Raw genomic sequence first — 144,179 nt, forward strand, 5'->3', positions numbered from 1 at the left:
AGGATTAACTTTTGTTTGCGAACAAGTTTAGAATTAACTAAACTATGTTCTAGTGATTACGAGTTTAAACCTTCGAATAAGATAGTTTTATATATATGAATCGAATGATGTTATGAACATCATTACTACCTCAAGTTTAGTAGGTAAACCTACTGGAAGTGACAAGAAATGATCTAGCTTCAAAGGATCTTGGATGGCTTGAAAGTTCTTGAAGTAGGATCATGACACAAAAACAAGTTCAAGTAAGATTTTTGCTCGAATTAAGATAGTTTATAGTTATAGAAATTGAATCAAAGTTTGAATATGAATATTACCTTGAATAAGAAAGATAACCTACTGTATATAACAAAGGTTTCTTGATCTTAGATGATTACTTGGAATGGATTAGAAAGCTTGGAAGTAAATTAGTAAACTTGAAGGGATTTTTGAAGTATTCTTGAAGTGTTCTTCCTATGATGATTATAGCTTGATTCTTGAAGTGATTTTTGATGAAGATGATGATTAACTACTGGAAAAATACGTTCATAATAGTGTGGGTGTGTTGAGAGAGAATTAGAAAGAGATTTGGAAGTGAAATGGAGTGAATGATGAGTGTTAATTGGTGAGTGGTGAGTGGGGTTAAAAGGAGTTCTAGTTAGTTGACTAGCTCATGGTAGAAGTTAAAATTGATTAGTCATACATGACATAATCAAGAGTGGAATCCCATGCTAGTTCCTATTGGTATATACCCATAGTAAGTACGTTTTGAAGCTGTGTATAATACGGGTAAGAATACGACTAGAATTCTTGATGAAAGAAAAGAATGGGAAAGTAACTGTAACCATTTTCGTTAAGTATGAGTGTTTCGATATATGTCTTGAAGTCTTCCAAAAGTATTTTAATACATCTAAATACACTACATGTATATACATTTTAACGGAGTCGTTAAGTCATCGTTAGTCGTTACATGTAAGTGTTGTTTTGAAACCTTTAAGTTAACGATCTCAATTAATGTTGTTAACCCATTGTTTATTATATCTAAAGAGATTTTAAATTATTATATTATCATGATATTATGATGTACGAATATCTCTTAATATGATATATATACATTAAATGTCGTTACAACGATAATCGTTACATATATGTCTCGTTTCAAAATCATTAAGTTAGTAGTCTTGTTTTTACATATGTAGTTCATTGTTAATATAATTAATGATATGTTTACTTATCATAATATCATGTTAACTATATATATAACCATATATATGTCATCATATAGTTTTTACAAGTTTTAACGTTCGTGAATCACCGGTCAACTTGGGTGGTCAATTGTCTATATGAAACCTATTTCAATTAATCAAGTCTTAACAAGTTTGATTGCTTAACATGTTGGAAACATTTAATCATGTAAATATCAATCTCAATTAATATATATAAACATGGAAAAGTTCGGGTCACTACAGTACCTACCCGTTAAATAAATTTCGTCCCGAAATTTTAAGCTGTTGAAGGTGTTGACGAATCTTCTGGAAATAGATGGGGGTATTTCTTCTTCATCTGATCTTCACGCTCCCAGGTGAACTCGGGTCCTCTACGAGCATTCCATCGAACCTTAACAATTGGTATCTTGTTTTGCTTAAGTCTTTTAACCTCACGATCCATTATTTCGATGGGTTCTTCGATGAATTGAAGTTTTTCGTTGATTTGGATTTCATCTAACGGAATAGTGAGATCTTCTTTAGCAAAACATTTCTTCAAATTCGAGACGTGGAAAGTGTTATGTACAGCCGCGAGTTGTTGAGGTAACTCAAGTCTGTAAGCTACTGGTCCGACACGATCAATAATCTTGAATGGTCCAATATACCTTGGATTTAATTTCCCTCGTTTACCAAATCGAACAACGCCTTTCCAAGGTGCAACTTTAAGCATGACCATCTCTCCAATTTCAAATTCTATATCTTTTCTTTTAATGTCAGCGTAGCTCTTTTGTCGACTTTGGGCGGTTTTCAACCGTTGTTGAATTTGGATGATCTTCTCGGTAGTTTCTTGTATAATCTCCGGACCCGTAATCTGTCTATCCCCCACTTCACTCCAACAAATCGGAGACCTGCACTTTCTACCATAAAGTGCTTCAAACGGCGCCATCTCAATGCTTGAATGGTAGCTGTTGTTGTAGGAAAATTCTACTAACGGTAGATGTCGATCCCAACTGTTTCCGAAATCAATAACACATGCTCGTAGCATGTCTTCAAGTGTTTGTATCGTCCTTTCGCTCTGCCCATCAGTTTGTGGATGATAGGCAGTACTCATGTCTAGACGAGTTCCTAATGCTTGCTGTAATGTCTGCCAGAATCTTGAAATAAATCTACCATCCCTATCAGAGATAATAGAGATTGGTATTCCATGTCTGGAGACGACTTCCTTCAAATACAGTCGTGCTAACTTCTCCATCTTGTCATCTTCTCTTATTGGCAGGAAGTGTGCTGATTTGGTGAGACGATCAACTATTACCCAAATAGTATCAAAACCACTTGCAGTCCTTGGCAATTTAGTGATGAAATCCATGGTAATGTTTTCCCATTTCCATTCCGGGATTTCGGGTTGTTGAAGTAGACCTGATGGTTTCTGATGCTCAGCTTTGACCTTAGAACACGTCAAACATTCTCCTACGTATTTAGCAACATCGGCTTTCATACCCGGCCACCAAAAATGTTTCTTGAGATCCTTGTACATCTTCCCCGTTCCAGGATGTATTGAGTATCTGGTTTTATGAGCTTCTCTAAGTACCATTTCTCTCATATCTCCAACTTTTGGTACCCAAATCCTTTCAGCCCTATACCGGGTTCCGTCTTCCCGAATATTAAGATGCTTCTCTGATCCTTTGGGTATTTCATCCTTTAAATTTCCCTCTTTTAAAACTCCTTGTTGCGCCTCCTTTATTTGAGTAGTAAGGTTATTATGAATCATTATATTCATAGATTTTACTCGAATGGGTTCTCTGTCCTTCCTGCTCAAGGCATCGGCTACCACATTTGCCTTCCCCGGGTGGTAACGAATCTCAAAGTCGTAATCATTCAATAATTCAATCCACCTACGCTGCCTCATATTCAGTTGTTTCTGATTAAATATGTGTTGAAGACTTTTGTGGTCGGTATATATAATACTTTTGACCCCATATAAGTAGTGCCTCCAAGTCTTTAATGCAAAAACAACCGCGCCCAATTCCAAATCATGCGTCGTATAATTTTGTTCGTGAATCTTCAATTGTCTAGACGCATAAGCAATCACCTTCGTTCGTTGCATTAATACACAACCGAGACCTTGCTTTGATGCATCACAATAAATCACAAAATCATCATTCCCTTCAGGCAATGACAATATAGGTGCCGTAGTTAGCTTTTTCTTCAATAACTGAAATGCTTTCTCTTGTTCATCATTCCATTCAAATTTCTTCCCTTTATGCGTTAATGCAGTCAAGGGTTTTGCTATTCTGGAAAAGTCTTGGATGAACCTTCTGTAGTAACCAGCTAGTCCTAAAAACTGGCGTATGTGTTTCGGAGTTTTCAGGGTTTCCCACTTTTCAACAGTTTCTATCTTTGCCGGATCCACCTTAATACCTTCTTTGTTCACTATGTGACCGAGGAATTGAACTTCTTCCAACCAAAATGCACACTTTGAAAACTTAGCGTACAATTCTTCCTTCCTCAATACTTCTAACACCTTTCTCAAATGTTCACCGTGTTCTTGGTCATTCTTTGAGTAAATAAGTATGTCGTCAATGAAAACAATGACAAACTTGTCAAGGTATGGTCCACACACTCGGTTCATAAGGTCCATGAACACAGCTGGTGCATTAGTTAAACCAAACGGCATGACCATAAACTCGTAATGACCGTAACGTGTTCTGAAAGCAGTCTTTGGAATATCATCTTCTTTCACCCGCATTTGATGATACCCGGAACGTAAGTCAATCTTTGAATAAACAGACGAGCCTTGTAGTTGATCAAATAAGTCGTCGATTCTCGGTAGTGGGTAGCGGTTCTTGATGGTAAGTTTGTTCAACTCTCGGTAGTCGATACACAACCTGAATGTACCATCTTTCTTCTTGACAAACAAAACAGGAGCTCCCCACGGTGATGTGCTTGGTCGAATGAAACCACGCTCTAAAAGTTCTTGTAATTGGCTTTGCAGTTCTTTCATCTCGCTGGGTGCGAGTCTGTAAGGAGCACGAGCTATTGGTGCAGCTCCTGGTACAAGATCTATTTGAAATTCAACGGATCGATGTGGGGGTAATCCCGGTAATTCTTTCGGAAATACATCAGGAAATTCTTTTGCGACGGGAACATCATTGATGCTCTTTTCTTCAGTTTGTACTTTCTCGACGTGTGCTAGAACAGCATAGCAACCTTTTCTTATTAGTTTTTGTGCTTTCAAATTACTAATAAGATGTAGCTTCGTGTTGCCCTTTTCTCCGTACACCATTAAGGGTTTTCCTTTTTCTCGTATAATGCGAATTGCATTTTTGTAACAAACGATCTCCGCTTTCACTTCTTTCAACCAGTCCATACCGATTATCACATCAAAACTCCCTAACTCTACTGGTATCAAATCAATCTTAAATGTTTCGCTAACCAGTTTAATTTCTCGATTCCGACATATATTATCTGCTGAAATTAATTTACCATTTGCTAATTCGAGTAAAAATTTACTATCCAAAGGCGTCAATGGACAACTTAATTTAGCACAAAAATCTCTACTCATATAGCTTCTATCCGCACCCGAATCAAATAAAACGTAAGCAGATTTATTGTCAATAAGAAACGTACCCGTAACAAGCTCCGGGTCTTCCTGTGCCTCTGCCGCATTAATATTGAAAACTCTTCCACGGCCTTGTCCATTCGTGTTCTCCTGGTTCGGGCAATTTCTAATAATGTGGCCCGGTTTTCCACATTTATAACAAACTACATTGGCATAACTTGCTCCGACACTACTTGCTCCACCATTACTCGTTCCGACACCATTTGTTCCTTTCGTTCTATTAACCCCTGGTCCGTAGACCTCACACTTCGCCGCGCTATGACCATTTCTTTTACACTTGTTGCAAAATTTGGTGCAGAACCCCGAGTGATTCTTTTCACACCTTTGGCATAGCTGCTTCTGATTGTTGTTGTTGTTGCGGTTATTATTGTTGTTGGGATGATTGTTGTAGTTGCTGTTGTTATTATTGTTGTTGTTGTTAGGCCGTTTGTTGTAGTTGCGATTGATGTTGCGATTGTTGGGATAATTGTTGCGATTATTGTTGTAATTACTGTTGTTGTTGTAATGGTGATTCTTATCACCGTTTTCCTCCCACTTTCTTTTGACTTGCTTCACATTGGCCTCTTCAGCAGTCTGTTCTTTAATTCTTTCTTCAATCTGGTTCACTAGTTTGTGAGCCATTCTACATGCCTGTTGTATGGAGGCGGGCTCGTGTGAACTTATATCTTCTTGAATTCTTTCCGGTAATCCTTTCACAAATGTGTCGATCTTCTCTTCCTCATCTTCGAACGCTCCCGGACACAATAGGCACAATTCTGTGAATCGTCTTTCGTACGTGGTAATATCAAAGCCTTGGGTTCGTAACCCTCTAAGTTCTGTCTTGAGCTTATTGACCTCGGTTCTGGGACGGTACTTCTCGTTCATCAAGTGCTTGAATGCTGACCACGGTAGTGCGTACGCATCATCTTGTCCCACTTGCTCTAGATAGGTATTCCACCATGTTAACGCAGAACCTGTGAAGGTATGCGTAGCGTACTTCACTTTGTCCTCTTCAGTACACTTACTTATGGCAAACACCGATTCAACCTTCTCGGTCCACCGTTTCAATCCGATCGGTCCTTCGGTTCCATCAAATTCCAAAGGTTTGCAGGCAGTGAATTCTTTGTAGGTGCATCCTACACGATTTCCTGTACTGCCAGATCCAAGGTTATTGTTGGTATATAGCGCAGCCTGTACTGCAGCTATGTTTGAAGCTAGAAAAGTACGGAATTCCTCTTCATTCATATTCACGGTGTGTCGAGTAGTCGGTGCCATTTCCTTCAAAATAGTCAAATGGAACAAGTTAATCATACAGAATATTAAGAGTAGTTAATAGTATTTCGTAGCATAATATGAACTCATTTATAAAAGCTTTTTCTTCATATTAGCGTTTTATAAGTTTAAATTCGGGTAGTACCTACCCGTTAAGTTCATACTTAGTAGCTAATATACAATTCAACTACTACAATTCTATATGAAAAACTGATTATAATAATATTTCGCGTTCAAACTTTTATACAATATTTTACAAACTTACAATACCGCTTATTTTACATAAAGCATGAAATATAGCACACAATAACTTTGATACAAGATAGTTGTGAAGATAATTCTAGCTAGTACACAAGTCGTTCAGCAAAGGCAATAAAGACACGTAATTCATACGTCCAGAAACAAGTCATGCATTCTGGTTTTACTAGGACTACTTCCCATCCTTGGTCTTGTGCAACATAACCGTTATGGCCGTTGATAAGACAGCGTGTTGTAGCGTCGTCAAAGGGACGAGGGTTACGTAATGACCAACAGTCTCGTAATAACCTAAAAACCTCATTTCTTACCCCAATTACCGACTCCGTCACTTGAGGGAACGTTTTGTTTAATAGTTGTAGCCCGATGTTTTTGTTCTCACTTTGGTGAGAAGCGAACATTACTAACCCGTAAGCATAACATGCTTCTTTATGTTGCATGTTAGCCGCTTTTTCTAAATCACGAAGTCCAATATTCGGATATATTGAGTCAAAATAATTTCTTAACCCGTTGCGTAAAATAGCATTTGGGTTCCCCGCAATATATGCGTCAAAGTAAACACATCGTAACTTATGGGTTTCCCAATGTGATATCCCCCATCTTTCAAACGAAAGTCTCTTATAAACCAAGACATTCTTGGAACGTTCTTCGAATGTCTTACAAACTGATCTCGCCTTAAATAGTTGTGCCGAGGAATTCTGGCCGACTCTAGACAAGATTTCATCAATCATGTCTCCGGGTAGGTCTCTTAAAATATTGGGTTGTCTATCCATTTTGTGTTTTTAAACTGTAAAATAGACAAGAGTTAGATTCATAAAAAAATACTTATTAATACAAGCAATTTTTACATATATCATAAAGCATACGAACACTATATTACATATATTACACCACACGAATACAACTATCTTATTCCGACTCGCTCGTTTCTTCTTCTTCGGTTTTGGTTCGTTTTGCCAAGTTTCTAGGGATATATGATGTTCCCCTAATACGAGCCGTCGTGATCCACATTGGTTTAGAAAAACCTGGTGGTTTAGAGGTTCCCGGGTCATTGTTACAACTTAAGGACTTCGGGGGTTGACGATACATATAAAGTTCATCGGGGTTGGAATTAGATTTCTCTATTTTTATGCCCTTTCCCTTATTATTTTCTTTTGCCTTTTTAAATTCAGTTGGGGTAATTTCTATAACATCATCGGAATTCTCGTCGGAATCCGATTCATCGGAGAATTGGTAATCCTCCCAATATTTTGCTTCCTCGGCGGAAACACCATTGACCATAATTAACCTTGGTCGGTTGGTTGAGGATTTTCTTTTACTTAACCGTTTTATTATTTCCCCCACCGGTTCTATTTCTTCATCCGGTTCCGATTCTTCTTCCGGTTCCGATTCTTCTTCCGGTTCCGACTCTTCTTCCGGTTCCTCTTCGGGAACTTGTGAATCAGTCCACGAATCATTCCAATTTACATTTGACTCTTCATTATTATTAGGTGAGTCAATGGAACTTGTTCTAGAGGTAGACATCTATCACATAATATCAAACGCGTTAAGAGATTAATATATCACATAATATTCACATGTTAAAAATATATAGTTTCCAACAAAATTTGTTAAGCAATCATTTTTCAAGTAAACACGGTCGAAGTCCAGACTCACTAATGCATCCTAACAAACTCGATAAGACACACTAATGCAAAATTCTGGTTCTCTAAGACCAACGCTCGGATACCAACTGAAATGTCCCGTTCTTATTGATTAAAAACGTTCCATATTAATTGATTTCGTTGCGAGGTTTTGACCTCTATATGAGACGTTTTTCAAAGACTGCATTCATTTTAAAACAAACCATAACCTTTATTTCATCAATAAAGGTTTAAAAAGCTTTACGTAGATTATCAAATAATGATAATCTAAAATATCCTGTTTACACACGACCATTACATAATGGTTTACAATACAAATATGTTACAACAAAATAAGTTTCTTGAATGCAGTTTTTACACAATATCATACAAGCATGGACTCCAAATCTCGTCCTTATTTAAGTATGCGACAGCGGAAGCTCTTAATAATCACCTGAGAATAAACATGCTTAAAACGTCAACAAAAATGTTGGTGAGTTATAGGTTTAACCTATATATACCAAATCATAATAATAGACCACAAGATTTCATATTTCAATACACATCCCATACATAGAGATAAAAATCATTCATATGGTGAACACCTGGTAACCGACAATAACAAGATGCATATATAAGAATATCCCCATCATTCCGGGACACCCTTCGGATATGATATAATTTCGAAGTACTAAAGCATCCGGTACTTTGGATGGGGTTTGTTAGGCCCAATAGATCTATCTTTAGGATTCGCGTCAATTAGGGTGTCTGTTCCCTAATTCTTAGATTACCAGACTTAATAAAAAGGGGCATATTCGATTTCGATAATTCAACCATAGAATGTAGTTTCACGTACTTGTGTCTATTTTGTAAATCATTTATAAAACCTGCATGTATTCTCATCCCAAAAATATTAGATTTTAAAAGTGGGACTATAACTCACTTTCACAGATTTTTACTTCGTCGAGAAGTAAGACTTGGCCACTGTTGATTCACGAACCTATAACAATATATACATATATATTAAAGTATGTTCAAAATATATTTACAACACTTTTAATATATTTTGATGTTTTAAGTTTATTAAGTCAGCTGTCCTCGTTAGTAACCTACAACTAGTTGTCCACAGTTAGATGTACAGAAATAAATCAATAAATATTATCTTGAATCAATCCACGACCCAGTGTATACGTATCTCAGTATTGATCACAACTCAAACTATATATATTTTGGAATCAACCTCAACCCTGTATAGCTAACTCCAACATTCACATATAGAGTGTCTATGGTTGTTCCGAAATATATATAGATGTGTCGACATGATAGGTCGAAACATTGTATACGTGTCTATGGTATCTCAAGATTACATAATATACAATATAAGTTGATTAAGTTATGGTTGGAATAGATTTGTTACCAATTTTCACGTAGCTAAAATGATAAAAATTATCCAATCTTGTTTTACCCATAACTTCTTCATTTTAAATCCGTTTTGAATGAATCAAATTGCTATGGTTTCATATTGAACTTTATTTTATGAATCTACACAGAAAAAGTATAGGTTTATAGTCGGAAAAATAAGTTACAAGTCGTTTTTGTAAAGGTAGTCATTTCAGTCGAAAGAACGACGTCTAGATGACCATTTTAGAAAACATACTTCCACTTTGAGTTTAACCATAATTTTTGGATATAGTTTCATGTTCATAATAAAAATCATTTTCTCAGAATAACAACTTTTAAATCAAAGTTTATCATAGTTTTTAATTAACTAACCCAAAACAGCCCGCGGTGTTACTACGACGGCGTAAATCCGGTTTTACGGTGTTTTTCGTGTTTCCAGGTTTTAAATCATTAAGTTAGCATATCATATAGATATAGAACATGTGTTTAGTTAATTTTAAAAGTCAAGTTAGAAGGATTAACTTTTGTTTGCGAACAAGTTTAGAATTAACTAAACTATGTTCTAGTGATTACGAGTTTAAACCTTCGAATAAGATAGTTTTATATATATGAATCGAATGATGTTATGAACATCATTACTACCTCAAGTTTAGTAGGTAAACCTACTGGAAGTGACAAGAAATGATCTAGCTTCAAAGGATCTTGGATGGCTTGAAAGTTCTTGAAGTAGGATCATGACACAAAAACAAGTTCAAGTAAGATTTTTGCTCGAATTAAGATAGTTTATAGTTATAGAAATTGAATCAAAGTTTGAATATGAATATTACCTTGAATAAGAAAGATAACCTACTGTATATAACAAAGGTTTCTTGATCTTAGATGATTACTTGGAATGGATTAGAAAGCTTGGAAGTAAATTAGTAAACTTGAAGGGATTTTTGAAGTATTCTTGAAGTGTTCTTCCTATGATGATTATAGCTTGATTCTTGAAGTGATTTTTGATGAAGATGATGATTAACTACTGGAAAAATACGTTCATAATAGTGTGGGTGTGTTGAGAGAGAATTAGAAAGAGATTTGGAAGTGAAATGGAGTGAATGATGAGTGTTAATTGGTGAGTGGTGAGTGGGGTTAAAAGGAGTTCTAGTTAGTTGACTAGCTCATGGTAGAAGTTAAAATTGATTAGTCATACATGACATAATCAAGAGTGGAATCCCATGCTAGTTCCTATTGGTATATACCCATAGTAAGTACGTTTTGAAGCTGTGTATAATACGGGTAAGAATACGACTAGAATTCTTGATGAAAGAAAAGAATGGGAAAGTAACTGTAACCATTTTCGTTAAGTATGAGTGTTTCGATATATGTCTTGAAGTCTTCCAAAAGTATTTTAATACATCTAAATACACTACATGTATATACATTTTAACGGAGTCGTTAAGTCATCGTTAGTCGTTACATGTAAGTGTTGTTTTGAAACCTTTAAGTTAACGATCTCAATTAATGTTGTTAACCCATTGTTTATTATATCTAAAGAGATTTTAAATTATTATATTATCATGATATTATGATGTACGAATATCTCTTAATATGATATATATACATTAAATGTCGTTACAACGATAATCGTTACATATATGTCTCGTTTCAAAATCATTAAGTTAGTAGTCTTGTTTTTACATATGTAGTTCATTGTTAATATAATTAATGATATGTTTACTTATCATAATATCATGTTAACTATATATATAACCATATATATGTCATCATATAGTTTTTACAAGTTTTAACGTTCGTGAATCACCGGTCAACTTGGGTGGTCAATTGTCTATATGAAACCTATTTCAATTAATCAAGTCTTAACAAGTTTGATTGCTTAACATGTTGGAAACATTTAATCATGTAAATATCAATCTCAATTAATATATATAAACATGGAAAAGTTCGGGTCACTACACACCGTATCAAAGGTATTTATGAGTACCTTAATCACGACATTATGCGATTTTACTTTGAATGGGAGTATACGCTCTCATATTGATTGCTTGCTTGCATTCGTTATAGGATCTTGGAAGTATTTTATAAAAATGTTTCATTTTCGGTATTAAATGCTTAATCTTTAAATTATAAAGTTGCTTTTGCTTCATTTTCGGTATGCTTTTGCTTCATTTTCCGTTTCAGTTAGGAATCTTTTTTTTTAAACAATAGCATTATTTCTTTCGTGTTTGACAGTAGGTATGTTTCATGCACAGTAGGTGTTTGATGTATTGCCTCAGTGAGTTGTTTTTTGGTCTTTGACATTATTTGCAAGTAAAATCTATCCAAGTATCGTTTTTAATTTGGTTTATTTGGTCTTAATATGGTATGGAGTCTTGAAGCACATTAATCTAGACCAACTTTTAGATATAGTTATGCCTATGAAAATGGGCTCCTATTGCCTTGTATATGAGGTTTTCTTTAACAAAATTATCTATGTAGTTGTTTTGATAATTGCAATTATAGCAAATTTTGATTCAGTGTCTTTGAAAATCTATGAATCCTTAATCAAAGACTCAAAGGGCCTTTGGAAAACACAATGGAATAATATGAAAGATATATAAAAATCCTCCTAGTTTTCGGTGTATTATGTAAAAGAGATGGTTGTGAATTATTGTCTAATTTTACAGGTTTTGAATTCCTGAGTATCCATTTAAAAAGAAGTAAATTGCTGAACCAATGTCGAGTGGTGTGAAAGAGGATGAAATTTTGGCCCTTGAGTACAACACTACCAATGTCAAGAAGTTAATGGTGTATCCTAGGAGATACACGCATAAAAACATCATTTTTATACAGAAAACTCGATCAAAGAGCACAAGAGATAACTAAATTTGGTGGTTTTCAGCATTTGCCGCCCAGTGTTTAGCATGCCGCCCAACGTCAAGCGTAAGCCCTGCAGGCAGCTTCTATGCATAAGCCCGTTAACTCAGCGCGTGAACGGCACGCAGCCACGTCAGCACACGCCACCGACATTCCGGATACTTCACGTAACAGAACCATTCAGTGATTGACACGTGTATCCCGTGAATTTCGGACATTCTGTGCCTATAAATAGACCCCCTGGGTCACCACATTTCACATCATTCTGATCTGAATTTCAGTCAGAGTGAAGTACACTTTCTCTCTCACACAGTTCTTTCTCACTCTAAACATACATTAGCCGCTTAGCAGCAATACGCTATACGGATCAATTCCAGATTGATTCCCAGATTGATTGATGCCACCCCACGGATCATCCATCCGTGTTCCGGGTCTGCAGAGATAATTTCTCAAAGGCAAACAACAATCAACAGTATACGCCACACGCTGAGCAGCTACTTTTCTGTACTAGTACCTTACAGCCGCTACGGAAAATCGTACTAACAGAAGGCAAAGCTAAATTCGACACTATCTGCACTTCTCGATGATCCTGTACTTGCAGATGTACCAAAAAAGCCGACTTTATCAGATGTTGACACACTAATCAGCTTGGAACTGGGAAGTGCTATGCGTGTTTCTGTACTTAAGTTGGATGGTACATCTTTTGGTATGTAAGTTTTGCTTGTGTAGCTTATATATATCAGCTTAGTATTGTCAAATGATGGTTGGTATTGGACACAGATGTTGCCGTGATGAATTCTGTAACAGTCAAGGATTTGAAACTTGCTGTGAAGAAAAAAGTCAACGAAATGGAGCAGTCAAAGATGGGTCATCGCCACATTTCTTGGTTTGTTCTTTAGCTTTATCATTTATTCTTTTTTTTTCTTCTTGAGTTACAACTTACATTTATGATTAAGCTATGGACAATAGAGGTAGCTAACATCTCCGTTAGTTAATTGGTTAAAATGGGTCAGGCTTTTTCCGTAGACCCACCAACATGTCCTGGTTTACTTTCTATTTATTATTGAATGATTAATGTAATAAATAGATTTTAAACATGTCGTATATAATATTAATCAAAATATTATTTTGATTGAAACGATTTACTATGTTGAAACCATATGAATACATGTTCAGTGACTTGTGACCCTGTTTATCATAAAATGTCCCGTTCATATTGATTATAAACGTTTCATATTAATTGATTTCGTCGCGAGATTTTGACCTCTATATGAGACGTTTTTCAAAGAGTGCATTCATTTTTAAAACAACCATAACCTTTATTTTATCGATAAAGGTTTAAAAAGCATTACGTAGATTATCAAATAATGATAATCTAAAATATACCGTTTACACACGACCATTACATAATGGTTTACAATAACAATATATTACATCAAAAATAAGTTTCTTGAATGCAGTTTTTACATAATATCATACAAGCATGGACTCCAAATCTTGTCCTTATTTTAGTATGCAACAGCGGTAGCTCTTAATAATCACCTGAGAATAAACATGCTTAAAACGTCAACAAAAATGTTGGTGAGTTATAGGTTTAACCTATATATTATCAAATCATAATAATAGACCACAAGATTTCATATTTCAATATACATCCCATACATAGAGATAAAATTCATTCATATGGTGAACATCTGGTAACCGACATTAACAAGATGCATATAAGAATATCCCCTATCATTCCGGAAAATCCTTCGGACATGATAAAAATGAATACGAAGTACTAAAGCATCCGGTACTTTGGATGGAGTTCGTTAGGCCCAATAGATCTATCTTTAGGATCCGCGTCAATTAGTAGATCGGTTTACTAATTCTTAGGCTACCAAGCAAAAGGGGCATATTCGGCTTCGATCATTCACCCATATAATGTAGTTTCAATTACTTGTGTCTATTTCGTAAAACATTTATAAAACTGCATGTATTCTCATCCCAAAATATTAGATTTTAAAAGTGGGACTATAACTCACTTTCACAGATTTTTGCTTCGTCGGGAAGTAAGACTTGGCCACTGGTCGATTCACGAACCTATAACAAATATGTACATATATATCAAAGTATGTTCAAAATATATTTACAACACTTTTAATACATTTTGATGTTTTAAGTTTATTAAGTCAGCTGTCCTCGTTAGTAACCTACAACTAGTTGTCCACAGTTAGATGTACAGAAATAAATCGATATATATTATCTTGAATCAATCCACGACCCAGTGTATACACGTCTCAGGCTAGATCACAACTCAAAGTATATATATTTTTGGAATCAACCTCAACCCTGTATAGCTAACTTCAACATTACTGCGTATAGAGTGTCTATGGTTGTTCCAAATAATATATATACATGGGTCGATATGATATGTCAAAACATTTGCATACGTGTCTATGGTATCCCAAGATTACATAATATATTAGAATACATGTATAATACAATATAAGTTAGCTAGGATTTGATTTGTATAGAATTGTTAATATTTCCCGTAGCTACAAAAATCAAAAAATATCCAATCTTGTTTTACCCATAACTTCTCCATTTTAAATCTGTTTTGAGTGAATCAAATTGCTATGGTTTTATATTGAACTCTATTTTATGAATCTAAACAGAAAAAGTATAGGTTTATAGTCGGAAATATAAGTTACAAGTCGTTTTTGTAAGAGGTAGTCATTTCAGTCGAAAGAACGACATCTTGATGACCATTTTGAAAAACATACTTCCACTTTGAGTTTAACCATGATTTTTGGATATAGTTTCATGTTCATAAGAAAAATCATTTTCCCAGAAGAACAACTTTTAAATCAAAGTTTATCATAGTTTTTAATTATCAAACCCAAAACAGCCCGCGGTGTTACTACGACGGCGTATGTCCAGTTTTACGGTGTTTTTCTTGTTTCCAGGTTTTAAATCATTAAGTTAGCATATCATATAGATATAGAACATGTGTTTAGTTGATTTTAAAAGTCAAGTTAGAAGGATTAACTTTTGTTTGCGAATAAGTTTAGAATTAACTAAACTATGTTCTAGTGATTACAAGTTTAAACCTTCGAATAAGATAGCTTTATATGTATGAATCGAATGATGTTATGAACATCATTACTACCTCAAGTTTTGTGGATAAACCTACTGGAAAAGAGACAAATGGATCTAGCTTCAAAGGATCTTGGATGGCTTGAAAGTTCTTGAAGTAGAATCATGACATGAAAACAAGTTCAAGTAAGATTTCCACTCGAAATAAGATTGTTATAGTTATAGAAATTGAATCAAAGTTTGAATATGAGTATTACCTTGTATTAGAAAGATATCTTACTGTAAATACGAAAGATTTCTTGAGGTTGGATGATCACTCTACAAGATTGGAAGTAAGCTAGCAAACTTGGAAGTATTCTTGATTTTATGAAACTAGAACTTATAAAATTTATGAAGAACACTTATAACTTGAAGATAGAACTTGAGAGAGATCAATTAGATGAAGAAAATTGAAAAATGAAAGTGTTTGTATGTGTTTTTGGTCGTTGGTGTATGGATTAGATATAAAGGATATGTAATTTTATTTTCATGTAAATAAGTCATGAATGATTACTCATATTTTTGTAATTTTATGAGATATTTCATGCTAGTTGCCAAATGATGGTTCCCACATGTGTTAGGTGACTCACATGGGCTGCTAAGAGCTGATCATTGGAGTGTATATACCAATAGTACATACATCTAAAAGCTGTGTATTGTACGAGTACGAATACGGGTGCATACGAGTAGAATTGTTGATGAAACTGAACGAGGATGTAATTGTAAGCATTTTTGTTAAGTAGAAGTATTTTGATAAGTGTCTTGAAGTCTTTCAAAAGTGTATGAATACATATTAAAACACTACATGTATATACATTTTAACTGAGTCGTTAAGTCATCGTTAGTCGTTACATGTAAGTGTTGTTTTGAAACCTTTAGGTTAACGATCTTGTTAAATGTTGTTAACCCAATGTTTATAATATCAAATGAGATTTTAAATTATTATATTTTCATGATATTATGATGTATGAATATCTCTTAATATGATATATATACATTAAATGTCGTTACAACAATAATCGTTACATATATGTCTCGTTTCAAAATCATTAAGTTAGTAGTCTTGTTTTTACATATGTAGTTCATTGTTAATATACTTAATGATATGTTTACTTATCATAATATCATGTTAACTATATATATATCCATATATATGTTATCATATAGTTTTTTTACAAGTTTTAACGTTCAAAAATCACCGGTCAACTTGGGTGGTTAATTGTCTATATGAAACCTATTTCAATTAATCAAGTCTTAACAAGTTTGATTGCTTAACATGTTGGAAACACTTAATCATGTAAATAACAATTTCATTTAATATATATATATATATATATATATATATATATATATATATATATATATATATATATATATATATATATATATATATATATATATATATATAAACATGGAAAAGTTCGGGTCACTACAGTACCTACCCGTTAAATAAATTTCGTCCCGAAATTTTAAGCAGTTGGAGGTGTTGACGTATCTTCTGGAAATAAATGCAGGTATTTCTTCTTCATATGATCTTCTCGTTCCCAGGTGAACTCGGGTCCTCTACGAGCATTCCATCGAACCTTAACAATTGGTATCTTGTTTTGCTTAAGTCTTTTAACCTCACGATCCATTATTTCGACGGGTTCTTCGATGAATTGAAGTTTTTCGTTGATTTGGATTTCATCTAACGGAATAGTGAGATCTTCTTTAGCAAACCATTTCTTCAAATTCGAGACGTGGAAAGTGTTATGTACAGCCGCGAGTTGTTGAGGTAACTCAATTCGGTAAGCTACTGGTCCGACACGATCAATAATCTCGAATGGTCCAATATACCTTGGATTTAATTTCCCTCGTTTACCAAATCGAACAACGCCTTTCCAAGGCGAAACTTTAAGCATGACCATCTCTCCAATTTCAAATTCTATATCTTTTCTTTTAATGTCAGCGTAGCTCTTTTGTCGACTTTGGGCGGTTTTCTTTGGATGATCTTCTCGGTAGTTTCTTGTATTATCTCCGGACCCGTAATCTGTCTATCCCCCACTTCACTCCAACAAATCGGAGACCTACACTTTCTACCATAAAGTGCTTCAAACGGCGCCATTTCAATGCTTGAATGGTAGCTGTTGTTGTAGGAAAATTCTGCTAACGGTAGATGTCGATCCCAACTGTTTTCGAAATCAATAACACATGCTCGTAGCATGTCTTCAAGCGTTTGTATCGTCCTTTCGCTCTGCCCATCAGTTTGTGGATGATAGGCAGTACTCATGTCTAGACGAGTTCCTAATGCTTGCTGTAATGTCTGCCAGAATCTTGAAATAAATCTGCCATCCCTATCAGAGATAATAGAGATTGGTATTCCATGTCTGGAGACGACTTCCTTCAAATACAGTCTTGCTAACTTCTCCATCTTGTCATCTTCTCTTATTGGCAGGAAGTGTGCTGATTTGGTGAGACGATCAACTATTACCCAAATAGTATCAAAACCACTTGCAGTCCTTGGCAATTTAGTGATGAAATCTATGGTAATGTTATCCCATTTCCATTCCGGGATTTCGGGTTGTTGAAGTAGACCTGATGGTTTCTGATGCTCAGCTTTGACCTTAGAACACGTCAAACATTCTCCTACGTATTTAGCAACATCGGCTTTCATACCCGGCCACCAAAAATGTTTCTTGAGATCCTTGTACATCTTCCCCGTTCCAGGATGTATTGAGTATCTGGTTTTATGAGCTTCTCTAAGTACCATTTCTTTCATATCTCCAAATTTTGGTACCCAAATCCTTTCAGCCCTATACCGGGTTCTGTCTTTCCGAATATTAAGATGCTTCTCCGATCCTTTGGGTATTTCATCCATTAAATTTCCCTCTTTTAAAACTCCTTGTTGCGCCTCCTTTATTTGAGTAGTAAGATTATTGTGAATCATTATATTCATAGATTTTACTCAAATGGGTTCTCTGTCCTTCTTGCTCAAGGCGTCGGCTACCACATTTGCCTTTCCCGGGTGGTAACGAATCTCAAAGTCGTAATCATTCAACAATTCAATCCACCTACGCTGCCTCATATTCAGTTGTTTCTGATTAAATATGTGTTGAAGACTTTTGTGGTCGGTATATATAATACTTTTGACTCCATATAAGTAGTGCCTCCAAGTCTTTAATGCAAAAACAACCGCGCCTAATTTCAAATCATGCGTCGTATAATTTTGTTCGTGAATCTTCAATTGTCTAGACGCATAAGCAATTACTTTCATTCGTTGCATTAATACACAACCGAGACCTTGCTTTGAGGCGTCACAATATATCACAAAATCATCATTCACTTCAGGTAATGACAATATAGGTGCCGTAGTTAACTTTTTCTTCAATAACTGAAACGCTTTCTCTTGTTCATCCTTCCATTCAAATTTCTTTCCTTTATGCGTTAATACAGTCAAGGGTTTTGCTATTCTGGAAAAGTCTTGGATGAACCTTCTGTAGTAACCAGCTAGTCCTAAAAACTGGCGTATGTGTTTCGGAGTTTTCGGGGTTTCCCACTTTTCAACGGTTTCAATCTTTGCTGGATCCACCTGAATACCTTCTTTGTTCACTATGTGACCGAGGAATTGAACTTCTTCCAACCAAAATGCACACTTTGAAAACTTAGCGTACAGTTTTTCTTTTCTTAACAACTCTAGCAACTTTTCTCAAGTGTTCTTCGTGCTCTTGATCATTCTTCGAGTAAATAAGTATGTCATCGATGAAAACAATGACAAACTTGTCAAGATATGGCCCACACACTCGGTTCATGATGTCCATGAACATAGCTGGTGCGTTAGTCAATCCAAATGGCATAACCATAAACTCGTAATGATCGTAACGCGTCCTAAAAGCAGTCTTTGGAATATCATCCTCCTTCACCCGCATTTGATGATATCCAGAACATAAATCGATCTTCGAATAAACATACGAGCCTTGTAGTTGATCAAATAAGTCGTCGATTCTCGGTAGTGGGTAGCGGTTCTTGATGGTAAGTTTGTTCAACTCTCGGTAGTCGATACACAACCTGAATGTACCATCTTTCTTCTTGACAAACAAAACAGGAGCTCCCCACTGTGATGTGCTTGGTCGAATGAAACCACGCTCTAAAAGTTCTTGTAATTGGCTCTGAAGTTCCTTCATTTCGCAAGGTGCGAGTCTGTATGGAGCACGAGCTATTGGTGCAGCTCCCGGTATAAGGTCTATTTGAAATTCAACGGATCGGTGTGGAGGTAGTCCCGGTAATTCTTTCGAAAATACATTGGGAAATTCTTTTGCGACGGGAATATCATTGATGTTCTTTTCTTCGGAATTGACTTTCTCGACGTGTGTTAGCACAGCATAGCAACCTTTTCTTATTAGTTTTTGTGCCTTCAGGTTACTAATAAGATTTAACTTTGCGTTGCCCTTTTCTCCGTACACCATTAAGGGTTTTCCTTTTTCTCGTATAATGCGAATTGCATTTTTGTAACAAACGATCTATGCTTTCACTTCTTTCAACCAGTCCATACCGATTATCACATCAAAACTCCCTAACTCTACTGGTATCAAGTCAATCTTAAATGTTTCGCTAATCAGTTTAATTTCTCGATTCCGACATATATTATCTGCTGAAATTAATTTACCATTTGCTAATTCGAGTAAAAATTTACTATCCAAAGGCGTCAATGGGCAACTTAATTTAGCACAAAATTCTCTACTCATATAGCCTCTATCCGTACCCGAATCAAATAAAACATAAGCAGATTTATCGTCAATAAGAAACGTACCCGTAACAAGCTCCGGGTCTTCCTGTGCTTCTTCCGCATTAATATTGAAAACTCTTCCACGGCCCTGCCCATTAGCATTCCCCTGATTCGGGCAATTTCTAATAATGTGGCCCGGTTTTCCACATTTATAACAAACAGCGTTGGTATTACTTGCTCCGACACTATTCGTTTCGGCATTACTTGTTCCGGCATTATTTGCTCCCTTAGTTCTGTTAAACTTTGGTCCGTAGACCTCACACTTTGTCGCGCTATGACCATTTCTTTTACACCTGTTGCAAAAATGTCGTGCAAAACCCCTGGTGATTTTCTTCACACCTATGACATGGCTGTTTTTGGTTTTTGTTGCCGTTGTTGTTATTGAGGTTGTTGCTGGGATTGTTATTGTTGTTGAAACGGTTGTTGTAGTAGTTGTTGTTGTTGGGATGTTTGTTGTAGTTATTGTTAGGATTGCGGTTATTGTTGCGATTGTTGTTGCGGTTGTTGGGATAGTTGTTGCGATTGTGGTTGTAATTGTTATTGTTGTTGTACTAGTGACTCTTGTCACCGTTTTCCTCCCACTTCCTCTTGAGTTGTTTCGTGTTGGCTTCTTCGGCCGCATGCTCTTTAATTCTTCCCTCAATCTGATTTATGAGTTTATGAGCCATTCGACTTGCCTTCTGTATAGAAGCGGGCTCGTGTGAACTTACATCTTCTTGAATCCTTACTGGTAACCCTTTTACAAACGCATCGATCTTCTCTTCTTCATCTTCGAATGCTCCCGGGCATAATAGGCACAACTCTGTGAATCGTCGTTCATATGTGGTAACGTCGAACCCTTGTGTTCGTAACTCTCTAAGTTCTGCCTTGAGTTTATTGACTTCGTTTCTAGGACGGTACTGCTCGTTCATCAATTGCTTGAATGCCGACCACGGTAGTGTGTAAGCAGCATTTTGTCTTACTTGTTCAAGATAGGTGTTCCACCACGTTAACGCAGTACCTATGAAGGTATGCGTAGCGTACTTAACTTTGTCCTCTTCAGTACACTTACTTATGGCAAACACCGATTCGACTTTCTCGGTCCACCGTTTCAATCCAATTGGTCCTTCGGTTCCATCAAATTCCAAAGGTTTGCAGGCAGTGAATTCTTTGTAGGTGCATCCTACACGATTTCTTGCACCGTTAGCTGCATTGCTAGATTCAGCATTATTGTTGGTATGTAGCGCAGCCTGTACTGCGGCTATGTTTGCAGCAAGAAAGGTACGAAATTCCTCTTCGTTCATATTCATGGTGTGTCGAGTAGTCGGTGCCATTTCCTTCAAAATAGACAACTGAATCGAGTTAATCATACAGAATATTAAGAGTAGTCAATAGTATTTCGTAGCATAATATGAACTCATTTATAAAAGCTTTTTCTTCATATTAGCGTTTTATAAGTTTAAATTCGGGTACTACCTACCCGTTAATTCATACTTATTAGCTAATATACAATTAAACTACTATAATTCCATATGAAAAACTGATTATAATAATATATCACATACAAATATTCTTCAAACTTACAACTTCGCTATATTACATATAACATGAAATATAGTACACTATGATACATGACAGTTTTGAAGATAAATCTAGTTAATACGCAAGTTGTTCAGCAAAGGAAATAAAGACACGTAATTCATAAGTCCAGAAACAAGTCATGCATTCTGGTTTTACTAAGACGACTTCCCATCCTTGGCCTTGTGGAAAATAACCGTTATGACCATTGGCTAGGAAGCATGTTGTAACGTCGTCAAAAGGACGAGGGTTTCGTAATGTCCAACAGCCCTGTAATTATCTAAAAACCTTGTTTCTCACCCCAACTACTGAATCCGTCACTTGTGGGAAGGTTTTATTTAAAAGTTGCAATCCGATATTCTTTTTCTCACTTTGGTAAGAAGCGAACATCACTAACCCGTAATCATAACATGCTTCTTTATGTTGCATGTTAGAAGCTCTTTCTAATTCACGAAATCCTATGTTGGGATATGTTGAGTCAAAATAGGTTCTTAACCCGTAGCGTAAAATTGCATTTGGGTTCCCCGCATTTAATGCTTTAAAGAAAACACGGCGTAACTTACGGTCTCCCCAATGTGATATACCCCACCTATCAAAGGAAAGCCTTTTATAAACTAAGGCATTTCCGGAAAGTCTTTCAAATGTTTGACAAGTTAATTTCGCCGTAACTAAATGTGCTGATGAATTCTGACCGACTCTAGACAAGATTTCCTCAATCATATCCTCTGGTAGGTCTTCTAAAATATTCGGCTGTCTACCCTTAACGTCCATTTTGCTTTTATACTGTAAAATAGACAAGGATTAGATTCGTAATAACAAACAATAAAAGCAATTTTTACATAGAATATAAAAGTACAAGCACACTACAATACATTTATTACACAACATGCTCACACCCCTTTAATCTGAATCACTGGTTTCTTCTTCTTCGGACTTGGTTCTTTTTCCTAATCTAGGGATATATGATGTTCCTCTAATACGAGTCGTTATTTTCCACATTGGTTTAGAAAAACCTGGTGGTTTAGAGGTTCCCGGGTTATTGTCACGATATTGAAAATACGGGTGTTGACGGTACATATAAAGTTCATCGGGGTCGGAATCAGATTTCTCTATTTTGATGCCTTTTCCCTTATTATTTTCTTTTGCCTCATTAAATTGGGTCGGGGTAATTTCTATAACATCATCAGAATCCTCATCAGGATCCGATTCATCGGAAAATTGGTAATTTTTCCAATATTTTGCTTCCTTAGCGGAAACACCATTGACCATTATTAACTTTGGTCCATTGGTTGAGGATTTTCTTTTATTTGACCGGTTTTCTGTGGTTCATACTATTCCCCCCACCGGAACCTCTTCTTCCGGTTCCGTTTCCTCTTCTTCCGATTCTTCGGGAACTTGTGAATCTTGCCAATATATATTCGACTCTTCTTTATTATTAGGTGAGTCAATGGGATTTGTGCTAGAGGTAGACATCTATCACACAATATCAAATATGTTAAGAGATTAATATATCACATAATATTTACATGTTAATAATATATAGTTTCCAACAAAAATGTTAAGCAATCATTTTTAAAGAAAATACGGTCGAAGTTCAGACTCATTAATGCATCCTAACAAACTCGATAAGACACACTAATGAAAATTTTCTGGTTCTCTAAGACCAACGCTCGGATACCAACTGAAATGTCCCGTTCATATTGATTATAAACGTTCCATATTAATTGATTTCGTCGCGAGGTTTTGACCTCTATATGAGACGTTTTTCAAAGACTGCATTCATTTTTAAAACAACCATAACCTTTATTTTATCGATAAAGGTTTAAAAAGCATTACGTAGATTATCAAATAATGATAATCTAAAATATACCGTTTACACACGACCATTACATAATGGTTTACAATAAGAATATATTACATCAAAAATAAGTTTCTTGAATGCAGTTTTTACATAATATCATACAAGTATGGACTCCAAATCTTGTCCTTATTTTAGTATGCAACAGCGGAAGCTCTTAATAATCACCTGAGAATAAACATGCTTAAAACGTCAACAAAAATGTTGTTGAGTTATAGGTTTAACCTATATATTATCAAATCATAATAATAGACCACAAGATTTCATATTTCAATATACATCCCATACATAGAGATAAAATTCATTCATATGGTGAACACCTGGTAACCGACATTAACAAGATGCATATAAGAATATCCCCTATCATTCCGGGAAATCCTTCGAACATGATAAAAATGAATTCGAAGTACTAAAGCATCCGGTACTTCGGATGGGGTTCGTTAGGCCCAATAGATCTATCTTTAGGATTCGCGTCAATTAGTAGATCGGTTTACTAATTCTTAGGCTACCAAGCAAAAGGGGCATATTCGGCTTCGATCATTCACCCATATAATGTAGTTTCAATTACTTGTGTCTATTTCGTAAAACATTTATAAAACTGCATGTATTCTCATCCCAAAATATTAGATTTTAAAAGTGGGACTATAACTCACTTTCACAGATTTTTACTTCGTCGGGAAGTAAGACTTGGCCACTGGTTGATTCACGAACCTATATCAAATATGTACATATATATCAAAGTATGTTCAAAATATATTTACAACACTTTTAATACATTTTGATGTTTTAAGTTTATTAAGTCAGCTGTCCTCGTTAGTAACTTACAACTAGTTGTCCACAGTTAGATGTACAGAAATAAATCGATATATATTGTCTTGAATCAATTCACGATCCAGTGTATACACGTCTCAGGTTAGATCACAACTCAAAGTATATATATTTTTGGAATCAACCTCAACCCTGTATAGCTAACTCCAACATTACTGCATATAGAGTGTCTATGGTTGTTCCAAATAATATATATACATGGGTCGATATGATATGTCAAAACATTTGCATACGTGTCTATGGTATCCCAAGATTACATAATATATTATAATACATGTATAATACAATATAAGTTAGCTAGGATATGATTTGTATAGAATTGTTAATATTTCCCGTAGCTACAAAAATCAAAAAATATCCAATCTTGTTTTACCCATAACTTCTTCATTTTAAATCCGTTTTGAGTGAATCAAATTGCTATGGTTTCATATTGAACTCTATTTTATGAATCTAAACAGAAAAAGTATAGGTTTATAGTCGGAAATATAAGTTACAAGTCGTTTTTGTAAGAGGTAGTCATTTCAGTCGAAAGAACGACGTCTTGATAACCATTTTGAAAAACATACTTCCACTTTGAGTTTAACCATGATTTTTGGATATAGTTTCATGTTCATAAGAAAAATCATTTTCCCAGAAGAACAACTTTTAAATCAAAGTTTATCATAGTTTTTAATTATCAAACCCAAAACAGCCCGCAGTGTTACTACGACGACGTATGTCCAGTTTTACGGTGTTTTTCGTGTTTCCAGGTTTTAAATCATTAAGTTAGCATATCATATAGATATAGAACATGTGTTTAGTTGAATTTAAAAGTCAACTTAGAAGGATTAACTTTTGTTTGCGAACAAGTTTAGAATTAACTAAACTATGTTCTAGTGATTTCAAGTTTAAACCTTCGAATAAGATAGCTTTATATGTATGAATCGAATGATGTTATGAACATCATTACTACCTCAAGTTTTGTGGATAAACCTACTGGAAAAGAGACAAATGGATCTAGCTTCAAAGGATCTTGGATGGCTTGAAAGTTCTTGAAGTAGAATCATGACATGAAAACAAGTTCAAGTAAGATTTCCACTCGAAATAAGATTGTTATAGTTATTGAAATTGAATCAAAGTTTGAATATGAGTATTACCTTGTATTAGAAAGATATCTTACTGTAAATAAGGAAGATTTCTTGAGGTTGGATGATCACTCAACAAGATTGGAAGTAAGCTAGCAAACTTGGAAGTATTCTTGATTTTATGAAACTAGAACTTGTAGAATTTATGAAGAACACTTAGAACTTGAAGATAGCACTTGAGAGAGATCAATTAGATGAAGAAAATTGAAGAATGAAAGTGTTTGTAGGTGTTTTTGGTCGTTGGTGTATGGATTAGATATAAAGGATATGTAATTTTGTTTTCATGTAAATAAGTCATGAATGATTACTCATATTTTTATAATTTTATGAGATATTTCTTGCTAGTTACCAAATGATGGTTCCCACATGTGTTAGGTGACTCACATGGGCTGCTAAGAGCTGATCATTGGAGTGTATATACCAACAGTACATACATCTAAAAGTTGTGTATTGTACGAGTACGAATACGGGTGCATACGAGTAGAATTGTTGATGAAACTGAACGAGGATGTAATTGTAAGCATTTTTGTTAAGTAGAAGTATTTTGATAAGTGTCTTGAAGTCTTTCAAAAGTGTATGAATACATATTAAAACACTACATGTATATACATTTTAACTGAGTCGTTACGTCATCGTTAGTCGTTACATGTAAGTGTTGTTTTGAAACCTTTAGATTAACGATCTTGTTAAATGTTGTTAACCCAATGTTTATAATATCAAATGAGATTTTAAATTATTATATTGTCATGATATTATGATGTATGAATATCTCTTAATATGATATATATAAATTAAATGTCGTTACAACGATAATCGTTACATATATGTCTCGTTTCAAAATCATTAAGTTAGTAGTCTTGTTTTTACATATGTAGTTCATTGTTAATATACTTAATTATATGTTTACTTATCATAATATCATGTTAACTATATATATATCCATATATATTGTGAAGACCCGTCCTAATCCATCCGGACGAAGTCCATATCGATTATAAACGATTCACAACAGTTGATTACATCGCGAGGTACTTGACCTCTATGTGATACATTTTACAAACATTGCATTCATTTTTGGAAAGACAATCTTTCATTACATCGAAAGTTGACGACAGACATATCATTTCATAATATATCCAACTATAATTGACTTAATAAAAATCTTGATGAACTCAATGACTCGAATGCAACGTCTTTTGAAATATGTCATGAATGACTCCAAGTAATATCTTTAAGATGAGCAATTGCGCAGCGGAAGATTTCTTTCGTACCTGAGAAATAACATGCTTTCAAGTGTCAACCAAAAGGTTGGTGAGTTCATTAGTTTATCATAAATAATCATTTCATAATTTTTAATAGACCACAAGATTTCATATTTCCATTTCTCATAAACATACGTCCCATGCATAGAGACAAAAATACCATTCATATGGATTGAACACCTGGTAACCGACATTAACAATATACATATAAGAATATCCCCATCATTCCGGGATCCTCCTTCGGACATGATATAAATTTCGAAGTACTAAAGCATCCGGTACTTTGGATGGGGCTTGTTGGGCCTGATAGATCTATCTTTAGGATTCGCGTCAATTAGGGTGTCTGTTCCCTAATTCTTAGATTACCAGACTAAAAAGGGGAATATTCGGTTTAATAATTCAACCATAGAATGTAGTTTCGATTACTTGTGTCTATTTCGTAAAACAGTTATAAAAGCAGCGCATGTATTCTCAGTCCCAAAAATATATATTGCAAAAGCATTTAAAAAGGGAGCAAATGAAACTCACGCATATAAATATTGTAAAACAGTTAATAAAGCATTTGCATGTATTCTCAGCCCAAAAATGTAAAGAGTAAAAAGGGAGCAAATGAAACTCACGTATATAAATATTGTAAAACAGTTAATAAAGCATTTGCATGTATTCTCAGCCCAAAAATGTAAAGTGTAAAAAGGGAGCAAATGAAACTCACAATACTGTATTTCATAGTAAAAATACATATGACGTCACTGAACAAATGTAGGGTTGACCTCGGATTCACGAACCTATACCAATTATATATATTAAAACACTTAATCACGATCATACAAAGTTTATATATTAATACCTTAATAATTTTTATGTCATGTTAATAAATAGATTAATTATTTTATATATATTCTATATTAAATTCTTATTAAAGTAGTTTAATGTATATTATTTATTACAAAAATTATATAATGTTTTAAAGTTAATATTTACCTATATGATTATATATACTCAAAAATATATTTATATATGCCATGTAAATTAATTAATGTTAGATAATTATAGATAATAACATTTTAGAGAAAATAGCATGTACTATTAATATAGTCATGGTATGTGTAGTAAAATATATTTTTATATAATTATCTTTTGTTTGTTAAAATATTAATTATAATAATACTAAAATAATGATAATACTTAATGATAAAATGTTATATGTTAATACCTCTAATAATAATAATGATAATAATAATAATATTAGTAATAATAATAATAATAATAAGAATAATAATAATAATAATAAGAATAATAATAATATTAATAATAATAATAATAATGATACTACCTTAAGAGGAAAAGCTCCAAAAAGAAAATAAACAGCCTCAGGCCGGGCTCGAACTCGAGACCTCTCGGTAAACAACCACGCTCCCTAACCATTCCTCCGTTTATTACTTTTGTAATATCTTGCGTTTTTACTCACTTAACTTATACCAGCTGGTTATCTTTTTCTTCGATAATCACTTCCCTCATTCATCATCCTTTTTTTTTCATTATCATCACTAAACTAATATCATCATCATTACCTATCATCGTTATCATTTTATGTTTATCGTATCACACATCATTTAATCATCATTTTATGTGATGATCTTCATTACCTCGTTACCATTAATAATCCCCACCCCATATTTATCTCGGCCCAACACCCCTGCCCACTTATGATTAGTCTTATAACTAATTAAAAGAAACCCAAGTACAACTAATCAGGCCTAAAATTGATGGAGTCCATTAATTGATTCAATGACCCATTGAATCTCGGCCCAACACTCACCCAATTCTCGGCTCAAATAGATAATAAATAAGGTAGCCCAATATGACAATGCTAAAGTCCATTAATTAAACTTAAGTGGTTTAAGTTTAGCCTGAGAAATAAACGATGGCAGTGGCAGACAAGAAAACATGTTCCTTCTTTTTATCTCATCTAATAGTAACATGTAGTAGCAGTCGAATTTCAAAACAAGGATTTTCAGTTTCATCATCATACGTATTATTAATATTAAATCATTCACCATTGTTGTTTATCGTCTCCATCATCTTGTAATCATCATCAGAAATCTCTCTCTCTCTCTCTCCCCTCCGACATCTTTCAGGAAAGCTTCGAACAAGTGATTATGTGACGATGGTTATCGAACAGTAGGTTAACAAAAATTGACATATATATGATAGCAACAATAATTCGAATATTAATGAGATAATAAACTTGCTGCTACAATTCGAATATGGAAAAAAAATAACGATGATAATGATTGTTGGGGTTCTCGATCGTATGTTGAGCAGGTGATGGGTTAAAAAAAAAATTAACAACAAAAAGAAAAGTGAGGGTTTTGTGTTGTTTACATCAACAACAGAAACAAGGACAAATAGGCTTCGATGGTTATATGGTGATTGTCTTGGCCATGTAGGGAGTGGTGTCGTGCAAAAGAAAGAAGGAAGTAAGAGAGAAAAGATGATGATGTGGGTGTTTGTCGATGGTTTGTGGGGTGGTGAAGTGGTGGTTCAAATGGGTGTAACCGGTGGTTAACAAGAGTCACGATGGTGGTTGTTCTCGGTTGTAAAACAGTGATAACAATATAGTAGCACAAGTGGTTTAAAGATGGTGATCAAAATAAGAAAGGTGATATTTAGGTGGTAGGGTTATGGTGATCATGGTGTAGTGAAGGTTCGATGAAATTAGTAGCGGGTTCATGGTGTTCTTGGGCGAGTTTAAACTGAACCAAAAATAGGCTTGGGTGTGGTGATTAAGGTTATGGCTGTGAAGTGTTTGATCCAAACTCTCAATGCATAAGTAGATATTAGATATAGATATATATGTGTTAGGTGTAGTGACCCGAACTTTTCCATGTTTATATATATTAATTGAGATTGATATTTACATGATTAAATATTTCCAACATGTTAAGCAATCAAACTTGTTAAGACTTGATTAATTGAAATAGGTTTCATATAGACAATTGACCACCCAAGTTGACCGGTGATTCACGAACGTTAAAACTTGTAAAAACTATATGATGACATATATATGGTTATATATATAGTTAACATGATATTATGATAAGTAAACATATCATTAATTATATTAACAATGAACTACATATGTAAAAACAAGACTACTAACTTAATGATTTTGAAACGAGACATATATGTAACGATTATCGTTGTAACGACATTTAATGTATATATATCATATTAAGAGATATTCGTACATCATAATATCATGATAATATAATAATTTAAAATCTCTTTTGATATTATAAACATTGGGTTAACAACATTTAACAAGATCGTTAACCTAAAGGTTTCAAAACAACATTTACATGTAACGACTAACGATGACTTAACGACTCAGTTAAAATGTATATACATGTAGTGTTTTAATATGTATTCATACACTTTTGAAAGACTTCAAGACACTTATCAAAATACTTCTACTTAACAAAAATGCTTACAATTACATCCTCGTTCAGTTTCATCAACAATTCTACTCGTATACACCCGTATTCGTACTCGTACAATACACAGCTTTTAGATGTATGTACTATTGGTATATACACTCCAATGATCAGCTCTTAGCACCCCATGTGAGTCACCTAACACATGTGGGAACCATCATTTGGCAACTAGCATGAAATATCTCATAAAATTACAAAAATATGAGTAATCATTCATGACTTATTTACATGAAAACAAAATTACATATCCTTTATATCTAATCCATACACCAACGACCAAAAACACCTACAAACACTTTCATTCTTCAATTTTCTTCATCTAATTGATCTCTCTCAAGTTCTATCTTCAAGTTCTAAGTGTTCTTCATATATTTTACAAGTTCTAGTTACATAAAATCAAGAATACTTTCAAGTTTGCTAGCTCACTTCAAATCTTGTAAGGTGATCATCCAACCTCAAGAAATCTTTGTTTCTTACAGTAGGTTATCATTCTAATACAAGGTAATAATCATATTCAAACTTTGGTTCAATTTCTATAACTATAACAATCTTATTTCAAGTGATGATCTTACTTGAACTTGTTTTCGTGTCATGATTCTGCTTCAAGAACTTCGAGCCATCCAAGGATCCGTTGAAGCTAGATCCATTTTTTCTATTTTTCAGTAGGTTTATCCAAGGAACTTAAGGTAGTAATGATGTTCATAACATCATTCGATTCATACATATAAAGCTATCTTATTCGAAGGTTTAAACTTGTAATCACTAGAACATAGTTTAGTTACTTCTAAACTTGTTCGCAAACAAAAGTTAATCCTTCTAACTTGACTTTTAAAATCAACTAAACACATGTTCTATATCTATATGATATGCTAACTTAATGATTTAAAACCTGGAAACACGAAAAACACCGTAAAACCGGATTTACGCCGTCGTAGTAACACCGCGGGCTGTTTTGGGTTAGTTAATTAAAAACTATGATAAACTTTGATTTAAAAGTTGTTATTCTGAGAAAATGATTTTTATTATGAACATGAAACTATATCCAAAAATTATGGTTAAACTCAAAGTGGAAGTATGTTTTCTAAAATGGTCATGTAGACGTCGTTCTTTCGACTGAAATGACTACCTTTACAAAAACGACTTGTAACTTATTTTTCCGACTATAAACCTATACTTTTCTGTTTAGATTCATAAAATAGAGTTCAATATGAAACCATAGCAATTTGATTCACTCAAAACGGATTTAAAATGAAGAAGTTATGGGTAAAACAAGATTGGATAATTTTTCTCATTTTAGCTACGTGAAAATTGGTAACAAATCTATTCCAACCATAACTTAATCAACTTGTATTGTATATTATGTAATCTTGAGATACCATACACACGTATACAATGTTTCGACCTATCATGTCGACACATCTATATATATTTCGGAACAACCATAGACACTCTATATGTGAATGTTGGAGTTAGCTATACAGGGTTGAGGTTGATTCCAAAATATATATAGTTTGAGTTGTGATCAATACTGAGATACGCATACACTGGGTCGTGGATTGATTCAAGATAATATTTATCGATTTATTTCTGTACATCTAACTGTGGACAACTAGTTGTAGGTTACTAACGAGGACAACTGACTTAATAAACTTAAAACATCAAAATATATTAAAAGTGTTGTAAATATATTTTGAACATACTTTGATATATATGTATATATTGTTATAGGTTCGTGAATCAACCAGTGGCCAAGTCTTACTTCCCGACGAAGTAAAAATCTGTGAAAGTGAGTTATAGTCCCACTTTTAAAATCTAATATTTTTGGGATGAGAATACATGCAGGTTTTATAAATGATTTACAAAATAGACACAAGTACGTGAAACTACATTCTATGGTTGAATTATCGAAATCGAATACGCCCCTTTTTATTAAGTCTGGTAATCTATGAATTAGGGAACAGACACCCTAATTGACGCGAATCCTAAAGATAGATCTATTGGGCCTAACAAACCCCATCTAAAGTACCGGATGCTTTAGTACTTCGAAATTTATATCATATCCGAAGGGTGTCCCGGAATGATGGGGATATTCTTATATATGCATCTTGTTAATGTCGGTTACCAGGTGTTCACCATATGAATGATTTTTATCTCTATGTATGGGATGTGTATTGAAATATGAAATCTTGTGGTCTATTATTATGATTTGATATATATAGGTTAAACCTATAACTCACCAACATTTTTGTTGACGTTTTAAGCATGTTTATTCTCAGGTGATTATTAAGAGCTTCTGCTGTCGCATACTTAAATAAGGACGAGATTTGGAGTCCATGCTTGTATGATATTGTGTAAAAACTGCATTCAAGAAACTTATTTTGTTGTAACATATTTGTATTGTAAACCATTATGTAATGGTCGTGTGTAAACAGGATATTTTAGATTATCATTATTTGATAATCTACGTAAAGCTTTTTAAACCTTTATTGATGAAATAAAGGTTATGGTTTGTTTTAAAATGAATGCAGTCTTTGAAAAACGTCTCATATAGAGGTCAAAACCTCGCAACGAAATCAATTAATATGGAACGTTTTTAATCAATAAGAACGGGACATTTCAGTTGGTATCCGAGCGTTGGTCTTAGAGAACCAGAAAATTTGCATTAGTGTGTCTTATCGAGTTTGTTAGGATGCATTAGTGAGTCTGGACTTCGACCGTGTTTTCTTTAAAAATGATTGCTTAACATTTTTGTTGGAAACTATATATTTTTAACATATGAATATTATGTGATATATTAATCTCTTAACGTGTTTGATATTATGTGATAGATGTCTACCTCTAGAACAAGTCCTATTGACTCACCTAATAATAATGAAGAGTTAAATGTAAATTGGAATGAATCGTGGACTGATTCACAAGTTCCCGAAGAGGAACCGGAAGAAGAGTCGGAACCGGAAGAAGAATCGGAACCGGAAGAAGAATCGGAACCGGATGAAGAAATAGAACCGGTGGGGGAAATAATAAAACGGTTAAGTAAAAGAAAATCCTCAACCAACCGACCAAGGTTAATTATGGTCAATGGTGTTTCCGCCAAGGAAGCAAAATATTGGGAGGATTACCAATTCTCCGATGAATCAGATTCCGACGAGAATTCCGATGATGTTATAGAAATTACCCCAACTGAATTTAAAAAGGCAAAAGAAAATAATAAGGGAAAGGGCATAAAAATAGAGAAATCTAATTCCAACCCCGATGAACTTTATATGTATCGTCAACCCCCGAAGTCCTTAAGTTGTAACAATGACCCGGGAACCTCTAAACCACCAGGTTTTTCTAAACCAATGTGGAAAACGACGGCTCGTATTAGGGGAACATCATATATCCCTAGAAACTTGGCAAAATGAACCAAAACCGAAGAAGAAGAAACAAGCGAGTCGGAATAAGATAGTTGTATTCGTGTGGTGTAATATATGTAATATAGTATGCTTATGCTTTATGATATATGTAAAAATTGCTTGTATTAATAAGTATTTTTTTTATGAATCTAACTCTTGTCTATTTTACAGTATAAAAACACAAAATGGATAGACAACCCAATATTTTAAGAGACTTACCCGGAGACATGATTGATGAAATCTTGTCTAGAGTCGGTCAAAATTCTTCGGCACAACTATTTAAGGCGAGATCAGTTTGTAAGACATTCGAAGAACGTTCCAAGAATGTCTTGGTTTATAAGAGACTTTCGTTTGAAAGATGGGGGATATCACATTGGGAAACCCATAAGTTACGATGTGTTTACTTTGACGCATATATTGCGGGGAACCCAAATGCTATTTTACGCAACGGGTTAAGAAATTATTTTGACTCAATATATCCGAATATTGGACTTCGTGATTTAGAAAAAGCGGCTAACATGCAACATAAAGAAGCATGTTATGCTTACGGATTAGTAATGTTTGCTTCTCACCAAAGTGAGAACAAGAACATCGGGCTACAACTATTAAACAAAACGTTCCCACAAGTGACGGAGTCGGTAATTGGAGTAAGAAATGAGGTTTTTAGATTGTTACGGGACTGTTGGACATTACGTAACCCTCGTCCCTTTGACGACGTTACAACACGCTGTCTTATCAACGGCCATAACGGTTATGTTGCACAAGACCAAGGATGGGAAGTAGTCCTAGTAAAACCAGAATGCATGACTTGTTTCTGGACGTATGAATTACGTGTCTTTATTGCCTTTGCTGAACGACTTGTGTACTAGCTAGAATTATCTTCACAACTATCTTGTATCAAAGTTATTGTGTGCTATATTTCATGCTTTATGTAAAATAAGCGGTATTGTAAGTTTGTAAAATATTGTATAAAAGTTTGAACGCGAAATATTATTATAATCAGTTTTTCATATAGAATTGTAGTAGTTGAATTGTATATTAGCTACTAAGTATGAACTTAACGGGTAGGTACTACCCGAATTTAAACTTATAAAACGCTAATATGAAGAAAAAGCTTTTATAAATGAGTTCATATTATGCTACGAAATACTATTAACTACTCTTAATATTCTGTATGATTAACTTGTTCCATTTGACTATTTTGAAGGAAATGGCACCGACTACTCGACACACCGTGAATATGAATGAAGAGGAATTCCGTACTTTTCTAGCTTCAAACATAGCCGCAGTACAGGCTGTGCTACATACCAACAATAACCTTGGATCTAGCAGTACAGGAAATCGTGTAGGATGCACCTACAAAGAATTCACTGCCTGCAAACCTTTGGAATTTGATGGAACCGAAGGACCGATCGGATTGAAACGGTGGACCGAGAAGGTCGAATCGGTGTTTGCCATAAGTAAGTGTACTGAAGAGGACAAAGTGAAGTACGCTACGCATACCTTCACAGGTTCTGCGTTAACATGGTGGAATACCTATCTAGAGCAAGTGGGACAAGACGATGCGTACGCACTACCGTGGTCAGCATTCAAGCACTTGATGAACGAGAAGTACCGTCCCAGAACCGAGGTCAATAAGCTCAAGACAGAACTTAGAGGGTTACGAACCCAAGGATTTGATATTACCACGTACGAAAGACGATTCACAGAATTGTGCCTATTGTGTCCGGGAGCATTCGAAGATGAGGAAGAGAAGATCGACGCGTTTGTGAAAGGATTACCGGAAAGAATCCAAGAAGATATAAGTTCACACGAGCCCGCCTCCATACAACAGGCATGTAGAATGGCTCACAAACTAGTGAACCAGATTGAAGTAAGAATTAAAGAACAGACTGCTGAAGAGGCCAATGTGAAGCAAGTCAAAAGAAAGTGGGAGGAAAACGGTGATAAGAATCACCAATACAACAACAACAGCAATTACAACAATAATCGCAACAATTATCCCAACAATCGCAACATCAATCGCAACTACAACAAACGGCCCAACAACAACAGCAACTACAACAATCATCCCAACAACAATAATAACCGCAACAACAACAACAATCAGAAGCATCTATGCCAAAGGTGTGAAAAGAATCACTCGTGGTTCTGCACCAAATTTTGCAACAAGTGTAAAAGAAATGGTCATAGTACGGCGAAGTGTGAGGTCTATGGACCAGGGGTTAATAGAACGAAAGGAACAAATGGTGTCGGAACGAGTAATGGCGGAGCAAGTAGTGTCGGAGCAAGTTATGCCAATGTAGTTTGTTATAAATGTGGAAAACCGGGCCACATTATTAGAAATTGCCCGAACCAGGAGAACACGAATGGACAAGGCCGCGGAAGAGTTTTCAATATTAATGCGGCAGAGGCACAGGAAGACCCGGAGCTTGTTACGGGTACGTTTCTTATTGACAATAAATCTGCTTACGTTTTATTTGATTCGGGTGCGGATAGAAGCTATATGAGTAGAGATTTTTGTGCTAAATTAAGTTGTCCATTGACGCCTTTGGATAGTAAATTTTTACTCGAATTAGCAAATGGTAAATTAATTTCAGCAGATAATATATGTCGGAATCGAGAAATTAAACTGGTTAGCGAAACATTTAAGATTGATTTGATACCAGTAGAGTTAGGGAGTTTTGATGTGATAATCGGTATGGACTGGTTGAAGGAAGTGAAAGCAGAGATCGTCTGTTACAAAAATGCAATTCGCATTATACGAGAAAAAGGAAAACCCTTAATGGTGTACGGAGAAAAGGGCAACACGAAGCTACATCTTATTAGTAATTTGAAGGCACAAAAACTAATAAGAAAAGGTTGCTATGCTGTTCTAGCACACGTCGAGAAAGTACAAACTGAAGAAAAGAGCATCAATGATGTTCCCATTGTAAAAGAATTTCCCGATGTATTTCCGAAAGAATTACCGGGATTACCCCCACATCGATCCGTTGAATTTCAAATAGATCTTGTACCAGGAGCTGCACCAATAGCTCGTGCTCCTTACAGACTCGCACCCAGCGAGATGAAAGAACTGCAAAGCCAATTACAAGAACTTTTAGAGCGTGGTTTCATTCGACCAAGCACATCACCGTGGGGAGCTCCTGTTTTGTTTGTCAAGAAGAAAGATGGTACATTCAGGTTGTGTATCGACTACCGAGAGTTGAAGAAACTTACCATCAAGAACCTCTACCCACTACCGAGAATCGACGACTTATTTGATCAACTACAAGGCTCGTCTGTTTATTCAAAGATTGACTTACGTTCCGGGTATCATCAAATGCGGGTGAAAGAAGATGATATTCCAAAGACTGCTTTCAGAACACGTTACGGTCATTACGAGTTTATGGTCATGCCATTTGGTTTAACTAATGCACCAGCTGTGTTCATGGACCTTATGAACCGAGTGTGTGGACCATACCTTGACAAGTTTGTCATTGTTTTCATTGATGACATACTTATTTACTCAAAGAATGACCAAGAACACGGTGAACATTTGAGAAAGGTGTTAGAAGTATTGAGGAAGGAAGAATTGTACGCTAAGTTTTCAAAGTGTGCATTTTGGTTGGAAGAAGTTCAATTCCTCGGTCACATAGTGAACAAAGAAGGTATTAAGGTGGATCCGGCAAAGATAGAAACTGTTGAAAAGTGGGAAACCCCGAAAACTCCGAAACACATACGCCAGTTTTTAGGACTAGCTGGTTACTACAGAAGGTTCATCCAAGACTTTTCCAGAATAGCAAAACCCTTGACTGCATTAACGCATAAAGGGAAGAAATTTGAATGGAATGATGAACAAGAGAAAGCGTTTCAGTTATTGAAGAAAAAGCTAACTACGGCACCTATATTGTCATTGCCTGAAGGGAATGATGATTTTGTGATTTATTGTGATGCATCAAAGCAAGGTCTCGGTTGTGTATTAATGCAACGAACGAAGGTGATTGCTTATGCGTCTAGACAATTGAAGATTCACGAACAAAATTATACGACGCATGATTTGGAATTAGGCGCGGTTGTTTTTGCATTAAAGACTTGGAGGCACTACTTATATGGGGTCAAAAGTATTATATATACCGACCACAAAAGTCTTCAACACATATTTAATCAGAAACAACTGAATATGAGGCAGCGTAGGTGGATTGAATTATTGAATGATTACGACTTTGAGATTCGTTACCACCCGGGGAAGGCAAATGTGGTAGCCGATGCCTTGAGCAGGAAGGACAGAGAACCCATTCGAGTAAAATCTATGAATATAATGATTCATAATAACCTTACTACTCAAATAAAGGAGGCGCAACAAGGAGTTTTAAAAGAGGGAAATTTAAAGGATGAAATACCCAAAGGTTCAGAGAAGCATCTTAATATTCGGGAAGACGGAACCCGGTATAGGGCTGAAAGGATTTGGGTACCAAAATTTGGAGATATGAGAGAAATGGTACTTAGAGAAGCTCATAAAACCAGATACTCAATACATCCTGGAACGGGGAAGATGTACAAGGATCTCAAGAAACATTTTTGGTGGCCGGGTATGAAAGCCGATGTTGCTAAATACGTAGGAGAATGTTTGACGTGTTCTAAGGTCAAAGCTGAGCATCAAAAACCATCAGGTCTACTTCAACAACCCGAAATCCCGGAATGGAAATGGGAAAACATTACCATGGATTTCATCACTAAATTGCCAAGGACTGCAAGTGGTTTTGATACTATTTGGGTAATAGTTGATCGTCTCACCAAATCGGCACACTTCCTACCAATAAGAGAAGATGACAAGATGGAGAAGTTAGCACGACTGTATTTGAAGGAAGTTGTCTCCAGACATGGAATACCAATCTCTATTATCTCTGATAGGGATGGCAGATTTATTTCAAGATTCTGGCAGACATTACAGCAAGCGTTAGGAACTCGTCTAGACATGAGTACTGCCTATCATCCACAAACTGATGGGCAGAGTGTAACGTCCTCCCAATAGGTTCTGGAAGAAACGTTACTAATATCAAATAAACCAACATATTATAATACGAGAACAATACTAAATGAGAAAATTTAACTTTATTGAGTACGCAGCGGAAAATGAAATGTCGTTACATTAATGAAAATAACGATAAAGTAATTGTTCATATGCAGAAGTAATAAATGCGATATCTCTTGATCCTAAGTCCAAGTAGCATCACATAAGTAGTAGATAAGAAAGCTTGAATCAAACAGCACCTGAGACAAAACATGCTAAAGTGTCAACCAAAAAGGTTGAGTGAAGTTCATAGGTTTAACAAAAGTAGTTATCGTTGTTTTTAGACCACAAGATTTAGTTGTAAAGTTGATCTCCCGCAGGATCAAAAAGTAGATCTCGCAGATCCAAAAGTTATGCCAGTGCGTGATATTTAGACTAAACGTTCAAGTTTGCCCCATGACAAGTTGTGTCTGTCCTTGTCGGTTTAAATTTCATTATCAAGTAATACAAAGACTGAGTCAAATGTATCGGGGACGTTACTCCCGATAGGCCTACCCCCAATAAATAAGCATGCCGCAGCACTTAAAAATATCACTGTAGGGACTTAGTCGGACGTAGCCGGGTATAGCATAGTTTTAGCAGTTGGTACTTGTGTCTAAATTGTAAATAGTAAAAGCAGCATGTGTCTCACCCCAAATAAGTTAAATAAGTTTGCTAGCAATAAAGAATGGGGCTATGAATTCACCTTAGTAAGTAGAGAGAGTTATTCCTCGGAATAGAGAGTTGAACGAGTGAGCAGGAAAGTCAACCTATTGACATTTAAGAGTAGTTAAGTGTTTTGCCCATGTTTAAGTTTAAGTATGTGTTTAAGTATAGTTTGTTTTACTAAGTTTCTATTCCTAGTAAGTTACTATTTTTATAAAGTTTCTATTTTTAGAAAGTTTCTTATTTTACTAAGTTTCTATGACTAGAGAGTTTCTACTTTTATGAGTGTTTCCATTTTAGGATACTTGCCGTATTAGATAAGCTTCCAATCACCCCTTTCCCTTCGAATGGCTAATTTAGATCTAGGGGCTTGAGCCATAGGACCCTTTAAATCGGAAATCCAAACCCTCTGCCTAGAATCTCGTAGAAACCATTCGTCAAGAAAGTTCGAAGATCTATACATCTCTAATACATATCCCAAAATGTTTTTGTGCTACAATATAATTAGTAGGTTATAGGTGCTAGTAATAGTAATAGTGTATACATGTTAAGTACTAGTATAAGTAGTATTAGGGTTTCATTAATTAGGGTTAGTTAATTAAAGTAGTAATTAATAACTAGGGTTTAGTAATTAATGTCCTAGGGTTTCATAAATGTTTAGAGTTTAATTAATTAGGGTTTAAGAATTATAGTTTAGGTGTAATTAGGGTTTAAGGTTTTAATATGTATATGTATATATAATTCGTATATATATGTATATATATATATATAAATATTTTTTTTACATGTATATATGTATATATAAATCTAGGTGTGTTTATGTATATACTTATGAATAACAAGTTTATAATATGAATATGAATTATCAAAGATCAAAGTTTATGTAAATAGTTTAGGGTTTATGTTATACCTTTGAAGATTCAAGATAATTAACAAAGAAAAGATGAACACGATGAAGATGGAAGATCAAAGCCTTGAAAATCTTGAAGAACTCCTTGAAGATTCTTGAAGAACACGAAGAACAAGCTTGAAGATCCGAATACCACAAGAGAGGGAGAGGGAGAGATTGTTTTTGAGAGAGGATTTTGGTGTGATTTGTGAATGAGAAACTAGGTGTTTATATAGTGCAAGTATTAGAGTGTTAGTCAACATAAGGATGTTCTAATTAATGATTTTATTTTGTTTTATAATTTTTAGTCAACAATAGGTGGTACTAGTTTATAATTAGTCAACATAAGGATGTACTAGTTTACACTTTATTTTTAGTCAACATAAGGATGTAAAATTTTTTTAGTCTCATTATTATTACTATTATTATTATTATTATTATTTTTACATTTACTACATGATAAGTATTATTTTCTTTTTACTAATTCATGACTTGTATATATTTAGTTCCCAATTGTTTTATTATTTATATAAATGTCACTTTTTATTTATTACTTATAGGTTATTAGTTATAATATTACATAAATGCATAAATTTTAATTAGCAGTGAGTGTCGACTAACAGTTTATTATTTTCATCTTTTATTAACTTGTCAATTTTTGTACAAAGTTAATTAATATGTTTTCTAACTCTTAACACTTAACAATTGTTGATTAAAGTTTAATCATTAAGTTTTAATTATATTGTTTGGGCTTTTAATATTGGAAAAATATAGAATGGAAAAAATGAGGGTCGTTATAGTACCTCCCCGTTATTGAAAACTTCGTCCCGAAGTTTTTAGGTAGTTTCCTCGTTTGCATCGGCAGTTGAGAAGAGATGGGGATATTTTCGTTTCATATGGTCTTTGCGTTCCCAGGTATATTCGGGGCCTCTACGCGAATTCCAACGGACTTTAACGATAGGTATATTGCTTTTACGCGTTTGTTTGACCTGTCCTTCCATGATTTCTATAGGTTATTCAACGAAGTGCATTTTATCATTAATGCGAATATCATTCAAAATGATGATGTTATACAAGTCATTTCAGTAAATTGGATACATGAAATGTGTTATGAATAGTACTGAGCTCATTTAAAACCTTGAGCATTTTATGCCACAATATTAGGGCAGACAAACAAAGAGGAGTTCGTGAAAATCACAGTCATGAAATTTGATAGAGATCTTCATTGTTTACAACAAGAATATTTTAATGATGAATATAGGTTGAAAAATAAAGTTTTATCACTATTGAATAATATGGATAAAACGATTCGTTTATAGGAAGAGTATAAATGAAGCTATCATAAAAGAGTGAAATGAGAAAATTAAATGTTCGCCTTAACTTTTGACGTAGTCACGATTGATTTCCGGAATTCAAGGAATTAAAGGAAATCTTCGTAATCTATAAGATTTGATTCTCCGGTATTTACGAAATTTTGAGATTTGTTTGATTAAATGCGGTGATTTGCCTCGATTGATGTGTTTGGAATTTTGCTATAAATTAGCTTCTTTCGTTTCATTATCTTCACCACTTCTATACTTTCTTTCTCAATTCAAACTTCCAAAAGATTAAGAAAATGCTTAATCCAGTTCTGATCCTGGTTATTATATTGACCATCTATGCAGTCATTCTTCTTTTTCTTTTACCGCCAGAGGAATCTGTTTACTTCTACTATGCTCTTGGGGTTATAGTGTTTTTAATTATCCCGTGTCTTTATATTGCTATACGCATTGATATACACGGTTTGTAATTTCGGAGTCGTTATCGGGCTTTATATTTTCCCTTATATGTCGGAGCTTTATGCTTTTGTTTCTTCTTCCCGACTTCAAGTCAAGCGAGTAATGGTCCAGAATTCATAGGTATGAAGTTTCGAATGATCATAATATATAAAGTAGAAAGGAAATGTAATAGCACGATTTGATTTGTCATATTACCAGAATATCCGGAAAAGACCGAATCATCAAGAAAAATATGTTCTTGATATATTTAGAGGTTAAATAGAATGTAAGAGTCGTGTAACATGGAAAATGATGATTATAAAATCTATGAATCATCATCTTCCATTAAAAACTTAGCATGACTTACTGTAATATAATCACGTTGGCCTGACGTCATTATATTATACTAACTCATGCTTCAATTCCCAACACTTCTTCAAAGCATTTATAATTTAAACTCGAATTTTACAGAATATAGAAACTAAAACAGTTTCCTTTATAAAGATATCGCAAAGAGATACTTAATTGCGGACATGAATCGTTATGAAGATATCTTTCGAAATATAGAGGATATTTATGATGATATTTTGGAATTTCTAAGTTCGAAAGTTGATGAAGAAAAATTTTCCGCAAGCTTTTAACATGACTTCGGAGCAAGATATTCTCTAAAGATTTCACCGGATCCAAAATTACCTGGATTCTTTGAATATAGGGTTTGACCCTTGTGTTTGTCCTTGGTCTCCTCCATGGTTAGCTCAATCCGTTTTTCAGTTCCAAATTTTCTTTTGAGCTTTTCCAACGTACCATTCTTTATTATCAAACTGTTGGCCCTTAAGACCATCTACAATTTTTCTGTTTCCTCTGCATTTAATGCAGCCATATTTGAATCATCGGTTATCAATCCGAAATGGTTTCAAGAAATTTCATTTTTAGATGATTAAACGCTGATTGCGATCGTCAAGATTCAAAGGATGTTTTCAAGAATTTTAAATTTGAAGTGTTTAAGCGTAAGATGCATCCATCAATGGATCTAACGGTTGACGAAGAAATGTTGTGATTTTCAAAAGTAAGGAATGGTAAGTTCGGTGGTTTGATTTGATAATTCATCATAGAATACGAATGAATATAATTCATGAATGTAGTGATCTTTAGGAAGATAACCCTTGCTAAAGCTTTACTTAAGTTTCGATATGTCAAAATCAGAGTATGTAACTGAATTTGTATGAAAATGGTTTTTCTTTGGTGAACATATACATATATCATGTGAATGTAAGTAGTATAGTTAACAACTGCTGAATCAGAATGGAAGAATGTACAATGTAACATATTTATATGAGATATGAATATCTCTCGGGTTTTACCTACCCGTTAAAATATTTTTTACAATTAACAGTTTGTACAAAAGAGAAGATATACGTTCATATATGTATTCTTCAGATGTAATCATGGTTTTAATGAGCTAATATAATATTAAACTCATTTGATTTGCTGTTGAAACGAGAATAAATAATCTCCAAAACCTTAGAGATTTCATAATTGTCGTGAAATATTTCGCTAATGAAGTTATGAATTAATACTTCATCGTTCATTGTTATTGATATACTTCGGTATATGATGTTGGTGCTCTTGGAATTCTTGTGAAATTCATAAGGCACTAATGATATTTTCTAGAAAGTTTCGAGTACATCGAAAATTAAAGTATACAATCAATCATATATTTGAGTAATACACTTGGTTTATTACGAAATGGAGTTTATTGTATTGAAGCAATGATTAACGATTGTTAAGTTATTAACAAAAGATGTACATTATAGCATATTGTGATATGAATTAACCATGTAGTACATACTAGTTAAGATTCACACGTAATAGCTTAGTACGAAAAGATTTATTATTGTTCCAATCCATATATATAAAGTATACATATGTAATTCTTCAGGAAGAATGAGTCAATACATCTTAACTCATTATTAATAATATTCCTTGGTATCTATGGGGCGTATGATGTTGATGTTTGAGGTACTGAGTGCGATGTTGAGGCGTGGAATGCGGATGTTGTCGTTGGTGAAGCTGGTGATGTTGGTGGTGATGTTGGTGGTGATGCTGATGGTACTGGTGGTACTGGTTATGCTGCTGGTGCTGCTGCTGGTGTTCGTAGGTTTCGCACCATATTCTCCAGAGCCACTACTCGAGCGCGAAGCTCGTTGACTTCTTCTATTATTCCGGGATGATTGGCGGTTCGGACAAGTGGATGAATAAGATCTAAAATTTTAGATATTATATATTCGTGACTGGATATCCTGGAAATGAGGGTGAAAATAGTGTTCCGAACGGGTTCGCCAGTAAGTGCTTCAGGTTCTTCACCAAGAGGTGAATTCGGTTGGTGGAAGGGATCACCTTCTTCTTGTCTCCATTGATTAAGTTTACTACGAACCCATCCCCAATTCATCCAAAATAGATGATGGCTGATTGGTTGGTTCATTCCGGTTACGCTGCCATTGGAGCTCGAAGAGTTCGAGGAATCCATATTATGTGTTTGGAATTAGGGTTTTTGATATGAGATTAGTGTTGAATACTGGATGATATATTCGTCTCCTCGAATACGTGTATATAGCAAAAAGATTTCCGTAATTTACGGAGGGAATTTAGGAAAAGTGTTAGACAAAATCTATTGGGATAGATACGATAAGATATAATAAGATATGATGTGTCTATACTTTAATAATGGCAGTATGACGTGTCGAGATCATAAAGTGATAAGTATGTAATCTAATAATCTTTTGATTAAAGACTTTCAATTCGTATACTGTGATAACCCAATGACATTTTTCGATTCATAAACCGATGCATAAAGGCATAAGACATATAGGTACGTGATATAACAGGGAGTTATATACGTTTGTGTGTGAGTAGTAACAATTATAAGAGTTTCAAAATCATGGATAATATTTCATGTAATACATATGTAATACACATAACCATGATAGATGACTTATGAATGTCAAGAATTTCTGAAATCATTGTGTCGCATTTAGATGCGGTGGTGTAATTGGATAGTACTCAGGAAAGTGAGCAGAGTTCTTAGATTAGCTCGTCATTCTAAGATAAGTAAAGTTTATAAAGTATAGTGTAGCATTTAACAGTTAAAGGCAACAATTAAAGGCACTATGGTCAAGAAAAGTTGTAGTCCTACATTAGGAAAGAGACTTTGATTAGAATCTTTAAGTCAAGTTTGGTAAAGCATGATTGTTAAGATTATAAGGCAATCCTAAGTGCTTTAAGTGTAAGGCAGGAAAGGTTATAGTTTCCTAGATTGCTAAGGCACCCTAGCTAGCAAGTAAGGCACACATAAAATTGCAATCCTGGTTCTCTATAACTGCCTGGTTATGCTCTGATACCAATCTGTAACGTCCTCCCAATAGGGTCTGGAAGAAACGTTACTAATATCAAATAAACCAACATATTATAATACGAGAACAATACTAAATGAGAAAATTTAACTTTATTGAGTACGCAGCGGAAAATGAAATGTCGTTACATTAATGAAAATAACGATAAAGTAATTGTTCATATGCAGAAGTAATAAATGCGATATCTCTTGATCCTAAGTCCAAGTAGCATCACATAAGTAGTAGATAAGAAAGCTTGAATCAAACAGCACCTGAGACAAAACATGCTAAAGTGTCAACCAAAAAGGTTGAGTGAAGTTCATAGGTTTAACAAAAGTAGTTATCGTTGTTTTTAGACCACAAGATTTAGTTGTAAAGTTGATCTCCCGCAGGATCAAAAAGTAGATCTCGCAGATCCAAAAGTTATGCCAGTGCGTGATATTTAGACTAAACGTTCAAGTTTGCCCCATGACAAGTTGTGTCTGTCCTTGTCGGTTTAAATTTCATTATCAAGTAATACAAAGACTGAGTCAAATGTATCGGGGACGTTACTCCCGATAGGCCTACCCCCAATAAATAAGCATGCCGCAGCACTTAAAAATATCACTGTAGGGACTTAGTCGGACGTAGCCGGGTATAGCATAGTTTTAGCAGTTGGTACTTGTGTCTAAATTGTAAATAGTAAAAGCAGCATGTGTCTCACCCCAAATAAGTTAAATAAGTTTGCTAGCAATAAAGAATGGGGCTATGAATTCACCTTAGTAAGTAGAGAGAGTTATTCCTCGGAATAGAGAGTTGAACGAGTGAGCAGGAAAGTCAACCTATTGACATTTAAGAGTAGTTAAGTGTTTTGCCCATGTTTAAGTTTAAGTATGTGTTTAAGTATAGTTTGTTTTACTAAGTTTCTATTCCTAGTAAGTTACTATTTTTATAAAGTTTCTATTTTTAGAAAGTTTCTTATTTTACTAAGTTTCTATGACTAGAGAGTTTCTACTTTTATGAGTGTTTCCATTTTAGGATACTTGCCGTATTAGATAAGCTTCCAATCACCCCTTTCCCTTCGAATGGCTAATTTAGATCTAGGGGCTTGAGCCATAGGACCCTTTAAATCGGAAATCCAAACCCTCTGCCTAGAATCTCGTAGAAACCATTCGTCAAGAAAGTTCGAAGATCTATACATCTCTAATACATATCCCAAAATGTTTTTGTTCTACAATATAATTAGTAGGTTATAGGTGCTAGTAATAGTAATAGTGTATACATGTTAAGTACTAGTATAAGTAGTATTAGGGTTTCATTAATTAGGGTTAGTTAATTAAAGTAGTAATTAATAACTAGGGTTTAGTAATTAATGTCCTAGGGTTTCATAAATGTTTAGAGTTTAATTAATTAGGGTTTAAGAATTATAGTTTAGGTGTAATTAGGGTTTAAGGTTTTAATATGTATATGTATATATAATTCGTATATATATGTATATATATATATATATATAAATATTTTTTTTACATGTATATATGTATATATAAATCTAGGTGTGTTTATGTATATACTTATGAATAACAAGTTTATAATATGAATATGAATTATCAAAGATCAAAGTTTATGTAAATAGTTTAGGGTTTATGTTATACCTTTGAAGATTCAAGATAATTAACAAAGAAAAGATGAACACGATGAAGATGGAAGATCAAAGCCTTGAAAATCTTGAAGAACTCCTTGAAGATTCTTGAAGAACACGAAGAACAAGCTTGAAGATCCGAATACCACAAGAGAGGGAGAGGGAGAGATTGTTTTTGAGAGAGGATTTTGGTGTGATTTGTGAATGAGAAACTAGGTGTTTATATAGTGCAAGTATTAGAGTGTTAGTCAACATAAGGATGTTCTAATTAATGATTTTATTTTGTTTTATAATTTTTAGTCAACAATAGGTGGTACTAGTTTATAATTAGTCAACATAAGGATGTACTAGTTTACACTTTATTTTTAGTCAACATAAGGATGTAAAATTTTTTTAGTCTCATTATTATTACTATTATTATTATTATTATTATTTTTACATTTACTACATGATAAGTATTATTTTCTTTTTACTAATTCATGACTTGTATATATTTAGTTCCCAATTGTTTTATTATTTATATAAATGTCACTTTTTATTTATTACTTATAGGTTATTAGTTATAATATTACATAAATGCATAAATTTTAATTAGCAGTGAGTGTCGACTAACAGTTTATTATTTTCATCTTTTATTAACTTGTCAATTTTTGTACAAAGTTAATTAATATGTTTTCTAACTCTTAACACTTAACAATTGTTGATTAAAGTTTAATCATTAAGTTTTAATTATATTGTTTGGGCTTTTAATATTGGAAAAATATAGAATGGAAAAAATGAGGGTCGTTATACAGAGCGATAGGACGATACAAATGCTTGAAGACATGCTACGAGCATGTGTTATTGATTTCGGAAACAGTTGGGATCGACATCTACCGTTAGCAAAATTTTCCTACAACAACAGCTACCATTCAAGCATTGAGATGGCGCCGTTTAAAGCACTTTATGGTAGAAAGTGCAGGTCTCCGATTTGTTGGAGTGAAGTGGGGGATAGACAGATTACGGATCCGGAGATTATACAAGAAACTACCGAGAAGATCATCCAAATTCAACAACGGTTGAAAACCGCCCAAAGTCGACAAAAGAGCTACGCTGACATTAAAAGAAAAGATATAGAATTTGAAATTGGAGAGATGGTCATGCTTAAAGTTGCACCTTGGAAAGGCGTTGTTCGATTTGGTAAACGAGGGAAATTAAATCCAAGGTATATTGGACCATTCAAGATTATTGATCATGTTGGACCAGTAGCTTACCGACTTGAGTTACCTCAACAACTCGCGGCTGTACATAACACTTTCCACGTCTCGAATTTGAAGAAATGTTTTGCTAAAGAAGATCTCACTATTCCGTTAGATGAAATCCAAATCAACGAAAAACTTCAATTCATCGAAGAACCCGTCGAAATAATGGATCGTGAGGTTAAAAGACTTAAGCAAAACAAGATACCAATTGTTAAGGTTCGATGGAATGCTCGTAGAGGACCCGAGTTCACCTGGGAGCGTGAAGATCAGATGAAGAAGAAATACCCGCATCTATTTCCAGAAGATTCGTCAACACCTTCAACAGCTTAAAATTTCGGGACGAAATTTATTTAACGGGTAGGTACTGTAGTGACCCGAACTTTTCCATGTTTATATATATTAATTGAGATTGATATTTACATGATTAAATGTTTCCAACATGTTAAGCAATCAAACTTGTTAAGACTTGATTAATTGAAATAGGTTTCATATAGACAATTGACCACCCAAGTTGACCGGTGATTCACGAACGTTAAAACTTGTAAAAACTATATGATGACATATATATGGTTATATATATAGTTAACATGATATTATGATAAGTAAACATATCATTAATTATATTAACAATGAACTACATATGTAAAAACAAGACTACTAACTTAATGATTTTGAAACGAGACATATATGTAACGATTATCGTTGTAACGACATTTAATGTATATATATCATATTAAGAGATATTCGTACATCATAATATCATGATAATATAATAATTTAAAATCTCTTTTGATATTATAAACATTGGGTTAACAACATTTAACAAGATCGTTAACCTAAAGGTTTCAAAACAACATTTACATGTAACGACTAACGATGACTTAACGACTCAGTTAAAATGTATATACATGTAGTGTTTTAATATGTATTCATACACTTTTGAAAGACTTCAAGACACTTATCAAAATACTTCTACTTAACAAAAATGCTTACAATTACATCCTCGTTCAGTTTCATCAACAATTCTACTCGTATACACCCGTATTCGTACTCGTACAATACACAGCTTTTAGATGTATGTACTATTGGTATATACACTCCAATGATCAGCTCTTAGCAGCCCATGTGAGTCACCTAACACATGTGGGAACCATCATTTGGCAACTAGCATGAAATATCTCATAAAATTACAAAAATATGAGTAATCATTCATGACTTATTTACATGAAAACAAAATTACATATCCTTTATATCTAATCCATACACCAACGACCAAAAACACCTACAAACACTTTCATTCTTCAATTTTCTTCATCTAATTGATCTCTCTCAAGTTCTATCTTCAAGTTCTAAGTGTTCTTCATATATTTTACAAGTTCTAGTTACATAAAATCAAGAATACTTTCAAGTTTGCTAGCTCACTTCCAATCTTGTAAGGTGATCATCCAACCTCAAGAAATCTTTGTTTCTTACAGTAGGTTATCATTCTAATACAAGGTAATAATCATATTCAAACTTTGGTTCAATTTCTATAACTATAACAATCTTATTTCTAGTGATGATCTTACTTGAACTTGTTTTCGTGTCATGATTCTGCTTCAAGAACTTCGAGCCATCCAAGGATCCGTTGAAGCTAGATCCATTTTTTCTCTTTTCCAGTAGGTTTATCCAAGGAACTTAAGGTAGTAATGATGTTCATAACATCATTCGATTCATACATATAAAGCTATCTTATTCGAAGGTTTAAACTTGTAATCACTAGAACATAGTTTAGTTACTTCTAAACTTGTTCGCAAACAAAAGTTAATCCTTCTAACTTGACTTTTAAAATCAACTAAACACATGTTCTATATCTATATGATATGCTAACTTAATGATTTAAAACCTGGAAACACGAAAAACACCGTAAAACCGGATTTACGCCGTCGTAGTAACACCGCGGGCTGTTTTGGGTTAGTTAATTAAAAACTATGATAAACTTTGATTTAAAAGTTGTTATTCTGAGAAAATGATTTTTATTATGAACATGAAACTATATCCAAAAATTATGGTTAAACTCAAAGTGGAAGTATGTTTTCTAAAATGGTCATCTAGACGTCGTTCTTTCGACTGAAATGACTACCTTTACAAAAACGACTTGTAACTTATTTTTCCGACTATAAACCTATACTTTTCTGTTTAGATTCATAAAATAGAGTTCAATATGAAACCATAGCAATTTGATTCACTCAAAACGGATTTAAAATGAAGAAGTTATGGGTAAAACAAGATTGGATAATTTTTCTCATTTTAGCTACGTGAAAATTGGTAACAAATCTATTCCAACCATAACTTAATCAACTTGTATTGTATATTATGTAATCTTGAGATACCATAGACACGTATACAATGTTTCGACCTATCATGTCGACACATCTATATATATTTCGGAACAACCATAGACACTCTATATGTGAATGTTGGAGTTAGCTATACAGGGTTGAGGTTGATTCCAAAATATATATAGTTTGAGTTGTGATCAATACTGAGATACGTATACACTGGGTCGTGGATTGATTCAAGATAATATTTATCGATTTATTTCTGTACATCTAACTGTGGACAACTAGTTGTAGGTTACTAACGAGGACAGCTGACTTAATAAACTTAAAACATCAAAATATATTAAAAGTGTTGTAAATATATTTTGAACATACTTTGATATATATGTATATATTGTTATAGGTTCGTGAATCAACCAGTGGCCAAGTCTAACTTCCCGACGAAGTAAAAATCTGTGAAAGTGAGTTATAGTCCCACTTTTAAAATCTAATATTTTTGAGATGAGAATACATGCAGGTTTTATAAATGATTTACAAAATAGACACAAGTACGTGAAACTACATTCTATGGTTGAATTATCGAAATCGAATACGCCCCTTTTTATTAAGTCTGGTAATCTATGAATTAGGGAACAGACACCCTAATTGACGCGAATCCTAAAGATAGATCTATTGGGCCTAACAAACCCCATCCAAAGTACCGGATGCTTTAGTACTTCGAAATTTATATCATATCCGAAGGGTGTCCCGGAATGATGGGGATATTCTTATATATGCATCTTGTTAATGTCGGTTACCAGGTGTTCACCATATGAATGATTTTTATCTCTATGTATGGGATGTGTATTGAAATATGAAATCTTGTGGTCTATTATTATGATTTGATATATATAGGTTAAACCTATAACTCACCAACATTTTTGTTGACGTTTTAAGCATGTTTATTCTCAGGTGATTATTAAGAGCTTCCGCTGTCGCATACTTAAATAAGGACGAGATTTGGAGTCCATGCTTGTATGATATTGTGTAAAAACTGCATTCAAGAAACTTATTTTGTTGTAACATATTTGTATTGTAAACCATTATGTAATGGTCGTGTGTAAACAGGATATTTTAGATTATCATTATTTGATAATCTACGTAAAGCTTTTTAAACCTTTATTGATGAAATAAAGGTTATGGTTTGTTTTAAAATGAATGCAGTCTTTGAAAAACGTCTCATATAGAGGTCAAAACCTCGCAACGAAATCAATTAATATGGAACGTTTTTAATCAATAAGAACGGGACATTTCATTAGGTAGAAGAATAAATATAATATTAATATTATGAGTCATCAAACGTGTTTCATGAATTGCAAATAGTAAGCAGCCAGTAATGTTGTTTTCTTCTGCCGACACATTTACATCGAATGATATATCGTGTCCATTGCTAAACAGTTAATAGATAAAAGTGTTCCTAAAAATCTCAAAATTTTAAATTAAACATATTTAATTATTTCACTCATTACCTGTATGAAACCTGATCAAAAAAGTTCAAAAATTATTTATTTTCTGTTCCAATTTATATGTACGGAGTATAAAAACTTAGATTGAAATGGTAAAAAAAAAATATTCATCAAAACTATTATATTTTAAATCAAATTTTGGAACAACTTTTATTTTTAAACTTCTTATATATATATTAGATCTATTTTAAAAATAAATAAACGTCAACCGAAAGTTACAGACATTTACCATTTAAGCTCAAAATTAATTATATTTAATATACACTATGTATATATATAACCAGTTTTAAATAACAAAATTTACTACGCACATAAATATATATTAAATGATTAAATTAAATTTTACAATATATATATACAAGGAATATACATATAAAATAATAGCTTTTATTACAATGTATTTTATTGTACATATTTATTTATAACAATAAATGTATATAATAGTTTATTAATGTTCATGTTATTATATATATTATACATATATTTATATATCCACATATTTATAAGCAATGGTTCGTGAATCATCGGGAACAATCGAAAGTCAATTGAATATATGAACATCGTTTCAAGATTTTCTAGACCCAACATTACATACTTTGCTTATCGTATCGAAATCATATAAAGATTAAGTTTAAATTTAGTCGGAAATTCCCGGGTCATCACAGTACCTACCCGTTAAAGAAATTTCGTCCCGAAATTTGAGTGAGGTGTCATGGCTGACGATAGAAATGTTTTCATGACAAATATGAGTTGCTGAATAGAGTTTTATCATCATTGTGTAATACAGATAAAACAATTTGATTACTCGAAGAGTACGAGTGAAGCTATCACTAAATAGTGAAATGAGAAAAACATGTTTCATCATAACTTTTGACTAGTCATGGTTGAATTTAGAAAAATAAGGTGCGTCTTAGATTTTGACGTTGTCTTGGTTGAATTTCGGAATTCAAGGGATTTAAAGAAAATTTTCGAAATCTAAAAGATCTGATTCTTCGAGATTTAAGGAAATTAGGATCTCTTTAATTAAATGCGATGATCTGTCCCGATTACTCTGTCTGATACTTCCATTATAAATTTAACTCTTCCGTTTCATTATTCTCACCATTCCTATACTCAATTTCCATACTCAAAAGATTATGAAAATGCTTAATCCAATTCTAAACCCTGATATTTTCCTAATTATCATTTTTGTCATCCTTCTTCTCAATCTTCTACCAGAAAGTCTGTTTACTTCTACTATTACCTTGGGGTGATACTATCCTTAATTATACCGTGTCTTTATATTGCTATTCGTATTATTATCCACGGGTTGTAACTTCTGGGTTGTTGTTGGGTTTTATATCGTCCCTTATATTTCGATGTCTCTGCTTCTGTCGTTCTGTAATCATTGACACCCATAGTTAATACTCTCTTCAATTTACTGTGATTTATCCTCCTATTGATATTTTGAAGCTTCATGCTTTTATTTTCTCTTCCTGACTTTAAGTCAAGCGAGATATGGTCCAGAATTTGTAGATATGAATTTCGGAATGAACATGATTAATGTTCCAGGAAGAAAATTATAATAGCACGATCTTGATTTGTCAAATTACCAGAATCACTGAGAATAGAACTATCAAGAATATACTTTCTTGATGTGTTCAGAAGTTAAGCAGAATGAAAGAGTTATGTAACATGGTACATGATGACGTTATGATCTGTGAATCATCACGTTCCATTAGAAACTCAGCATGACTTACTGTAATATAATCACGTTGATCAAGTGTCATTATATTATACTAACTCATACATCAATTTCCAACACTACTTCAAAATCATTCATAATTTAAACTTGAAGGTTTACAGAATATAGAAACTAACAGTTTCTATATGATGTAACACTGATAGCACGAAGAGATTAATGATTTCGGATAAGATTAGTTATGAAAATATATTCAGAAATATCGAGGATATTTATAATGAAAGATACGATAATATCTCGGAATATCTAAGATCAGAGGATGGTAGAAACTATTGTCTGCAAGGGTTTAGAGTAAGGAGCAAGATATTCACTAAAGACTTTAGCAGACATTGAATCATTTGGATTCTTTGAAGTCAAACTTATTCTTTGTGATTTGTCCACTACTTTCTTCATAGTTTCGCATAATCTGCTTCTCGGTACTAAATTTTCTATTGAATGTTTCCAATATAATGATACACAGGAAGCACGAAGAGGTATATAATTTCGGACGAGAATATTTATGAAAATATCCTCAGAAATATCGAAGATATTGATGATGATATTTTGGAATTTCTAAGTTCGATGATTGATGAGGAAGATTTTCCGCAAGATTTTAACATGAGTACAGAGCAAGATATTCGTTGAAGGTTTCATCGGATCCAGAATTACCTGGATTCTTTGAATATATGGTATGGTACTTGTATTTGTCCTTGGTCTCCTTCGTGGTTAGCTCAATCCGTTTTTCAGTTCCAACTTTTCTGAGCTTTTCCAACATACTATTCTTTATCATCAAACTTTCGATGATTAAGGTCGTTTACGGTTGTCTATGGTTTCTGTTGCTTCATTCAGCTTTTTCAACATTCAGAGTATTGATTTGTGACTAGGTGCTTTTCAGAAATTCAGAATGAGATATCATAATTCTAAGAGATAATTGTCATACATATAACTATTGATGTAAATATGCTGTGAGTTTTCAAAGTACTAATTGCTGATTCCCGGTAATTGGTATGGCAGTTCTCGTTACAAGATGCGGATGAGTATATGATTGGGTTTCAATGAATAAATATAATGATTTGTCAGAGAGATTTAAGCCAAGAAGCAACGAGGTTGCTGGTACGTCTGCTGATAATATGGTGAAATATAAAAGAATTCTCCGGTATCAAAAGGGTAATCGTATATATCAGGATTATAGTAAGGCTACTTAGAATGAAAAGTCGAAGTTGACTTGCTGGAGCTGTGACAAAATTGGCTACTTTGAAAAGGGATCGCAAAGTTATTTTGCTAATAAATGCCAACGGATCTGACGCGGCTACGTGTTAAACTTTTACTCAGTTGCCGAGAGTTTCTCAGGTGCATAACTATATGCATAAATCTTTCCTTCCGTAGATGAAGTGCGGTTGATTCATCCTATCGATTGAGGTGTTTTCAAGAATCATGAAAAGTTTGAACGCAGATTGTAATCGTCAAGATACAAATGAGGTTTAAGATGAAATCAAGTGGAAAACTTGAAGAATGTTTAGTTTCATATGTTATAATCAATATTTTAATTCATTTTAATTGTCCAATGTTGGTAGTCCACAGTTAGTAGTCCACAATTACTAATTCAATAATTCATACATAGTTTATAATATTCAATTTATTAATCTGTATCGCGACCCGTGTACATGTCTCAGACTCGATCACAACTCAAAGTATATATATTATTATAGAATCAACCTCAACCCTGTATAGAGAACTCGATCATTACTGCATATAGAGTGTTTATGGTTATTCCAAATAATATATATACATATGCGTCGATATGATATATCAAAACCTTGTATACGTGTCCCGATATTTAAAGTGCGTAAAATAAATACAGAAATTACATGACAATAAATAAAATGCGTAAAGTAAATAACAGAAATTAATTGACGATAAATAAAATTGCGAGAATGTAAATTGCGATAATTAAATTGCGATAAATAAAGTGTACTCAGTTGGCTAGGAACAATTAGCTAGTAATAGTTAGCGTGGATTCTTAACAAAATTTCTCATAGTTAATTTGTTTGTTTCTAACAAATTTTATTTTGTCCAATATTTTCTTCATTATGCCACTTGTTGAATTCTGATAGGTCAAAATCCAAATACGAAATTGAATGAAATTGGTTTTTCTGCGGTGAACGGATATGTATATCTATGGATGTAAATAGGATAGTAAATGACTGTTGAATCAGATTCAAAGAATATACAGTGTAACTTATTAATGTGAAATCTAAATATTCCTCGGGTATTACCTACCCGTTAAAATATTTTCATCATTAACATTTTGTACAAAAGAATTTTTAATTACAATCTGAAAGGACCCGTTCATATACATTATAAACGATTCACAATAGTTGATTACATCGCGAGGTATTTGACCTCTATATGATACGTTTTACAAACATTGCATTCGTTTTTAAAAGACAAACTTTCTTTACATCAAAAATTAACGGCATGCATACCATTTCATATTACATCCAACTATAATTGACTTAATATTAATCTTGATGAACTCAACGACTCGAATGCAACGTCTTTCAAAGTATGTCATGAATGACTCCAGGTAATATCCTTAAAATGAGCTAATGCACAGCGGAAGATTTCTTTAATACCTGAGAATAAACATGCTTTAAAGTGTCAACCAAAAGGTTGGTGAGTTCATTAGTTTATCATAATCCATCATTTCCGTAATAGTAATAGACCACAAGATTTCAGTTTCTATAAATATCCGTATACTCGCAAGTGTATAAAAGTATTCTATAAGTTGTAGGCACCCAGTAACAAGCCTTAACGTTCATGTTTTACCCTCTGAAGTACACCAGATCAGGTGTGTTTAAAATAACCTCGAAGTACTAAAGCATCCCATAGTCAGGATGGGGTTTGTCAGACCCAATAGATCTATCTTTAGGATTCGCGCCTACCGTACATAGACAAGTAGTTTAATGTTACCAAGCTAAGGGTATATTTCTGGTTTAAACCCACATAGAATTAGTTTTAGTACTTGTGCCTATTTCGTAAAACATTTATAAATCAGCGCATGTATTCTCAGCCCAAAAATATATATAAAAAGGGAGCAAATGAAACTCACAATACTGTATTTCGTAGCAATTATGTATATGACGGCACTGAACAAGTGCAGGGTTTGTCTCGAATTCACGAACGTATCAATATTGTGATTCAATATTGCAGGAAAGTACGTAGACGCAACGAAAATGATAAACGTTAGGTTGACCTCACGAGCAATACCCTCGATCAATACCCATAACCTTCATAGCTATAACCCATAATTTCCTTAGCTATATCCCATTTGAAAACTTATTTTGAAATCGTCTGAATATAACTCCGTCGTAGTATTTTATGTATACTAATAATATCTTGAAATAGTACTAAGTAAATATATATATATGTAATTCGATTGAGAGAGTTTAGAGAAATATATTTTCAAGTTTCTATGAAATAATGAAACCTATTAAATTCTATTTATAATAGATTTTTGAATTATTAAAGTGAATTATTAAAGTATGAATTATTAAAGTGAATTATTAAAGTATGAATTATTAAAATGAATTATTAAAGTATGAATTATTAAAGTGAATTATTAAAGTATGAATTATTAAAGTTAAAGTAAAGTAAAAGTAAAGTAAAGTTAAAGTTAAAGTATAGTAAAAGTATAAAACTATGTACGTATAATACGCGTATAAAAATATATAATATTAATTTAAATCGTTATATATATTTAATAAAATAAAATATAAATATCGTTATCTTTATCATACTGGTTAAGTAATGAGTTGTCAAAAAGAATAGATTTCTTAAATCACAGTGGACCTTATAACATAGGCCCGTAATCATATCATAATGTATCTGATAATTCAATCATTTGATATTATCTCTTAATTCTGTCGATAAATATATCGAAACAAATATGTTCATGTAAAGTATCATATATCTAATATTTTGTTAATGTTTTCAGTTAATATTATATATTATATATACATATCTATATACACATAATTGTTCGTGAATCGTCGAACACGGTCAAAGGGTAATTGATTACATGAATGTAGTTCCAAACTTTTTAAGATTCAACATTACAAATTCTGCTTATCGTGTCGGAAACATATAAAGGTTAAGTTTAAATTTGGTCGGAAATTTTCGGGTCGTCACAGTACCTACCCGTTAAAGAAATTTCGTCCGAAAATTTGATCGAGGTCGTCATGGCTAACTATAAAAATGTTTTCATGATGAATATGAGTTGATAAATAGAGTTTTATCATCATTGAGTAATATAGATAAAATAATTTGATTACGCGAAGAGTATAAGTGAAGCTATCGCAAGAGAGTGAAATGAGTAAACGTATATTCGTTTTAACCGATGACGTAGTTATGATTGATTTTCGGAATTCATGGGATTTAAAGAAAATCTTTGCAATAAGATTTGGTTCTTCGGCGATTAAGGAAATCAGGATCTTCTTTGATTAAATGCGATAATCTGTCTCGATTTCTCTGTCTGATATTTTACTATAATTCCACCCCCTTCGTTTCTTTATTTCCACATCTCACACCTTCTAGTCTTTCTCCCCAATTCATACTTTAAAGCATTCGTTAATATGCTTCATCCAGTATTGATTCTTGATATACTCTTAACTTTCATATATGTCATTCTTCTTTTTCATCTACCACCGGAGGAAGTTATTTTCTTCTACCATTACCTTGGGGTTATTGTGTTTTTCACTCTCCCGTGTCTTTATATTGCTATACGCATTGATTTACACGGTTTGTAATTTCGGGGTTGTTATCGGGCTTTATATTCTCCATTATATTTCGGAGCTTCATGCTTTCATTTTCTCTTTCCGACCTTAAGTCAAGCGGATAATGGTCCAGAATTCGTAGATATGAATTTTTGGATGAACATAGTTAATGTTCCAAGAAGAAAATCGTAATGGCACGATCTTGATTTGGCAAATTACCAGAATATCCGAAAATATAGAGCTATCAAGATGATATGTTCTTAATATGTTTAGAAATTGGGTAGAATGTAAGAGTCGTGTAAACAGTACATGATGACGGTATGTTCTGTGAATCATCACGTTCCATTAGAAACTCAGCATGACTTACTGTAATATAATCACGTTGATCAAGTGTCATTATATTATACTAACTCATGCTTCAGTTCCCAACACTACTTCAAAAACATTCCTATTTTAAATTCAAATATTTTTTTTTTTTAGAATTTAGAAACTAACACGGTTTCTTTTTATGTTGTAACGCAGATATTGCGAAGAGATAAAAGATTTCAGATAAGAATAGTTGTGAAAATATCTTCAGGAATATCGAAGATATTATAATAAAAGATACGATAATATGGATGATGATGAAGATTTTTCTGTGAAGGTTTAGAATAAGAAGTTGTTTGCTAACGATTTCAGTAGACACTGAATCATTTGGATCCTTTGAAGGCAGGTTTAGTCTTTGTGATTTGTCCACAGCCTCCTTCATGGTCTGCTCAATCCGTTTTCCAGTTTCAAACCTTCTCTTTTTCTCAGCTTTACCACCATACTATTCTTTATCATCAAACTTTTGACTGTTAAAGTCGTTTACAGTTTTTGCTGCTTCGTCAGCATTTTTCCAATTTCGAAGAACTAGTTCATGGTTTGCGATGTTTTTCAGAAAATTCACATTCGAAGTATGTAAGTCTAGGAGATAGACGTTATATGTATAACTTTTGACGTAAAATTGTCGCGAAATTCAAAATACTGATTGCTAATTCCCAGTAGTTGGTGTGACAATTATTGTTACAGGATGTAGGTGAGTACAAGATGGGATTTTAATGAATAAGTATAGTGGCTTTTCGGAGAGGCTTAAGTCGAAGGTTAATGAAGTTGTTGATAAGTTTACTGCTAATGTGGCGAGATATGAAAGGTTCCTCGGTAACAATGATGAAGGGGTAATTGTTATAATAAGGTTTATTCGTATAAACAAATGAAGGTGATTTGCTGGAGCTGTGACAAAACTGTCTATTTTGGAAAGAGATTGAAAAATTATATTTGGTAATAAATATCAAAGGATCTGACATGGATACGTGTTAAACTATAACTTTGGTTTTGAGAGCTTTTCAGATGCATGACGGTGGGTAATATGTGGTTGGATCATCATCTCGCATGTCTTTAGGAATTTCGAAGTGTTTGAACACATATTGTAATTGTTAATATACATATGATGTTCTAAGATTTTGAATGATACAAATATTTTTGTGAGTTCCATGAATAGAAATGAGGTTCTAGGACAGTTTTGAAGTCAAAGTATAGTTTTGAAAGATGTAGGAATCTAAGAGTGACGATTTCAGTTATATCTTGAATTGAATTCTGAGATTTCAAAATCAGAATATGTAATTAGATTTTGAATGAGTATGGTTGTTTTGATTTTTATAAAAGAATGTATATTGTTGTGAAAGTAGGGAGTATAATGGATGATTTGCTGAATCAGATTCGAAGAATTAAACATATTAATTGTGAATTTATATATCTCTCGGGTATTACCTACCCGTTAAAAAAAATTCACAATTAATATTTTGTACAAAAGAATTTTATTACAGTCTTTATGGAAATATATATGTGTATATTTCTTCAGATGTAATATTGATTTAATGAGTTAATATTAAATTAAACTCATTTGATTTATGGTTAAGGCGAGGATAGATAATTTCTAAACTTTAGAAATTACATAATCGCCGTAGAATGTTTCCCCAATGAAGTTATGAATCAATACTTCATCGTAGTGGTATTCCTTGGTATCTACATGGCGTATGACGTCGATACTCGTGGGACAGATTGTGAAGTTGAGGTTTGCGATGCGGTTGTTGTTGGTGGTGGTAATGGTACTGTTGATGTTGTTGATGGTGGTACTGGTTATGCTGTTGGTGTTGCTGCTGGTGTTTGTAACCTTTGCACCATATTCTCCAAAGCCACTACCCGAGCGCGAAGCTCGTTGACTTCTTCTATTACACCGGGGTAATTGTCGGTTCGGACGAGCAGATAAATAAGATCTAGAATTTGGTGTAGTATACAATTATGACGAGATACTCTGGAAATGAGAGAGAAAATGGTGTTTCGGACAGGTTCGCCGGTAAGTGCTTCAGGTTCATTGCCAAGAGGGCAATGTGGTGGATGAAAGGGATCGCCTTCTTCTTGTCTCCAAAGGTTAAGTAGATTACGAACCCATCCCCAATTCATCCAGAATAGATGATGGCTAATTGGTTGATTCATTCCGGTCACGCTGCTTTCGGAGCTCATGTGGAAATCCATATCGGCATAGCTGTCTGAATCCGAGGAACTCGAACTGGTTGAGGGATCCATCTTGTATGATCAGGGAAAGAATTTTTTTGGTATGAAATAGATTGTAGAATTTAGATTTGGTATTCTTCAATACATAATTTACATATGTATATATAATACCAAAATCCCATAAATTACGGAGGAATCTTTGAAAGATGTCAGTCAAAGTTCACAGTAACAGATATGCTAAGATAAGAATTCGTCTATACACTATTATGCAATAAATGTAGGAAAATGCGTCTAGACTTAAGAATTATAAGCAGGTAATTTCCTAAGGATGGTAAGTAGATGATTTCCGACTAAAAATGATAAGCAAAAATTTTGACATGCAGATACGGTCGAAGTCCAGACTCACTAATGCATCTTAACAACTATCAGTTAGACACACTAATGCAAGACCTGGTTCGCTAAGACCACCTCTCTGATACCAACTGAAAGGACCCGTTCATATACATTATAAACGATTCACAATAGTTGATTACATCGCGAGGTATTTGACCTCTATATGATACGTTTTACAAACATTGCATTCGTTTTTAAAAGACAAACTTTCTTTACATCAAAAATTAACGGCATGCATACCATTTCATATTACATCCAACTATAATTGACTTAATATTAATCTTGATGAACTCAACGACTCGAATGCAACGTCTTTCAAAGTATGTCATGAATGACTCCAGGTAATATCCTTAAAATGAGCTAATGCACAGCGGAAGATTTCTTTAATACCTGAGAATAAACATGCTTTAAAGTGTCAACCAAGAGGTTGGTGAGTTCATTAGTTTATCATAATCCATCATTTCCGTAATAGTAATAGACCACAAGATTTCAGTTTCTATAAATATCCGTACACTCGCAAGTGTATAAAAGTATTCTATAAGTTGTAGGCACCCGGTAACAAGCCTTAACGTTCATGTTTTACCCTCTGAAGTACACCAGATCAGGTGTGTTTAAAATAACCTCGAAGTACTAAAGCATCCCATAGTCAGGATGGGGTTTGTCAGACCCAATAGATCTATCTTTAGGATTCGCGCCTACCGTACATAGACAAGTAGTTTAATGTTACCAAGCTAAGGGTATATTTCTGGTTTAAACCCACATAGAATTAGTTTTAGTACTTGTGCCTATTTCGTAAAACATTTATAAATCAGCGCATGTATTCTCAGCCCAAAAATATATATAAAAAGGGAGCAAATGAAACTCAAAATACTGTATTTCGTAGCAATTATGTATATGACGGCACTGAACAAGTGCAGGGTTTGTCTCGAATTCACGAACGTATCAATATTGTGATTCAATATTGCAGGAAAGTACGTAGACGCAACGAAAATGATAAACGTTAGGTTGACCTCACGAGCAATACCCTCGATCAATACCCATAACCTTCATAGCTATAACCCATAATTTCCTTAGCTATATCCCATTTGAAAACTTATTTTGAAATCGTCTGAATATAACTCCGTCGTAGTATTTTATGTATACTAATAATATCTTGAAATAGTACTAAGTAAATATATATATATGTAATTCGATTGAGAGAGTTTAGAGAAATATATTTTCAAGTTTCTATGAAATAATGAAACCTATTGAATTCTATTTATAATAGATTTTTGAATTATTAAAGTGAATTATTAAAGTATGAATTATTAAAGTGAATTATTAAAGTATGAATTATTAAAGTGAATTATTAAAGTATGAATTATTAAAGTGAATTATTAAAGTATGAATTATTAAAGTGAATTATTAAAGTATGAATTATTAAAGTGAATTATTAAAGTATGAATTATTAAAGTGAATTATTAAAGTATGAATTATTAAAGTTAAAGTAAAGTAAAAGTAAAGTAAAGGTAAAGTTAAAGTATAGCAAAAGTATAAAACTATGTACGTATAATACGCGTATAAAAATATATAATATTAATTTAAATCGTTATATATATTTAATAAAATAAAATATAAATATCGTTATCTTTATCATACTGGTTAAGTAATGAGTTGTCAAAAAGAATAGATTTCTTAAATCACAGTGGACCTTATAACATAGGCCCGTAATCATATCATAATGTATCTGATAATTCAATCATTTGATATTATCTCTTAATTCTGTCGATAAATATATCGAAACAAATATGTTCATGTAAAGTATCATATATCTAATACTTTGTTAATGTTTTCAGTTAATATTATATATTATATATACATATCTATATACACATAATTGTTCGTGAATCGTCGAACATGGTCAAAGGGTAATTGATTACATGAATGTAGTTCCAAACTTTTTAAGATTCAACATTACAAATTCTGCTTATCGTGTCGGAAACATATAAAGGTTAAGTTTAAATTTGGTCGGAAATTTCCGGGTCGTCACACAATCTTTATGAAAACATATATACATATATATTTTCTTCAGATGTAATCATGAATTTAATGAGTTAACATGATATTAAACTCATTTGATTTTCGGTTTGAGCTAGAATAAATAATCTCTAAGACTTTAGAGATTACATAATTGCCATAAAGAATGAAGATAATTTATGTAGATCGATACATAGAACGGTGATTATACTCGAGGTACAGAATGAGATGTTGAGGCATGGATTGTTGATGGTACTGGTGCTGTTATTGATAGTACGGTTGGTGCCGGTGATGTTGCTGAAGCTGATACATTTTGCACCATATTTTCCAAATTGATTACTCGAGCGCGAAGTTCGTTGACTTCTTCTATTATTCCGGGATGATTGTCGGACGGAACGAGTGGATGAATAAGGTTTAGAATTGTGGATAGAATATAATGGTGTCGAGCTACTCTGGAAATGAGAGAGAAAATGGTGTCTCGAATAGGTTCGCCGGTAATTGTTTCAGGTTCTTCGCCAAGAGGTGAATTCGGTTGATGGAAAGGATCGCCTTCTTTGTGTCTCCATTGATTTAATAGACTACGAACCCATCAGATGAATTGGGGATGGATGATTGGTTGTTTTCATTCTAGTGACACAGCTTTCGGAGTTTAGGTGAAACTCTATGTCGAAATAGCTGTCGGAATAGCTGTCGGAATAGTTATCGGAATCTAAGGGACTCGAACTAGTTGAGGGACTCATCTTGTACGATCAGATGAAGGATGTTCGATAAGGAATAGAATAGGATGTAGATTAGTACCCTGCAATACATAATTTACATTTTCATATATAATACTAAAATCCCATAAGTTACGGAGGAATCTACGGAAGCTGTCAGGCAAAGGTAACAATAACAGATACACTAAGATATGAATTTATCTATACACTTTCTATGCAATAGAGGCAGTAAGACATGTCTAGACTTTAAGGATGATAAGCAAATAATTTCCGACACTAATGATAAGCAAAAATTTTGACATGCAGACACGGTCGAAGTCCAGACTCACTAATGCATTCTAACGACTATCAGTTAGACTCACTAATGCAAGACCTGGTTCGCTAAGACCACCGCTCTGATACCAACTGTGAAGACCCGTCCTAATCCATCCGGACGAAGTCCATATTAATTATAAACGATTCACAACAGTTGATTACATCGCGAGGTACTTGACCTCTATGTGATACATTTTACAAACATTGCATTCGTTTTTTGAAAAGACAATCTTTCATTACATCGAAAGTTGACGACAGACATATCATTTCATAATATATCTAACTATAATTGACTTAATAAAAATCTTGATGAACTCAACGACTCGAATGCAACGTCTTTTGAAATATGTCATGAATGACTCCAAGTAATATCTTTAAGATGAGCAATTGCACAGCGGAAGATTTCTTTCGTACCTGAGAAATAACATGCTTTCAAGTGTCAACCAAAAGGTTGGTGAGTTCATTAGTTTATCATAAATAATCATTTCATAATTTTTAATAGATCACAAGATTTGATATTTCCATTTCTCATAAACATACGTCCCATGCATAGAGACAAAAATACCATTCATATGGATTGAACACCTGGTAACCGACATTAACAATATACATATAAGAATATCCCCATCATTCCGGGATCCTCCTTCGGACATGATATAAATTTCGAAGTACTAAAGCATCCCTTACTTTGGATGGGGCTTGTTGGGCCCGATAGATCTATCTTTAGGATTCGCGTCAATTAGGGTGTCTGTTCCCTAATTCTTAGATTACCAGACTAAAAAGGGGCATATTCGGTTTAATAATTCAACCATAGAATGTAGTTTCGATTACTTGTGTCTATTTTGTAAAGCAGTTATAAAAGCAGCGCATGTATTCTCAGTCCCAAAAATATATATTGCAAAAGCATTTAAAAAGGGAGCAAATTAAACTCACGCATATAAATATTGTAAAACAGTTAATAAAGCATTTGCATGTATTCTCAGCCCAAAAATGTAAAGAGTAAAAAGGGAGCAAATGAAACTCACGCATATAAATATTGTAAAACAGTTAATAAAGCATTTGCATGTATTCTCAGCCCAAAAATGTAAAGAGTAAAAAGGGAGCAAATGAAACTCACAATACTGTATTTCGTAGTAAAAATACATATGACGTCACTGAACAAATGTAGGGTTGACCTCGGATTCACGAACCTATACCAATTATATATATTAAAACACTTAATCACGATCATACAAAGTTTATATATTAATACCTTAATAATTTTTATGTCATGTTAATAAATAGATTAATTATTTTATATATATTATATATTAAATTCTTATTAAAGTAGTTTAATGTATATTATTTATTACAGAAATTATATAATGTTTTAAAGTTAATATTTACCTATATGACTATATATACTCAAAAATATATTTATATATGCCATGTAAATTAATTAATGTTAGATAATTATAGATAATAACATTTTAGAGAAAATAGCATGTACTATTAATATAGTCATGGTATGTGTAGTAAAATATATTTTTATATAAGTATCTTTTATTTGTTAAAATATTAATTATAATAATACTAAAATAATGATAATACTTAATGATAAAATGTTATATGTTAATACCTCTAATAATAATAATAATGATAATAATAATAATATTAGTAATAATAATAATAATAAGAATAATAATAATAATAAGAATAATAATAATATTAATAATAAGAATAATAATGATACTACCTTAAGAGGAAAAGCTCCAAAAAGAAAATAAACAGCCTCAGGCCGGGCTCGAACTCGAGACCTCTCGGTAAACAACCACGCTCCCTAACCATTCCTCCATTTATTACTTTTGTAATATCTTGCATTTTTACTCACTTAACTTATACTAGCTGGTTATCTTTTTCTTCGATAATCACTTCCCTCATTCATCATCCTTTTTTTTTTCATTATCATCACTAAACTAATATCATCATCGTTACCTATCATCGTTATCATTTTATGTTTATCGTATCACGCATCATTTAATCATCATTTTATGTGATGATCTTCATTACCTCGTTACCATTAATAATCCCCACCCCATATTTATCTCGGCCCAACACCCCTTGAAAGGACCCGTTCATATACATTATAAACGATTCACATTAGTTGATTACATCGCGAGGTATTTTGACCTCTATATGATACATTTTACAAATATTGCATTCGTTTTTAAAAGACAAACTTTCTTTACAACGAAAGTTGACGGCATGCACACCATTTCATAATACATCCAACTATAATTGACATAATAATAATCTTGATGAACTCAATGACTCGAATGCAACGTCTTTCAAAATATGCCATGAATGACTCCAAGTAATATCCTTAAAATGAGCTAATGCACAGCGGAAGATTTCTTTAATACCATACTGTATTTCGTAGTAAAAATACATATAACGTCATTTAACAAGTGCAAGGTTGGCCTCGGATTCACGAACGTATCAATATTGAGATTCAATATTGCAGGAAAGTACGTAGACGCAACGGAGATGATAAACACTAGATTGACCTCACGAGCATACCCATGAACCATACCCATCACCTCCATAGCTATAACCCATAATTTCCTTAGCTTCGACTCATTCAAAAAACTATTTTGAAATCACTCGGACATCACTCCGTCGTAATATTTTATGTATACTAATAATATCTTGAAATAATACAGAGCAAATATATATATATATATATATATATGTAAATCGATTGAGAGAGTTTAGAGAAATATATTTTTAAGTTTCTATGAAATAATGAAACCTATTGAATTCTATTTATAATAGATTTTTGAATTATTAAAGTGAATTATTAGAGTATGAATTATTAAAGTGAATTATTAAAGTATGAATTATTAAAGTGAATTATTAAAGTATGAATTATTAAAGTGAATTATTAAAGTATGAATTATTAAAGTGAATTAATAAAGTATGAATTATTAAAGTGAATTATTAAAGTATGAATTATTAAAGTGAATTATTAAAGTTAAAGTAAAGTAAAAGTAAAGTAAAGGTAAAGTTAAAGTATAGTAAAAGTATAAAAACTATGTATGTATAATACGCGTATAAATATATATAATATTAATTTAAATCGTTATATATATTTAATGAAATAAAATATAAATATTGTTATATTTATTATACTGGTTAAGTAATGAATTGTCAAAAGTGATTCTAGATATTTATAAAAGTTATATACGTTTTAATAATAAAGTTCTTTTTAAACTGAAAACGTTTTTGTACGTTTGAAAATAGATTAATAGAATATTATGGAAACCTATTCTCCACTAGCTTTTGTCTAACTTTCGTAAATGACACTTTTTATTTTTATTTATAAATAGCTTTACAAATTATTCCGAATATCATTAAGAGGAATAGATTTTTCAAATCATAGTGGACCTCTCAACAGAGACTTGTAATCATAATTCAATGTTTCTGATAATTCAATCATTTAATATATTTTTTTTTTTAATTTCGTCGATAATCATATTGAAACAAATACGTTTATATAAAGCATTATACTTTTAAATACTTTGTTGACATTTTCAATTTATAACATATACACATATACATACATATTCATATATGTTCATTTAATGGTTCGTGAATCATTGGAATTTAGTCGAGGTTTAAATGAATGTATAAACATAGTTTAAAATCCTTGAGATTTAACTTAACAAACATTGTTTATCGTGTCAGAATAATATAAAGATAAAGTTTAAATTTAGTCAGAAATTTCCGGGTCGTCACAGTACCTACCCGTTAAAGAAATTTCGTCCCCGAAATTTGATAGAGGTCGTTATGGCTAACAATGAGAATGTTATTATGATGATTATGAAGTTTTATCATGTCTAAGAAGTATGGATAAAATAATTCGATTACTCAAAGCGCATTGATGTGTGAAATCTAGTATATAAATTATCTCTGGAAATATGCCTGGTTAAAGATTACTACACACTTACGGGCAGTGTACCCGATCGTGTAATAGTATAAAAATGGTAATTCCAAGTATCGTTCCAAGGACAGTATTAACGTGAGAATTAAGTTTGAAACTAATAAAAGTAAATTAAGTTAAACTATGAAAATTGAAATTACGAGATAGTTTGTTTTGCGGCTATTTAACGATTAGCCAAATCAAGATAGCTTTAAAAGTAAAAGACAATATTTTTGGATTTTTAAGTTTAGATAAAAGAAATACAGACTCAACGGGAAAATAAAGATATTGGAATTCAATGGATAGAAGAATGTTCGCCTAGATATCCTATTCGCAGTGTTGGATGATTTGTTATTAAGCACTAGTTCTATTAATCAATGCACGCAATTACAGAGTCGGTTTACCCAGAGTTCTCTTTTAGCAAACACGTCAAACTAGGATTAATTGGCTTAGGGTTCCCTTTCACCAAATACCATCTTTCGTTTGTGACTTAGTAACTAGCTAATTATAAGATTAAGATGCAATTGGTTACGCGTTCGCTCCACACAATTCACCCCTATTTTGTTCAATTACGTTACCCGGTTTACCCCCTTGGTCCAGTAAGCACCCAATCGGTTAAGACAAATCAATTGGAAATTAGATCACTAAATTGAAACAGGGTTCCCTTTGTTCAAACAAGATTCACTAATCAACCTAGTAACAATAATCAACACCCACAAGAATGGTTCTTAATCAAAACTCATAATTATCATGCATCAATTAATAAAACATCAAAGTATCATCCAAACACTTGCAAATATTCAATCTAGACAAATATTAAAAGCTTAGCCTACAATCATGGCTAAAACCAAAATAACAATCAAAGAAATAGAGAAATTCATTGTTGATAACAAAGAGATAAAACTAATCAAAGATTGAATCCTGAAAGATAAACGAATCGAGACTTGTTCCCGGAATGATTGGTACCTTAGAATGACCTTGAAGATCTCCAAAAATCACCTAAGTTCGTCAAAAAGTGGCTGGAATTCGTCTGGATACGATAATGATACATTAGGGTATTTTTCGGGCTTAAATAGGTGGAGATTTCTGAACCCGGGCTGAAGGTCGCGCGGCGCGCCAGGACCCCCGCGCGGCGCGCCGAATAACTGGGATCTGATCCTTGAACTTCTGAAATGCTCGACCTTTATTTCCTGTTTATTGGCGCGGCGCGCCATGTTTTGGAGCGGCGCTCCATGCTGAAAAATGCTGAAACGAGCTTAAAAACTTACTTTAAACACCAAAACTCGAATCGAACCAAACCTTTTCACTTGTTAACATCGAAAAACATCCAAAACCATCAAATAACCCCAAATTTAACCTCCTTGGTCTTGGAACTCAAACTTTCACAACTTTAACCAAAATAACTCCAAATCGTATCCAAAAGGACCAAAATGTACCCGATATCGCTAAGGAAAACGCATATGAAATATGCGATATCAAACAACCCCACACTAGAGTTTTGCTTGTCCTCAAGCAATGAACTCGATAATAATCTTCTATAATAAAGTAACGTCTTCAAACATATATGTAGAACCAAACGATCAAGAAACCAAACAAGCAACTAGCGTGGGCACGATTTGGAGTAAATAACAACTATGGTTCCCACTTGCATTCCCCCGATGTAACTTCCCAAACCGCAATCAATATGAATCAATATAATAACCAAAAATAATCTCGATAATGTACCATAATGATGAAGTAGAGAATTTCGAATCATAACAAAAATCCTCAATGGAACCGGGAATCAAGTGGGAACCTAGCACCAAGGAATAAGCAATTGAACACATGTGCCAAGAGAACGCACGGGCTACCCCGCAATTGGTCAAGCCAAGCCTCCCACAGTACCTAACATCGCGAGATGTCGGTAGAAAATAATGTGCTTAGGAGGATACACATTACGTCCGGATATCATCGATGGTTATGAGGTAATCGTCTAATCCGTTAAGTCAACCATAAAGATTGAGGTTCATCAGGCTTAAAAGCTGATATCTTACCTTTCCGGAGGTTATCCACTGGGAATCTGATCAATCACTGACATTTTGTGTATCATGGTGCACTTCCCATTTGGCTAGCAAATCTCCCTCATTGAGACAAGCTTTGACTACCAGTTTCCCTGTTTGATGTTGAGGCCTGGTAGATTTCCAGTCGATTTTAGCAATGACTTTTCAAGATTTTTCGTCACCCTACAACTGGTCTGGACTACAACTTCTGAAATAAATCAGCAAGTGTGTCGTTCGGGAGACTTGACTCCCTTTAGGATGGAATGGATACATCCTGTATGGTCATAAAAGGTGGTCGAGCGCATACATTGTCCTTGTTAGGAGAAACAATGAAGACCGCCCTGTTGAGTTTTTGATCTAGCGTATGGCCCGGCTTCGACCACACGATCCAATCACCGTTCATACGGTTGACACCCGTTTTTGTACAAGTGACCTACGTATGAACTGAATGTTCATGTAGGATTTCACTTTCAAAATAATGAACATGTTTTGAAAGTTCAAGACTTTCTCCTCTAACAGTACCTCATCGTGAAATGATGGGTAATGAAATGGCACGCTTAAGAGGTATACGAACCAAGTAGAACGGTCGAAAGACTTTACTTCCTTAATGAGTGGATCTGAATCACTCGGAAGTGCCAATCTGTTTCACTTGACACCGGTTTTGAAAAATCCCGAAAACCTTCGGGTTCCATAGCTTTTGGCTATGGGTTGTGTTGTCTAAGCAAACACAAGCACGTAGCTATTGCTCCTAAAAAGGACAGCACTGGTGAAGCTCAAGGCTCCTCTTCCCACAGTATCACATCATTTAGATTATGCAATAATAAAATGATATAGTTTCGGAAGTCTGCTATACCAAGTAACCAAGAGTTTTTGATCTGGCACGTGATTCGGTCACAATCACGCTATACAATCACCGCTCTCTCACGGTTTACACCCGTTTTGGTACAGGTGACCTACTATTTAGTTCTTTGAACTAGTAGGATTTCATGTCCAATGGTAATGAACATGTGGAACAACTCTGGCTTCTTTAAACATCATGAAATATAAATACCAAGTGATGTCGAACGAGGTGTATATAAAATAGTTATTATTTTACTAGGAAAACACTATTAAATACGATACAATTTTACACAAGATATTTATTTATTTATAGAATGGATATACTTAAACCTTGCTACAACACTTATAGGCAGTGTACCTAATCGTACAGTAGTGTAGTTTTTAGTAAGTCCGGTTCGTTCCACAGGGAAATCTTTAAACAAAGCTCAACGCTATATTAGTTTACTTTTATAAAAATACAAATATATATATAAGTAATATTATTATTATAAAGGGGGGTTTTTACCGTTTAATGACCGGTTTGTCGATTTTAAGACTTTAGTCGCAGTTAAAACCTAATGTAAAATATAAAATAAATACAAGACTTAAATTAAAGCGTAAAGTAAATAACGATAATGAAATTGCGAATAATAAAAATGCGATAAAATAAACTTGCGATAATTAAAAAGTGCGATAATTAGAAGTGCAATTAAATATAAAATAAAGGAAATTAAATATGATATAAAAGAATTATGCTTATTTAAACTTCCGTAATCATGATGTTTGACGTGTTGATTTTAGTTTTATGCCCATGGGTTAATTGTCCTTTGTCCTGGATTATTCAATATGTCCGTCTGGTTTTTGTCCATAACAGTCCATCAGTCATAAATATAAATTGCAAGTGTCCTTGTCAAATTATTATTATACCCGAAGTTAAATATTCCAACTAATTGGGGATTCGAATTGTAACAAGGTTTTAATACTTTGTTTAATGAATACACCAGGTTATCGACTGCGTGTAAACCAAGGTTTTACTACTTTGTTAACAATTACACCAATTACCCTTGAATGTAATTTCACCCCTGTTTTAATTATTCTAGTGGCTATTAATCCATTCCCGTGTCCGGTTAAATGAACGATTATTCGTACATATAAATACCCCGCCCATCGTGTCCGATCGAGTGTATATGGTAATTTATAGGGACGCCCAATTGTAAATATTTATATTAACATTAACAAACTTTCATTTAGTTAAACAAATATAAAGCCCATTAATAGCCCATAGTCTAATTTCCACAAGTGTCGTTCTTTTGTCCAAACCCCAATTATGGTACAAAGCCCAATTACCCAATTTTAGTAATTAGCCCAACATCATGATTACTTCGTTTTAAATAAGCATAATAATAACTTAGCTACGAGACATTAATATAAAAAGGTTGAACATAACTTACAATGATTAAAAATAGCGTAGCGTTACACGGACAGAATTTCGACTTACACCCTTACAACATTCGCTAACATACCCTTATTATTAGAATTATAATTAAAATTAAAATATAAATTATAAATATAAATATATTTACGTATGAAGAGGAAGGAAAAAAAAGATGTTTAAAACTCGGCACAAAACTGGCTTTATATAGGACCTGACCAGCAATCTCACTCCATGCGACTCGCATGGATTTGTGCCTTTGGCCATGCGAGTCGCATGGCCACCCTGGATCCAGCCAAATTGGTTTGTTTTCTTCTTGCCGACGTAATATAATAATAATAATATATATAATATATAATTATATATAATTATATATATATTATATTATATTCTTGTGCATAGTAGACTAGATATTTTTGGTCCGTTGCGTCGGGCGTTTCTTCTTGGCTCAGGTCCCGGTTCCGGATTTTCGGACGTCTTCGCGTATTATTTTATATCGCGTACTTTGCGTCTTGTAACTTGTACTCTTGTCATTTTGAGACGTTCCTCATCAATATTTTGAACCTTTTTAGTTGTATCTTGTACTTTTTAGCTCTTTGGACCTTTTTGTCTTCAATTTGTCGAATCTGCCTTTTGTCTTCACTTTTTAATATTTAAACGAATATTGCTTGTAAATCGAACAATTGCAACTAAAAGCTTGTCTTTCTTGAGGAATAATGCTATGAAATATATGTTCGTTTTTAGCATTATCAAATATTCCCACACTTGAGCGTTGCTTGTCCTCAAGCAATATTGTCTTGAAATACTAGAATGACTTCTTTATTCTTCACACTTTGTACATCAGTGATTTCTATACGGCGGTATAAACAATGGTAGTAACGATATGGTTTACAGTCCCACATGACTATAAAAATTTAGATCCATTAAGGAAATTGGATCTTTATGAAAACATTTGTTCTTTTGAAATCTAGTTTTTACCCTAGATAAGTTTTCCGGAATAACCCTTTACCGGTGTTTGCAAAATATTTTTGTGGGTTTGGTGGGTTTCAAATTTGAAAATTTTAGCTCAAAACTTGCGGTTTTGTGTCACCCACTTGCTAACCTTGTATTTGGAAAGCAACACGTCCAGTTTACTTGTCCCGTATATTACCTTTCGGCAAACTACTGTCCGGTTGTAAAGGAAAGCGTTGAACAAGCAACTGTTAAGGCAATGTCCCGTGACATGCTTTTGATTATGGTCTATAACGTGTCGGACGCAATTACTATCCTTGGTAGGAGCAATAGTAAAGCTCACCCTTATAATTTTTCGGTATGGCACAAGGTCCTGTCTTTGACCATGCTATGCAACCACCGTTCTTACGGTTGACACCCGATTTAGTTCAGGTGACCTAATGAATTCCAGGTGAATTCCTAGGATTTTACGTTCAATGGTAATGAACGCATTGAAAATAGGGTTTTCAGAAAACAAATCGGTTTATAATTTTGATCAAAATATTTTCTCGTTTCAGCTCGAGTTTAGATATCATTGAATTCCATGAGTTTGAATTCTCAATCTTTAAGGACAATCTCTAGGATTGAGTAATATCAGTCTTAAAAGCTGATTTTTAATCTTTAAGGAGATTATCCTTTCTGGGGATCTGATTCATTAGTCTTATCCAGCTAATTTGCACGGTGCCCCCCCATTGTACGAGATAAATCCTTCTCATGGTTAGGATAAATCTGACCACTTGGCGACCCTGTTTAATGCTGAGGTCCGTGGATTTCCTGCTGATTTTAGTGATGACTTTTCTAGATTTTTCGTCAACCTACAGCTGGTCTGGACGACAACTTCATGACCTAAATCAAGAAGCGCGTGTCTTTTTCGGAAGACTTTACTTCCTTTTAGTGATGGAATTGATTCATCGTGTAGATCCATCTCTTCTTTTCTTTCATCGGGTAAAACAGTTTAGTTTAGTCCAAAGCAAAAGTATTTTTAGTTATTTGTTACAGATATATGTGACATATGTTTAAAATAACTTGGTAAATTTTCCCACACTTGGCTTTTATTTTCCTTTTTATCGTCCTCTATTCCATTTTAAATGAATTTTAACATTTTCGTTTGTTTCTCAATTTATGTCCTTTCCGAGGTAACAATAATTTCGGTGTTAAAACCTAGTTTTATCGTTCATAAATATGTATAAACATGATTTGAATTCATTTAATTAAAAATTTTGAAAAATTTTACTAGAATTGGGTAGTCAGTATATAAGACTAGGGCTGTTCTTTTTTATCAGAGAGCACTAGATTCTAATACAACTACTGCTTTACTAGTATTTTTAATAGTAACCAAGTGTTTAATATAAAAATTTTAAAATCCGAAAGAATTTAACCCCTTCCCACACTTAAGATCTTGCAATGCCCTCATTTGCAAGAAATCAGTAACAATTTAAATTATTGAGGGTGATTAGTGTGAAAATGATTAAATTTTTACCAAAGTTTCCAAATATATTGGCGTTTGTTTGCTGAATGATAAATGGTGCACGTCATTTGTTCATTCCGTCTTGTTGTTATTTCACATACATTTTGCATCATTGTCGTCAAAATTACTTGCTTTTGCTGAACTTAATGCCAGTCTTTGAAAATGCGTTGTTTTACCCTGTTTTGTGCATAAAATAGAATACATACAATACAAATATAATCATACATGCAATTTGAAATGGAACTTTGGCATCCCACTTTCAAACTATAAGAAAAATATTAGTACACAATAATAATAAAATATCAAACATTACATAAACGTAATAAAATGTTAAGTGTTTAAAATAAAAATAAAAATTACCAACTTATCTCTACTGATCAGGAGGTGGGTTAGGAGGATAATTAGGATAGGGATCCCAATTCATGTTCGCGTCCGGGTTCCATGGCTGATTATAGGTGAACTGGTATGCTGCGTCATAATCATATGAATCATAGGGTGGTCTCATTTCTGGCTGATGTGCGGGATAGTATGCGGGTCGGGTCGGATAATACATCTCGCCAGGCTGCAACTGGCTTATAATTTGGCGCTGATGATAATCCCATCGGCCATGCTCTCGTTGCCGGGAATGCTCGTAGTCATTCCGACGTTGCCATGCCTCGTACTGCATATGCCTATCATAGTTCGTCATGTATTCATCCTCCATACGAACGCCTAAATCAAGAGCAGTCTCCCGAACAACTCCTATAATGTTGTTCGCATCCTCCATCTCGTCATCCGAACCTCTTTCTACCTGTCGCTGAGGTCCCTCGTATCGATATACCCGACCACGTCTCATTAATAATACCCTTGCACCGTGATAAAGGTTTGAACTTATAGTTTCACCTCCGTCCTCTATTTCGTTCATTGGACCCCCTTGGTGCTTATCTACACCTAAATACTCTCCAATGAGAGTAATGAAAATACCACCACCTATAATACTCCCCGATTTCATCCCCGAAACTACATTAGCGAGATAATAACCAACACAATAGGGAATGTTAACGAAACTCCTCGGGTCTCTAATACACTTGAGGTAGAACAAATCGTTTACGGTCAATTTCTCCTTATTTCTTCCCCTTTGTGTAATTGTGTTTGCTAAGAATCTATGAATCACCCGGAGTTCAGCTCTGTCTATATCTAAGTATGTATGATTTCCACTGGCGTGAAATTCATTAAAGTGGGACATACGCCTCCAGACAGCGTTAATATCAAATTCCCTATCTACCCTTTCTCCTTGGGCAATCAAGCTATTACAGTCGGGGCTCAAAAGTTCAGCAGGGGTGTAAATCTGTAAGGCCCTAGCTAAATCTATCATGGACATTCTGTACATGCGTCCACCTAACAGAAATCTAATAAAGCTTCTATCATCTATCCTCCTAACATCACTGTTTAACTTAATAGTACTAAGTAATTCTATACACCATTCCCTATATATGGTTCTACGAATGGAAAATAGGCGCATCCAATCGTTAAACTGAGAATTACCATACCTTTGCACCAATAATTCCCGAATCGGTTCGGCAAGGTCAACTGTTTCCAAAGGTACCCAGTCAATTGCCCTTGGCATTTCAACAACCTTAAAGTAGAGAATGTGCATGTTCTTTTGATAATCTGGATACTCTATCCAACATCGATCAAATCTCAGATTTGGGTGTAACTGATCTTCATTAATGTCTAAGCTCAGAATCCTTTGATGTGGAGCGAATTGACGAAACTGATTCACGAATAATTGATCTTGATCGTGATAAGGAATATGTTGCTCCTCATGTTCTTCTTCTTCTTGTTGCATATCTTGTTCTTGTTCATGAAACATTTCCGGTTCGGGCTCTGGTTGTCTGGACGATGATGCTCCTGAACCTCCAGTATCGGCTTTCTGTAAAACACATTAAACACAAAAATTGTGCATCCAAATATGCATTAGTGTTAGCAAAATAATAACTTGAAACAATTATGATGACATGTTCAATTCATAACACATTTTATACACATTTTCTTAACAATAACAATTCTACATTTTTACATACGAAAATGTATACAATGTTTTATCACATTTAAACTCTTAAACATGTCAACAATAATCATTATAGCAATTAAACACTTGTTACATGGCATTCAAATCAAACTAGTGCTCATTTTCATATTTTTGTCAAGTCTACACTTTATCAAATAAGCATATACGAAAAATGTACATCAGGTTCATAAGCATTTATCTTAAATAACATGCCAAAATAATCACTACTAGCAATGAAACAAGTTTCAAATGACCTTTATATCAATTTAACCTAGTTCATGAATTTTTAGACTTAAAAAGTCTACTTTAATTCTCAAAATCATGTTTAGGCTCAAAGTTTGGATCAATTAACTACCTAAACATGTTACACTACTTAATTTAGCAACAATTCATGACAAAAATCGGCCATAACCTGTTTATATCAAAAAGCCCCAAATTGCTCAAGAACACAAACCCTAGATTCTTAAAAATTTGAAGTTTTTAGCTTCAATTCATGTTAAATAGCTTCTATCTAGGATATACATGCATAATATAACAACAATTTAGCTCTAATTACACCTAAAATTAACAAAATCAAAATATAAAATTTCTAGCTCAAGAACACAAAAATTCGAATTTAAAGAGATTAGGGGTGAAATCTTTACCTTTCTCCTGAAGGGGTTGAGACTACTGAATCTAGGCATGATTATTGTGAAATTTTTGCAAGAAATTTGGTGAAAATTGGTGAAAAATTGAGAGAGTTTGGGAGGTTTTCGTGTTTGTGTATGTGTGTTTGTGAAAGACAGAAGCAGCGACTGAATATTTGATCCTGTCCAGTTTTTTTTTTATCCATGCGAGTCGCATGGTTTTGCTCTTACCCCCATGCGACTCGCATGGGGTGTAATTCTGGTGTATATATTTTTTTTTTTTTTTTTTTTTTTTTTTTTATAAAAAGGTTATACTTTTAAAACATAAAATTTAATAAAATTTTAAAAATTTTGTTTCTTTTTAGGACGAGGTCGTTTCAGGACGATGCCCTAGTCCGTCCCTCGACAAAATTTTAAAATTTTGTCATTTTCAAGCGATTGTTTTAAAAGCTTAGATTTTTGGATTTTTTCAATGTTTTTGGCATACTATAAATCAATAAGATTAAAAATAATGATAATAAAAGTTCTCGTCCCTCCCTCGGGTAAAGCAATTTCGGTTCAAAGACCTAGTCTTCAACTTACGACGAATTTTAAAAATCATATTTTTAACTTAATGAGATAAAGTAAATTTTTGTTTTTAAATTCACACAATTATAAAATTCAAAATTAATACTAAAAAAAAAAAAAAAAATCACACCAAACTTAAAAATTTGAAATGCATAAAATTAAAATTTCATATTTTAAAAATTAAAAATTCACACCAAACTTAATTTAAAAATTCATATTATAAATTCATACCAAACTTATATTAATTTTTCAAATATTTACAATTTTAAATATATTATTTTTACAAAATTTACAATATTAATTTAAGATTTAAATATTAATTTTAAAAATATGGTAAAAATAAAATTAAAAATCTTTTTGTCTTTTTATCCCACTTTAATCAATCAAATATTATCAAAAATATGCGCCCCTCTTTTCGGTAAAGTAATTTCGGTTCCAAGACCTAATTTAACTCATGACGAATTTTTGAAATATTTTGGGTTGATTGATTAAAGATATTTATACCTTAAGAATAAACGTTAAATTTCGCAGTGATGTAATAAATTTTTGAATGATATCAATAATTTCGGTCGCCAAACCTAATTTTATTTAATACCAATTTAATACTTTTTAGCGAACAAATTAGCGTTTATTATCAAAAGGTTAAAAATAAAAATAAAAATAAAAACTGTACAGACATACCTGTGAAATAGATTTCTTAGTTATATGATCTATTATATTCATAAGATAGTCGGTTTAATTGGTTTTCCATGGCTGCATAGGCGTAACCTCGAGCATTCATTGTCTTTTCTTCTAAACATATGAACGGTCCGTCTCTGCATAAAGTAACAAATTCGGTATTTGAATAGGTTTGATTATTTGAACATTTACCTCCATGTGACCATTTTCCGCATTTGTGACATCGTTCTAGGTGTCGTGCTCTTCTTTTCGCTGCGGATTTTGATTTTCCTTTACCAAATTGTAACTTATTATCTTCGCATCTGGATCCTTTTCTAACTCCGTCCATTCTTTCTCTGATTACTGATACTAATTCACTCGGTAGTATGTCATTATTTCTTTTAGTAATCAAAGCGTGTAGCATTAGACCATGGTTTAGTTCACAGGCAGTCTTCATTTCGTAAAAACCTAAAAAAAATAAAAATTCAGAATGGGGGGAGAAGACTAGTTCTTTAGGGTCTGCTAGGGAAAGACCATACGTGTTCCATTTTCGAGAACTACACGAAAACAGACAATCTAACTCTAACAGAAATACATATTATCCTTTAAAGACTTGATTCTCCCCACACTTAGTTAGCTGTGGTGTCGAAATTGTGATTAACTTCGTTGTCGACTTCCATCGGACCATGTATGTAATGTTTAACTCTGTGACCATTAACTTTAAATTCAATCCCATTTGAATTTATTAATTCTATCGTTCCGTATGGGAAAAACTCTTTTGACTATGAATGGTCCAGACCATCTTGATTTCAATTTTCCAGGAAATAGCTTGAATCGTGAATTGAAAAGAAGAACTCTGTCTCCTTCTTTAAATTCTTTTGAACTTCTGATTCTTTTATCATGCCATTTCTTCGTTCTTTCTTTATAGATTAATGAATTTTCGTATGCTTCATGTCTTAATTCTTCTAATTCGTTTAGTTGACTTAATCGTAGACGTCCGGCTTCATGTAAATCAAGATTACATGTTTTCAAAGCCCAAAATGCTTTGTGTTCAATTTCTACTGGAAGATGACATGCTTTTCCATAAACAAGTCTAAAAGGTGTGGTTCCAATTGGAGTTTTGTAGGCTGTTCTAAAAGCCCAGAGTGCATCCTCCAATTTAATGGACCATTCCTTCGGATTTGATCCTACGGTTTTCTCTAGAATACGTTTTAAAGCTCGGTTGGTATTTTCAACTTGTCCACTTGTTTGTGGATGATATGCGGTGGAGATTTTATGAGTTACTCCATATCTTTTAAGAACTTTCTCAAGTTGATTATTACAGAAATGAGTACCCCGATCACTTATTAAAGCTTTCGGTGTTCCAAACCTTGCAAAAAGACGTTTTAAAAAGTTGACTACAACTCGTGCATCGTTAGTTGGGAGAGCTTGTGCTTCCGCCCATTTAGATACATAATCAATGGCTACGAGTATATATAGATTATTATGAGATTTTGGAAATGGACCCATAAAGTCAATACCCCAAATGTCAAATACTTCACATACTTGGATGACATTTTGTGGCATTTCATCACGTTGACTTATTTTTCCGGCCCTTTGACATGCATCACAGGATTTGCAAAGAAGGTGTGCGTCTTTGTAAATTGTAGGCCAATAGAATCCAGCTTCATAAACTTTTCTTGCTGTTAGTTGAGGCCCATAATGCCCTCCTGTTGGTCCTGTGTGACAATGGTTTAAAATTTTACTAGCTTCATCTCCAAATACACATCGGCGTATTATTCCATCGGGACAACTTTTAAACAGATGTGGATCTTCCCAGAAATAGTGTTTTATATCACTGAAGAATTTCTTTCGTCTTTGGTACGATAATCCTTTTTCAAGGAATCCACAAACTAAGTAGTTTGCATAGTCTGCAAACCATGGGATTTCTTTATAATCTATCTTCAATAGATATTCATCAGGAAAGTTGTCTTGTATGGCCGATTCATTCAGAACTTCTAATTCGGGATTTTCAAGACGAGAAAGATGATCAGCGGCGAGATTTTCTGCTCCTTTTTTATCTCGGATTTCAATATCAAACTCTTGTAAGAGTAAGATCCAACGGATTAATCTTGGTTTAGCATCTTGTTTTGAAAATAGGTATCTAAGAGCAGAATGGTCGGTATAGACCACCGTTTTTGCTAGAACGAGATATGATCGAAATTTGTCAAAAGCAAAGACAATAGCAAGGAGTTCTTTTTCAGTAGTTGTATAGTTCGTTTGTGCTCCTTGTAATGTCTTACTAGCATAATATATAGGTTGAAATCGTTTTTCAATCCTTTGTCCTAAAACGGCTCCCATTGCAAAATCACTTGCATCGCACATTAGTTCAAATGGTAGATTCCAATTTGGTGTTATCATGATCGGTGCATTAGTGAGTTTCTCTTTAAGAATATTAAAAGATTTGATACACTCATCTGAAAAGATGAATGGCGCATCCTTTTCTAGGAGTTTATTCATAGGAGTGGCAATTTTAGAAAAATCTTTTATGAAACGTCGGTAAAAACCGGCATGCCCTAGAAAACTCCTAACTCCTCTAACATTGGTGGGATGTGGAAGTTTAGCAATTACATCTACTTTAGCTCTATCCACTTCAATTCCTTCTTTTGAAATTTTATGTCCAAGAACGATGCCTTCTTTAACCATGAAATGGCATTTCTCCCAATTAAGTACTAGATTTGATTTTTCGCATCTAATTAGCATTCGTTCCAGATTAACTAGACATGATTTAAATGTATCACCGAAGACTGAAAAGTCATCCATGAATACTTCCATGCATTCTTCTATCATGTCATGAAAAATCGCCATCATACACCTTTGAAAGGTTGCAGGGGCGTTACAAAGTCCAAATGGCATGCGTTTGTAAGCAAAAGTACCATAAGGGCACGTGAATGTGGTTTTCTCTTGATCTTCGGGTGCTATTGGAATTTGAAAATATCCGGAAAATCCATCTAGAAAACAATAGTAACTATTTCCGGCTAATCTTTCCAACATTTGATCTATGAAAGGTAAGGGAAAGTGATCTTTTCTGGTGGCGTCATTTAATTTTCTATAATCAATACATACACGCCATCCTGTTACAGTCCTAGTAGGAATAAGCTCATTTTTCTCATTTGTGATGACAGTCATGCCACCCTTCTTAGGCACGCATTGAACTGGGCTTACCCATGGACTATCAGAAATTGGATATATCAAACCTGCATCTAGCAGTTTAATAATCTCTTTCTTAACTACATCTTGCATATTAGGATTTAGTCTTCGTTGGCGTTGCACATACGTTTTATGACCTTCTTCCATAAGGATTTTATGTGTGCAATACGAAGGACTTATTCCTTTAATATCATGAATCTTCCATGCAATGGCTGGTTTATGAGCTTTCAACACAGAAATGAGTTGTGATTTCTCATTTTCAGTAAGAGAAGACGATATTATTACAGGTAATTCAGATTCACCATGTAAATAAGCGTATTCCAAATGGTTTGGAAGTGGCTTTAACTCTAATTTCGGAGGTTCTTCTATCGATGATTTATATCGATATCTGTCTTCTTCTTTTAGCATTTGAATTTCTTCTGTTGTTGGTTTATATCCATTAGCTATAAGTGTAGCTAACATTTCAGCTTCATCAATTGGTTCATTACCTTCTCCTAAAGAACATTCTCCCGTTCCTTGTAATTCTGGAAATTCTTCTAATAATTCTGCATGTGCATCTATAGTTTGAATATAATAACATGTATCATCTGCAGATTGTGGTTGTTGCATGGCTCTATCAACTGAAAAGGTAACACTCTCATCCTCTATACTTAGGGTCAGTTTCTTACCGAACACGTCTATCATTGCTTTAGCCGTGTTTAAGAATGGTCTTCCTAATATGAGAGGAACTTGAGAATCTTCTTCCATGTCCAAAACAACAAAATCTACTGGAAATACTAAAGTACCAACTTTAACTAGCATGTTCTCCATTATCCCTCTAGGATATTTTATTGATCTATCGGCTAGTTGTATGCTTATTCTGGTTGGTTTTAATTCTCCAAGGTCTAGCTTAGCGTATAGTGAATACGACATTAGATTTATACTAGCACCTAAGTCTGCCAATGCTTCTATTGAACTAAGACTACCCAGAAAACATGGAATTGTGAAACTTCCTGGATCAGATAGTTTTTCTGGTATCTTATTCAACAGCACTGCTGAACAATTTGCATTCATAGTGACAGCCGAAAGTTCTTCCATTTTCTTTCTATTTGTGATCAGATCTTTCAAGAATTTAGCATATCTAGGCATTCCTGAAATCACATCAATGAAAGGAAGATTTACATTTATCTGTTTAAACATATCCAAGAATTTGGATTGCTCGGCTTCAAGTTTCTCTTTCTTCATTTTACTCGGATAAGGAAGTGGTGGTTGGTATGGTTTAACATAAGGTTTATCCTTAACTGTGTTATCTTCATTAACCTTTTCAACTACCGGTTCTTTTTCCTTATCTTGATCAGGTTGTGGTTCTTGTTGAGTAGGAATAGTTTCATCAGAAGTTACAGGTATTTCAGGTGGTTTAAGTGTTGTACCACTTCTTGTGGTAATAGCTTTAGCTGTTTCATTCCGGGGGTTAGCATTTGTATCGCTTGGTAAACTTCCCGGTTTTCTTTCACCTATTAACCTTGCTAGGTTACTTACTTCTTGTTCCAGATTTTGAATAGAAGCTTGTTGATTTCTAAATGCTTGAGCATTTTGTTCATTGGTTTGTTTTTGAGATGTGAAAAACTGCGTTTGAGTTTCAACTAGCTTCGTCATCATATCTTCTAAATTCGGCTTTTTATCATCGGTTTGTTGTGGTGGTTTGTTTTGAAAATTTGGTCTTTGCTGATTATAAGTATTATTGGATACTTGTTGATTGCTAGGACCTTGTTGGTTGTTGTATGGAATATTTCGGTTATAATTCTGGTTTTGATTGTAAATCGGTCTTGGCGGTTGATAATTATTCTGATAATTATTTCCAGGCCTTTGGTTTATGTATGAAATATTCTCTCTTTGTTCCATTGTTAATTCAATACTGAGACAATCTTTTGTCAAATGTGGTCCTCCACACTGCTCACAACTAATTCGTATTGAGTGAATATCTTTAGTCATCTTTTCCATTCGTCTCTCCACAGCATCTATCTTTGCGGAAATGGAATCTAAGTCATGGCTAGAATCGGCTCTAGCTGCTTTAGATGATCTAATGATATCTTTTTCTTGGTGCCACTCATGTGAGTGGGAAGCAGTGTTATCAATAATTTTGTAAGCATCAGTTTCGGTTTTCTTCATAATAGAACCACCAGCTGCTATATCTATGTCTTTCCTTGTAGTGATGTCGCATCCTTGGTAGAATATTTGTACTATTTGACAGGTGTCTAAACCATGTTGCGGACATCCTCTTAACAACTTTCCATATCTTGTCCACGCCTCATATAGAGTTTCATTTGGTTTTTGTGTGAACGTAACAATTTCTGCTTGAAGTCTTACGGCTTTAGATGCAGGAAAAAATTGTTTAAGAAATTTGTCAACTAAAACATCCCATGTATCGATCGCCCCTTCAGGTAACGATTCCAACCAATCTTTGGCTTCTCCCTTTAAAGTCCAGGGAAATAACATGAGATATATCTGTTCATCCTCCACTTCTCGTATTTTAAATAGTGTGCAGATCCTATTAAAGGTACGTAGATGTTCATTTGGATCTTCCTTCGGCGCACCACTAAATTGGCATTGATTAGTCACCATGTGTAGAATTTGTCCTTTGATTTCATAATCTGGCGCATTAATGTCTGGATGAGTAATTGCGTGACCTTGGCCAGTGCGTTTAGCTCTCATTCGGTCTTCCATACTTAAAGGTTCCAGATTCTCCATAATTGAATTTGTTGAATCGGAATCACTAGATGATTCTGATTTAATGGTTCGTTCCTCAACAATCTCTGTTTGAATGATTGGTGGTTCCGGAGGAAAGTTTAATGGTTCAGGATCTATGAACCGTTCCTGAATATTCTCTGGATTCTCAATTGTGAGGTTGGGTTCAAAAAATGGATTATCGGAAATTTGAACTGAAGTACTTGGTCGACTGGATGACGATTCTAAAGAAAAATCAACGGCGGTTATATTTGTTAAACGATGTCTTGATCGAGTTACAGGTGGTGAACGTACAAAAGGTGATGAACGTCTTGCTCGGTGCATTCACTGAATATCCTATTAGTTTTAAAAAGGAAAGAAAAATTATAATAAGTTATCTAATCAATAGACTTTTCTGATTTTGCCCACGTTTCGAATAGCCAAAAGATGCAGCAGAGGGGCAGGATTCGTTTGGTCTCAATATAATTGAGGACTGTTTGGCTCCAATAACCCGGTCCACGTACAAATCCAACTATTACTACGAACCAGAAAATTTTGATGTCTATCAATTTAACCACTCAAAATAAATTTTCGTAATTTTAAGAAATTTAGATAAGAAGTAGAAAAAAAAAATTCTAAGTCCTAAAAACTAGAATGGCGAGAAATAAGAAAGACAAAGAGTTCGTCGCAAAAGGTCGAAAAAGAAAAATGGTTGAAAAATAAAAGGTGACGGAAAAATAAAAGAAACTTATAAAAACTTAAAAATACTTAACTAATTTAACCTTATTACTACAACTAACTTAAAATTATAATCGCAAATTGAAATTACTAATTGGAATGATAATTGATACATAGTAAAAGGTGTCTAAAAATATTAAAGCTTACAGGAAAAACTAAATCCCAAATGGAAATAACTTAAAAAGAAACTAAAACTTAAAAAGGCGTCGCAAAATTCTAAAGCACCTAAATCTTAGTTTAAAGAAAAAGCACTTAAGGAATTCTACGGCAAAGCCTAAAAATCTAGGAGTAAAAATAACTATAGCAAAAACTAAGTTTAAAATTAAATATGAGCTAAAAAATACAAATATTACGTTACAACGATTAAAAAGGGACAAAGTATAAAAATATACAAAAAGTTGTAAAAATATAATTTTTATAAAAATATAATTTTTATATTTTATAATAAAAGTATTAAGTTTATAATATATAAAACTAGTTTAAAAGTAATATAAATAAAATAAAGTAAAAACTTAATTATAATAATAATAAAAACATTAGGGTTTAATAATAATAATAATAAATTATCCGTAATAAATGCGTGATTAGGGTTTGGTTGTGGCCCTGTCAGACCCCTCATGCGAGTCGCATGGTTTAAGGGGGTGGGTCATGCGACTCGCATGGACACCCTGAACTGGTTCAATTGGACTGGTTCAAATGACAGGTCACGTAATATTTATTATTTATTTATATTTTTCTGTTTTATATTTAAAAGATAAATATATATAATTAAAATAAAACTTAATTTTAAAAAACTAAAAATGTACTTAAAATACTTAATAATTTTGTAAAAATAAAAGAAAAACTTAAAAATATATTTAAAATACTTTTTTTTTTTTTTTTTTTCGATTTTAAAAGCTCTTTTTTTTATATATTTTTTTATTTTTAAAAATATAAATTTTACCAAAACTAATTATAACTTAAAAATTAAAAATATGGCGTTTCGCTTTGGCGAATGTTCCCCGGCAGCGGCGCCAAAAATAACTTGATGTCGAACGAGGTGTATATAAAATAGTTATTATTTTACTAGGAAAACACTATTAAATACGATACAATTTTACACAAGATATTTATTTATTTATAGAATGGATATACTTAAACCTTGCTACAACACTTATAGGCAGTGTACCTAATCGTACAGTAGTGTAGTTTTTAGTAAGTCCGGTTCGTTCCACAGGGAAATCTTTAAACAAAGCTCAACGCTATATTAGTTTACTTTTATAAAAATACAAATATATATATAAGTAATATTATTATTATAAAGGGGGGTTTTTACCGTTTAATGACCGGTTTGTCGATTTTAAGACTTTAGTCGCAGTTAAAACCTAATGTAAAATATAAAATAAATACAAGACTTAAATTAAAGCGTAAAGTAAATAACGATAATGAAATTGCGAATAATAAAAATGCGATAAAATAAACTTGCGATAATTAAAAAGTGCGATAATTAGAAGTGCAATTAAATATAAAATAAAGGAAATTAAATATGATATAAAAGAATTATGCTTATTTAAACTTCCGTAATCATGATGTTTGACGTGTTGATTTTAGTTTTATGCCCATGGGTTAATTGTAATTTGTCCTGGATTATTCAATATGTCCGTCTGGTTTTTGTCCATAACAGTCCATCAGTCATAAATATAAATTGCAAGTGTCCTTGTCAAATTATTATTATACCCGAAGTTAAATATTCCAACTAATTGGGGATTCGAATTGTAACAAGGTTTTAATACTTTGTTTAATGAATACACCAGGTTATCGACTGCGTGTAAACCAAGGTTTTACTACTTTGTTAACAATTACACCAATTACCCTTGAATGTAATTTCACCCCTGTTTTAATTATTCTAGTGGCTGTTAATCCATTCCCGTGTCCGGTTAAATGAACGATTATTCGTACATATAAATACCCCGCCCATCGTGTCCGATCGAGTGTATATGGTAATTTATAGGGACGCCCAATTGTAAATCTTTATATTAACATTAACAAACTTTCATTTAGTTAAACAAATATAAAGCCCATTAATAGCCCATAGTCTAATTTCCACAAGTGTCGTTCTTTTGTCCAAACCCCAATTATGGTACAAAGCCCAATTACCCAATTTTAGTAATTAGCCCAACATCATGATTACTTCGTTTTAAATAAGCATAATAATAACTTAGCTACGAGACATTAATATAAAAAGGTTGAACATAACTTACAATGATTAAAAATAGCGTAGCGTTACACGGACAGAATTTCGACTTACACCCTTACAACATTCGCTAACATACCCTTATTATTAGAATTATAATTAAAATTAAAATATAAATTATAAATATAAATATATTTACGTATGAAGAGGAAGGAAAAAAAAGATGTTTAAAACTCGGCACAAAACTGGCTTTATATAGGACCTGACCAGCAATCTCACTCCTTGCGACTCGCATGGATTTGTGCCTTTGGCCATGCGAGTCGCATGGCCACCCTGGATCCAGCCAAATTGGTTTGTTTTCTTCTTGCCGACGTAATATAATAATAATAATATATATAATATATAATTATATATAATTATATGTATATTATATTATATTCTTGTGCATAGTAGACTAGATATTTTTGGTCCGTTGCGTCGGGCGTTTCTTCTTGGCTCAGGTCCCGGTTCCGGATTTTCGGACGTCTTCGCGTATTATTTTATATCGCGTACTTTGCGTCTTGTAACTTGTACTCTTGTCATTTTGAGACGTTCCTCATCAATATTTTGAACCTTTTTAGTTGTATCTTGTACTTTTTAGCTCTTTGGACCTTTTTGTCTTCAATTTGTCGAATCTGCCTTTTGTCTTCACTTTTTAATATTTAAACGAATATTGCTTGTAAATCGAACAATTGCAACTAAAAGCTTGTCTTTCTTGAGGAATAATGCTATGAAATATATGTTCGTTTTTAGCATTATCACCAAGCCATAATTAAACAAGGGTTTTGGTCGAATTTTTAACTATTTTTCTATTTTTTTTTTATTTTCCCTAAATTTTTCAAATTTTTTTTTTACGACCAAAACTCCGTGAAATGTCAAGTCTTTTAGATATCAAAACCAAAATAATGATGATTCTATTAATAACCAACCCGAGAGATTTTACATCCCCTACCCCACACTTGAGATCAAGTAATGTCCACATTACTTGAGATCAAAAATGGATTAAAATCAAAAGGGTAAGAAAAATAAAACTTATCGAGCTTAACCACAAATCGTGGAATGACAGTGACAGATGGCGCTGAACTGACTGCCAGCATAAGAACATCGTCCATTCCCGATTCTCACACAAATATCATCACTCAAGTAGTTTTGCTGAACTTAATGCCAGACTTGAAAAACCGTTCCTCCAACACACCTAAGAAAAAGCAAAACACACCAAATACATAAATGGGAACAAGGTGGTACCACCCGGTACCGAAACGCCTTGCCCCTAATAAGGTCTCAAGTACATCATACGAAAAATAAAAATATCAAGTACAACCAAATCGAAATGGAAAGTGTCTAAAACAAATACAACAATAATACGCGCAACACATCAATTGCTTCCCGGCCAAAAATCTCTCAACGGGTCCCAAGTCATGCCATAAGTATCTTGGCACGCTTGATACGGGTCATAAGACGGATCCGGTCTCGGAGGCGTCACGGCGGTGTAGTCCGGAATAGTGGTTTGCGTAGGAATGTACGCATCCGGCACACGACGCATCTGTCGTTGGAGCTGCCTCTGATGAATTTCCCACTGATTGTGGGCCCGAATCCTTCGAACATCATACTCTATCCTGTCAACACGGTCGCCCAAATTACCAACCTCTGTCCGAACCTGACCCAAACTCGTGTTAAGCGACCCATAGTTACCCTGGTGCCACGTCATCAACTCCTGATTATGACGGCGCTGTTCGTCATACATACGCTGATTATGCTCAACCTGAGCATTATAAAATGAACGACTATCTTGGAACTCAAGATGCAACCCATCAACACTATTCACCAACCCATTAAAAGTTTCCTCATTGGGAGTCCATACTCCCCGAACATTACCACTAGAACTCCCTGCTTCATACGTGAACCCAGTACCACGTCCTCTACCTTGACCTTGACCTTGCCCTTGCTGACCTTGACCCTGTTGTTGTTGTTGACCCTGTTGTTGTTGTTGACCCTGTTGTTGTTCTTCCTCACCTACCAAAACCCAACAGTTCGGACCTCGCCTAATAAAATCGGCTTTAACGAAAAACAAAATATTCGATACCATTGCTTCGGCCCCCGAAACAGTACACCTATCAGTTGGCACCGAAAATGCCTCAGCCAAACGTGTCACTAAATGCCCCCCTAACAACGGGCGCTCGGGACGATTATCCTCACCAATTTCCTGAAACCAGGCCCCCAACATACAAGGGACATCTATCGCCTCTCTAGCCTTAATCTGCTGAAGGATCCAAAGATCCTTTCGTTTAATTTTGTTTGCATTTCTTCGGGCCATGAACATAGTAGCAATCATTTTAAAAAGAATCCGGTCCTCCGGACGTCGAAGATTTGACTGAATGCTCCTACTAGAGCTAAAAGCTCTAACCCCCGGATTAATAACCGTTGGCCAATACTCACTTTCACTAAAAGCATCTTCACCAAAAACCCGGCATCCCAACAAATGGTACTGTAAATCGATATCATCATTTAACTCGGGGTACAAACCCAATGCCCGAGCCAACTCAACCTTACTCATTCGACGGTCCGCCCCGCCAAGCCTGAATGTCAAAAAGTCCGAATCACGAGGAGCAACTCGGGGGCGACAACTTACGGTCGAAAAGAACTCAACAGTCAACTGCTCATAAACGTCTTCGTTAATCTCAAACAATCGATCATACGGTCTCAACTCATTACCACTATAAGTAACCCATAAGTAACCACGCAATTGTCGATAAGCATGAATGTTCTCATTCCGAAGATGCGACCAATCCAAGTAGTAAGTTTGCTCAATTGGACGAGCAAGATTTATGGTAAACCTTTGTTCTAGATCCTCCATATTAGCAACTTGAGTCAACCACAATTCCGGATTGTTCGGTGGTTGCTGTGGTTGGTTACCTCTTGTTCTCTACATTCATGAAACATGTAAGAAAACAAACACAAAACTCAAAAGTTAGTGTTAGTCATCATATTAAGCACCAAACACCTTTACAATCAATCCTTGCTTCATGTTAATTCACTTTCAAAAACAACCACCAATGAAACAAATAACTCTTGTGAAAACTTTTCAAAAACTACACTCTTAACCAAATCACATTATCCATTAAACCAAATAACTCATAACCTTATTCATCAATCAACATAACCAAAACATAACATGATTACTTATCACTCTTTTAAATTCCAAAAATCCAATAAACTTCATCATGTTAGCAACTTTTATCAATTTCAACAACCATTAACAAAAAGCTTCATCACAATTAAAAATCATATGTTTAATCCTCACTAGCATGGCATAATACATAGTTAGAACAATTTAGCTCAAATCAATCAAAACAATTTGACCCGCCCATATGGACACTACCTCACACTAGCTCAAAAACACATGAACAATTCAAAGATCACCACACTTTCAAGCAATTATCCCCTTTTTACTTACAAAATTCGGACTTTAAACCCTACAAACCCTAAGTTCATGTAAGACTTCCAAAAACACAAACTTTATCATGAAATCAAGTCATACAAACATTATCTAACAAAACCCATAACTAATTTAATCACATAATCCAAATTAAAGCAACCCCACACTAATTCATCATGATAATTAAGAATTTAACAAGCAATTTACATATAATAAGATGAAATTAGTAAGGAAGGAAACAAATTCGGACCTTTTTGGGTGCCATTCTTGAAAGATTGAGGTTAATTGAAACAATAGATCAAACTTTTAAGATTTAGGGTTTTGAAGATCAAAGGATTTGTAAGAGTAAAAGATGTAGATGAATGAAAATAATCGAAGTAAAAAGGAATAAAAACAGCTGGTATCTCGTTTTTAAGATGTGTGGTTGGGAAAATTCGGATGTGATTTTAATTTAAAAGCCTAAAACAGTCTGCCCGACCCAGATGGCGCGGCGCTCCACAAAATCGCGCGGCGCGCAGAAGTCCCGCGCGGCACTCCGAATGCTTGCGCGGCGCTCCAAATAACTATAAATTCATGTCGAGCCTAATTGAATATCTGGTACATCAGGTACCACAAGGTGGCGCGGCGCGCCCTAAAGTGGAGCGGCGCTCCATTTACTGAAACTCCAAAATTTAGCATTTTTAAACCTTTGAAACCAATTTTCTCACCATAAAACTACCAAACAAACCCCAATAACAATCCAAGCATGATCATATTGCACATATTATCAAACAAGCACAAAAATTTACAAACTCTACAACAATGTGAACCTTATTTAACGAGTCGTTCACACGACTCGTCCCCAACTTCAAGTGGCATTGGGATCGGGTTCAACGTGAACCTCATCATTAATCTCTAACGGACCATCAAAATACTTCTTCACACGATGTCCGTTAACCTTAAAGGTAATACCATTCGCATTTTTTAACTCGATCGTACCGTATGGGTACACCTTAACAACCTCAAATGGTCCCGTCCACCGGGACTTGAGTTTTCCCGGTAAAATCTTTAATCTAGAGTTAAACAAAAGAACTCGGTCGCCTTCGTTAAACTCTTTTGGACCCTTTAACTTCCTATCATGCCATTGCTTGGTTTTCTCTTTATAGATCAATGAATTCTCGTACGCATCAAGGCGTAATTCACCAAGCTCGTTCAATTGCCCCGCTGTAACGACCCGACCAAAACCGTTATTGACGGCGCCGTTAACTTAGGTCCCGTTGCGTGGTCGTAGTCCCTATATGAGACTCGTTTGACCAAAATTATGTCGCATTCATTTGAAACGTACAAGACTTGCAAAGTTTAGTTTACAAACAATTCGACAACAAGTTTAAGATTACAAAAATTGTAAAGTATAAATGAAATAACTTGCGACATAATATAAGTTGAAAATCACAGTTGCTATAAATAGCGTAAGTATGTATGCTTTAAGGTTTAATCCAAAAGTGCTATCACTAGCGTATGCATGTATGCTGAACCTCAAGCAAGAAATCAAAGTGTGCGGAAGCATGTATCAAGTAGCCGAGTATGAACCTGAGAAACATATAGAAAACTGTCAACGAAAAACGTTGGTGAAATCATAGATGTATTTGTAAACGTTGTTTTTGAACCACAAGATTTAGTATTCCCATAGTTGATTATCAAAATCGTTTGCATTCCAAAAGTATTGTTCGCGAGCACCCAATTATCAAGAGTTAACGTTTCCTTCCATAGAACCCCATCACAATAGTGTTAGAACATACACTGTTTCTCGAAAATATATTTCATCCGTAGACGGTAGCGAACCGTCCGTAATGAGGGTTTGTCAAACCCGTATGGCCACACAATATAAGTTCTCGCTTACACCCTGCAAGTGTAACTAATGATAATCGAATTGAGGATTTTTGTTCTAACTCGCTGTGGAATGTTTGTTTTCCTTGTACTTGTGTTCAAAGTATAAAAGTAAGTAGTACAAAATGTAACAAAGTATATGTTTCTCAGCCCACAATTTAAAAGTATAAAAAGTTGTTGAAAAGGTGGGACTATGATCTCACCTCGAGTGCACGAGTATAAAAGTACTTCACAAAGTAACGTATGCATGAAAGTTGCTTAGCCTTGACCTAAACAAGTAAGTTGTGTCAATTAACCGGTTACGATACAAGGTCGGGTGAAATGTGTTCAATTAGTCCTATGGCTCGTTACGACTCGAAAAGTATAGCATGTGAATCACGTTGTCAAGTTTCATGCAAGAATCAAGTATAAAAGAAAGACTAGAACGATTGCATAAGTGTTTAGTTAAGTTTGACTAAAAGTCAAACTTGGTCAAAGTCAAAGTCAACGGGGTCGGGTCGGGTATCCGACAATTTTTATAAGTTATATAATCATATATGAGCATGTTGGCCAAATTTCATGTTAATCGGAGGTCCGTAGCATATCAAACATTTTACGTCAAATGACCAAGCAAAACAGCCCATTTTAGTGTATCAGGACGGTGTCCCAAAATCAGGACGGTGTCCCAATATAAAAAGTGGGACGGCGTCCCAAAATCAGGACGGCGTCCCAATATGAAGAGTGGGACGGCGTCCCAAAAGTCAGGACGGCGTCCCAATTGGCATCCAGGGTCTGTTTGCTGAATTCCTCAAATGGACGAACCAAAACACAAACAATCACATTTTATGATCCGCAAACAATTAGAACATGTATTTTATATCATCGGAAAGCTATTTCGACAAGGAATACAACTAACCACATATCATTAATCAAAATCATCATTTAAGACTACAGAAACCTCGTTGAATGGTCGTTAAGCGTTCAAAATCAAAGTTTAGGTTCATCAAATGCATTTCAAGTTTTGGGAATCCAATTTATACATATGATATGCCGTTTTGAAGGTAATCAAACATGTAATACAACTAAACACTTATTAATAACATTAACGAGCATTCAACGCATCAAAAGTTCGTTTTAAAGCTATCAAACCCTAACCAAAAGTTCACAAAATCAATAATCACGTTTATGAAGTTTCTTTAATCAATCTATACATCAACATGAAGCTAATGATGCTAGTAACACTTTTAAAACATGAACTTTAACAATCTAACACATTTGATCATCCAAAATCAAAGATTAAGCATACACTTTTCATTTTCAAGCTAGTTACACCAAAACATCAAGATCGAGCATACAAATCATATATTCATGTTATACACGAGCCATAGACACTAACTAACAACATTTCAAGTCAAAAAAACGAATTTAAAGAAATCTAGAGTTTTAGAAATGTTACCCAAAATCAATGAAGTTAGTATCAAATCGTAGAGGATGATGAGAGGATCAAGAATATGTAGTTTGTTTTGATGTTTGCTTGCTAAATCGAAATTAGATGATGAATCTTTTGTTTGAAGGTTGAGAGAAAAGATGGAAGTAATGAAGATGGTGGAGATGAAAATGAATGGAGGAGGATGGAGTTGACTAGTTGACCTAGTCAACTAGTTTGGCTCTTTGGCGAGTTTAGTCCCTCAAGTTTGTAGTCGGGTGCGGAAATTAACCGATCGAATATTTTTAAAACGCAAGTTAACGAGAGATGTTGTAATCGAGTAACGGGATTATCAAGAACATTAGTTAACGAAGTGTACGAATATAGGTGACGAAAGATGTTATTAAAAAAAAAAGACGGTATTAAAATAAATTTAACGGAAAAACGCGGGATGTTACACCCGCCCTTAGGCGTCCGGCTTCCTTCAAATCTAAATTGCACTTTTTAAGTGCCCACATAGCCTTGTGCTCGATCTCCAACGGGAGATGGCACGCTTTCCCATAAACCAACCGATAAGGAGTGGTACCAATTGGCGTTTTGAAGGCAGTTCTAAACGCCCACAAAGCTTCATCGAGCTTATTTGCCCACTCCTTCGGATTCGAACCCACAGTTTTCTCAAGAATACTTTTAAGAGCTCGATTTGTATTCTCAACTTGTCCGCTCGTTTGGGGATGGTATGAAGTAGAAACTTTATGGAGAACTCCATATCGCTTCAATACCTTCTCCATTTGGGCGTTACAAAAATGAGTACCCCTATCGCTAATTAAAGCTTTAGGAGTTCCAAATCGAGAGAATAAACGCTTAAGGAATGAAATCACAACTCGTGCATCATTTGTGGGTAAAGCTTGCGCTTCAGCCCATTTAGACACGTAGTCGATGGCAACGAGTATGTAACTATAATTCTGAGATTACGGAAATGGCCCCATAAAGTCAATTCCCCAAACGTCAAATACTTCACAAACTTGGATGCTTTGTTGAGGCATCTCATCCAGTTTGGTGACTTTACCGGCCCTTTGGCACGAATCACATGACTTACAAACCAGGTGGGCATCCTTGAAGATTGTCGGCCAATAGAAGCCGGCATCATAGACTTTACGCCCCGTAATTTGGGGTCCAAAATGCCCACCGGTAGGCCCACTATGGCACTCGGTCAAAATACGCATACACTCATCACCGGAAACACACCGGCGGATAACCCCATCGGGACAATAACGGAAAAGATAGGGATCCTCCCAGAAATAGTACTTAAGGTCACTGAAGAATTTCTTCCTCTTTTGATGTGACCACCCTTTTCTCCAAGAATCTCCCAACTAGATAATTAGCAATGTCCACGTACCACGGCTCATCAACCTTATCCACCTTCATGAGATATTCGCCGGGAAAATCATCATGAATGGTCGTCTCATCGAGAACCTCACGGGAGGGGTTCTCAAGACGTGAAAGGTGATCGGCCGCCAAGTTTTCAGCACCCTTTTTATCCCGGATCTCCACATCAAATTCTTGCAAAAGCAAGATCCATCTAAGAAGTCGTGGTTTTGCATCCGGTTTAGCAAAAAGGTACTTTAGAGCAGAATGGTCCGTAAAGACAATAGTCTTAGATAAGACTAAGTAGGACCGGAACTTATCAAACGAAAAAACCACCGCAAGGAGCTCTTTTTTAGTGGTAGTATAATTTAATTGCGCTCCTTGCAAGGTCTTGCTTGCATAGTAGATGGGTCGGAAATGTTTCTCGACCCTTTGACCCAAAACTGAGCCAACAGCGAAATCAGATGCATCGCACATAAGCTCGAATGGAAGGGACCAATTCGGAGCAATTATGATTGGCGCATTGATGAGTTTCTCCTTCAAAAGCTCGAATGCCTTTTGGCACTCATCGGAGAAGTTCCACGGGGTGTCCTTTTCAAGGAGTTTATTCATCGGGTTGGCAATCTTAGAAAAATCTTTAATGAATCGCCGGTAAAAACCGGCGTGCCTGAGAAAACTCCTAACACCCTTAACATCGGTAGGAGGTGGAAGGTTCTTAATAGTGGTAACCTTTGCGGGATCCACCTCTATACCGTTTTTAGAAATCTTGTGCCCGAGAACTATGCCCCCTTGAACCATGAAATGGCACTTCTCCCAGTTGAGCACAAGATTGGATTTTTCGCACCTGACCAACATCCTTTCTAAATTAAGAAGGCATGAATCGAAAGTGTCACCGAAGACCGAGAAGTCATCCATGAACACCTCCATGCAATCTTCTATCATGTCATGGAATATGGCCATCATGCACCTTTGAAAAGTAGCCGGAGCATTGCAAAGGCCAAAGGGCATGCGTCGATAGGAGAACGTTCCATACGGGCACGTGAAAGTAGTCTTCTCTTGGTCCTCGGGCGAGATAGGAATTTGAAAATAGCCCGAGAAACCATCGAGAAAGCAATAGAAACTGTTTCCCGCCAACCTCTCTAGCATTTGATCCATGAAAGATAGCGGGAAGTGGTCTTTACGTGTGGCGTCGTTCAACTTATGGTAGTCGATACAAACACGCCACCCCGTGACAGTCCGGGTGGAAATTAACTCATTTTTATCATTGGTGGTAACAGTCATACCACCTTTCTTAGGTACACAGTGTACCGGGCTAATCCATGGACTGTCAGAAATCGGGTAAATCAGACCTGCATCAAGGAGCTTTATGATCTCTTTCTTCACGACATCTTACATGTGCGGGTTCAACCTCCTTTGGCGTTGCACCACAGGTTTGGAGTTATCCTCCATTAGGATTTTGTGGGTGCAATAGGAGGGACTAATACCCTTAATGTCATGAATCTTCCATGCAATGGCCGGTTTATGGGCCTTTAGCATGGTTACAAGCTCAGTTTTCTGACCTGCTGAAAGAGAAGAAGAAATAATTACCGGAAGCTTAGATTCCTCATGCAAGTAAGCGTATTCCAAATGATCTGGAAGTGGCTTCAATTCAAGCTCGGGAGGTTCTTCAATTGAAGACTTGCTCCGGTAATTTGAATCACGTTCGAGTTCTTTGAACTCCTCTTCAGTCGGCTCATAGCCGTTTTCCATCAAGGTGGTTAAAATATCCACCTCCTCAACCTGCACATCCTCATCAATCTCAACCAATGAGCATTCTCCTGAACCCTGTAACTCTGGGAATTCCTGCAAAAACTCAGACTGGACATTCACAGTGTTAAGAAAATAACATGTATCATCAGTGTAGCCAGGGTATTTTAAAGCATGGTCGATTGAGAATGTTGCACTCAAATCATCTATCCTAAGGGTCAGCTTTTGGCCATACACATCAATCATACACCTAGCAGTATTTAAGAATGGCCGACCCAAAATTAGTGGAATCCTTTCATCCATTTCCATATCCAAAATCACAAAATCCGCCGTAAAAACTAACGACCCGGTCTTCACTAGCATATTCTCTATGATTCCACGAGGGAATTTAATAGAGCGGTCAGCTAGCTGCACAGCCATACGCGTGGGTTTTAACTCCCCGGGGTCTAGCTTTAAGTAAATAGAATAAGGCATTAAATTAATGCTAGCCCCCAAATCCGCCAAAGCCCTCATACAGTCCAAATTACCAAGTAAACAAGGAATGGTAAAACTTCCAGGATCTTCAAGCTTCTCGGGAAGCTTGTTTGCAACAACCGCTGAGCATGCGGCATTCAACCTGACTGAAGACACGTTCTTCAGCTTCTGCCTGTTAGTCACCAAATCTTTGAGAAACCTCGCATACTTAGGCATACCTGCAATAACATCAATAAAAGGCATATTTATGTTAACTTTTTTAATCAAGTCCATGAACTTGGACTTTTCGGCCTCTAGCTTCTCCAATCGCTGTTTCCTCGGGAATGGGAGCGGTGGTTGATACTCTCTAACTACCGGTTTAGCAGCAACAGTAACCGGTTCCTTAACAACTTTTTCAGCCACCTGTTCCGGCTCCTTTTTCCTTTCCGGTTCACTTTCAACAACCGGCTCACTATCATTAACTAACGGTACCCTCAAATCATACTCGTCGGGCTTCCTCGGTGGATAATATGCTAAACCACTTCGGGTGGTGATAGCATTAACATGCCCGTTTTTCGGGTTAGTATCCGTCTTGCTCGGTAACTCTCCCGGTTTCCTCTCACTACTCTTATTAGCAAGTTGACCAATCTGCTGTTCAAGATTATGAATAGCTGCTTGTTGATTTCGAAACATTTGGTCATTCTTTTCATTATTCTGAGTAACGGTAGTGACAAGTTGAGTCTGAGATATTACTAACTTCTCGATCATAGCCTCAAGGTTGGACTTTTTCTCTTCGACCTGTGGTTTCTGAAAATAACTGGGAGCTTGCTGCTGAAAACCTCCACTAGAACCCGGTTGGAACCTCGAACCCTGATTACCTTGCGGATTATAAGGATTATTGAAATTCCTAGCAAACTGAGCACGTCCCTGAAACTGATTGTTATTCTGCTGACTAATATAGTTGATCTCTTCTTTCTGATTCATAGTCAAACCCACATCACAATCTTTGCCCAGATGCAAACCTCCACAGTATTCACAACCAACCTTCATACCATGAATATCCTTGTTCATCTTCTCCAAATTCCTACCAAACGAATCCAACTTAGCACTGAAAGACCCAAAATCATCATAAGCACCTGTACCTGTAGTCTATGTTCTCTTAACTGAAGCTGAAGGGTAAGATTCATGATCCTGATGCCACTCATGAGAATAAGCAGCTTGCTTTTCAATGATCTCTAACGCCTCTTCTTCAGTCTTATCCATTAACGTACCACCTGCAGCTTGATCAATACTCTGACGCGTAGGAATATCACAACCTTTGTAGAAAATCTGAACCTTCTGTAAATCATTCAACCCGTGTTGCGGACACGAGCGTAACAAAGTAGCAAAACGGTCCCAAGCATCAAACAATGTCTCACTGCTCTTTTGTCTAAATTGAGAAATATCTGCTTGAAGTCGAGCAGCTCGAGATGCAGGGAAAAACTTTGACAAAAACTTATCTTCCAAAGTCTCCCAAGATGTAATAGTACCCTCTGGTTGCTTATCTAACCATCTCTTAGCTTCTCCCTTAAGAGTCCAAGGGAAAAGCCTTGTCTTGATTGAAGTGTCGGCAACCTCATGTAGTTTAAACAAGTTACAAACATCATTAAAATTACGAAGATGCTCGTTAGCATCCTCGGTATCTTTGCCATAGAATCGGCAATCAGAAGAAATCAAATTCAGGATCGGCCCTGTAATTTGAAAAGGCTGAGTAATATTCGGCTGAGTAATCGAATTGCCTTGGCCTCCTCGGGTGGCCTTCAACTTTTCTGCCATAGTCTGAGGACGAGGTGGTTCTTCAGCCATTTCTTCAGTATCTGAAGTGTCAGACAAAACGTAAGAATCTTCTTCTGAGTTAACTTCTGGTGGTGTTTCGGGCACCACAATATCGTTGTTACTGAACAAATTGACTACAACTTCACTCGAAGACGGTGAAGAATCCACTTTAGACTTTTGCTCTTGACTTAAGGCTTTGAACAACTCTCTTTCAGGCTCGTCAAATGGTGTTAAAATCGGAGAACTTGAAGAACGCGTGTGTGGCATGCACTACCTGTAACTGCAAGAACACAGCTAACAAACCGATTAAACGCACCGACTCAATTAGAATTAAAATAAAATAAACAGTTAAAATTAACTAAAAACAAACTTAATTTTCAAACTTAATTTTCAACACAACTGTCCCCGGCAGCGGCGCCAAAAACTTGATGTGTGAAATCTAGTATATAAATTATCTCTGGAAATATGCCTTGTTAAAGATTACTACACACTTACGGGCAGTGTACCCGATCGTGTAATAGTATAAAAATGGTAATTCCAAGTATCGTTCCAAGGACAGTATTAACGTGAGAATTAAGTTTGAAACTAATAAAAGTAAACTAAGTTAAACTATGAAAATTGAAATTACGAGATAGTTTGTTTTGCGGCTATTTAACGATTAGCCAAATCAAGATAGCTTTAAAAGTAAAAGACAATATTTTTGGATTTTTAAGTTTAGATAAAAGAAATACAGACTCAATGGGAAAATAAAGATATTGGAATTCAATGGATAGAAGAATGTTCGCCTAGATATCCTATTCGCAGTGTTGGATGATTTGTTATTAAGCACTAGTTCTATTAATCAATGCACGCAATTACAGAGTCGGTTTACCCAGAGTTCTCTTTTAGCAAACACGTCAAACTAGGATTAATTGGCTTAGGGTTCCCTTTCACCAAATACCATCTTTCGTTTGTGACTTAGTAACTAGCTAATTATAAGATTAAGATGCAATTGGTTACGCGTTCGCTCCACACAATTCACCCCTATTTTGTTCAATTACGTTACCCGGTTTACCCCCTTGGTCCAGTAAGCACCCAATCGGTTAAGACAAATCAATTGGAAATTAGATCACTAAATTGAAACAGGGTTCCCTTTGTTCAAACAAGATTCACTAATCAACCTAGTAACAATAATCAACACCCACAAGAATGGTTCTTAATCAAAACTCATAATTATCATGCATCAATTAATAAAACATCAAAGTATCATCCAAACACTTGCAAATATTCAATCTAGACAAACATTAAAAGCTTAGCCTACAATCATGGCTAAAACCAAAATAACAATAAAAGAAATAGAGAAATTCATTGTTGATAACAAAGAGATAAAACTAATCAAAGATTGAATCCTGAAAGATAAACGAATCGAGACTTGTTCCCGGAATGATTGGTACCTTAGAATGACCTTGAAGATCTCCAAAAATCACCTAAGTTCGTCAAAAAGTGGCTGGAATTCGTCTGGATACGATAATGATACATTAGGGTATTTTTCGGGCTTAAATACGTGGAGATTTCTGAACCCGGGCTGAAGGTCGCGCGGCGCGCCAGGACCCCCGCGCGGCGCGCCGAATAACTGGGATCTGATCCTTGAACTTCTGAAATGCTCGACCTTTATTTCCTGTTTATTGGCGCGGCGCGCCATGTTTTGGAGCGGCGCTCCATGCTGAAAAATGCTGAAACGAGCTTAAAAACTTACTTTAAACACCAAAACTCGAATCGAACCAAACCTTTTCACTTGTTAACATCGAAAAACATCCAAAACCATCAAATAACCTCAAATTTAACCTCCTTGGTCTTGGAACTCAAACTTTCACAACTTTAACCAAAATAACTCCAAATCGTATCCAAAAGGACCAAAATGTACCCGATATCGCTAAGGAAAACGCATATGAAATATGCGATATCACGCATGAGGGAAGTTATCGTAAATGAAGGAAATAAGATAATAGTGATTCGTCATATCTTTTGACGTCATCACAATTGATCTCCGAATTTAAAGAAAATCTTTGTAATCTATGTTGGATTTGATGCTTCGGTGATTAAGGAGATTATGATTCTCTTTGAATTAATACGATAATCCATCTTGATTTCTCCGTCGGGTATTTCACTATAAATCCACCTCCTTCGTTTCCTTACAACTCACACCTTCTATTCTTTCTCCCTCAACTCATATTTTAAAGTATTTGTCAATATGCTTCATCCAGTACTGATTCTCGATATACTCCTCACTTTCATATCTGTCGTTCTTCTTTTTCATCTGCCTCATGAAGAATCTATTTACTTCTACTATACTCTCGGTTTTATAGTATTTTTAGTTCTTCCGTGTCTTTATATTGCTATATGCATCGATATATACGGTTTATAATTTTTTGGGTGGTTGTTGGGTTTTATATCTTCCCTTATATTTCAAAGCCCCTGCTTTTGTCTTCTATAATCATTGACATCCACAGTTAATGCTCCCTTCTATTTGCTGCGATTTATACTCCAATTTCTATTTTGGAGTTTTGTCCTTTTGTTTCTTCTTCTTGCGATTAAGCAACGTTTGTAATGGTCCAGTATTCGCAGATATGAATTTCAGAATGAACATAGTTAATGTTCTAAGAAGGAAATGGTAATGGCACGATCTTAATTTGTTAATTTACCAGAATACCCTGAAAAGACCGAATCATCAAGAAAATATATTCTTGATATTTTTAGAGATTAAATAGAATACAAGAGTCGTGTAACATGGAACATGATGACGGCATGGTCTGTGAATCGTCATGTCCCATTAGAAACCCGGCATGACTTACTGTAATATAATCACGTTGATCAAGTGTCATTATATTATACTAACTCATGCTTCAGTTCCCAACACTACTTCAAAACATTCATAATTTAAACTCGAAAGTTTATAGAATATAGAAACTAATAGTTTCTTATATGATGTAACACTGATAGCGCAAAGAGATAAATGACTTCAGATAAGATTAGTTGTGAAAATATCTTCAGAAATATCGCGGATATTTATAATGAAAGATATGATAATATCTTAGAATTTCTAATATTGATGGATGATGATGAAGATTTGTCTGTAAAGGTTTAGAATAAAGAGTAAGGTATTCGTTAATGACTTTAGCAGGCACTGAATCATTTGGATTCTTTGAAGGCAGATTTAGTCTGTGTGATTTGTCCACAGCCTCCTTCATAGTCTGTTCAATCCGTTTTCCAGTTCCAAACCTTCTCTTTTTCTCAGCTTTACCACCTTACTATTCTTTGTCATCAAACTTTTTACTGTTAAGATCGTTTACAGTTTTTGATGCTTCGTCAGCATTTTAAGAACTACTTTGCAGTTCAAAATATTTTTCAGAACTTCACATTCAAAGTATGTAAGTCCAGGAGATAGACGTTTTACGTACGCATATAACTGTTGGTGTAGACATGCTGCGAGATTTCAAAATACTGGTTACTGTTTTTCGATGATTCGTATGACAATTCTCGTTACAAGATGCGAATGAGTAAATGATGTGATTTCAATAAATATAATGATTTGTCGAAAAGTCAAAGATAATTGAAGTTGTTGGTAAGTTTATTGCTAAGGTGGCGAGATATGAAAGGTCCCCAGTAACGATGACGAAAGGGCAACGTATCTATCGAGGTTATAGTAAGACTAGTTCGACTGAAAAGTCGAAGTTGACTTGCTGGAGCTGTGACAAAACTGTTTACTTTGAAAAGGAATTGAAAAGTCATTTTAACTAATAAATGCCAAAGGGTCTGACACGGATACGCGTCGAACTATGACTTTGGCTTCGAGAGCTTTTTAGGTACATAAATGTGGGTAATATGTGGTTGGATCATCATCTCGATTGTTCATTGTTTGAAGTGTCTTCGAAAACTTCGGAGAGTTTGAACACAGTTTGTAATCGTTAATATACATATGATGTTCTAACACGGTTTTGAAGTCAAAGTATAGCTTTGAAAGATGTAGGAATCTAAGAGTGATGTCTTCTGTTAAATCATGACTTGGATTTTGATTTGTCAAAATCAGAATGCGTAATCAAATTTGGGTGAGAATGGTTGTTTTGATTTCTATACAAGAATGTATATTGTTGTGAGATTTTGGAAGTATAGTTAATGATTTGCTTAATCAGATTCGAAAAATGTAATATATTAATTGTGAATTTATATATCTCTCGGGTATTACCTACCCGTTAAAAAAAAATTTCACAATTAATATTTTGTACAACAAAATTTTATTACAGTCTTTATGAAAATATATATGTGCATATTTTCTTCAGATGTAACATAGATTTAATAAGTTAATATTAAATTAAACTCATTTGATTTATGGTTGAAACTAGAACTGAATAATCCCTAAAGACTTTAGAAATTACATAACTTTTACGGAGTATTTATTCAATAAAATTGAAATTATGAATTAATACTTCGTTATTTGTTGGTGTTTGTAACCCTTGCACCATATTCTCTAAAGCCACTACTCGAGCGCGAAGCTCGTTGACTTCTTCTATTACACCGGGGTGATTGTCGGTTCGGACGAGCGGATAAATAAAATCTAGAATTTGATGTAGTATATAATTGTGACGAGATACTCTGAAAATGAGAGAGAAAATGGTGTTTCGGACCGGTTCGCCGGTAAGTGCTTCAGGTTCATTGCCAAGAGGGCAATGTGGTGGATGGAAGGGATCACCTTCTTCTTGTCTCCAATTATTGAGGAGGCTACGAACCTATCCCCAATTCATCCAGAATAGATGATGGCTAATTGGTTGATCCATTCCGGTCACACTGCTTTCGGAGCTTGAGTGGGATTCCATATCGGAATTCGAGGGACTTGAACTAATGACGAATTCCATTTAGTTCGATTGAATAAAGAATTTTTCGATATGAAATGATTTTTCGGCTATCGAGTGGTATTCTAATTACATAGAATATCTATATATATAGCGCAAAAGATTTCGTAGATTACGGAGGAAATTACGGGATATGTCAGGCAAAGTTTACAGTAACAGATACGCTAAGATATGAATTTTGTCTATACACTATTCATGCAATCAATGCAGTAAGACGTGTCTAGACTAAGAATGATAAGCAGGCAATTTCCGACAAAAATGATAAGCAAAACTTTTGACATGCAGACACGGTCGAAGTCCAGGCTCATTAATGCATCCTAACGACTATCAGTTAGACACACTAATACAGACCTGGTTCGCTAAGACCACCGCTCTGATACCAACTGAAAGGACCCGTTCATATACATTATAAACGATTCACATTAGTTGATTACATCGTGAGGTATTTTGACCTCTATATGATACATTTTACAAATATTGCATTCGTTTTTAAAAGACAAACTTTCTTTACAACGAAAGTTGACGGCATGCACACCATTTCATAATACATCCAACTATAATTGACATAATAATAATCTTGATGAACTCAATGACTCGAATGCAACGTCTTTCAAAATATGCCATGAATGACTCCAAGTAATATCCTTAAAATGAGCTAATGCACAGCGGAAGATTTCTTTAATACCATACTGTATTTCGTAGTAAAAATACATATAACGTCATTTAACAAGTGCAAGGTTGGCCTCGGATTCACGAACGTATCAATATTGAGATTCAATATTGCAGGAAAGTACGTAGACGCAACGGAGATGATAAACACTAGATTGACCTCACGAGCATACCCATGAACCATACCCATCACCTCCATAGCTATAACCCATAATTTCCTTAGCTTCGACTCATTCAAAAAACTATTTTGAAATCACTCGGACATCACTCCGTCGTAATATTTTATGTATACTAATAATATCTTGAAATAATACAGAGCAAATATATATATATATATATATATATATATATATATATATATATATATATATATATATATATATATATATATGTAAATCGATTGAGAGAGTTTAGAGAAATATATTTTTAAGTTTCTATAAAATAATGAAACCTATTGAATTATATTTATAATAGATTTTTGAATTATTAAAGTGAATTATTAGAGTATGAATTATTAAAGTGAATTATTAAAGTATGAATTATTAAAGTGAATTATTAAAGTATGAATTATTAAAGTATGAATTATTAAAGTGAATTAATAAAGTATGAATTATTAAAGTGAATTATTAAAGTATGAATTATTAAAGTGAATTATTAAAGTTAAAGTAAAGTAAAAGTAAAGTAAAGGTAAAGTTAAAGTATAGTAAAAGTATAAAAACTATGTATATATAATACGCGTATAAATATATATAATATTAATTTAAATCGTTATATATATTTAATGAAATAAAATATAAATATCGTTATATTTATTATACTGGTTAAGTAATGAGTTGTCAAAAGTGATTCTAGATATTTATAAAAGTTATATACGTTTTAATAATAAAGTTCTTTTTAAACTGAAAACGTTTTTGTACGTTTGAAAATAGATTAATAGAATATTATGGAAACCAATTCTCCACTAGCTTTTGTCTAACTTTCGTAAATGACACTTTTTATTTTTATTTATAAATAGCTTTACAAATTATTCTGAATATCGTTAAGAGGAATAGATTTTTCAAATCATAGTGGACCTCTCAACAGAGACTTGTAATCATAATTCAATGTTTCTGATAATTCAATCATTTAATATATTTTTTTTTTTAATTTCGTCGATAATCATATTGAAACAAATACGTTCATATAAAGCATTATACTTTTAAATACTTTGTTGACATTTTCAATTTATAACATATACACATATACATACATATTCATATATGTTCATTTAATGGTTCGTGAATCATTGGAATTTAGTCGAGGTTTAAATGAATGTATAAATATAGTTTAAAATCCTTGAGATTTAACTTAACAAACATTGTTTATCGTGTCAGAATAATATAAAGATAAAGTTTAAATTTAGTCGGAAATTTCCGGGTCGTCACACCCCTGCCCACTTATGATTAGTCCTATAACTAATTAAAAGAAACCCAAGTACAACTAATCAGGCCTAAAATTGATGGAGTCCATTAATTGATTCAATGACCCATTGAATCTCGGCCCAACACTCACCCAATTCTCGGCTAAAATAGATAATAAATAAGGTAGTCCAATATGACAATGCTAAAGTCCATTAATTAAACTTAAGTGGTTTAAGTTTAGCCTAAGAAATAAACGATGGCAGTGGCAGACAAGAAAACATGTTCCTTCTTTTTATCTCATCTAATAGTAACATGTAGTAGCAGTCCAATTTCAAAACAAGGATTTTCGGTTTCATCATCATACGTATTATTAATATTAAATCATTCACCATTGTTGTTTATCGCCTCCATCATCTTGTAATCATCATCAGAAATCTCTCTCTCTCTCCTCCGACATCTTTCAGGAAAGCTTCGAACAAGTGATTATGTGACGATGGTTATCGAACAGTAGGTTAACAAAAATTGACATATATATGATAGCAACAATAATTCGAATATTAATGAGATAATAAACTTGCTGCTACAATTCGAATATGGAAAAAAAATAACGATGATAATGATTGTTGGGGTTCTCGATCGTATGTTGAGTAGGTGATGGGTTAAAAAAAAAATTAACAACAAAAAGAAAAGTGAGGGTTTTGTGTTGTTTACATCAACAACAGAAACAAGGACAAATAGGCTTCGATGGTTATATGGTGATTGTCTTGGCCATGTAGGGAGTGGTGTCGTGCAAAAGAAAGAAGGAAGTAAGAGAGAAAAGATGATGATGTGGGTGTTTGTCGATGGTTTGTGGGGTGGTGAAGTGGTGGTTCAAATGGGTGTAACCGGTGGTTAACAAGAGTGACGATGGTGGTTGTTCTCGGTTGTAAAACAGTGATAACAATATAGTAGCACAAGTGGTTTAAAGATGGTGATCAAAATAAGAAAGGTGATATTTAGGTGGTAGGGTTATGGTGATCATGGTGTAGTGAAGGTTCGATGAAATTAGTAGCGGGTTCATGGTGTTCTTGGGCGAGTTTAAACTGAACCAAAAATAGGCTTGGGTGTGGTGATTAAGGTTATGGCTGTGAAGTGTTTGATCCAAACTCTCAATGCATAAGTAGATATTAGATATAGATATATATGTGTTAGGTAGAAGAATAAATATAATATTAATATTATGAGTCATCAAACGTGTTTCATGAATTGCAAATAGTAAGCAGCCAGTAATATTGTTTTCTTCTGCCGACACATTTACATCGAATGATATATCGTGTCCATTGCTAAACAGTTAACAGATAAAAGTGTTCCTAAAAATCTCAAAAATTTAAATTAAACATATTTAATTATTTCACTCATTACCTGTTTGAAACCTGATCAAAAAGGTTCGAACTTTATTTATTTTCTGTTCCAATTTATATGTACGGAGTACAAAAACTTAGATTGAAATGGTAAAAAAAATATTCATCAAAACTATTATATTTTTAATCAAATTTTGAAACAACTTTTATTTTAAAACTTCTTATATATATATTAGACCTATTTTAAAAATAAATAAACAAAATTTATATTTAATATATTTATAATTTATATTTATATTTAAAACAAATTTTGGAATAACTTTTACAGACATTTACCATTTAAGCTCAAAATTAATTATATTTAATATACACTATGTATATATATAACCAGTTTTAAATAACAAAATTTACTACGCACATTAATATATATTAAATGATTAAATTTAATTTTACAATATATATATATACAAGGAATATACATATAAAATAATAGCTTTTATTACAATGTATTTTATTGTACATATTTATTTATAACAATAAATGTATATAATAGTTTATTAATGTTCATGTTATTATATATATTATACATATATTTATATATACACATATTTATATATATCCACATATTTACAAGCAATGGTTCGTGAATCATCGGGAACAGTCGAAAGTCAATTGAATATATGAACATCGTTTCAAGATTTTCTAGACCCAACATTACATACTTTGCTTATCGTATAGAAATCATATAAAGATTAAGTTTAAATTTAGTCGGAAATTCCCGGGTCATCACATATATGTCATCATATAGTTTTTTTTACAAGTTTTAACGTTCGTGAATCACCAGTCAACTTGGGTGGTCAATTGTCTATATGAAACCTATTTCAATTAATCAAGTCTTAACAAGTTCGATTGCTTAACATGTTGAAAACACTTAATCATGTAAATAACAATTTCATTTAATATATATATATAAACATGGAAAAGTTCGGGTCACTACATATCATGATGCATCTTTACCTGATCTTTAAATGTAACCTGCTTGAAACATTATTCATCAAATACAATGTAAATTGAGGTGTTTTCCATTAAGTGGGTTGAAATTGCTACCTCTAATGTGCTAGTTATAATTTCCCCTTTTCGTTATAACTTAACAAATGCCCTGTCTGCTTGGTACTTTCTCATTTTTTTTTTTATTTTTTTATTTTTTTATTTTTTATTTTTTTGTTTTCAGGAAGCATGTGTGGCGAAATTTTTGTCTCTCATTTCACAACGAGAAGCTTCTAAATGATGATGCAAGACTACAAGATCACGGCGTGCGTAATCACTCTCAGGTACTTTTATCAACTGTTTCATCTATCAAAATTCATCACTGATGCAAAATTTTGAACATCGTGAATTTATTTAATTAACTGGGATTATTGTTGCAATAGGTGCATTTTATTCCGTATGTCATGTCAAGGGAATCAAAACAGCATTCACGAAGGAGAAAGCATCGGTTTTTTCATGGACTTAATAGACGGGAATGAATTGCTGGTCCAGTATTATCGGGGTGGAGTTATAAACATCTGTTATCTTCATACCTTGTTTCACTTATTGTATGAAATATATAGTTTCTAGTTCAGGCATTTAAATTTATTTATAAATTAGTCAATTTTACTAAATTTAGTTACTGAACGTTGGTAAGTGAAAACATATTTGGAATCAAAGTGTGTATCAAAATTACTGACCTATAAACGCTTATTTTTTATTTAAAAAAATCGGAATTTGTTAATCTGTTGAACTATCGACTTAGTATTGAAGATATAACAGGGGCATTATACCTGAAAATGACTGCATTGGGGATAAAATAAGAAGTGGTTTTAATTAATCAATTTCTTACAATGAAATCTCACACTGAGATTTTGTCAAACACTTGCAATACATGGTTTCTTATTCCAACAGTTAATCCAAAATTTAACTTTAAAATTTACATGTAATAATTAGAATTATCTGTTTAGAAATACAACAGTACTTAAAAAGAATTCAAGAACTTGAATTTGGTAATTAAATATCAACAACACATTTAACGACAGATACCAAATTCAATGCAAAATCAAAGGGATAACTCATTATTATTATTATATTTATTATATTTATGTCAACAACAAGTATCATTAGATTTGTTTATCAATAATTAATCAATAACAGCATCAATTGAATGAGTTGATATAATGACTTTCCAACACAAACAAACTATGAACAAAACTAATCGTCAAAAGGCACTAAGCTATAACCAGACAACAAAATTACGTCTTCGAGACCACGTTAATTACTTCCCGACCCCTGTTAGTACGTATTTCTCTACTAGAGATTAGGTATATACATACTGCAAGGTAGAATGAACCATGTGAGGAGTAGTTTGCCGATTTACGTTTACCCTCGGGACGAATCCCTGCAGACGCGAATCATGGTCTAAAACCATGGTGTGGCTTAAGTCAATCTTAAAATAGGGATTACGTATGTTTTGCATGTATCCTGAGTGATAAAATATATTGCTGAGTCATATATGAGAAAATGATGTGTAGTGTCCAGCGACATGAGATGTGTAGTGTGCCTTGGAGCTGAGCGGATGAGGTCATGTGCCTTGGAGCTGGGCGGCTGAGATCATTTGTCTTGGAGCTGGGCGGCTGAGGTCATGTGCCTTGGAGCTGGGCGACTGAGATCACGTGCCTTGGAGCTGGGAGGATGAAGTCACGTGCCTTGGAGCTGAGAGGATGAGGTCACGTGCCTTGGAGCTGGGCGGATGACAGATGAATTCTAGAGAGAGAAAGTGTGTGTGAGAGAGAAAGTGGAGCGTCTGATCTCTCCTCTGATGTCCAAATGAGGTGGGGAACTCCTCTATTTATAGGCAAATCTTTGGCTGGTAAGGAAGCTTCCTGGGCTACTTCTTGGGCCCGATTAATGCTAAAACCCTAGCAACTTACGTGTCTTCACTAATTTGGGCATAACTTTGTCATACAAAGTCGGATTTAAGTGATTCAAAAGCCAAAACGTCTGTAACTCGTAGCTCCACAACTTTAATTTTATGCGTGTAGACCATAGGATACACCATTAAGTCCCCCCAGTTTGATGTGTTTATTTTTGCAAAAAATAAACATATTAAACTTAAAAAGAAACAAGTGCTTTTTCTGCCTTGGGAACATAATTATGCTGTTATCTGGTACCTAAATGATATGTCTTTTAATGATCTTCAAAATAACTCGAACTTGAGTATGTAGTAGGCTTTTTAATGTTGGCAAATAATGTCATGTATGAAGCAACTGAGTCATATGCCTGATTAAATGTATATTCGGGAACTTGTATCACTTTATGATTGATTAACTTATGTTGGTACGATTTTCCATGTAGCAGTTGTAAGGTACCAGTGCAATACAATAACTGCTTTACGTTGAGCGTATGATGCCGACTGATGTTTGCCCTCGAGAAATAATCTCTGCAGGCCCGGAACACGGATGAGTGATCCGTGGGGTGGCCTCAATCAATCTGGGGATCAATATGTAATTGATCCGTCTAGCGTATTGCTGCTAAGCGGCTAATGTGCGTTTAGAGTGAGAAAGAACTGTGTGAGAGAGAAAGTGTACTTCTCTCTGACTGAAGTTTAGATGTCAAATGTGGTGACCCAAACGGTCTTTTTATAGGCGTAGAATGTCCGAAATTTTCAGAATACACGTGTCAATCGCTGATTAATTCTGTTATGCGAAATATCCAGAACCGACTTTGGTGTGGCTGACGTGGCTGCGTGCTGTTCACACGCCTAGTAAAAGGGCTTAAGAATAGAAGCTGATATACGCTGGACGGCAAATGATAGAAACCGCCAAATATTGTTATCTTTTGTGCTCTTTGATCCATTTTTCTGTATAAAAAATGATGCTTTAATGCATGTATCCCCTAGGATATACCATTAACTTCATAAGAAGATCATGTGACTATCTTTGTGCTGTACGCTGACATGATATGTTTATTCCTTATGTTTTATGTTTAAGGGCTTAAGCAGAGAAAGCTGCCTTTAGGGCTTACGCAATACGTTAGGCGGCCTGATTTATGTCTTTGAGATTTTTGTTCTAGCCGGAGAACTCTTGAACGACTATACACTGAAATTTGCCTTTGTTCCTTTTCATTGTGTGTTTTGTGCTAATGTATTGTGCGGCTTAAGAGTAGTACTTTGAATTTTTGTCAAAGATTTATTTGCTCGACTTCAAGTCGAAAGAACTAGTTCTTGTAATTTTGCTTATCGTCGACATTTCGTAGGTTCTAAATCTACAATCTATTTGGCGGCTATATTACGGTTGTTAAACCGTGCCTTTCAACCTTTTGTTTACGATTGAACTTCTGCCACCGAGACTAGATATCTCTTATGAGGGCAGGGATGACACACAACTTTGCGTCACCTGATTAAAAAATCCTCGGCCGAATAAAAATATGAATATTTTGTCGTAAGAATAATTGTTTTATTTCTTACTTTTAAAGAAATTTTTACGTTTACGACCGTATCTCATGTTCTAGATAGTTGATCGGGCTATCTGAACATACAGTACTACGCATAAAATTTCTTTAAGTTTATTGCCTTTCAAAGTCTTCTCAGTTCTTCTCCGATTGGCGTTGAGAGCATATATAATCCATTATCATTTGCCTTTACTGTTCGATATGATCTTTCTCATCACGGTCTTAATCTTGAATTCTTAGCAAATATCATGTATATAATGTGATGGGCTTACGCAAATGCGGCCATGAATATATAATGATGGGCCATGGACCAATGAATGTGGTCATGGACTTATAATGTGTCTTCTTTCCAATGATATTGATATGAATCATAAAAATGTTCTTTTTGTTATAAGTCACAGACTTTTGATAAAGTGGCCGACGCTTTTGATAAAGTAAATTTAGTACATCAACAAATTTGGTGGATGAAACTCTCGGATATTACTGTTCCACCTAACTTCACAGTGAATTATTGTACTATAAATATGTGATCGATTGTAATTAGTATGTACACCAATATTTCAATTTACTTCTGAAGCTTTTCTCCATTCTTATAATACTACAAGTTCTTAATTAGAGCATTGGCTACTAAAGGTAGTTATATACTATTAAAATTAAACACGTTATCAGCACGATTATCTCAACATTTATACTAAATATGGTTGGCTCTGCCACCTAACTAATATATGATCGGTTATACCACCTAAATGATATATGGTCGACATTGTCGTCTAATTTACATTTATGTTATCTAACATTTATTTATGTATACTAACATTTACATTTATGTTATCTAACATTTATTTATGTATACTAACATTTACATTTATGTTATCTAACATTTATTTATGTATACTAACATTTACATTTATGTTATCTAACATTTATATTTATGTTATCAACCATCTATTTATGGTTACTTACATTTATTTATACACCATCATATCACCACCGGAGTAGCTACCTCACGGTTGAAATATACAGTGTTGCAGCTCCAGAGGACGATCATGCTCTTCCCTGCCACCATCAACATATGGCACCTTTGGAATCAAAACCCATATTTAGATTCTAATTTGTGACTTGGTTTGCTCCTAATCTATGATCTGCTCACGTTTTGTTTTGTATTTGGTGAGAAAGTGAAAGGGACATATAAGAGAGGGAGTGAACCCCAATTGGAATGTAAAAATAATAGATGTGAAATAGGTGAGGAGAATTAATAGAAGAAAGGAGATATCTGATACCATAAAAAAGAAAAAATGCTCGTTGCCCCCGTTCCTTTACAGAATCGGTATGTATATACAACTCTAGCCTGCCTAGTTTTGTCATGTAAATAATTACTATCCTGTTCTACATAATCATATCACCTATTTATTCTAAATCTTTGACTATTGTTATTGAAAATATGACAAGAATCCCACTAATTGAGGGATGATATACACGACAGTGGTTTTTGTTTTTATTTGGACCTCTCCAATTTAATAATTGGACAATGTGCATCATCGGGAAGAAAAAAATTAGGGTAAAAGTGATTGATTGCACATACCGTCTAAATATATTTCAACCACTTATGTTTGAAGCTTTAATAATAAAAAAATCAAAGTAGAAAAATAATATGAATAGGTATGCTTTAGTGGGGTTTATTTTTGGTATGTAAATTCGTGGGTCATTGCTTGAATCATATTTGTTGGTTTGGTTGTATTATTTGCACTCTTATTTCAAGTTAATATTATAATATTATAATACAGAGTATTTATATTACGAAGTATGATTTTTTTATGATTATTTTACTTTAAAAAAGGGGGATCAAAATGTAAAAAGTAATACTCCGTAAATGCCTAACGGTTAAAAAAAGTAAGTTGGCATTGACTGCCGAACCTGCACTTGTACTTGCACTCTAATTTAGTTGGGCCTATATCCATTTTCGGACATGGATGGTCCAAATGGTAGCACCCCTTAAGAAACTGATATAAATTAAATTGAACTCATTAAGGTTAAATCAAAAAGTAATAGGCGTGCAAACGATTTTCAAGAAGCTATATTAACTTTTTACTCTTCCACTATGCATGATTTTGAAATAATGAGTCTATTGTAAGTCTGTCCAATAATTAAACAAATAAAGGATATTTAACATAGCTTTTTACATTATTATTCTATGTTATTTTTTTTAATACAATATTATTTCCTATTATATGACCTCTAGTATTTATTGAATATCCCAACATCTTATTTAGTCCTACAAAGAATTCACAAAAGAGAAACGAGAGTGAATCTTTTGAAAACCTTGATTAAGTAAACCCTGAGCAACCTTAGACTTAAATGATATGAATTTTCTAAGATGCCTAGTTTGTTATGTGTCACTCGTATATAAATGATTTTAGGCCATAACACATGTATGTTTATTAGGTGTTATTTTTATGTACTGCGGATTGTAACTTGTTTGCAGGTAATATAATTTGATTATCTTGCTGAAATATTACTCATTATTTGCTTATCTTGTTGAAATTTTAATATGAATACTGCCAAAGTACAAAATCAATCACATGATGGAAATATTTGTATTGCATATAGTGGTACCATGAAATGTCCCGTTCTTATTGATTAAAAATGTTCCATATTAATTGATTTCGTTGCGAGGTTTTGACCTCTATATGAGACGTTTTTCAAAGACTGCATTCATTTTTAAACAAACCATAACCTTTATTTCATCAATAAAGGTTTAAAAAGCTTTACGTAGATTATCAAATAATGATAATCTAAAATATCCTGTTTACACACGAGCATTACATAATGGTTCACAATACAAATATGTTACAACAAAATAAGTTTCTTGAATGCAGTTTTTACACAATATCATACAAGCATGGACTCCAAATCTTGTCCTTATTTAAGTATGCGACAGCGGAAGCTCTTAATAATCACCTGAGAATAAACATGCTTAAAACGTCAACAAAAATGTTGGTGAGTTATAGGTTTAACCTATATATATCAAATCGTAACAATAGACCACAAGATTTCATATTTCAATACACATCCCATACATAGAGATAAAAATCATTCATATGGTGAACACCTGGTAACCGACAATAACAAGATGCATATATAAGAATATCCCCATCATTCCGGGACACCCTTCGGATATGATATAAATTTCGAAGTACTAAAGCATCCGGTACTTTGGATGGGGTTTGTTAAGCCCAATAGATCTATCTTTAGGATTCGCGTCAATTAGGGTGTCTGTTCCCTAATTCTTAGATTACCAGACTTAATAAAAAGGGGCATATTCGATTTCGATAATTCAACCATAGAATGTAGTTTCACGTACTTGTGTCTATTTTGTAAATCATTTATAAAACCTGCATGTATTCTCATCCCAAAAATATTAGATTTTAAAAGTGGGACTATAACTCACTTTCACAGATTTTTACTTCGTCGGGAAGTAAGACTTGGCCACTGGTTGATTCACGAACCTATAACAATATATACATATATATCAAAGTATGTTCAAAATATATTTACAACACTTTTAATATATTTTGATGTTTTAAGTTTATTAAGTCAGCTGTCCTCGTTAGTAACCTACAACTAGTTGTCCACAGTTAGATGTACAGAAATAAATCAATAAATATTATCTTGAATCAATCCACGACCCAGTGTATACGTATCTCAGTATTGATCACAACTCAAACTATATATATTTTGGAATCAACCTCAACCCTGTATAGCTAACTCCAACATTCACATATAGAGTGTCTATGGTTGTTCCGAAATATATATAGATGTGTCGACATGATAGGTCGAAATATTGTATACGTGTCTATGGTATCTCAAGATTACATAATATATAATACAAGTTGATTAAGTTATGGTTGGAATAAATTTGTTACCAATTTTCACGTAGCTAAAATGAGAAAATTTATCCAATCTTGTTTTACCCATAACTTCTTCATTTTAAATCCGTTTTGAGTGAATCAAATTGCTATGGTTTCATATTGAACTCTATTTTATGAATCTAAACAAAAAAAGTATAGGTTTCTAGTCGGAAAAATAAGTTACAAGTCGTTTTTGTAAAGGTAGTCATTTCAGTCGAAAGAACGACGTCTAGATGACCATTTTAGAAAACATACTTCCACTTTGAGTTTAACCATAATTTTTGGATATAGTTTCATGTTCATAATAAAAATCATTTTCTCAGAATAACAACTTTTAAATCAAAGTTTATCATAGTTTTTAATTAACTAACCCAAAACAGCCCGCGGTGTTACTACGACGGCGTAAATCCGGTTTTACGGTGTTTTTCGTGTTTCCAGGTTTTAAATCATTAAGTTAGCATATCATATAGATATAGAACATGTGTTTAGTTGATTTTAAAAGTCAAGTTAGAAGGATTAACTTTTGTTTGCGAACAAGTTTAGAATTAACTAAACTATGTTCTAGTGATTACAAGTTTAAACCTTCGAATAAGATAGCTTTATATGTATGAATCGAATGATGTTATGAACATCATTACTACCTTAAGTTCCTTGGATAAACCTACTGTAAAAGAGAAAAATGGATCTAGCTTCAATGGATCCTTGGATGGCTCGAAGTTCTTGAAGCAGAATCATGACACGAAAACAAGTTCAAGTAAGATCATCACTTGAAATAAGATTGTTATAGTTATAGAAATTGAACCAAAGTTTAAATATGATTATTACCTTGTATTAGAATGATAACCTACTGTAAGAAACAAAGATTTCTTGAGGTTGGATGATCACCTTACAAGATTGGAAGTGAGCTAGCAAACTTGAAAGTATTCTTGATTTTATGAAACTAGAACTTTTGGAATTTATGAAGAACACTTAGAACTTGAAGATAGAACTTGAGAGAGTTCAATTAGATGAAGAAAATTGAAGAATGAAAGTGTTTGTAGGTGTTTTTGGTCGTTGGTGTATGGATTAGATATAAAGGATATGTAATTTTGTTTTCATGTAAATAAGTCATGAATGATTACTCATATTTTTGTAATCTTATGAGATATTTCATGCTAGTTGCCAAATGATGGTTCCCACATGTGTTAGGTGACTCACATGGGCTGCTAAGAGCTGATCATTGGAGTGTATATACCAATAGTACATACATCTAAAAGCTGTGTATTGTACGAGTACGAATACGGGTGTATACGAGTAGAATTGTTGATGAAACTGAACGAGGATGTAATTGTAAGCATTTTTGTTAAGTAGAAGTATTTTGATAAGTGTATTGAAGTCTTTAAAAAGTGTATAAATACATATTAAAACACTACATGTATATACATTTTAACTGAGTCGTTAAGTCATCGTTAGTCGTTACATGTAAGTGTTGTTTTGAAACCTTTAGGTTAACGATCTTGTTAAATGTTGTTAACCCAATGTTTATAATATCAAATGAGATTTTAAATTATTATATTATCATGATATTATCATGTATGAATATCTCTTAATATGATATATATACATTAAATGTCTTTACAACGATAATCGTTACATATATGTCTCGTTTAAAAATCATTAAGTTAGTAGTCTTGTTTTTACATATGTAGTTCATTGTTAATATACTTAATGATATGTTTACTTATCATAGTATCATGTTAACTATATATATATCCATATATATGTCATCATATAGTTTTTACAAGTTTTAACGTTCGTGAATCACCGGTCAACTTGGGTGGTCAATTGTCTATATGAAACATATTTCAATTAATCAAGTCTTAATAAGTTTGATTGCTTAACATGTTGGAAACATTTAATCATGTAAATATCAATCTCAATTAATATATATAAACATGGAAAAGTTCGGGTCACTACAGTACCTACCCGTTAAATAAATTTCGTCCCGAAATTTTAAGCTGTTGAAGGTGTTGACGAATCTTCTGGAAATAGATGCGGGTATTTCTTCTTCATCTGATCTTCACGCTCCCAAGTGAACTCGGGTCCTCTACAAGCATTCCATAGAACCTTAACAATTGGTATCTTGTTTTGCTTAAGTCTTTTAACCTCACGATCCATTATTTCGACGGGTTCTTCGATGAATTGAAGTTTTTCGTTGATTTGGATTTCATCTAACGGAATAGTGAGATCTTCTTTAGCAAAACATTTCTTTAAATTCGAGACGTGGAAAGTGTTATGTACAGCCGCGAGTTGTTGAGGTAACTCTAGTCGGTAAGCTACTGGTCCGATACGATCAATAATCTTGAATGGTCCAATATACCTTGGATTTAATTTCCCTCGTTTACCAAATCGAACAACGCCTTTCCAAGGTGCAACTTTAAGCATGACCATCTCTCCAATTTCAAATTCTATATCTTTTCTTTTAATGTCAGCGTAGCTCTTTTGTCGACTTTGGGCGGTTTTCAACCGTTGTTGAATTTGGATGATCTTCTCGGTAGTTTCTTGTATAATCTCCGGACCCGTAATCTGTCTATCCCCCACTTCACTCCAAAAAATCGGAGACCTGCACTTTCTACCATAAAGTGCTTCAAACGGCGCCATCTCAATGCTTGAATGGTAGCTGTTGTTGTAGGAAAATTCTGCTAACGGTAGATGTCAATCCCAACTGTTTCCGAAATCAATAACACATGCTCGTAGCATGTCTTCAAGCGTTTGTATCGTCCTTTCGCTCTGCCCAGCAGTTTGTGGATGATAGGCAGTACTCATGTCTAGACGAGTTCCTAATGCTTGCTGTAATGTCTGCCAGAATCTTGAAATAAATCTGCCATCCCTATCAGAGATAATAGAGATTGGTATTCCATGTCTGGAGATGACTTCCTTCAAATACAGTCGTGCTAACTTCTCCATCTTGTCATCTTCTCTTATTGGCAAGAAGTGTGCTGATTTGGTGAGACGGTCAACTATTACCCAAATAGTAGCAAAACCACTTGCAGTCCTTGGCAATTTAGTGATGAAATCCATGGTAATGTTTTCCCATTTCCATTCCGGGATTTTGGGTTGTTGAAGTAGACCTGATGGTTTCTGATGCTCAGCTTTGACCTTAGAACACGTCAAACATTCTCCTACGTATTTAGCAACATCGGCTTTTATACCCGGCCACCAAAAATGTTTCTTGAGATCCTTGTACATCTTCCCCGTTCCAGGATGTATTGAGTATCTGGTTTTATGAGCTTCTCTAAGTACCATTTCTCTCATATCTCCAAATTTTGGTACCCAAATCCTTTCAGCCCTATACCGGGTTCCGTCTTCCCGAATATTAAGATGCTTCTCCGATCCTTTGGGTATTTCATCCTTTAAATTTCCCTCTTTTAAAACTCCTTGTTGCGCCTCCTTTATTTGAGTAGTAATGTTATTATGAATCATTATATTCATAGATTTTACTCGAATGGGTTCTCTATCCTTCCTGCTCAAGGCATCGGCTACCACATTTGCCTTCCCCGGGTGGTAACGAATCTCAAAATCGTAATCATTCAATAATTCAATCCACCTACGCTGCCTCATATTCAGTTGTTTCTGATTAAATATGTGTTGAAGACTTTTGTGGTCGGTATATATAATACTTTTGACCCCATATAAGTAGTGCCTCCAAGTCTTTAATGCAAAAACAACCGCGCCTAATTCCAAATCATACGTCGTATAATTTTGTTCGTGAATCTTCAATTGTCTAGACGCATAAGCAATCACCTTCGTTCGTTGCATTAATACACAACCGAGACCTTGCTTTGATGCGTCACAATAAATCACAAAATCATCATTCCCTTCAGGCAATGACAATATAGGTGCCGTAGTTAGCTTTTTCTTCAATAACTGAAACGCTTTCTCTTGTTCATCATTCCATTCAAATTTCTTCCCTTTATGCGTTAATGCAGTCAAGGGTATTGCTATTCTGGAAAAGTCTTGGATGAACCTTCTGTAGTAACCAGCTAGTCCTAAAAACTGGAGTATGTGTTTCGGAGTTTTCGGGGTTTCCCACTTTTCAACAGTTTCTATCTTTGCCGGATCCACCTTAATACCTTCTTTGTTCACTATGTGACCGAGGAATTGAACTTCTTCCAACCAAAATGCACACTTTGAAAACTTAGCGTACAATTCTTCCTTCCTCAATACTTCTAACACCTTTCTCAAATGTTCACCGTGTTCTTGGTCATTCTTTGAGTAAATAAGTATGTCATCAATGAAAACAATGACAAACTTGTCAAGGTATGGTCCACACACTCGGTTCATAAGGTCCATGAACACAGCTGGTGCATTAGTTAAACTAAACGGCATGACCATAAACTCGTAATGACCGTAACGTGTTCTGAAAGCAGTCTTTGGAATATCATCTTCTTTCACCCGCATTTGATGATACCCGGAACGTAAGTCAATCTTTGAATAAACAGACGAGCCTTGTAGTTGATCAAATAAGTCATCGATTCTCGGTAGTGGGTAGCGGTTCTTGATGGTAAGTTTGTTCAACTCTCGGTAGTCGATACACAACCTGAATGTACCATCTTTCTTCTTGACAAACAAAACAGGAGCTCCCCACGGTGATGTGCTTGGTCGAATGAAACCACGCTCTAAAAGTTCTTGTAATTGGCTTTGCAGTTCTTTCATCTCGCTGGGTGCGAGTCTGTAAGGAGCACGAGCTATTGGTGCAGCTCCTGGTACAAGATCTATTTGAAATTCAACGGATCGATGTGGGGGTAATCCCGGTAATTCTTTCGGAAATACATCGGGAAATTCTTTTGCAATAGGAACATCATTGATGCTCTTTTCTTCAGTTTGTACTTTCTCGACGTGTGCTAGAACAGCATAGCAACCTTTTCTTATTAGTTTTTGTGCCTTCAAATTACTAATAAGATGTAGCTTCGTGTTGCCCTTTTCTCCGTACACCATTAAGGGTTTTCCTTTTTCTCGTATAATGCGAATTGCATTTTTGTAACAAACGATCTCCGCTTTCACTTCTTTCAACCAGTCCATACCGATTATCACATCAAAACTCCCTAACTCTACTGGTATCAAATCAATCTTAAATGTTTCGCTAACCAGTTTAATTTCTCGATTCCGACATATATTATCTGCTGAAATTAATTAACCATTTGCTAATTCGAGTAAAAATTTACTATCCAAAGGCGTCAATGGACAACTTAATTTAGCACAAAAATCTCTACTCATATAGCTTCTATCCGCACCCGAATCAAATAAAACGTAAGCAGATTTATTGTCAATAAGAAACGTACCCGTAACAAGCTCCGGGTCTTCCTGTGCCTCTGCCGCATTAATATTGAAAACTCTTCCACGGCCTTGTCTATTCGTGTTCTCCTGGTTCGGGCAATTTCTAATAATGTGGCCCGGTTTTCCACATTTATAACAAACTACATTGGCATAACTTGCTCCGACACTACTTGCTCTGCCATTACTCGTTCCGACACCATTTGTTCCTTTCGTTCTATTAACCCCTGGTCCGTAGACCTCACACTTCGCCGCGCTATGACCATTTCTTTTACACTTGTTGCAAAATTTGGTGCAGAACCCCGAGTGATTCTCTTCACACCTTTGGCATAGCTGCATCTGATTGTTGTTGTTGTTGCGGTTATTATTGTTGTTGGGATGATTGTTGTAGTTGCTGTTGTTGTTGTTGTTGTTGTTGTTGTTGTTGGGCCGTTTGTTGTAGTTGCGATTGATGTTGCGATTGTTGGGATAATTGTTGCGATTATTGTTGTAATTGCTGTTGTTGTTGTATTGGTGATTCTTATCACCGTTTTCCTCCCACTTTCTTTTGACTTGCTTCACATTGGCCTCTTCAGCAGTCTGTTCTTTAATTCTTTCTTCAATTTGGTTCACGAGTTTGTGAGCCATTCTACATGCCTGTTGTATGGAGGCGGGCTCGTGTGAACTTATATCTTCTTGGATTCTTTCCGGTAATCCTTTCACAAACGCGTCGATCTTCTCTTCCTCATCTTCGAATGCTCCCGGACACAATAGGCACAATTCTGTGAATCGTCTTTCGTACGTGGTAATATCAAATCCTTGGGTTCGTAACCCTCTAAGTTCTGTCTTGAGCTTATTGACCTCGGTTCTGGGACGGTACTTCTCGTTCATCAAGTGCTTGAATGCTGACCACGGTAGTGCGTACGCATCATCTTGTCCTACTTGCTCTAGATAGGTATTCCACCATGTTAACGCAGAACCTGTGAAGGTATGCGTAGCGTACTTCACTTTGTCCTCTTCAGTACACTTACTTATGGCAAAAACCGATTCAACCTTCTCGGTCCACCGTTTCAATCCGATCGGTCCTTCGGTTCCATCAAATTCCAAAGGTTTGCAGGCAGTGAATTCTTTGTAGGTGCATCCTACACGATTTCCTGTACTGCTAGATCCAAGGTTATTGTTGGTATGTAGCGCAGCCTGTACTGCGGCTATGTTTGAAGCTAGAAAAGTACGGAATTCCTCTTCATTCATATTCACGGTGTGTCGAGTAGTCGGTGCCATTTCCTTCAAAATAGTTAAATGGAACAAGTTAATCATACAGAATATTAAGAGTAGTTAATAGTATTTCGTAGCATAATATGAACTCATTTATAAAAGCTTTTTCTTCATATTAGCGTTTTATAAGTTTAAATTCGGGTAGTACCTACCCGTTAAGTTCATACTTAGTAGCTAATATACAATTCAACTACTACAATTCTATATGAAAAATTGATTATAATAATATTTCGCGTTCAAACTTTTATACAATATTTTACAAACTTACAATACCGCTTATTTTACATAAAGCATGAAATATAGCACACAATAACTTTGATACAAGATAGTTGTGAAGACAATTCTAGCTAGTACACAAGTCGTTCAGCAAAGGCAATAAAGACACGTAATTCATACGTCCAGAAACAAGTCATGCATTCTGGTTTTACTAGGACTACTTCCCATCCTTGGTCTTGTGCAACATAACCGTTATGGCCGTTGATAAGACAGCGTGTTGTAACGTCATCAAAGGGACGAGGGTTACGTAATGTCCAACAGTCCCGTAATAATCTAAAAACCTCATTTCTTACCCCAATTACCGACTCCGTCACTTGTGGAAACGTTTTGTTTAATAGTTGTAGCCCGATGTTCTTGTTCTCACTTTGGTGAGAAGCGAACATTACTAATCCGTAAGCATAACATGCTTCTTTATGTTGCATGTTAGCCGCTTTTTCTAAATCACGAAGTCCAATATTCGGATATATTGAGTCAAAATAATTTCTTAACCCGTTGCGTAAAATAGCATTTGGGTTCCCCGCAATATATGCGTCAAAGTAAACACATCGTAACTTATGGGTTTCCCAATGTGATATCCCCCATCTTTCAAACGAAAGTCTCTTATAAACCAAGACATTCTTGGAACGTTCTTCGAATGTCTTACAAACTGATCTCGCCTTAAATAGTTGTGCCGAAGAATTCTGGCCGACTCTAGACAAGATTTCATCAATCATGTCTCCGGGTAGGTCTCTTAAAATATTGGGTTGTCTATCCATTTTGTGTTTTTAAACTGTAAAATAGACAAGAGTTAGATTCATAAAAAAAAATACTTATTAATACAAGCAATTTTTACATATATCATAAAGCATAAGAACACTATATTCCATATATTACACCACACGAATACAACTATCTTATTCCGACTCGCTCGTTTCTTCTTCTTCGGTTTTGGTTTGTTTTGCCAAGTTTCTAGGGATATATGATGTTCCCCTAATACGAGCCGTCGTTGTCCACATTGGTTTAGAAAAACCTGGTGGTTTAGAGGTTCCCGGGTCATTGTTACAACTTAAGGACTTCGGGGGTTGACGATACATATAAAGTTCATCGGGGTTGGAATTAGATTTCTCTATTTTTATGCCCTTTCCCTTATTATTTTCTTTTGCCTTTTTAAATTCAGTTGGGGTAATTTCTATAACATCATCGGAATTCTCGTCGGAATCCGATTCATCGGAGAATTGGTAATCCTCCCAATATTTTGCTTCCTTGGCGGAAACACCATTGACCATAATTAACTTTGGTCGGTTGGTTGAGGATTTTCTTTTACTTAACCGTTTTATTATTTCCCCCACCGGTTCTATTTCTTCATCCGGTTCCGATTCTTCTTCCGGTTCCGATTCTTCTTCCGGTTCCGACTCTTCTTCCGGTTCCTCTTCGGGAACTTGTGAATCAGTCCACAAATCATTCCAATTTACATTTGACTCTTCATTATTATTAGGTGAGTCAATGGGACTTGTTCTAGAGGTAGACATCTATCACATAATATCAAACACGTTAAGAGATTAATATATCACATAATATTCATATGTTAAAAATATATAGTTTCCAACAAAAATGTTAAGCAATCATTTTTAAAGAAAACACGGTCGAAGTCCAGACTCACTAATGCATCCTAACAAACTCGATAAGACACACTAATGCAAATTTTCTGGTTCTCTAAGACCAACGCTCGGATACCAACTGAAATGTCCCGTTCTTATTGATTAAAAACGTTCCATATTAATTGATTTCGTTGCGAGGTTTTGACCTCTATATGAGACGTTTTTCAAAGACTGCATTCATTTTTAAACAAACCATAACCTTTATTTCATCAATAAAGGTTTAAAAAGCTTTACGTAGATTATCAAATAATGATAATCTAAAATATCCTGTTTACACACGACCATTACATAATGGTTTACAATACAAATATGTTACAACAAAATAAGTTTCTTGAATGCAGTTTTTACACAATATCATACAAGCATGGACTCCAAATCTTGTCCTTATTTAAGTATGCGACAGCGGAAGCTCTTAATAATCACCTGAGAATAAACATGCTTAAAACGTCAACAAAAATGTTGGTGAGTTATAGGTTTAACCTATATATATCAAATCGTAACAATAGACCACAAGATTTCATATTTCAATACACATCCCATACATAGAGATAAAAATCATTCATATGGTGAACACCTGGTAACCGACAATAACAAGATGCATATATAAGAATATCCCCATCATTCCGGGACACCCTTCGGATATGATATAAATTTCGAAGTACTAAAGCATCCGGTACTTTGGATGGGGTTTGTTAAGCCCAATAGATCTATCTTTAGGATTCGCGTCAATTAGGGTGTCTGTTCCCTAATTCTTAGATTACCAGACTTAATAAAAAGGGGCATATTCGATTTCGATAATTCAACCATAGAATGTAGTTTCACGTACTTGTGTCTATTTTGTAAATCATTTATAAAACCTGCATGTATTCTCATCCCAAAAATATTAGATTTTAAAAGTGGGACTATAACTCACTTTCACAGATTTTTACTTCGTCGGGAAGTAAGACTTGGCCACTGGTTGATTCACGAACCTATAACAATATATACATATATATCAAAGTATGTTCAAAATATATTTACAACACTTTTAATATATTTTGATGTTTTAAGTTTATTAAGTCAGCTGTCCTCGTTAGTAACCTACAACTAGTTGTCCACAGTTAGATGTACAGAAATAAATCAATAAATATTATCTTGAATCAATCCACGACCCAGTGTATACGTATCTCAGTATTGATCACAACTCAAACTATATATATTTTGGAATCAACCTCAACCCTGTATAGCTAACTCCAACATTCACATATAGAGTGTCTATGGTTGTTCCGAAATATATATAGATGTGTCGACATGATAGGTCGAAATATTGTATACGTGTCTATGGTATCTCAAGATTACATAATATATAATACAAGTTGATTAAGTTATGGTTGGAATAGATTTGTTACCAATTTTCACGTAGCTAAAATGAGAAAATTTATCCAATCTTGTTTTACCCATAACTTCTTCATTTTAAATCCGTTTTGAGTGAATCAAATTGCTATGGTTTCATATTGAACTCTATTTTATGAATCTAAACAAAAAAAGTATAGGTTTCTAGTCGGAAAAATAAGTTACAAGTCGTTTTTGTAAAGGTAGTCATTTCAGTCGAAAGAACGACGTCTAGATGACCATTTTAGAAAACATACTTCCACTTTGAGTTTAACCATAATTTTTGGATATAGTTTCATGTTCATAATAAAAATCATTTTCTCAGAATAACAACTTTTAAATCAAAGTTTATCATAGTTTTTAATTAACTAACCCAAAACAGCCCGCGGTGTTACTACGACGGCGTAAATCCGGTTTTACGGTGTTTTTCGTGTTTCCAGGTTTTAAATCATTAAGTTAGCATATCATATAGATATAGAACATGTGTTTAGTTGATTTTAAAAGTCAAGTTAGAAGGATTAACTTTTGTTTGCGAACAAGTTTAGAATTAACTAAACTATGTTCTAGTGATTACAAGTTTAAACCTTCGAATAAGATAGCTTTATATGTATGAATCGAATGATGTTATGAACATCATTACTACCTTAAGTTCCTTGGATAAACCTACTGTAAAAGAGAAAAATGGATCTAGCTTCAATGGATCCTTGGATGGCTCGAAGTTCTTGAAGCAGAATCATGACACGAAAACAAGTTCAAGTAAGATCATCACTTGAAATAAGATTGTTATAGTTATAGAAATTGAACTAAAGTTTGAATATGATTATTACCTTGTATTAGAATGATAACCTACTGTAAGAAACAAAGATTTCTTGAGGTTGGATGATCACCTTACAAGATTGGAAGTGAGCTAGCAAACTTGAAAGTATTCTTGATTTTATGAAACTAGAACTTTTGGAATTTATGAAGAACACTTAGAACTTGAAGATAGAACTTGAGAGAGTTCAATTAGATGAAGAAAATTGAAGAATGAAAGTGTTTGTAGGTGTTTTTGGTCGTTGGTGTATGGATTAGATATAAAGGATATGTAATTTTGTTTTCATGTAAATAAGTCATGAATGATTACTCATATTTTTGTAATCTTATGAGATATTTCATGCTAGTTGCCAAATGATGGTTCCCACATGTGTTAGGTGACTCACATGGGCTGCTAAGAGCTGATCATTGGAGTGTATATACCAATAGTACATACATCTAAAAGCTGTGTATTGTACGAGTACGAATACGGGTGCATACGAGTAGAATTGTTGATGAAACTGAACGAGGATGTAATTGTAAGAATTTTTGTTAAGTAGAAGTATTTTGATAAGTGTATTGAAGTCTTTCAAAAGTGTATAAATACATATTAAAACACTACATGTATATACATTTTAACTGAGTCGTTAAGTCATCGTTAGTCGTTACATGTAAGTGTTGTTTTGAAACCTTTAGGTTAACGATCTTGTTAAATGTTGTTAACCCAATGTTTATAATATCAAATGAGATTTTAAATTATTATATTATCATGATATTATCATGTATGAATATCTCTTAATATGATATATATACATTAAATGTCTTTACAACGATAATCGTTACATATATGTCTCGTTTAAAAATCATTAAGTTAGTAGTCTTGTTTTTACATATGTAGTTCATTGTTAATATACTTAATGATATGTTTACTTATCATAGTATCATGTTAACTATATATATATCCATATATATGTCATCATATAGTTTTTACAAGTTTTAACGTTCGTGAATCACCGGTCAACTTGGGTGGTCAATTGTCTATATGAAACATATTTCAATTAATCAAGTCTTAACAAGTTTGATTGCTTAACATGTTGGAAACATTTAATCATGTAAATATCAATCTCAATTAATATATATAAACATGGAAAAGTTCGGGTCACTACATACCACACACACACTATACTCAAATCTAAGAAATATTTCATTAATTTGAAATCAACTTAAGAAATTATAAATACTATATCAGGTATTGCAAACTTGATAAAATGAACGAGAAAGGCAAAATTCATGTTACCAAATGGTACGAATTTTCTAATAAATAAAATCTTGTTTTCTCTCAAATCAAAAAGAAATTTGTTAAGTTTATCTGATATATATCATAATGGATATGATTATCTGTCAATGATGACATAAAATGAGAAATATCTATGTAGCACTGAAAAGCGCATATGATGAAAAGCGCAGCGCATATGATGAAAAGCGCATATGATGAAAAGCGCAGCGCATATGATGAAAAGCGCAACGCATATGATGAAAAGCGCAACGCATATGATTAAAAGCGCATATGATGAAAACCGCATATGATGAAAAGCGCAGCGCATATGATTAAAAGCGCATATGGTGAAAAGGATATATTATGAAAAGCACATATGGTGATTAATAAAAAGCACATATGATGATTAATGAAAAGCACATATGGTGATTAATGAAAAAGTACATATGGTGATTAATGAAAAGCTCATATGGTGATTAATAAAAGGTACATATGGTGATTAATGAAAAGTATATTGTGAAAAGGAATCACAAATGTTTCTTGAAAGAATTCAAGGTGAAAAATGTGAATAAATTCATCCACCATGTGGACCATTTAGACATTTCATGTTCTGATAGACGCATTTAGTAGATGGTCTCATGTTTGTCTATTATCAAGCCGTAAAATGGCATTTGCATAGTTTCTTGCACAAATTATTAAATTAAGAGCACATTTTTTTGATTACACAATTAAAAGGGTGCAAATTGATAATGCTGATGAGTTAACATCTCAAGCATTTAATGATTATTATATTTCTGTAGGGATTGTTGTTGAACATCCTATTGCTCATGTACATACAAAATTGGTTTAGCTGAATCAATAATTAAATGCTTGTAGCTAATAACTAGACCATTGAAAATGAATACTGAACTCTCAATATTTATATGGGGACATGCAAATTTACATGCTGCGACAATAATTCATATTAGACGAAGTGCAAGTCATACATATTCTCCCCGACAACTTGATTTTGGCTGAGAGCCAAAATTTTCCCACCATTAGAACATTTGGTTGTGGAGTGTATGCTCTAGTTACACCACCACAACACACTAAATGAGCCCTCAAAGGAGGATGGGGATATATATATATATATATATATATATATATATATATATATATATATATATATATATATATATATTGGATATGAAACATCTTCAATTATAAGATATATTGAACCCATGAAGGGTGATGTTATTACAGCACGTTTTGCTGATTGTCTTTTTAATGAAAAATTGGTCCCAAGATAAGGAGAAGAAATGAAAAATAAATAAAATGATGTTTCATGGTGTGAACATCAATTAAGGTATCTTGATCCTCGCATAAAAGAATGCGAAACAAAAGTTCAAAAAATAATGTGTATGCAAGAACTCGCAAATCAATTACTTGATTCATTTAAAGATACAAAAAGAATGACTAAATCATATATAATAGCAGGAAATGCTCCAGCTCGAATTGAAATTCCAAAAGCTGGCAATAATGTCACTCATGAGTCTTTGTCACGTATGAAACGTGGAAGACCAATTGGTTCTAAAGATAAAAATCCTCGAAAAGGAAAATCACCTGATAATGAGGTAACAGAAAATGTTCAAGAAGAACCACAAATCAATATTCCTTATGCAGAGGATATTGATAAATGTAAATACATAAATTGCGATAAATTATGCAATATTATGGAACCGAAATGAAATGAAAAATCTTGATGAGATATTTTCATATAATGTTACAATGACATCTTGAATAAAGATGATGATCTGGAACCAAAATCTGTCATTGAATATCAAAATAGACATGATTGAGCTCAATGGAAAGGAGCAATACGAGCTGAATTAGAATCGCTCAATAAAAGAAAAGTTTTCAGATGAATCGTTATCACTTTTAAAGATGTGAAACGTATGGGATACACATGAATTTTTATCCGAAAAAGAAATGTGCAAATGAAGTTACAAGGCAAAACTAGACTTGTAACTCAAGATTTTCCACAAAGACCAGAAATGAATTATGAGGAAAACTTATCCTCTTGTAATGGATACAATTACTTATTAGATACTTAATCAACCTGGTAGTTACTTAAATGCATCTCATGGATATTGTTACTACTTATCTGTATGGATCACTTGATAGTGATATATATAAATATACCTGAAGGGTTTAAGGTATCATAATCATCTAATGCAAAACCCAAGGGAATGTATTCCATTAAATCACAAAGATTTTTAAATGGGTTTATACAATCGGGACGTATGTTGTATAACCGATTAAATGACTACTTGATAAGAAAAGGGTATACATATAAACTTATTTGCACGTGTGTTTTATAAAAACAATGTTCGGATATGTGATCGTAGTTGTTTATGTCAATTATCTTAAATAAAGAAATCTATAAAGTCATTCAACTTCTAAAGAAAGATTTTGAAATAAAAAAATCAAGTATTACGTTGATTTACATATTGAGCATATGACTAATGACTTAATTAATACATCAAACAACTTATACCGAAAATATTTTAAAATATTTTTAAAGATAAAACCATTGGTTGTTAGATCACTCAATATTGAAAACGAACTCCATCTTTTCGAACCATCGGGTTAGACCGACTGGTCCCTTAGTTCCACTAAACGTCTGTGGTTTGCATGCTTGAAAAGTTTTGTATGAGCATCCGTTTCGTGAGTTTGTATTCACAGCTGCTGCTTTGGCTGCTGCTTTGGCTGCTGCTTCGGCTGCTGCTTGGCTGCTGCTTTTGCCGCCTAGGCTGCAGCAATTCTTTCATTCACACGTTTCTCGACTAGTTCCTCAAACTCAGCATCCGACATTTAAGACATGTTTCTTCAATAAACACAACAGATATAATTAATCACGTAGAATATTATAGATGTCGCGAGTAATTAATGGTACATCATGGCATATTAATAATATGAACCCATTATTATAAAAGCTGTTTCTTCTTTATTAGCACTTTATAATTATAACTCGGGTAGTACCTACCTGTTAATTTCATACATAATAGCTAGTACAAGGAATTAACTACTAAAATCCTAATAATATTCCACTATGAAAAATTATAGCGAGTTACTACGTTATTATGTAATAATAATAATAAGAAGTAGTAATAATACAAATAATCATTCCATGCATTTATTATTAATAAACCAAAATAATACAATACCATACATTATCGATATTTTACATATGCTTATTTTACATAATAAGATAGAGTAGCACACATAAGCAATAGAATAGCGCATGGAAGATTTATGGTTGCGAGGTTGTTTATTCAGAACTATCAGAAGCTTCTTCCCACTTAGTTCTCTCTGCCAATTGTTTGTGTGTGCATGGTCCGACAGACATTCTAGCAGTGTATTTAATTTTTGGTCGGGGTTTTGAGGTACCCGTTACCTCAGTGGGTTTAATACAATAAGGGTGGTTACGGATCGAATGGTCCTGTTCCCTTTTAATAATTAAGGACTTCTTATTTTTGTGGTTCTTTATAGCAAGTTTGAATTCCTTCCTAGTGATTTCTTTTATTTCATTAGCGAAATCCTCCTCTGGGTTTATTGGGAGTTGAGATTTCCCGGATAACACAATTTCTTCTTTAATAGGTATTGGAATGCCCTTTTTAGTTGTGGAAAGAATAGACTCAGTGTCCAATTCAGAATCGTACAAAATGATGGGATTAGAAGAAGTCATCTATCACATAATTGAAACAACAATTATGTTAGCATATAAATATATCACACATAATGTTTTTGACAAAATAATAAGCAAAATTTGGTAAAAACAGATATGGTCATAGTCCAGACTCACTAATGCATCTTAACAATTACCAGTTAAATACACTAATGCAATTTCTGGTTCCCTATGACCTCAAGCTCGGATACCAACTGTAACGACCCGTCAAAATCGCTATTGATGCGGCACGTTAATCATTGATTCCACAGTGAGGTTTTGACCTCTATATGATACGTTTTGATAAAATATTGCATTCATTAAAATAAGTGACTTTCTAAACATAGAAAGTTATAAACATGTGGGCGAGTGCTTAAGTATAAGAAAATCCCCAAAATACATAAGTCTTTATTTTACAGGTTGACATCACAGTCAATTTATTTATTACACAACGTGGTTTTGTTTCGAATGCAATAAACTTTATACAAAGCATGAGAGTCTCCATGCAGGCAACAAGCACATCACAGCAGAAGCAGCCTAAGGACCAGAGAATAAAAACATGCTAAAAATGTCAACATGAATGTTGGTGAGTTATAGGTTTAATTGCTCGAGTCATAAATATATAAAGATGGACCACAAGATTTCTTCAAAAGTTTATCAATAGATTCTACATAACAGAGCACCCTGGTAACTAAACTTAATGCTATAATGATAATTACCCTATTCGTTTTAATACACGCAAACCAACGTGCCATAAACTCAAATAACATACGTACGTTAAAAGGCTAGCGCTCTAGCTCGGACGGGGATGTCAAGCCCTATGGATCCATATACAATTATTCGCGCCCACCAGTCCATATCCTATGTACTGGCAGCTACTAGTTACCAAAGCTAAGAGATTTTTGGTTTAACTCAGTGTAGAATTAATTATGCACTTGTGTCCATTGCATTTAAAATAAATTGCATGTATTCTCAGCCCAAAAATATTTAAAGTATTTAAAAAGGGAGACTATAAACTCACTATTCAATATTGAGGTTCAATATTGTAGGCAAATTACGTAGACGTAAATATAGTGGATGACTGTATGGTTGGTCTTGGATTCACGAACAATACCCCCGAACAATACCCAATATTTTCTTAGTTTACACCGGTTTGAAACCCGAATTAAAAACACCCGTACATAACTTATTGTAGTATATAACTTCTAATATTTTGAAATTGATAAAAAATGATATGGAGTAATATTTCTGTGTTCGAAGATGTGCATATATATATATATATATATATATATATATATATATATATATATATATATATATATATATATATATATATATATATGTAATATAATAATAAATATAATAATTATGATAAGATAATATAATAATATAATAATAATAATAAACGTGATAAATTAAAAGCCGCCATCACTTTTTATGTCGACAAACATTACGCATTTCACGTAGATAGGTACGTGATCCGCGTATGGTGTCTTCATGAAAGTTGTAGATTTATGAGTTACGGTCGTCTGGACACCAGAATCACCCTTTTTCGAGTCAGTATGATTTAGTTATGATTTTTCTCGTGTAAGTGCACAGGTTTAGTGATTTCCATCATTTTAACTTGAAATCTTGATACGAAATGTTGTAGTCTTTTGTTGCTCATTAGAAATATTTATTTTATATTTAACAATATTTAAGTGAGACTAATTATATACACACACGACAGCTTGCATGATCAAATGTCTAGCTACTTTAAATTTTGTCCTCGTCTAATATCGAATCTATATAGATATGCATGTTTATCAAAAGTGAAAAATAGAAAGTGCCACATTTTGTCCAAATACAATCTTGCTATTTTCAATGATATATATATATATATATATATATATATATATATATATATATATATATATATATATATATATATCGTTGTTCGTGAATCGTCGAAGATGATAAAAGGGTACTTGAACGTGTAAACTGGTAAAAAGATTTAAGACTCAACATAATAGGTCCTTTTATCATGTCGGAAATATTCTATCCTGTAATTAATTTATTAATGTGAAATTTTCTGGGTCATCACAGTACCTCCCCGTTAAATAAAATTTCGTCCCGAAATTTTGAGTAGTACCTGTTTTATAAGCGATATCAGTGAACAAATGTGGATACTTTTGCTTCATTTGATCTTCACGTTTCCAAGTAAATTCGGGTCCTCGTCTAGCGTTCCAACGAACTCTAACTATCGGTATTTTATTTTGTTTTCATTGTTTGACCTCACGGTCCATGATTTCAACAGGTTCTTCGATAAAATGAAGTTTATCATTGATTCGTATTTCGTCAAGAGGAATTACGACATCCTCTTCAGCTAAACATTTCTTTAAATTTGACACGTGAAATGTGTCGTGAACACCACTAAGTTCTTGCGGTAGCTTTAATCGATAAGCAACTGTTCTAATTCTTTTGGTGATTTCAAAGGGTCCTACATACCTAGGACTTAGCTTTCCTCATTTACCGAATCGTACAACGCATTTCCAGGGTGACACTTTCAACATGACTTTGTCGCCCACTTGAAATTCTAGCGATTTTCTTCCTTTGTTAGCATAACTATTTTGACGACTCATGGCCGTTTTCAATCGTTGTTATATTTGAAAGATCTTTTCGGTAGTTTCATGAATAATTTCTGGTACAGTAAGTTGTCTTTCTCCTAATTCACTCCAACAAATAGGAGATCTGCACTTTCTACCGTAAAGTGCTTCAAATGGTGCTTCATTGATGCTCGTATGATAGCTGTTATTGTATGAAAATTCTGCCAAAGGTAAGTGTCGATCCCAACCGATTCCAAAGTCAATCACGCATGCCCGTAACATGTCTTCCAATGTTTGTATTGTTCTTTCACTTTGACCATCTGTCTGTGGGTGATAAACGGTGCTCAAATCTAATCGAGTTCTCAATGCTTTTTGTAATGACTTCCAAAAATGTGATACGAATCGGGTGTTACGATAAGATATAATGGAGATAGGTACACCATGTCTGGAAACTATTTCCTTCAAATATAAGCGTGCTAATCTCTCCATATTGTCTGTCTCCTTTACTGGTATAAAGTGAGCTGACTTAGTGAAGCGATCAACTATCACCCAAATAGTATTGTGACTACTTGCAGTCCTTGGCAATTTCGTAATGAAATCCATAGTTATTCTTTCCCATTTCCATTAAGGAATTTCTGGTTGTTGCAGTAATCCTGACGGCTTCTGGTGCTCAGCTTTGACCTTTGCACACGTCAAACATTTGCTTACATAAGTAGCAATTTCTGCCTTCATATTAGGCCACCAATAGAACTTATTGAGATCTTGGTACATTTTCCCATTTCCTGGGTGAATTGAGCACCTCGTTTTGTGTGCTTCATCCAGTACTAGTTGCCTTAGGTTACCATGTTTTGGTACCCATATCCTACCAGCAAAATACAGGGTTTCATCGGCTTTTACTTCAAGTTGTTTTTCTAATCCTTTGCTCATTTCACCTTTTTCATTTTTTTTCTTTTAAAGCTTCTAACTATGCTGCTTGAATTTTCTTTGTGAGATCAGTACGAATTGTAATGTTCAAAGCTCGGACCCTAAGAGGTTTTACTCTTTCTTTCCTACTTAGGGCATCAGCTACAACGTTAGCCTTTCCGGGGTGGTAACGAATTTCACAATCGTAGTCGTTCAATAACTCTACCCTGCGACGTTGCCTCATATTGAGTTGTTTTTGATTAAAAATATGCTGAAGACTCTTATGATCGGTGTACACTGTACACTTGGTGCCATATAGATAGTGTCTCCATATTTTGAGTGCAAAAACTACTGCTCCAAGTTCCAAATCGTGCGTCGTATAGTTCCTTTCGTGAACTTTTAGTTGTCGTGAGGCGTATGCGATAACTTTTGTGCGTTGCATCAATACACATCCTAAACCTTGGCGCGAAGCATCACAATAGATCAAGAAATCATCATTTCCTTCTGGTAATGACAAAATGGGTGCAGACGTTAACTTCTTCTTTAACAGTTGAAATGCGGATTCCTGTTCTGTGGACCAATCATACTTCTTTCCCTTTTGGGTCAATGCAGTTAAGGGTTTGGCGATTTTAGAGAAATCTTGAATGAATCTTCGGTAGTAACCAGCAAGACCTAAAAATTGGCGGATTTGTGTTGGAGTCTTTGGGATTTCCCATTTACTAATGGCTTCAATCTTGGCGGGGTCAACTTTAATTCCATCTTTACTGACAACATGGCCCAAAAACTGTACTTCTTGTAACCAGAAATCACACTTCGAAAATTCTGCGTACAGTTCTTCTTTCTTGAGTACCTCTAGTACCAGTCTTAAGTGTTGCTCATGTTCTTCCTTGTTCTTCGAGTAAATCAATATGTCGTCGATAAAAACAATGACAAATTTGTCTAAATACGGTCTGCATATGTGATTCATTAGATCCATGAATACTGCTGGAGCATTAGTCAATCCAAAAGGCATGACTAAAAACTCATAGTGACCGTAACGGGTTCTGAACGCGGTTTTAGGAACATCTTCTTCCTTCACTCTCAGCTGATGATATCCGAAGCGTAGATCAATCTTAGAATAAACACTTGATCCTTGCAATTGATCAAACAAATCATCAATCCTCGGTAATGGGTACCGATTCTTGATCGTTAATTTGTTTAATTCCCGGTAATCTATGCACATCCTCATAGATCCATCCTTCTTCTTGACGAACAGAATAGGAGCACCCCAGGGTGAAAAAATGGGACGAATAAATCCACGATCCGATAATTCTTGCAACTGGTTTTTTAATTCTTGCATTTCTGAAGGTGCAAGTCTATATGGGGATCGTGCTACAGGTGCAGCTCCTGGTACGAGATCAATCTGGAATTCTACACATCTGTGTGGAGGTAGCCCAGGTAATACTTCTGGAAATACTTCGGGACATTCTCTCACAACTGGCACGTCATCAATGCTTCTTTCTTCAGTATCGATCTTCTTTACGTGTGCCAGAATAACATAACAACCCTTTCTTATAAGTTTCTGAGCCTTCATACAGCTGATAAGGTTCAGCTTCGAGTTGCTCTTCTCCCCATAAATCATTAATGACGTTTCATCCTTACGAGGGATGCGGATCGCTTTCTCAGTGCAAATAACTTCCGCTCTTTTTTTGGACATCCAGTCCATGCCAACGATTACGTCAAAACTTCCTAATTCTAAGGGTATCAAATCGATTTTGAAGGTTTCACCAGCGAGATTTATTTCACAACCATGGCACATTTTATAGGCTTTTGTCAATTTACCATTAGCTAATTCAATAGTATATTTATCGTCTAGAGGCAATGATGCACATTTCAGTTTAGAACTAAAGTCTTTACACATATAACTTCTATCAGCACCCGTATCAAACATAATAGAAGCTAGTTGATCATTAATGGTAAACTTACCCATAACAAGATCAGGGTCCTCACCCGCTTCGCTGACATTAATGTTAAACGCCCTTCCCCGTGCGGGTTCTTTATTCTTCTCATTATCAGGGCATTGATTTTTAAAGTGACCAGGCTTCCCACATTCAAAACATTTCTTGACATCGGCCTGTTTTGTCTTTACTTCAGAAACGGTGGCATAACAAACTTTCGCCACATGTCCTTTCTTGTTGCACTTATCACAGATCACCTGGCAATACGAAGGCAACATCCAGAAGCAATTTGCTTCAATAGTCCTAGTACGGAAGTCAAAGCATATCTCATGTAGAATTTTTGTCTCAAACGTATTGCATCCCAATTTTGTTTACTCCTGAAAAGCGAAACTGGTGGAATGAAAATTGTTGAAATTATTCTGAGAATATGATTCGGCTTATTAAATGTTTGACATGTGCCTTCATTTCTCGTGTTTGTTTCCTCAAAATTGCTCGTCTGTATATAGTTTTGAGTCAAAAATGACTCATAATTCGATTACCGATGAGAACACATGCCATATTTGCACCATATACGTTGTGGCCCCACGGATATGAGCTGATGAATTTTGTCTCTGTCCAACGCTTTAGTTACTTACTCAAACTTTTAATTTCCTTGGTGGGGGATGATTCCACGTATCTTCATATAGTCCACATGTTTCTTTTGTTTTATGCATCTAAGTATATGGTGGTGATGCATATCTTTTAATATGTTGAGTGTAACAGATCACCAGCCTTCGATAATTTGTTATATTCTCTCTATCTTCCGGAGATGGAGCACGGAACACGAAACACGCTGTTTGATATTTGTTTCTTCGAGTTTCGGTTGTTGAAAATCTAAAGTTTCTTTAAATCGGTAACCGGAGTACGGATGGCGAAGTACGTAAAATGGAATCCGACTGCCCGGAGTTTGAAGTTTCTTTGAACGGAGTGTAATACAGATATAAATTTCGGCGGCTTGTTCCATGATGGTATATGATGTCCGGATGAAATATTTATGTATCCTGTATATTCTTTTGATTCAAGCTGAAACCAATAGGAGCTTGGATGTTTTATTGATCGAGTTAGGTGAACGGAAAGCAGCATGTAATAATCTTTATTCTTCAACTTGACCATTGCAGCATACTTCTTTTGTTATGCTGATCAGAACATGGAAGCAACGTCATATTATAATGTTCAACTAATTTGTTTTAGCCACAGCTTCTCCAAAATAATATTCATGTTGCAGGACTTGATGACAGAAGCTTCTATACGGAAGGCAGTAACTCTTGCTGAACGGAAGACACATTACTTGAAAAGATCTACTATCTCCATAAAAATGGTTATTGAGTTCCTTGCACTCCTTCAATTTGGTGTTTCTGAAGCAGTGGCCGGTAATGCCTTCAGGCAGTAAGACATATCTTATAGATACCCAAACTATTTACAACAACTGTTTACGTTTATATATCTCCATTCCTTTAGTGTTTGGTGACGTGGTTGGTGTGACAACCCGGAAATTTCCAATCAAATTTAAACTTTAATCTTTATATGTTTCCGACACGATAAGCAATATTTGTTAAGTTAAATTTCAAGAATTTTAAACTATGTTCATACATTCATTCAACCTCGACCAAGTTTCAACGATTCACGAACCATTAAACGAATATGATTATATATGTATATGTGTATATATATTATAACTTGAAACGTAAACAAAATATTAGATTAAATACTTTATATGATTGTATCTGTTTCAAAATATTTATCAATGGAATTAGAAGATAAGATCAAATGATTGAATTATCAGATATATTGAATTATGATTACAAGTCTCTGTTGAAAGGCCCGCGTTGATTTGAGAAATCTTTTCATTTTAACAATATTCGGAAAATGGTAAAGTGATTTATAAATATGAATAAATTGTCAATCATTGAGAACTAGACAAAGGATAGTGGAAGATTGAATCTCATAAAGACTCGATTGATCTATTTAGTTTCAAACGTACAAAAACGTTTTCAGTTTAAAAAGAACTTTATTATTAAAACGTATATAACTTTTATAAATATCTAGAACCACTTTTGACAACTCATTACTTAACTAGTATGATAAAGATAACGATATTTATATTTTATTTTATTAAATATATATAACGATTTAAATTAATATTATATATATTTATACGCGTATTATACGTACATAGTTTTATACTTTTACTATACTTAAACTTTACATTTACTTTATTTTTACTTTACTTTAACTTTAATAATTCATACTTTAATAATTCACTTTAATAATTCATACTTTAATAATTCACTTTAATAATTCATACTTTAATAATTCACTTTAATAATTCATACTTTAATAATTCACTTTAATAATTCATACTTTAATAATTCAAAAATCTATTATAAATAGAATTCAATAGGTTTCATTATTTCATAGAAACTTGAAAATAGTTTTCTCTAAACTCTCTCAATCGATTTACATATATATATATATTTACTCCGTATTATCTCAAGATATTATTAGTATACATAAAATATTACGACGGAGTGCTGTCCGAGTGAGTTCGAAGTTGTTTTTTCGAGTGGGATAGGATTAAGGAAATTATGGGTTATAGCTATGGAGGTGATTGAGTATGGTTCATGGGTATGCTCGTGAGGTCAATATAGTGTTTATCATCTCCGTTGCGTTTACGTACATTTCCTGCAATATTGAATCTCAATATTGATATGTTCGTGAATCCGAGGCCAACCTTGCACTTGTTCAATGACGTTATATGTATTTTTACTACGAAATACAGTATGGTGAGTTTCATTTGCCTTTTTACCCTTTATATTTTTGGGACTGAGAATACATGTGCTTTTATAAATGTTTGACGAAATAGACACAAGTAATTGAAACTACATTCTATGGTTGAATTATCGAAATCGAATATGCCCCTTTTTATTAAAGTCTGGTAATCTAAGAATTAGGGAACAGACACCCTAATTGACGCGAATCCTAAAGATAGATCTATTGGGCCTAACAAACCCCATCCAAAGTACCGGATGCTTTAGTACTTCGAAATTTATATCATGTCCGAAGGAGGATCCCGGAATGATAGGGGATATTCTTATATGCATATTGTTAATGTCGGTTACCAGGTGTTCACCGTATGAATGATTATTTTTGTCTCTATGCATGGGACGTATATTTATGAGAACTGGAAATGAAATTCTTGTGGTCTATTAAAATGATGGAAATAAATGATTATGATAAACTAATGAACTCACCAACCTTTTGGTTGACACTTTAAAGCATGTTTATTCTCAGGTGTTAAAGAAATCTTCCGCTGTGCATTTGCTCATTTTAAAGATATTATTTGGAGTATTTCATAGCATATTTCGAAGAACGTTGCATTCGAGTCATTGAGTTCATCAAAGATTATTATTAAATCAATTTATAGTTGGATAGTGGATATTATGAAATAGTATGCATGCCTGTCAATTTTCGATGTAAAGAAAGATTGTCTTTTAAAAACGAATGCAATGTTTGTAAAATGTATAATATAGAGGTCAAATACCTCGCAATGTAATCAACTATTATGAATCGTTTATAATGTATATGAACGGGTCCTTTCAGTTGGTATCAGAGCGGTGGTCTTAGCGAACCGGGTCTGCATTAGTGTGTCTAACTGATAAGTCGTTAGGATGCATTAGTGACTCTGGACTTCGACCGTGTCTGCATGTCAAAAGTTTTGCTTATCATTTCTAGTCGGAAATCATCTGCTTATCATCCATAGGAAAAAACCTGCTTATCATTATTAGTCTAGACACGTCTTGCTACATTAATTGCATGAGTAGTGTATAGACAAAATTCATATCTTAGCGTATCTGCTAAATCATATCTTATCGTATCTGTTACTTTAAACTTTGCCTGACATATCCCGCAAATTCCTTCGTAATCTATGAAATCTTTTGATCTCTATATATAGATATCCTATGTAAATAGAATACCACCCGATAGCCGAAAAATCATTTTTATATAGAAAATCCTTTATCCAATCGTACGAAATGGAATTTGTCATCAGTTCAAGTCACTCGGATTCCGAAATGGAATCTCACTCAAGCTCCGAAAGCAGTGTGACCGGAATGGATCAACCAATCAGACATCACCTATTCTGGATGAATTGGGGATGGGTTCGTAGCCTCCTCAATCATTGGAAACAGGAAGAAGGCGATCCTTTCCATCCACCACATTGCCCTCTTGGCGAAGAACCTGAAGCACTTACCGGCGAACCTGTTCGAAACACCATTTTCTCGCTCATTTCCAGAGTATCTCGTCACGATTATATATTACATCAAATTTTAGATTTTATTTATCCGCTCGTTCCGACCGACAATCATCCTGGAATAATAGAAGAAGTCAACGAACTTCGCGCTCGGGTAGTGGCTTTGGAGAATATGGTGAAGAGATTACAAACACCAGCAGCAGCATCAGCAGCATAACCAGTAACACCATCATCAACGCCAATAGTACCATTACCACCCCAACCACAACCACGTCGTAAACCTCAACTTTACACTCTGTCCCACGAGCACCAATGTCATACGCCCTGTAGATACCAAGGAATACCAACAACAATAACCGACGAAGTATTAATTCATAACTTCATTGGAGAAACATTCCGCGCAGATTATGTAATCTCTAAAGTCTTAGAGATTATCTAATCTAGCCCTAACCATAAATCAGTTAAGCAAACCAAAATGATAGAAGGTAGAGTAGAAACCCTGACAAAAATGGTGTGTGATTAACAAGCTAAACTTGTTTTACCAACAGCATCAACAGTACCGTCAGCGTCACCAGCATCATCAGTACAATCAACATCAGAATCAACAACACATATAACATCACAAACTCCGTCAGCTCAAGAATCACCATGGACATCATTACGAATCAATAACCCGTATATTGTATCAACGAGTTATGAAGAATTAACTCATTCCCTTTGAAGAAATTATATGTATATTTTTATATTTTGAAATAAAAATAAATCTTTCCGTGCTAAGCTATTGTGTGTGAATCTTAACTACTCGGTTAATTCATATTACAAATATGCAATAATGTACATCCTTCGGCCGCAACTTAACCAGCGTTAACTACAATCTTTGTCGCAATTCAACAAATTCCAATTCATAATAAATCAAGTATATATTTGATTTTACACTTTCATCATCGATGTACCCGAAACTTTTCAGATTACATCATTCGTACTTTGCGAAATTCACAAGAATTCCACGAACCGAACATCATACATCAACAAATAACGAAGTATTGATTCATAATTTCAATGTCATTAAAGAAATACTGCGTAAAAGTTATGTACTTTTTAAAGCCTTTAGGGATTATTCAATTCTAGTTTCAACCGTAAATCAAATGAGTTTAATTTAACATTAACTCATTAAATCTATGTTACATCTGAAGAAAATATACATATATATATTTTCATAAAGACTGTAATAAAATTCTTTTGTACAAAATATTAATTGTGAAATTTTTTTTAACGGGTAGGTAATACCCGAGAGATATATAAATTCACAATTAATATATTACATTCTTTGAATCTGATTCAGCAAATCATCCATTATACTCCCTACTTTCACAACAATATACATTCTTTTATAGAAATCAAAACAACCATACTCATTCAAAATTTAATTACATATTCTGATTTTGAAATCTCAAAATTCAACTTGAGATATGACCAAAATCATCACTCTTAGATCCTTACATCTTTCACAAGCTATATTTTGACTTCAAAACTGTGTTAGAACATCAAATGTATGTTAATGATTACAATCTGTGTTCAAACCCTTTGAAAATTTCTGAAGACACTTCGAATGATGAGCAATCGAGATGATGATCCAACCACATGTTACCCACAGTTATGTACCCGAAAAACTCTTGAAACCAAAGTAAAAGTTTAAACAACGTATCCGCGTCAGATTCTTTAGCATTTATTAGCAAAAATAACTTTGCGACTCCTATTCAAAGTAGCTAGTTTTGTCACAGCTCCAGCAAGTCAACTTCGACTTTTCAGTCAGACTAACCTTATTATAACCTTGAGATATACACCATCATTACCAGGGAACCTTATACATTCCACCACATTATTAACAGATGTATCAACAACTTCATTACCCTTTGACTTTAGCCTCTCCAAAAAGTCATTATAATTATTCATTGAAACCCCATCATTTACTCATTCGCATCTTGTAATGAGAATTTCCATACGAATCATTGGGAATTAGCAATCAGTATTTTGAAATCTCGCAGCATGTCTACGCCAACAGTTATATGTGTATATATAACGTCTATCTTCTGGACTTAATTTGAATGTGAAGATTCTGAAAAACACTTCGAACTACGAATTGGTT

At 34.1% G+C, this 144,179-nt stretch overlaps 1 protein-coding gene across 1 annotated transcript; it reads left to right on the forward strand.

The window, feature by feature from the left end:
* The first annotated feature begins 12,044 nt into the window (after positions 1-12,044).
* Positions 12,045-109,831, forward strand: LOC139890163 (U11/U12 small nuclear ribonucleoprotein 25 kDa protein-like). Its single transcript, XM_071873059.1, has 5 exons — positions 12,045-12,116; positions 12,732-12,891; positions 12,966-13,071; positions 109,537-109,636; positions 109,736-109,831. Exons 1-5 carry the CDS (start codon positions 12,045-12,047, stop codon positions 109,829-109,831), a joined length of 534 nt encoding a protein of 177 aa, XP_071729160.1.
* The last annotated feature ends 34,348 nt before the right edge of the window (positions 109,832-144,179 follow it).

This window comes from Rutidosis leptorrhynchoides, chromosome 2 (assembly GCF_046630445.1).
Source record: "Rutidosis leptorrhynchoides isolate AG116_Rl617_1_P2 chromosome 2, CSIRO_AGI_Rlap_v1, whole genome shotgun sequence".
Classification (NCBI taxonomy): Eukaryota; Viridiplantae; Streptophyta; class Magnoliopsida; order Asterales; family Asteraceae; genus Rutidosis; species Rutidosis leptorrhynchoides.

Bases quoted from the DNA above. Each gene is read 5' to 3' on its own strand.
- LOC139890163 (XM_071873059.1), top strand. From the start codon at position 12,045: ATGTCGAGTGGTGTGAAAGAGGATGAAATTTTGGCCCTTGAGTACAAC. The intron at 12,117-12,731 runs GTGTATCCTAGG...TCGTACTAACAG, and splicing joins CCAATGTCAAGAAGTTAATG to AAGGCAAAGCTAAATTCGAC. The intron at 12,892-12,965 runs GTATGTAAGTTT...TATTGGACACAG, and splicing joins GTTGGATGGTACATCTTTTG to ATGTTGCCGTGATGAATTCT.